This window comes from Heterocephalus glaber, unplaced genomic scaffold (assembly GCF_053883595.1).
Source record: "Heterocephalus glaber isolate CG9 unplaced genomic scaffold, H.glaber_assembly_v1.0 deba00001733, whole genome shotgun sequence".
NCBI classification, from domain to species: domain Eukaryota; kingdom Metazoa; phylum Chordata; class Mammalia; order Rodentia; family Bathyergidae; genus Heterocephalus; species Heterocephalus glaber.
In genome coordinates, this window is record NW_028258444.1 from 16,805,289 (window position 1) to 16,929,810 (window position 124,522).

At 41.6% G+C, this 124,522-nt stretch overlaps 2 protein-coding genes, 1 long non-coding RNA gene and 2 pseudogenes across 9 annotated transcripts; 1 reads left to right on the forward strand and 4 right to left on the reverse strand.

Annotated features, from left to right (window-relative positions):
• Positions 1–19,857: 19,857 nt before the first annotated feature.
• Positions 19,858–21,135, forward strand: LOC147821504 (serine/threonine-protein kinase VRK1 pseudogene; annotated as a pseudogene).
• Positions 21,136–24,339: 3,204 nt separating this feature from the next.
• Rpap3 (RNA polymerase II associated protein 3) lies at positions 24,340–65,730 on the reverse strand. Of its 7 annotated transcripts, XM_021243100.2 has the most exons (19): positions 65,633–65,719; positions 62,334–62,574; positions 61,199–61,339; positions 57,589–57,711; positions 56,765–56,892; positions 50,705–50,826; positions 49,943–50,013; positions 48,722–48,844; positions 47,221–47,348; positions 46,015–46,136; positions 44,340–44,410; positions 44,142–44,243; positions 40,173–40,411; positions 38,884–39,070; positions 38,365–38,462; positions 38,159–38,259; positions 35,832–35,909; positions 25,098–25,190; positions 24,340–24,450 (listed from the first exon to the last, which is right to left on the reverse strand). In XM_021243100.2, exons 2-19 carry the CDS (start codon positions 62,484–62,486, stop codon positions 24,440–24,442), a joined length of 2,091 nt encoding a protein of 696 aa, XP_021098759.1. In that variant the 5' UTR covers positions 62,487–62,574; positions 65,633–65,719; the 3' UTR covers positions 24,340–24,439. The 7 variants fall into 7 exon arrangements, with proteins under 7 accessions (XP_021098759.1, XP_021098763.1, XP_021098760.2 ...); XM_021243104.2 differs by lacking the exon at positions 25,098–25,190 and having other exon boundaries at positions 24,425–24,450; XM_021243101.2 differs by lacking the exon at positions 24,340–24,450 and having other exon boundaries at positions 24,984–25,190; positions 62,334–62,492; positions 65,633–65,722.
• An 8,422-nt stretch (positions 65,731–74,152) lies between these two features.
• On the reverse strand, positions 74,153–79,890 carry LOC110345540 (uncharacterized). Its single transcript, XR_015446906.1, has 2 exons — positions 76,780–79,890; positions 74,153–74,809 (listed from the first exon to the last, which is right to left on the reverse strand). It is a non-coding gene; the product is annotated as an uncharacterized LOC110345540 (long non-coding RNA).
• Positions 79,891–90,452: 10,562 nt separating this feature from the next.
• LOC101713427 (calcium-transporting ATPase type 2C member 1 pseudogene) lies at positions 90,453–93,732 on the reverse strand (annotated as a pseudogene).
• Positions 93,733–101,997: 8,265 nt separating this feature from the next.
• Positions 101,998–118,145, reverse strand: Endou (endonuclease, poly(U) specific). The gene is made up of 10 exons (XM_004863130.4): positions 117,931–118,145; positions 113,389–113,511; positions 111,378–111,440; positions 110,779–110,916; positions 110,188–110,359; positions 109,645–109,844; positions 105,363–105,476; positions 104,648–104,754; positions 103,828–103,970; positions 101,998–103,165 (listed from the first exon to the last, which is right to left on the reverse strand). The coding sequence occupies exons 1-10, from the start codon at positions 117,983–117,985 to the stop codon at positions 103,045–103,047; spliced, it is 1,236 nt and encodes a 411-aa protein (XP_004863187.1). The 5' UTR covers positions 117,986–118,145; the 3' UTR covers positions 101,998–103,044.
• Between the last annotated feature and the right edge of the window lie 6,377 nt (positions 118,146–124,522).

A 124,522-nucleotide genomic window follows, 5' to 3' on the forward strand; every position in this document is an offset into this window, starting at 1 on the left:
GCAAAAAATTGTGTTGTTTGCTTTATCAACGGAAAATCCACCTCAGATTCATTCTACTAAGTTCCAATGTAAGCAATAGCTGAGAGTGTTAACTGTAGTGCCTCAAAAGGCTATCTGTCCTCACAGTAGGACACATCCTATGAAAGCTTCGGCTATTACTGTGAAGAGTAAAATTACTTCAATGTTTCAGGTTTCTCACAACATATAAGATCCCATAGTCAAGTCCTCATTCAACACGTAAATATAGGTAGATAAAAAATAAATATCAAATAATCCCCCGGTAATTAACATCTCAGCAAATAAGTGTGGCCGATGAAAATGCTGTTATCTGCCGGATAATGTATTCCTAGAAATAACCCAGTCATAATCTGTAATATGCGGCAAATTCCTAGTAAGGAGCCAAAATTTCATCAGGATGAAATAGTGGACTGAGTTGGAAGGTCAGTGAATGAATGGTTAATGATTTTGAAAAATGGATGGGATTTATGGATATTTGTCATTAGTTCCTATAGTTGAATTACAATGGTTTTCCATGTTCTTAGTTAAGGTTAGAGTCCACATAGTAAAAGAACAATGTTTAACTGCAGTCAGAATTCCTGCTGGGCATGGTGGTGCAGGCCTGTAATCCCAGCACTCAAGAGGCTGAGGCAGAAGGATTGCTCCAAGTTTGAGGCCAGCTTGGGCTACACAGTGAGTGGACTATATAATAAGACCCTGTCTCCAAAACCTAAAAAAAAGTCAGAATTCCTAAGAATTATGTTACAGGTTTTGTTAGTTTTCTGCAAAACTTTCACCTATTTATGGAAGGTTGGCCTTAATTGTTAGTGGTGGGGTTGGGTGTGTGATTGCATAGTTTGTGGTTTGTTTGTAGGTTTAATAGTAGCTTTAGTTTATTTAGGTGATATGTTAGTAGTACTGGGTCACACTACTGCTATGGCTATGGAAGATTATCCTGAGACATGAGGTCTAATATTTAAAGTTCATTTTTATTAGGTTTATCAATAGATTTTATTGATAAAGTATGAACAAATTAAAAACTTTAATTCAGTTTAATACAAGAGAGTGGGTAATTCACCATGAAGGAAGTACCAGTTTTCTTCCCGAGGATGCAGTTGGGGTTGTTACTACTTCTAGTTATAATTGCTGGCTTAGGGTTGTATCTGGTTGATCTTTATTTATGGGAATTTATTGCAATTGAAATTATTCATAAAATTAAATAATTAAAATAAAAATTACAAGTTTAAAACCAAAGAACAAAAAGAGAAAGTTTAATTACTCCTGTTTGATCAGACCTTATGGTGGAAGCAGTTAGTGGAGCACTAGAAATATTTTCCAGGTTGATTTCTCTGGTCAAATTAAATCAATGAGTGGGGATGTTGTGTTTTGGCTTATTCATAGATTTTTATGTGGAGATAGAGTTGTTAGGAAATAACCCAGTATATTTGAGAAGGTTGATATTTTTGTGAAATTGTTTATTTTTGTTATGCTATTATATTTAATTTTATTGCAACTGTGAATCCAAAGATAGGGACCATAAGAGCTGAAAGTTTAAGATAAAATTAGCATGGTCATTTGAAGAACATCTATGGGGTAAATACTATTTGAGAAGATAAACCCTGAAGAAATGCTGCTGGTGTGCCAAGCACTTGATTTAATCGATTAGGAAATAATTATTTTCATGTTATATTCAAGGAAGAGAAGAATCAAGATTGGTTGAATGAAGCATAATAGATAAATACCCATGCTGTAAACAGCTGTGAGGCATGTAGTGATGAGTTAACAAAAGGGCTCAAATGTTGGTATAGACATATTTGCAGATACAAAATATCCTTAGATAGAAACCCATTAAGGTATTCTTGTAAGTGCTAGGCTTCCAATGATTAGAAAAGAGGAGGTAAATGGTAAAATTTTTATAAGCCTCCAATTTTTCAAATATCTTGTTCATCATTAAGATTATAGATCCTTGAGCATATAAATAGTATTGCTTTGAAAAGTGCATGTGTGCAAATGCATAGACATACTAAGCGTGATTAGTCAATACCAATAGTAACTTATTAATACTGATTTAAACTAGAAAATGTTACAATTTTTTAATATTTTGTGTTATAGTGAGAATAGCTATAAAAAGGGTTGTGATAGCACCTAAGCATAATGTTATTGCTTGAATGACTTCATTACTTTGTAATAAAGTATAAAATAGTTGGAGATTTAGCTCAGTGGTTTTGCCACATGCTGTGCAAGTGCAAGGACCCGAGTTCGATCCCTGGTACAAAAAAAAAGGGGGGGGTAAAATAAATTAAAAGAAAAGACATAAAAGGTCACTTTAAGAATGAAAAGGTAGAAACAAACCAATCCAATACATTTATGCATTTAACAGTTGAGGAAATGCCATCTACCTGATCGCACTTAGCCCAGAAGTGTCCTCTTATTGCAATGAAAGATGATACTCTTCACGTTCTATACAATGAGGGGGCCCCCTGCTACAGTCCCTCCAACATTCATATATTAAATCCTAATCCCTCATATGATGGTATTCAGAGACCTGAGCCCTTTTCCTCAAGCTCCTTTGCCCCTGTGGTCATGTATGGATTCAGGAAGCAGATGGCTGGCTATGAACCAGGAAGTGGGCCCTCACCAGACACTGAATCTGCCAATGTCTTGACCTTGGACTTTCAGCACCCAGAACTGTGAGAAATAAACTGTTATCTATAAACTACCCAGTTTATACTGTTTTGTTTTACTGCTATGAGCCCAAACAGAAAGGTGCCCTTGTGCTGAGAAGCTTGTAAAAGCTCACAGGGATAATTAGTGACAGTTTATAAACATAAGAAATACGAAACTATGATGAATCTCACAACATACACACACACACACACACACACACACACACATATAAACAAAAGATATACTCTGGCTCATGGACCAGACCAGCATGGGTGCTGGCAGGTCCTAGCAAGGGCCCTGCCCCACCTGGGGACCCAGCCAAAGGCCCTCCTGGAAAAGAGCTCCACATGTGCACAACCCAGAAGCCTGCTCAGAAACCAATGACTCAGGTGCACAGCCCACAGCCAAAGGCCCTCCCAGACAACAGCTACATAGGGGGCAGGCCCCAGTGAGAGGCACTCCCAGATACCACCCCAAGTATGGTGCACAGGCACCAGCTAAAACCCTGCCCAGACAACAGGGCAAGGCAGAGATCCAGAAGGTGAACATTCTGAACCCAGGAATTGATGCAGTGGTGAGCAGAAGAGAAAAAGCTGCTTGGTGGCTTCCTGAGAATTGAAGACAACTGAATTAGCAGAAAATCACCTCAACAAAGGCACAGCAGGCTGCATACATTGAAATGAGAAGACATGTAAACAAATCTCAAAGAAAGACTTCCAGATCACCTAAGGCAACCCCAAAGGGCGACAAGATGGAACAATCTGAAACTCAACCACCTGGACTCCCTGAACTGGCAATGAAAGAGGATCTGGAAAAAATAAAATCAGAAATACTTTCTCAGACAACAGCAGAGATTGTGTCCATAGTGCAAGACATGATTAATAAAACTAAATCACACACAGATTAAAAATTAGAGGAGCTGAGGAACATGATGGAATCCCAACATGGGAAACAAATGGAATCCATAAAACAGATGCAAACAAATATCCAGGAGATTAAAAACTCCATTGAAAGTTTACACAGAAGAATGAACCAATGTGAGGGCAGAATTTCAGACATAGAAGATAGGATTGCAGGGCCGGGGATTTAGCTCAGTGTTTCTGCTGCCTTCCTCACAAGCTCAAGGTCCGGAGTTCAATCCCCAGTACAAAAAAAAAAAGATAGGATTGCAATTAGTTAAAAGGAAAAGAAAAATTTCTTAAAAATAGTAAGGGACCACGAGAAATCAATCCAGCAGCTGCTCGATGACCCAAAGAAGAATAACACAAGACTGACAGCAGTCAATGAAGAAACAGGAGAGAGTGCAGATGACATAAAAAAAAAACTGTTCACAGAAGTGATGGCAGAAAACTTCCCAAGCAGGGGAAAAGAACTCGACATAGAGATAAATGAGGCATATGGGACTCCAAATAGCCATGATAAAAAAAAAGTACACATAGGCATATAATTGTTAAGATTCCAGAAACCCAAGAGAGGAACAAAATTCTACAAGCATTTAGAGAAAAGAAATAATCACATACGAAGGAAAGCCCATCAGAATCACAGCAGACTTCTCAATGCAATCCAACAAGGCAAGAAGAGCTTGGAGTGACGTATTGCAAGCCCTAAAGGAAAACAACCTCCAACACAGTTTGATGTACCCTACAAAACTATCTTTCAAAATTGATGGAGAAATAAGATACTCTCATGACAAAGAGTACCTCAGGAACTTCATGAATACCAAAACAGCACTCCAAAAAATGTAAACAATGTCCTTAGAAAAGACATGAAGATCACAACCCCAGGAAGCCCAGCAGAATGAATCCATCAGGCATGACAAGAAATTAAATGGGAAGTGGGAGAATCCAACAAAAAGAAAAAGACATGACAAGGATAAGTGATTACAAATCAGATTTAACCATCAATATTAATGTTCTCAATTCACCAATCAAAAGAAATAGACTTGCAAAATGGGTCAAGAAGCAAGATCCAACAATATGCTGCATATACAAAGCACACTTGGCTGGGGATTTAGCTCAGTGGTTCCACCACCTGCCTCGCAAGTGGAAGGACCTGAGTTCGATCCCCGGTACCAAAAAAAACCACTCACTTAATTCAAAAAGAAACTCACAGACTGAAAGTTAAAGGGTGGAAACAACACTCCAGGTGACAGGAACACCCCCAAAAAAGGAGTAGCTATTCTATTTGCAGATCAAATAGATTTAAAACCAACACTGATTAAGAGAGACAAAGAAGGACACTACATTCTTGTTAAGGGAAAAACTCAAGAGGAAGAGACAACAACCATAAATATATGTGCACCAAATAGTAGTGCATCCAACTATATAAAACAAATACTAACAGACATGATAAATCAAATAAGCACTGCAATAGTAGTGGGGGGCTGCAATACCCCACTGCCACAAATAGATAGATCAATGACACAGAAAATAAACAATGAAATACTAGAACTCAATCAAAGTAGTGAACAAATGCACATAACACATGTTTACAGCATGTTCCACCCCACAAAAATCAGAGTACACATTCTTTTTAGCTGCACATGGGTCAATCGCCAAAATACACCACATATTTGCTCATAGAACTTGTTTAAGTCAGCGCAAAGGAACAGAAGTTATGCCCCGTGTATTATCAGACCATAGTGCGATAAAATGGGTGATCAATAGCAAAAGAAACCACAAGAACTTTATAAACACATGGAACTTGAACAACACACTACTGAATAACCAATGGATCACAGAGGAAAATAAAGAAGAAATCAGACAGTTTCTATAATTAAATGACAAGGCCAGTAAAACATGTCAGAATCTATGGGACACAATGAAAGCAGGCATATGAGGGAAATTCATACTAGTGAATACTCATATGAGAAAAACAGAACAAGCTCAAATAAACAACCTAATGCTGTACCTCAAGATTCTAGAAAAAGAAGAGAAAAAAAAAGAAAGAAAGGAAAAGAAGAGCAGGATAAACCAAAGCTCATACAAGGGAGGAAATTATAAAGATCAGGACAGATATCGATGCAATGGAGACTAAGAGAACGATGCAAAAAATCAATGAAGCCAAGATTCTTTCTTCGAAAGAATCAACAAAATTGACAAACCCTTAGCCAACCTTGTCAGAAAAAGGAAAGAGAGCTCGCTGCAGACAGGCAGGTCTGCGCACACCCTACTGAGGTCACGAGTGGCACAGATCACACCGAATCAGCCCACGCCCTGGCAACAATCCAATGGACACTGCCCCCCCCCGCCCCGCTCCTCTGTACAGCCACCTGGTTCCACACTACACAGACCCAGAGGATACCAGACCACCAGACCACGGTACTGAGTCCGGCCGTTCCCGGCCCAGAGGTAGGGGCTTCTGAGCCACTGTCCCACTGCTCCTGGCCCAGAGGAAGGGGCTTCCAGGCCACCATCCCTCCCACTGCTCCCAGCCCAGAGGAAAGGGCTTTTGGGCCACAAACCCTACCACTGCTCCTGGCCCCTGTCCCACCTCTCCCAGCTCAGAGGAGGTAATCTGTGCAGGTGCCAACAGCACCCGCCCAGTCAAAATGAGAAAACACATAAATAAGTCTCAAAACCAGACTTCCAGATCACCTACAGCAACCCCAAAGGGAAATGAGATGGAACACTCTGATACTCAACCACCTGGATGCACTGAACTGGCAACAAAAGGGGATCTGGAAAAAATGAAATCAGAAATAATTTCTCAGATAAAAGGAGAAATTGTGCTCCTAGTGCAAGACATGATTAATATATCTAGAGTGGAGCTGAGGAACATGACGGAATCCCAACATAGGAAACAAATGGAATCCATAAAACAAATGCAAATAAATTTCCAGGAGATGAAAAATTCCACTGAAAGGCTACACAGCAGAATGAGCCAATGTGAGGACAGAATTTCCGATATAGAAGATAAGATTGCAATTAGTGACCAGGAAAAGAAAAATTGCTTCAAAATTATAAGGGAACACGAGAAATCAATCCAGCAGCTGCTAGATGATGCAAAGAAGAATAACATAAGACTGATTGGAGTCAATGAAGAAACAGGAGAGAGTGCAGATGACACAAAAGCAAGCCTGACACACATGAAAGGCTGAAACACTATGCTGCTTCTGGGACTCTGGCTTCTAGAATCCCTCTGGAAGGGGGAGGCCCTGGCACTCCTGGTGGAGGAGGGCTTGGCTTGAAGACACCGCTGTCATCTTTGCTGAGCAATTTCCCAGTGGCAAGAGAAGGAAGAAAGAATCCTCAGAGCCATGAAGGTCTGGCTGAGTATGCAAAGCAGGCAGAGCCTGGGGGAACCCAGACAGTAGCAGGAGACCTGGGGCCTTCTTTTCCCCAGATCCAAGCCTTGACTACTATTCCAAAAATAGTATCTAAAAGCCAGAGGGCTCTCAAGTGGAGTGGAGATTTAATTTAGATAGCATGTGTAGAAAGAAGCATAAAATCAGAACTGGCAGCAGATAAAGGGCTAGGATGTTTCCTCCCAGACATGACCCAGACTCTAAATGAGAGAGAGTGATTCTCCACAACAGAGTTTCAAAGTCACCCATCAGCATCCCCAGCCACAAGCTCACTGCTACAGGTCTGCTGCCTCCACTGTGAGGAAGGCCTGATGCCCAGGCTAGACAAGAGCTGCTGGGTGCAAAAAACTTGACTATATCCTGCTGGCACTCTGATGTCACCAAAGTTCTCCCTTTAAACTGGCTTGTTGATTTGGATTATGAGCACAGCTGAATGGATCTGGCTCCTCCTTAATGAAATCTGTCTGAAGTGGGTCTCTCTTCAGTTGCCACTTCATTTGGAGCAGCTTACCCTCCACTTCTCCTCTCCTCCCATTTATAGTTTTTACATTTTACAGTGTGCATTATAGCATGTTCATTTCCAGTAACAATAAAACATAATATTTATTGTCACTAACAATGTTGCAAACCTGATGCTGCTCACTTTAGGTTGATTATCTAATTCTTACTCTTTTAAGTGGTACTATAGTTATTCCCCTTTTAAAAATGGTGGATCTAAAGTTTGGGGTCAGGCCCTTGCCTGGGACTCAAACCCCTGGCATCTGATTCTTCAGTCTAATCTCAGACATGATACCATCAGTCAGAGCTGCAAGTGCAAAGGTAGGGATGGTATTCATTCATTCACTGAACAAATATTTAATGAGCAACAACTAGAGACTATTCTAAGTGTAAGGAGCACAGTAAACAGAGGAGGTTGCCATTTGTAAGAACAGCAACATTCTAGAGAGGGGGAAAAAAGACAAGAAACAAGTAACACAATAAATAAGAAAGATAAATCAGGTAGTGATAAAGACTAAGATTGTAATGAAACAAGCAGATGACGCCAGGGATTTAGCTCAGTGGTTCCAGCACCTGCCTTGCAGGCACAAGGTTCCGAGTTCGATCCCCGGTACCAAAAAAAAAAAAAAGAAAGAAACAAGCAGATGAGGTGTCTGGGTACAGGTATGTGGCTAAGAGGGCAAGGGTAACCAGTCTGTGTGCCAAAGGAAGCAACCATGTGAAGATATGGGGAAAGACAGTCCCAGGCAAGGGCCTGAGGCCTATTCAAGAAATAGAAAGGAGTCACACATGGCTGGAGCCAAGTGAGTAGGTAGGCAATTCTACCCAATGCTCCCCACAGTGAATATGATGTGCATTGCATGAAGGAGTACAAGGGTGAAACCCACTGCCAACACTAAGGAAGAAGGTACAGAAGGGGGCACCTTGTAGGTCCAGACCTTGATACTGGGCCAAGAGTTAGAGTCCTTCCCTCTGCCTCCTCTGCATGCTTGGACAGCCTGACTGGGCAGCTAGGATGCCTAAAAACCCTACAAGAGGGAAGTCTGCAAATCCAAGGCTTTTCTCATGTGCCTGCCTGCAGCACAAGCTGTGAGATGGGCACACAACTGCTCTGTGTGTGTGTGTGTGTGTGTGTGTGCATAAGTGTGTGTGTCTGTGTGTGTGTGTGGCACCTCTACTCAGCATCTGCCTAATAGCTTCCTTGCTTGGTTGAACACATGTTTCTCTTTAATCTGAAGAACAAAACATATATAACACACAGGAAGAAGCCATCTCTCTATGGATGACAGCCCTCTTTTCTGAGTGACAAACATAAGGAGTCATGCTTGCTGCTTCCAAGGGACCCAAGTATGAGCAGGGAGGGAACTTGGCAAAGGACACATCAGCCTTCCCGGGGGCAAGGGACAATGGGCTTAAGCCAGACTATACCCACCACAGTAGCCTGACTCGTGTTTTGCCCTCCTGCACATTGCCCGTGGCAAGCTATCCAATGAGAACACTTTTCTAAGCCCCAGGTTTACCACAGGAAGTAAGCAGGAAGGCCATGCTAAATAGATGCCTGGCACACTATTTTACGGAGAACTCCATCAGCCTATCTAGATAATGCTTCTTCCCTTAACTCTCTTGGAGAGATAGCACACAGCTAGGGTCAAAGAGACAACTCGTGGGTCAGAGGGACCCAGTATTATTCTCAGAGTCACCATGGGTGACCTGGGTGAACTTTAACCGCCACTCCCTACATCTTTTCCATTTTTTCCCTACATACTCCCCCAACCCCAAAAAAGCCATACTTCTCCAAAGGCAGGTACAGAGAGGCAGTATAGCTTTGGAAGCAGACTTGGTTCTGAATTCCAGTTTTACTACTGCTAGCAGTATAACTTCAGTTGGCTCCTCAACCTCTGTGTGTATCAGTGAGCTAATTTGTAAAATAAGAGAATAATGTTGGGAAGATAAAAACATAAAAAGCCCAAGAGTACCCGCTGCACTTCTGGCATACATTTGGCACTTGGACTCCTCCTTCCCATCCTTCTCCTCACAAACAAAAGGCCCACTCCCTTGGTTCCCCAAGGGCACTGGATCACACAGAGGGAAGATACCAAGTATGTCGTGTGAAGATGTCAACATTCATTGACAACAATATAATGTGTTTCTCTTCCCAGTGGTTATTTGTATTGCAACAAGCAAGGTTTAATCCAGGGTAAAGAATTCCTAGTTCTAGCATTTCCTGCTGCACAGTCACACTGACAGAAAGTAAGAACATCTTGTCCAGACACTGCACAAGCAAACCTGGGCTGCATGTGAGTTTAGCTCCCCATTTTCCCCATGTCTTCACGTTGCTGTCACAGTTCATTCAAACGCTAATTAATGGAAAAGCCCATGAAACTTGGGATGTACAAATGTTAGGTAAAGCAAACTTTTACTGACTCGGGTAGATAAAAAATTCATTTTCTCAGAAAATTAAACCTATTTATATGCTTTTTCAGTCAGATTCACTTTCAGACTGACTTCAGTAAACACTGTGAAAGCTCAACCTTGTCTCAAACAGCAAGCCACCCAGAATATGTGTTCTCTGAGCCTCTCTGCCTTCGCATTCCCTCTCCTCTCTGTCTGAAACATTCTTATCATCTCTTCTGCACCTGGAAAAAGCCTATTCATTGAAAGGCAAGTTAAATATTATCTTCTCTATAAAGCGTTTCAAAATCCTCATGGCACCATTCGGCACGATTAGCCAACTAGTTCCTTATCTCTTAGCATTTTTGTTCTACCTTTGAAAGAAGCTTTCCCAGGGCCGGGGATTTAACTCAGTGGTTTTACCACCTGCTGCGCAAGCGCAAGGACCCGAGTTCGATCCCCAGTACCAAAAAAAAAAAAAAAAAAAAATGCTTTCTCATGGTTTATTCACCAATTATGTTGTACCAGATCTGGTTCTGAATTCCAGCTAGTGGTTTGTGCTCCATCTCCCACAAGATAGTGTGATCAATTTAAACTCAAGTGTCTTGCTCTGTGCTTTTGGATTCCTGGTGTCACACGCCATGCCTGGCATATGTGTGCCTTCAGTCTTGTCAGTGGGATTAAATCCATTAACTTGGGAGAAGTACTAGATCTTTCCAAGTCTCAGTTTCCTCCTCTATAAAAAGAACAGTGACATACACAACAAAAGTCACTGCCTGGGCCAGGGATTTAGCTCAGTGGTGCCACCAGCTGCCTCGCAAGTGCAAGATCCTGAGTTCAATCCCTGGTACCACAAAAAAAAAGTTCCTGCCCACCTTCAATGACATGTCAAATGTAAAATATTGCCTTGCGCTCAACATACTCTTGTACATAACCAAGTAACTAGGTGTTGATTAAATGCATCTATTTAGTAAAATTATTTAGAAACTTTTCCAAGTACATTCCAATGAACAACACAGGCAAGGACCCTAATCTCATAGAGTTTATGTCTCAGAAGGAGAATAGAGCTAATAGCTAGTAAACAAATAACTATACCAGAATGTATTAGAGATAAAAACTAAAGAGAATTAAACAGGGAATTGATGAAAAGCAAATTACTTTGGTAAGGGAGGTGGTGGGGAAGCCTTCTCAAAGGCGGTGACATTAAGCAGAAGTTTAACCCATGTGACCAGAAGTAACTTGTGAGAAAAGAACATTCTAGGCTTTGCAATAGCAAATATAAAGGCCCTGAGGCAGATATGAGATTGAAATACTCAAGAGAAAAAGGAGGCAAGTGTAATGGGAATATTTTGACTTGCGAGAAGCCCAGAGGAAATGTGGTAGCAGAAATAGACATGGGTTGATGTGTGGAGACTTCATAGGCTATGACTAGGATTCACATTTTATTTAAAGTGCAATGAAAACCATTCAAAGATTCACAATCAGAGTAGTGACAAGAACTGGTTTATGCTTTTAAAAGTTTAACCATAGTATAGAGAATGCATTATGGGTACAAGAACAGAAGCATGAAGAATAATTAGGAGGATCCTGTTTAGACCAAGAAGATGTTGACTTGACCTGGGCTAGTGGAGGTGAAGATGGAGAGAAGAGCATTTGTGTATGCTTTAGAGATTGAACCAAGAGGACTTAGCAATGGAGAAGAGGGAAGAAAAGAGTCAGATAAGGCAGATGTCTTAGACCATTCAGGCTGCTGTAAAAAATCACTATAAACTTCATGGCCTACAAAGAACAGAAATTTATTTCTCAGTTCTGTAGGCTGAGAAGTCCAAGATTAGGTGCCAGTAAAGGCAGTGTTCTGGTGACAGCCCATTTTCTCATAGATGGTGCTGTCTCACTGTATCCTCATGTGGTACAAGGGGCAAGGCAGCTCTCTGGGGCCCCTTTTATAGAGGCATTGATCCCATTCATGATTGCTCTGGCATCAAACCTCAACATCTCCCAAATGTCATCACCTTGGTGCTGAACATAAGAATTTCAGGCTACAGAGGTGGGCACAAACATTCAGAAGATAGCATAGAGTTTTACTTAAGCTTCTAGGTGAGATTAAAAATAAAATACAAAAAATATTTTAAAACAATTAGTGGTAGATATATTTTCCCTATTTTGATGTTAAGTACAAGTTAAAATGCTGAATATTATACAAAAATTAATAAGATGATTCTGAAAAGTAGAGAGAAGACCAGGGCTTGACACATAGTTCAATAGTAGAGTACTTGCCTAGCATGGGGAAGGTTCTGAGTGCCAAACCCAGCACTGCAGAAAGGAAGGAAGGAAGGAAGGAAGGAAGGAAGGAAGGAAAGAAGGAAGAAAGAAAGAAAGAAAGAAAGAAAGAAAGAAAGAAAGAAAGAAAGAAAGAAAGGAGGGAGGGAGGGAGGGAAGAAAGTAGAGAAGAGGAAGAAGAGAAGAGAAAAGAAAGAGAAAGAGAAAGAAAAGAAAAACGGCAGACCAACTGGAACCTTGGAACACAAAGAACACAGTGTGAATTCTCTGGACTTTCCTTTTGCCTTACATCCCAGACATTGAGCTGCCAATGTCAGCAACCTGGAAATACCAGTGGGCATGTAATCCAAAAGAAACCCCCTTAAAGCTTTTTCTCTTTAGCCAAAGGACCACAGGAAAGGTGCACCCAGGCAAGACAGGTACTTTTTTTTTTGGTACCGGGGATCAAACTCAGGACCTTGTGCTTGCGCAGCAGGTGCCGGAACCACTGAGCTAAATCTCTGGCCCAAGACAAGAACTTTTAGATAGTAACTTCCCCACACCAGGCAGACATCACAGAAAAACCTGGCCTTACTGTCACCTGCACCAGAAAGTCAAGTAGAGAGCTAGGTTCCTCACCTCATGGATCTCTAATGAAGAGTCAACACCTGAAGGGAATGCATAAGAAAGGCCACAGAAGGACCAGCACTTTTATCCCTGTTGTCCAGTAACAAGTACCTCACCTCTCATGGTGTTAGGGGAAACCACACGGGCACCTGGACTTCCCCCTGCCAGCAGGAACAAGGTGCCCCTCCCACTTCCCAATGGGGTGTGTCAGAGGAGGCCTGATGGAGGTCAAGACTTTCACTATCCCTCAGCAGTAGTGAGACTCCCTACCACAATGCCAGGGAAGACCACATAAGGAAACAGAACTCCCATCTCCACCGATTAGTACTGAGGAGCCTCCAGCCCTCTTCACCCCTGGATGTCAACACGGTCTGAATGAGGACCCCGGAATTCTACCTCTGCCTGGCAATAACAGGGTAGTGACCCCTCATCCCCTGCCAAATAAGTGTCACAATACGCTGGGCATGATGGTGCATGACTGTAATCCCAGCACTTGGGAGGCTGAGGCAAGAGGATCGCCATGAGTTCAAGGCCAGCCTGGGCTACACAGTGAGCTCAAGGCCACCCTGAACTACAAAGCAAAACCCTATCTCAAAAAAGTCACAATAAATCAGTTTTTAAAATAAGGTTTAAAATAAGATCCAGAATCTCGTATGTAATATAAAAATGTCCAGGTTCTGATAAAAAACAAAATCACTCATTCTATAAAGAAATAGGAAGTTTTCAAACTGTATGATAAAAAGACAATAAATGCTAATCCTGAGATGAGAGTTATCATAAAATTAATAATATAATGTAATAACTTTATAATAATCTGGTAGACTTTAAAGCAGCTGTAATAAAAATGCTTCAACAGGCAATTACAAACTTGCTTTGACCAAGTAAAAAACAGGAAATAGAAGCTATAAAGAAGAATCAAATGGAAATTTTCAAACTGAAAAATGAAATAACTGAAATAAAAATCTCAGTGGTTGGGCTCAACAACAGAAAGAAGCAACATAGGGAAAAACAGAGAATTAGAAAAACAATAGAAGTCACTCAATCTGAAAAATACAAAGAAAACATTAAAGAAAATGAGTCAAAGGCTGTGAGACTAGAAAGAAAATCTAAATTAGTTTATTTAGAGAAAAATGAGTCAGAGACCTATGAATCCAAAAAGCCCAGCAATCCCCAAACATGATACATCAAAAGAAATTCATGCTAACACACATCACAATTGAACTTTTTAAAACTGAAGCCAAAGAAAAAAATTTTGAAAGCAACCATAAAAAACTGCAATTTACCTACAAGAAAAAAAGATACAACAACAAATTTCTCATCAGATACCATGGAGACCAGAAGGAAGTAGCACAGTATGTTTCTGTGCTGACAGAAAAGAACTGTCAATCAAGAGTTCTATAGCCAATAAAAATGGATGACATAGGAATGACATAACACAAACCTCAACAAACTTAAAAGAATTGAAATTATACAAAGTATAAGAGAAAAGACAAATTAACAATATCAGGAATAAACCAGACTATTTTTACAGACTCTACAGACATTACAGGATAATAAGGAAATGATGCAAACAACTGTCTACAAACACAAATTTGACAGCTAGATCAAACCTAGAAAAAAAGGCTCACTATTTCAAGAATTATAAACTACCATATATCACCTTATATGAAATAGATAATTTGAATAGCCCTACAGTATGAAAGAAACTTAATTTTTAATTTTAAAACTTCCTAAAACATAAATCAGCCCACATTGTTCCATTGAAGAATCTGACTTAGTGTTTGAAAAAGAATTAGCATCAATTTTACATGATCTCTTCCAGAAAATAGACTATTTTCCAATTCAGTTTTGAAGGTTGTATTATCCTGATACCAAAAGCAGACTCCCCAAAAAAAACCCTAAAGACCAATATCTTTCATAAATATAGATACATACAAAAGTGCTTAACAAAATATTAGCAAACAGAATTCAGGATTATATAAAAATGACCTATAAAATGAATTATATACCATGAGTCAATGAGGTATATTCCAGGGATGCAAGTCCAGTTCAGTATCTGAGAATCAGTCAATGTAATCCAACACAATTTTTAAAATCATATAACAACCAATGCTGAAAAAGCATTTTAAAGAATTCAGCCAGGCATGGTGGAGCACCCCTAAAATCTCTGCACTCAAGAGGCAGAGGATCACTATGAGTTCAAGACCAGCCTGAACTATACAGCAAGACCCTGTATACAAAAAACAAAATAAATACATAAATTCAACACCTATTCTTTAGTTTATATATATATATGTACATTTTAGGTATAAAATACATTTACATTTATCATTGGGTGTTTGTACCAGAACGTGATGTACCTTCTTATTTTTTCTCCCATTACCTGTGCACCCTTCACCCCCTCCACCCTTCCCTATTTACAGAGTTTGATTCCATTTTTTTTCTTTCTCATAATTTTTCCTTTCCCTTCCCTTTCCCCTTCCCCTCCCACCATTCCCAAATCCTCAGACCTTTTCTTATTTCAAATTATCAATTATTCATTTTAATCATTTTCATCCTTATTTACACTTTCAGTTTCTCACACTAGAGATATTATTTGTATTTACACATGTGTGTCCTATTTATTTCACTTAAGAGTATGGCCTCAATATGCATCCATTTAGCTATAAATGTCTCTAGTTTCTCATTCTTTATCGCTGAGTAGTACTCCATTTTATAAAAAAAACCACATCTTCTTTATCCAGTTTCCAGTCAATGGGCACTTGGGCTGTTTCCAAGCTTTAGCTATTATAAACTATGCTGCTATAAACATAGGTGCACATATATTGCTGTGGTATGATTCTTTTAATTCTTTGGGGAAGATACCCAGCAGGGGAATAGCTGGGTTAAATGGGACCTCTAGTCCTTGTTCTTTGAGCTATCTCCATACGGATTTCCATAGTAGTTGCACCAATCTACATTCCCACCAATAATGGAGAAGGGTTCCTTTCTCCCAACACCTCCGCCAGCATTTTTTATTGGTTGATTTCTTGATAGCAGCCATTCTTTGTGGGGTGAGGTGGAATCTCAGTGTCATTTTCATCTGCATCTCTCAAATGACCAGTGATGTTGAACATTTTTTCATATATTTATTTGCTGTTTTTACTTCTTTGTGTGAGAAATGTCTGTTCATTTTGGTTGCCCATTTTTGAATTGGGTCTTTGAATTTGAAGGGTCTGGTTTTTTTCAGTTCTTTATATATTCTCCATAGTAGACCTTTGTCTGAGGTACAGCTGCTAAATACTTCTTCTCACATTGCAGGTTGTCTCTTAGCTCTGTTGGTAGTTTCTCTTGCAGTGCAGAAGCTTTTTAATACGATGAGATCCCAGTTATTGATTCTTTGTGCTAGCTCCCGTGCTACTGAAGATTTGTTCATAAAGTCTTTTCCTATGCCAATGTCTTTGAGAGTTCTACCTAACTTATCTTCCAACAAGTTTAGTGTTTCTAGCTTAATATTTAGATCTTTAATCCACTTTGATCTAAGTTTAGTGCACAGTGATAGGTATGGGTCTAGTTTTAATCTTTGCCAGGTTGAAATCCAACACCATTTATTAAATAGGTTATCTTTCCTCCAATGAGGATGGTTGGCTCCTTTGTCAAAGATGAGGTGGCTGAGTATGTCTGGAGTTGTTTCTGCATCTTCTAATCTATTCCACTGATCCTCAGGTCTGTTTCTTTGCCAGTACCATGCTGTTTTTATCACAGAAGCATTGTAGTATAGTTTCAAGTTGGGGATTGTGATACCCCCAGCCATGTCTCTGTTTCCTAAAATTGCTTTTGCTATTCTAGGTTTCTTCTGCTTCCAAATGAATTTTTGGATTGTTTTCTCTAGTTCTGTGAAGTATATTGCTGGAATTTCAATTGGCATTGCATTAAATCTATATAGTAGTTTTGGAAGTATGGCCATTTTCAATATATTGGTTCTTCCTACCCAGGAACAAGGGATCTCTTTCCATTTTCTTATATCCTCTCCAATCTCCTTTTTCAGAGAGCTGTAGTTTTCAGTGTAGAGGTCTTTTGCTTCCTTTGTTAGGTTGATTCCTAGATATTTCATTTTTTTAGATGCTATCGTAAAAGGAATTATTTCCCAAATTTCTCTCTCAATGAGTCTGCTATTTGCATACAAGAAGGCTATTGTGGGGGGCCGGGGGTTTAGCTCAGTGGTTTTGCCACCTGCTGCGCAAGCACAAGGACCCGAGTTCGATCCCCAGTACCAAAAAAAAAAAGAAGGCTATTGTGTTTTGAGTGTTGACCTTGTGTCCAGCTACTCTATTGACTCTGTCAATTAGGTCTAGAAGACTTTTGACTGAGTTTTTTGGATCTTCTATGTGAAGTATCATATCATCAGCAAATAATGACAGTTTCACTTCTTCCTTTCCTATCTTTATTCCTTTTATTTCTTTCTCTTTTCTAATTGCTATGGCTAATGTTTCCAGAACAATATTGAACAGGAGTGGTGATAGTGGGCATCCTTGTCTTGTTCCTGATTTTAGTGTGAAAGTTTTCAATTTTTGACCATTTAGTATGATGTTGGCTGTTGGTTTTTCATAGATAGCCTTAATCAGGTTGAGATAAAGACCTTCTATTCCAATTTTCTGTAGCATTTTTATCATGAATGGGTGTAGGATTTTGTCAAATGCTTTTTCTGCATCTATTGAGATGATCATGTGGTTTTTGTCCTTCACTCTGTTAATACAGTGTATTACATTTATTGATTTACGGATGTTGAACCATCCTTGCATCCCTGGGATAAATCTGACTTGGTCAGGGTGTATGATCTTCTTGATGACCCTCTGTATTCTGTTTGCCAGTATCTTGTTGAGGATTTTTGCATCTATGTTCATTAGGGAGATTGGTCTGTAGTTCTCTTTTTGGGTTGGGTCTTTCCCTGGTTTTGGGATCAAAGTAACACTTGCTTCCAGGAATGAATTTGGAAGCCTTGCTTCCCTTTCGATTTCCTTGATGAGTTTAAAGAGTAATGGCAATAGTTCTTCTTTAAATGTCTTGTAGAATTCAGCAGTGAAGCCATCAGGACCTGGGCTTTTCTTTGTTGGTAAGTTTTTTATTACATTTTCAACTTCACTCATTATTATTGGGGTCAACACCTATTCTTGATAAACTCTCAGAACAGAAATAGAGAGGACTCTCTTCAACTTGATAAAGGGTATGTACAAAAAATACAGCAAGGGCCCAGGGATTTAGCTCAGTGGTTCCAGGGCCTGTCTCACAGCACAAGTCTCAAGTTTGATCCCCAGTACCAAAAAACAACAACAACAACAAACAAACAAAACTACAGCAACCATTGTACACAATTGTGAGAGAATAAATGCTTTCCCCCTAAGATCAGGTCACAAGCAAGAATATTCACCTTCACCACTCTTTTTTTTTTTTTTTTTTTGGTACTGGGGATCAAACTCGGAACTTTGTGCTTGTGAGGCAGGTGCCAGAACCACTGAACTAAATCCCTGGGCCCTTCACCACTCTTATTTAGTGTAATACTAGCCAATCTAGCCAGTGCAATTTTCACTGAAATTTCAAAACTTCCAAAACCAAGATGCAAAGAGAAAATACAATAAAAAGTCAGAATATTTAGAAACTGTGGGACAATTACAAATGGTATAGTATAGGGCTGGGGATTTAGCTCACTGGCACTGTGCCTGTCTCGCAACCGCAGGTCTTGAGTTCAACCCTCAGTTCCAAAGAAAAGGTGCAGTATAGAGAAACACAAGAAAAAGATAAAGGAATAGCAGAAATATTTGAAGCAATAATGACTGGGAACTTTTCAATATCAATAGTAGACTCCTACCTTTTCCTGCATCTGGCATTCACTAGTTCAGATCTTCTCCAGGGTTCTGGACCGCCGAAACAAAGTGCCACAGATTGACTGGGCTCACAATCCTGGAGGCTAAAAGTCCAAGACCAAGGTCTCCACAGGGTTAATTTTGTTATAATACCTCTCTCCTTGGCTTGCAGATGTCTGTCTTCTGCTTGTGTTCATCTGGCCTTCTCTCTGAATATGTGCATTCAAATTGCCTTTTTATAAAGACAATAGATTAGGACCCACTCTAATGTCCTCACTTTAATTTAGTTACTACTTTAAAAACCATATCTCCAAATACAGTCACATGCTGAGGTCCTGGGGGTTAAAACTTCAACACACGGATTTGGGGAACATACAGTTCAACCTTCATGCAGATCCTTTCTATAACTTTTACTTCATCTATCCAAATTTTTGCTAATGATATCTTTGTTTCTCTTGTTTCCTTTCTTTAGGCTGCCATGATTTATTCATTTATAATCCCTTATTACTATTTTGATAGGTTCTGGAGAGAGAGAGAGAAAGACGAATGTGCTTAGTTTGACATCTTTATCCAGGAATCCCTACAAATCCTCTTAAATAACACCTCCCACTGAGAAGTCTTCTTGCTAATGTCAGACCACAGTAATCACTCTTTTAACTCCCGAATCAGTTAACACACATTTGCCTTTTGTTTCATTCTTATTAGCCTTGTAATTCTATATATAGATTTTAGGCAACCACGGCTTTTTATATTTCTATTATATTCCCTAAATATCTAGTACCATATTGTGTTCACTATTTGATTTAAAAAGTAAGTGGGTTAACTTTATGAATTTGAATGATTCCATTACTATAATTCAAATTCAATTTTTATCCATCTTTTAATGAACACATTACATCATGAAATTCATAATGCACTGTCTTATTATATATATACATGCCAGCTTATGAAAGTAACAGTGTAAAATTTCGCCAAGTCCCAAAATGAAAAACACAGTACCATCTCCTGGATCAAAACCAGTAGGGCAGCCTTTTAAAAATAATACAGCTTGTCCGGGCGCCACTGGTCCTCCTCAGTCAGCCCGCTGCTGTCCTCGCCAGGCTGCGGCCTCAGAACCTGGCCGTGCTTGCAGCCCGTACCCCGCTGGACGAACAAGGCCATGGGGGCCCCATTCAGCTGAGAACCCTTAACTGACGCCCAGGCACCCACGGGCGCAGTTTAAAAGGCTTTCTTTCCAGGACAGGCAGTGGTGAGCCGGAGTAATGGGTGAAAATGCGTCATGTAAAAGCAGCTCAAGCTGGAAGACAGGGCCCTGCAAAGAGACATCTTGCGGAACACTTTGCGGCTGGGGAGATAAAAACTGACATGTCAAAAAAGGAGTGGAAGCTAGGATTACCCATTGGCCAGGGTGGCTTTGGCTGTATGTATCTTGCTGATACAAATTCTTCAAAACCGGCTGGCAGTGATGCACCCTGTGTTGAGAAAGTGGAACCCAGTGACAACGGCCCTCTTTTGACTGAATTAAAGTTCTACCAGCGAGCTGCTAAGCCAGAGCAAATTCAGAAATGGATTCGTACCCATAAACTGAAATACCTTGGTGTTCCTAAGTATTGGGGATCTGGACTACATGATAAAAATGGAAAAAGTTACAGGTTTATGATAATAGATCGCTTTGGGAGTGACCTTCAGAAAATATACGAAGCAAATGCCAAAAGGTTTTCTCAGAAAGCTGTCTTGCAGCTAAGCTTAAGAATTCTGGATGTCCTGGAGTACATCCATGAGCACGAGTACGTGCATGGAGATATCAAGGCCTCGAATCTTCTTCTGAGCTACAAGAACCCTGATCAGGTGTATTTGGTAGATTATGGCCTTGCTTATCGGTACTGCCCAGAAGGAGTTCATAGAGAATATAAAGATTCCAAAAGACGCCACGATGGCACTACTGAATTCACCAGCATTGACACACACAACGGCGTGGCCCCATCAAGACATGGTGATTTGGAAATACTTGGTTATTGCATGATCCAGTGGCTTAGTGGCCATCTTCCTTGGGAGGATAATTTGAAGGATCCAAACTATGTTCGAGATTCCAAAATTAGATACTGAGACGATATTGCAAGTTTGATGGAGAAATGTTTTCCTGAGAAAAGCAAGCCAGTTATTCTTTTAGGTGAAATTGCTAAATACATGGAAGCTGTGAAATTACTGGATTATACTGAGAAGCGTCTTTATCAGAAGTTCCGCGATATTCTTTTGCAAGGACCAAAAGCTGTAGGGAGTAAGGATGACAGCAAACTGGACCTCGGCATTGTGGAGAATGGAAGTTTGAAAGCAAAAGCAGTAGCAAAGAAGAGAAAGAAAGCACCGAATCTAGTGTTGAAGGTATGGAATGCTCACGTTCTCAGGTGGAGGAGGTCCCACAAAAACATTTAAGAACCAGAAAGAGAAACCAGAGATAAATCACCTGCTCAGAACCAACTTTTCTTCCTTTTCATTTGCCTTTTTCTCCTTTTGTGTTTTGTTTTATTTTCATGTGCGTCTTGTGGGGTGGGAATAATAATTAAAATCTTTGTCTTTGAAAAACAAAAATTTTTTAATTAAATGAATATTTTGTACAATTCATAGAGGTTAATTTATGAGTTTCAAAAACCTTCAGGTTGTACTTGTTAGCTACCATACATGAGTTGTTTTGTTTGCTACCATACATGAGTTTTGATGTACATATGGAAAAAACTACTGCAGCATCCACTTTCCTAATCATTGTGCATTTCCCAGAGTGGATAAAAATGTTTGACAAGTCTTCACTTTTAAGGAAATGCAAAACTTAAAGGTCATTTTTGCTTGATACAGATGACAAAAAAATAAAAATTAAAAAAATAAAAATAATACAGCTAAAATAATAATAATAATGCAGCTTCAAGGTAAATAAAAAGTAGTATCAAGTCTCTGAAGAATGATTATGTATGAAAATGAGATTCTGCTTTTCTTATAAGACTTTTTAATGGTAATATAATTGAAGTGAATATTGATAACTACTGTGGTGAAAATCTCAGTCTTTAATTCAGGTTATTAAAAACCCCTCATTTTTTTTTTTTGGTACCAGGGATCGAACTCGGGTCCTTGCGCTTGCGCATCAGGCGGTAAAACCACTGAGCTAAGTCCCCTGCCCAAAAACTCCTCATTTTTAAAGCTGTATTTTACCTTTTCAGATACAATCTACAGATAGATGACTTGTTAACAGGATCTTCCTGACTTCATCAAAATTATCTGGTGATTAGTGCTGCTATATGGCTAGTTAATTAAAACATAGTTCTGCTTTGCCTATTAACATGACAAATCAAGTGATAGAAAATGTGATGGCAAATGTCAGTGCCACCTGACTCTAACATCTCAGACTAAAAAGCCTGCAATTTACCCAGAAGATTACACCCCTAGTTAGAACCTTGTAACTGACTTATCTGATTATCCAAATCAGGCATTCTTTGATGAAAGAGAAGGTGATATGACCTGTTAAAGGGCAGTTGAATCTCAGGTCCCCATTGTAACAAGCACACATGAAAACAAAACAAAACAAAAACATTAAGGTTGACATTTGAGGTATCACAATTACTTTCTACATTCTTAAGTGTTTACTGGGTTTTCTTTTGCCTTTTGGGAAGATTCTCCCATTGCCCTGGAAAACACAGCTTTTTGGTGTAGCAGGTCTAAGCCAAATGTCTCTCCATCTCTCAGAGATATCCTAAAGACAGGGAGGATCTGAGCTGGGAGGATCTGAGCTGGGAAGCTTCAAGCTGAGATGTTGAGCCTTTGGACATAAGGCCTGTCTTCATAGAGAGCACAGTGAACCTCTGCAGAGACTTCTGGAGGAAGGAAAGGGCATAGGTTTCCACTTCATCAAGCTTAGGCTGGCTGGTCAAGAAGTCTGGCCTTGAGGAGCACCTGTGCAAATAAAAAGCCAAGGGGCCAGGGATTTAGCTGAGCGGTACCACCGCCTGCCTCGAAAGAGGAAGGACCTGAGTTCGATCCCCTGTACCAAAAAACAAACAAACAAAAAAGCCAGGAGCATCAGTGACCAGCTCTGCAGCTCTTTTCCATCCTGTAATACCTGGATGAGATCAGCAAGTGTTCCGAGAGCTTTGTTCAATTCTGCCTTCTGATATCAGCTGTGTTGAGCAGGTGAACAGCAGGGCCCATGCTCAAGGCCAGGGTTAAGCAGGTCTGGGAGGAGCAGCAGCCTGAAGAAGAGGACACAGGATTCCCACAGCAAGGAAACTGAGGACTGTCCCAGGAGAGCTGACAAAGAGCAGTCAGGACTGATTTGTGTGCATGTAAACACACACAGGAGGTGAGTGTTGCTGGAACCCAACCAAAGGCAGATGTCTTCTAGGGACCCAAGAAGGAATACAGATGGGACAGATGATCCATTGGTTTGAGCATGCTGGTGATCCTGTGTCAGTTAATTTGAATCTGGTTCTCTTTCTGGGTTTTGCTCCTGCCAGTGCAGCATACTGGGGGCTTCATGTGGCTTTGACAGTGGGTTTGCAGCAGAAGGGTACTGCCTTATAGCAGCCTACTGAACCTTACCATCCCCAAACTCAGCCTAGTTATTATTGTGGAACAATAACCAGGGCGACAAGTTATGAGTACCTAGTACTGAGTTAAGTCAGGAAAACTCTCAGCCTGGAGATCCACAAATACATCATGGTTGTGAGCTGGGAACCTCAGCCTCTCCAGCCTCCATTAAAGCAAAGCTCTGGCCAGGGATTTAGCTCAGTGGTTTTGCTGCCCACTTCGCAAGAACAAGGACCCGAGTTCAATCCCCAGTACCAAAAAAAATAAAATAAAATAAAGCAAAGATCTGAGTCTGTGGAGGTAGACAGGTTGTGTCTCTCTCTTCTCAATTAAATCACACTTTTCACTTCTGCATTGCCTTTTAGACTCTTCAGGATCCTCCAAATCATGAGGGTGATAAATGATCAGATAAGTCATCCCTACTAATGAGCCAATTTGCTCATATGTGACCACTTTCAAATGATAATAACACCCAAACCAACTTAAAAATGTTTTTGTCTCCAAGAAGTCTAGGATGGGACTTTCAGGCATCCCAGCAAGCAATAGACAAATGTATTTGGCCAGAGCAAGGTGGGTGTCTTATCCAGGGCCAGAGCTGAAGACATGATCCAGTCTGTAACCAGAGCCTTTTCCACTGCCAGACTCTAAGGGATAACACTGCCAAGTGTCTTGAATTGTGGGCCATTAAAGTTAAACAAGCCAATGGCACCTTTAGCTAGAGAGCTAACTGGTACCTCTGTCCTCCTGATTTACCGGTGGGCAGAATTGTGTGTGCATTCTTTCCTTTGGTCCTCTAGCAGGAGAGCTAACTGGTACCTCTGTCCTCCTGATTTACTGCTGGGCAGAGTTGTGTGTGCATTCTTTCCTTTGGTCCTTTCACCATCCTACCCTACTGTCCAGTGATCAGTAATCAATCACAAAGAAGTCAAAGACATTTAGCACTCACAAAAGGCTTGAGGCAAAAAGTAGAAAAGAGGGGACTGATCATAATCTTTGGGAAATCAAACCAATGACCACAACACTATGACATCTTAGTCTCAACTTGGCTTTTTGCCCTTGCAAATGCACTACTTTACCATAAATTCAGGCTGCGCTGTAATAATTATAGTTTCACTCTGATGTTATAGAAATGTATATTCATTTATCCCAGTGAAAATAAATACAAAACTCACCATATTTTATTTCTTTAATGGATCCCATAAACATCAAAACAAGTTACTGATGTTGGAAGTTGAGAGGCAAGGGAAGTAGAAAACAAACAGGTGTGTCTGGATGCTGGTATTTAGAACAGACCTGAGGATCAAACACAGACATTCAGCCATTGCCCACCCCCCGGGACACACCTTCCCCCACCAAGGACAGCCTTTTCTGTACACTCCTTTCTAAGTGCATTTCTGTGACATGTTTATCAAAGTTCAGTGTGATATATATTTTAAACCCAGGGCCCATGCACTAAAGTACTGGGAGAGATGAGATACTTCCCCCACACACCCTCCAAGTCCCTAGGAAGACCTGGTGACACATCAACAAAGGAGCTTTCCTTGAGGTAGGCAGATAGAGCTTTTCACCCAGCCATGACTAAGTACTGACTTTGAGGATGCTTTCTGTCTCGACATTCCACCAGGGTCCCCAACCATTCTGTGTGATCACAGCACAAGGTTGTTTTGCTGATGCAGCAGGACAGAGTGGATCCAGTGGCAAGTAACAGGGCCCAAACAAGCACTGACACCTCTTCCTGTGTGCTGGTGACTCCATCCAACCACTGTGACTGGCACAGAGGCAGCCTTCAACAACTATTTGTTGAACAAGTGAACAAACTATTCTGCCACATTCCCTATTTTCTCCTTATCCCCCACTCAGGCTGTGTTAGTTACTTTTCTCTCATTGGGACAGAATACCCAACACCCAAAGTCAAAGGGGAAAGGGTTTATTTAGCTCACAGTTTGTAGAGATTTCAGTCCATAATTGGCTGGCTCTAAGGCAGAGTGGCACTTGGCAGAGGGGTGTTCCAGAGGAGAAACAGTTCATGGCGCCTACATGGTAGCAAAAGCAACAAGGGACCTTAACAGCATCTTTTATCTTATCCAGACTACCAGGATTAAGGTGTGCCAAACCAATCAATGTAGTGATTGAGTAGTAATCACACACCTTTAATCCCAGCATCACACACTCTAGATTCAGCCACCTCTGAAAAAGCCACCTATGACCACATGAGGCTCTAGGGAGACATCTAAACTGAAACCATAACACAGGCTTCAATACTGGAAAACATAACCAAAGATTAGACCTTCATTTTTGCTCTATATGTGGAAGGAGACATATAGACACTGAGCACCCAGTGTCTTGCTATGAAAGTAAAACCCACTTTCATTTTTATTTCTATTAGAAATGCTTTCTGCCATGTTCATGCTATTTTCTGAAGAGCCAGTGGGTGGCAGTAATACCAATGAAATGCCAGCTGCCGGCCTACCTGCTCTGCAGCTATGCTTCTGTGTGATCCTAAAGCTCGTCCAGTGCCCAGCCTAACAGAAGGGCATGACTGTCTGGGGCAGATTAACCTCTGCTTGACTCAGCTTCTCAATAACTGTTCCTCTGTGTCTTTTTCTGGGATTGAGATAGTATATGCAGCGTCCTGGTACACTGCCCAGCACACAGCAGGGGGCACATAAACAGGAGCTAAAATTATTAAGCCTATCTGAACTGCTATGACCAATGAGTTCCACATGACAAACAGAAACTTATAACCCGACTCCTTTTTATACTCATTTAGTATTCAAAAAACCTTTAGTGTGGGGAAGCAGTCTGAACACAATCCTGTAAAAGAGAAAATACTTTTCACTGATGATTTTTTTAAAAAGGTCTTTATGGGGGCCAGGGATTTAGCTCAGTGGTTCCGGCGCCTGCCTCAAAAGCGCAAGGTCACGAGTTCGATCCCCAGTACCAAAAAAAAAAAAAAGTCTTTATGGGCCAGGGATTTAGCTCAGTGGTTTTGCTGCCCGCTGCGCAAGCGCAAGGACCCTAGTTCGATCCCCGGTACCAAAAATTAAAATTAAAATTAAAAAAAATAAAAAGGTCTTTAATGATCAGGCAAAAGCTTTGAGGCAGATTTAAAAGACTCTGCCAGGATACTTCATTCCCATTCTATAGTGTTTGAATTCATTCATCATCCATTTATTTTGCAACTATTAACTTCACATTATGGGGCCGGGGACTTAGCTTAGTGGTTCCGCCTGCTGCGCAAAGCGCAAGGACCCAAGTTTGATCCCCGGTACCAAAAAAAACACAAACAAAAAACATTATGTGCTAAGTGCTATGCATTGGGAGTCATCTCTTTAAAACTTATTGCATGTTTATAACTCCACTGATATGCAGATTAATTCTAGTTCCCACTTGTCTTCATTCAAGCTCCATTACAAAAACAAAAACAGACTACACGGCTTAAGCAACATTTACTTCTCCCAGTTCTGGACGCTGAGAAGTCCAAGATCATGACACTGGCAGATCAAGTGTCTGGTGAGGGCCCCCTCTGGGTCTGCAGATAACCATCTTCTTATTGTACTTGCCTAAAGCAGAGAGGGGAGAGCAAGAGCAAGGAGGGGAGAGGAAGCTCTTTGCTGTCTCTTCCAATCTCATCCCAAGGGCTCTGGCCTCATGACCTAATCAGCTCCCAAAGGCCCTGTCTCCATTGCACTGGGGCTTAGAGTTTCAACACATAGATGTTGGGAGGACACAAACATTCAGCCCACAGAACCACTGAATCCACACCCAGATGGTCTAACATGATAAAAGTTGACTCAGCACATGACTGGAATCTTTGAGACCTGACAGAAGTTTCAGGAACCAGCACAGAGCTCTGAGTTAAATTACTATTCACATGACTTTGGGCAAGTGATTTAACCTCACTGGGTTTATTCTGCCACTAAATATCTCACTGGATGGTTGCAATGGTCAAGTAAGATGCACTGAGTGAAAGAACCAAGAAAACCATACAGCACAGAGCACATTGTTAGGATAAACTCTTCCATGGCCCTGCTTCTTGGACAAAGCTCCAGATATATTCTCACCTGTATTTTAAAATTCTGTTCTAGTGCATGATTGGTGGAATGTTTGAGTTATTTAACCTCATGTATTTCTTACTCTGGTTATAGAACACTTAGTTTTTAAATTCTCCTTTCCTGGATCAAATCAACTTAGAATTACTTTTTTTCTTTTTTTCCCAGTACTGGAGATTGGACCCAGGATCTTCACACTGAGATACACCTCCAGTCCCCTTTTAATTCTTTATTTTCAGGTAAGGTCTTGATCAGTTGCTAAGTTACCCAGACTGGGCTCAAACTTGAGATCCTCCTACCTCCACCTCCCAGGGTGCTATGTAGACTTACTTTTGCCTGGTGTTTGTATTCAAATCACAACTGGGGTTTTTTACTTTTCACTCAGTGCACATGTTATTGAATGCCTATTCCAGACTCTGCCCAGTGCAAATTGGTCTCTGTCCTGAGGTAGAACCTTCAGCAAGACTCATTCCCAAGAGAACCAGGCCTGGGGCTGGAATGTGTTTAATGTACAGTATTTCAGGAACTTCTTAGCAGCTGAGAATCTGTTATTATTGATGACATTTCTATATGCTCTTTGGTATTTCTTATAGCTTTATATGACCTTTATTAATCTGCTCATTTTTTCTTGATTTCATCTCTTCACCCACCCAAGGGTTGCCTCTAGTTAGTCATCATTAGTAAGTTCACTGTCTTGTAACTTAATATGGCAATCAGTAAAATAAACCACAAGTAGTGAAACAGACCCCTAGAACTCAGGCATATCTTCCTCACACACTCTACTCTCCGAAGAGATATTAAACTCGAAGTATTCTAACGGAGTCTAAGTATTTAGTTTTACATGTCAACTGTGTGTCTGCTCCTTTTTTGCCTGACCTCTCAGGTTGGTGTTTCAAAAGCAGAAATGCTCACGTGTCCTCATACAAAATATAAGTCCCTCCAGGAGACAACCAAACAGCAATCCTTTCTGCAATGTCTCCCAAGGGAAGAGGCCTGGCCTTGCATGTGCCATTTGGTAACAGCTACCACAGCAATTTCCACCCCACCATTTTGGCATCCACTGTGCCTAACACCAGTTAGGGTGGATCGCTTGCTAGAGAAGCATCACCCTCCTCTACCCACCCAGATGCTACCCATCCTTCTAGGCCTGCTCATAGCCCTCCTCCTCCAGTGTCCTGTCTGATCCTTAGATCACCACCTCCAGAACCATCAGTCAAGTTGCCCCATTGAGCTTTTCATCTCTCATTCTGGCTTCTGTGCCAGTCATTGCAAAAGTCCAGGCAGTCCTGGCTTCCATATGCCACAGGGAATTGACAGTCTCCTCCCTCCCAATCGTCTGAGTAGCTGGTTGTGGTAAAAAAAAATCAAACAAACTGAACATTTTCTTCCTAAATATGCTTCTTAGATACATCTCTGGATCCCAATACATAGAGGGCCCAGGCAACCTGAGACACCAAGCCCTCCGGAAGCCCCTGCATTGTTACCCACGGCCTCATGCAGAGCTACTTCAGTGGGACGACAGGACAGGGCTGCCTGCATACAGACCTTGGCTTTGCTGTTGCTTGGTGCTCTGTCTCCTATAAAATACAGATATTCTAAAATTGTTTTGATCTGATTCATATGCTATAGCAAAACAGCATAAACCAGATAGCTTATAAACAAGAAAAATTTCTCACAGTTCTGGAGAATGGGAGGTCTAACATCAAGACAGATTGGGTGTCTGTTCTGGGACCTTACGTGGTGGAAGGGGCAAGGCAGTTCCCTGGGGCCTCTTTATATACTAATCCCAAATCCACATGGCCTAATCACCTCCTAATACCATCACATTGGTCATTAATTTTCAACACATGAATTTGGTAAGATACAAACAGACTGTGGCAAATTCAGACATAGTAAGTGAACTTTATTAAATAAAATTATCCAGCAGCTTTTCTCATTAATTCAAGCTCTACAGTCAGCGTCAGCTGCTGAAGGGTCCCAGAACTTTAGGTGTTCCTATGTTAGGAGCAACCTTTTAGAAAGAGGTGACTCCTTGCTGCTACAGGTTGAAATTGGAAGTGCACATGGACTCTCTTGAAACTAAAAAAAAAAAGCACCAATCTTGTTAAAAGGCTAATGGGTAGGTGGGCTACTGCTGGGGCTAAGCTAAACTGAGGCTATTCATCCTGTTTGGTACATTTTAGGTATAAAATATAGTTTCATTCATCATTGGGATCTTGTACCATTACATGAGTATCTTGGTTCTTATTTTTTTCCCCTTCCCCTGCCCTCCCTTCACCCCCTCCACCCTTCCCTATTTACAAAGACTTCATTTCCATTTTTTTCCTTTTCTCATATTTTTTCCCTTTCCTTTCCCCTACCCCTCCCCACTTCCCCTATTCCTTTAGACCTTTTCTTCCTATTACACAATATCAACTATACATTTTTAATTAAAATATCAAGATCTAGAAGACATTACCACGTATTTTACAGAATTTAAAAGGATATAGAGAGCATATTACAAAAATCTTTTTTGAAATAAATTTGACAACTTCTAAGAAGTACCTTGGAAGACAAATTAATGAAACTGATTATGGGGGAAATATAATATTTGAATAGCACCTATTAAAGAAAGTATATTCCTAGCTTGAAAACCTACCTATATGACAACAGGCTCATATACATTTTAACTGATAAATTATATCAAACAATTAAAGCAGAAAGAAAAACCCATATGATCCTGTCAGTAGTCGGAGAAAAAGTATTGGACTAAATTCTACAGCTGTTCATGGTAAAAGCTATCAGGAGACTAGAAGTAGAACAGAACCTTCTTAACAGATAAAAGACATGTACTCCATACTTCCAGGAAAAATGCCTTATATGAATGGAGAAGATACAATGCTTTCTCCCTAAGGTGGGGAACAAGGGCAGATATGCCTACTCTTCATCTGTCCATTAAACTTTGAAACATAGGCCCAAACCAAAATAGTCTGGCAATATAATAACACAATTAGGATAGGATTGGCAAAGTAGAAGTAAAATCTTTATATGTAGATGAAATGATCATCTACAGAGAAAATACTAAGAAATCTCTAGGAGCCCCTAGAAATTGTATTTGAATTTAGCAGGATTAGAAAACACAAGGTATATATAAAAATTCAGGTCTACATACACTTGCTATAAATGAAGAATTGGATATTGAAATTTAAAAGTTACGTAGGAGTACAAAGGAACTAGAAAAGTAAAAAGAAAAATAAAACAGTGTTGGAAGACATTTAGTACCTAATTCTAAGACTTCCTCTAAAGCTATAGTACTCAAGGCAGGGTTGGTGTAAGGAAAGACATATAGATCATTGGAATAAAACAGAGAATCTAGAAATAGAACCACACATATATGGTCCACTGAGTTTTGAAAGATTATTTAACAGTAACATTTTATAGAACATAAACTCAATTCAAGAGCAGAGGAAAAGACAGTGTTTTCAGCAAATGGAACTAGAACACCTGGTATCCATATATAAAAAATTAACCTCAACCCTTTATTTCCATATATAAAAATAACTTGAAAGGATCTATGAACCTAAATATGAAAGACCAAAACTATAAAACATTAAGAAGAAATTATAAGGGAAAATGTTTCTGAATTTAGGGTAGGCAAGAACTATCTAGGATACAAAAAACATGATGCATAAAAGAAAAAAATTGATAAATGAGATTCCATCAAAATTTAGAACTTTAAATGACATCATTAAGAAAATGAAAAGTCCTTAAACAGACCATATTTACAATGCATATAACCTATGACCAGAATATATAAAGAACTCTTACAGCTCATTAATAGACAACCCAATTAAAAAGTAGACACAGGAAGTTGATAAATAGCCAGTATAGCACAAGGAAAGGTGTGCAACACTAGATTCAGAAAAATATTAATCAGTACAATAACAAGATTGAATTATACACTCATTAGGGAGATGAAGTTCATGACTTTTCCTTTTTGCTGGATTCTCCCTTTACATTTATATAATTTGTCACACCAGATGGATTCATTTCTGGTGGGCTTCCTGGGGTTGTGATCCTCATTGTCTGTTCCTAGGATATTATCTAAAATATTTTGGAGTGCTGGTTTGGTATTCACGAAGTTCCTAAGGTTCTCTTTGTCATGAAAGTATCTTATTTCTCCATCAATTTTGAAAGATAGTTTTGCAGGGTACATCAATCTGGGTTGGAGGCTGTTTTCCTTTAGGGCTTGAAATACATCACTCCAAGCTCTTCTTGCCTTGAGGGTTTGCATTGAGAAGTCTGCTGTGATTCTGATGGGCTTTCCTTTGCATGTGACTTCTTTTCTGTAACTGCTTGTAGAACTTTGTTCTTCTGTTGGGTTTCTGGAATCTTAACAATTATATGCCTATGTGTAGATTTTTTTTTTGATCAAGGCTATCAGGAGTCCTATATGCCTCACTTATCTGTATGTCAAGTTCTTTTCCCCTGCTTGGGAAATTTTCTGCCATCACTTCTGTGAACAGTTTTTTTATGACATCTGCACTCTCTCCTGTTTCTTCGTTGACTCCAATCAGTCTTGCTATTCTTCTTTGCATTGTCTAGCCAGCTGCTGGATTGATTTCTCATGGTCCCTTACAATTTTGAACCAATTTTTCTTTTCCTGGTCACTAATTGCAATCTTATCTTCTATATCTGAAATTCTGACTTCACATTGGCTCATTCTGCTGTGTAGACTTTCAATGGAGTTTTTAATCTCCTGAAAATCTATTTGTGTCTGTTTTATGGATTCCATTTGTTTCCTATGTTGGAATTCCATCATGTTCCACGGCTCCTCTATTTTTTTATCTGTGTTCTCTCTAGCTTTATTAACCATGTCTTGTACTATGGGCACAATCTCTGCTGTTATCAGAGAAATTATTTCTAATTTCATTTTTTCCAGATCCTCTTTTGTGGCCAGTTCAGGGAGTTCAGGTGGTTGAGTGTCAGAGTGTTCCATCTCATTTCCCTTTTGGGGTTGCTGTAGGTGATGTGAAGTCTGGTTCTGAGACTTGTTTACGTGTCTTCTCATTTTGACCGGGGGAGGTGGGGGTTGTGCTGTTGGCGCCCATGTGGCTTACCTCCTCTGAGCTCAGAGCGTTGGAACATCGGCCCAGAAGCCCCTACCTCTGGGCTGGGAGTGATGGAAAGGTGGCTGGGAAGCCCCTACCTCTGGGCCTGGGAGCAGTGGAACAGCGGCCTGGAAGCCCTGGGCTGGGAGTGGTGGAACAGCAGCCCAGAAACCCCTTCCTCTGGGCTGGGAGCAGTGGAATGGCCTCCTCCTCATGTGTTTTTCTTTTTCTCTTGGTACCAGGGATCGAACTTGGGTCCTTGTGCTTGTGGAGCAGGCGGCAAAACCACTGAGCTAAATCCCAGGCCCTCATCCTCATGTTTGACGGGGAAAAAAACCAAAGCTTTCAATTTATATAAATTCAATAAAATCATAATGTTAAAAAATTTTTAGTTAAGTCTCTGTTGTCTCAGATTATTCAACAAAATGAGATAAGACTCAGATAAACTATAACATATATACTTCATTTTTCTTCTAAGTTATTACATTGAAAATTTGTGACTATAATTGTCCAGTGAATTCTATTTGAGGATCCTACTTTAAATATCCATAGAAGAACCCACTAATTATAGCTAATCTAGAAAAAATGGTGGCAATCTTGATAATTCAATCAATAAACATTAGCTGACCTTTGTTGTGGTCAAGGCCAATGTTTGCACTGATGACATTGTCTTACTTTTCTCTCATTGCTGAGACAAAATACTCGACACCCAAAATTAAATAGGAAAGTTTTATTTGGCTTACAGTTTCAGCTGGCTCCAAGGGAGTATGGCTTGGCACAGGGGCTTCAAAGCAGAGAACAGTTCATGGTAGCCACAAGATAGCAAAAGCAACAAAGGACCTTAACAGCATCTTTCTGCCCCTTTTATCTCACCCAGATTAACAGGATTAGCACAGTGCCAAACCATTCAGTGGACTGGCTTAGTAACCACACCCCCTTAATCCCAGCATCATACACTCTAGATTTAGCCGCCTCTGAAAACGCCATCTATGACCGCATGAAGCTTTGGAGAAGACATCTAGACACAAACCATAAGACATACACAAGAGTTCAAAATCTAGTTTGTAGTCAGAATGTGCATACATGAGGAATAAACAAATGCAAACCAAATGAAAGAGAACACTGAGTTACTGGAGGGTGAAAACTTTTCTCCAGCGCTTCATTCCCCAATGGGCACAATATAGACACTCAAAAAATGATTGAACAGATGAATGACTGCCACCGATCCTACTGATTCGCCCTCCTATGCAGATCTGAAATCCACTGTCTTCCTCATTCCTCCAAGAGAATATGCCATGCAATGGTCACCAGGCTTGTGGTGTCTGGAATCAGATTACCTGGTATAGTACTTCTGCTCCACTACTTTTTAATCGGGTAACAATGAGCAATGTATATAACCCATAATGGACCTCAATTATGCTTTAATATCCTTATTTTTAAAATGAAGCCCGTGGCTATTGGTCACTTTCAGAAAACAGGCATCTGTCACCTCACCAAAAGCCCTTTGTCATCTGGCTGCCATACTTTCACCCCATTCCTCCAGCCAAGTGCCTCAACATGCTACTGCTGCAAATCTGAATGTGTCTTCTCATACACCTCCATTCAAGAACATTCCAAGATGTTCTGTCTACCTAGACCATGCTTTCTCCTTGGTCACTTAGATTTGTCTTTCTACCCCTTTGTGTCTGAGCCTAGATGGCTCCTCCATCTTAATTATCACCATATCCTCTGAAGAAGAGAGGGTTTCAGTTTAAATCCTGGCATTATCATTCACAGGTTTATCATTTACAAGTTTCATGACCTTGAAGGATTGCTTAATTTCTCTTGGTCTTATATTTTTGCTATCTTTAAAATGGAAGTGGAGGGGCAGGGATGTAACTCAGTGGTGCCGCCACCTGCCTCGCAAGCACAAGGTCCTGAGTTCAATCCCCAATACCAAAAAAAATGGGAGTGGAAAGAAACTGTTTGGTAGGGTTGTGTTACAGTAGTAGAAACAACTTGGCAGATTGTGTCTAGACATCCCCCAGAAGCCTCCTGCACTCATAGGTGGGGCTTTTAAGAGGTGGGTGATCTAGGTTGTGAGATGCTGGGATTAAGGGTGTGTGATTATTAAATTAGTCCACTGACTGGTTCAGCATAGTTCTGGTATGGATAACAGGAAGGCTCACCCTGGGTGTGAGGCACCACCCAAAATGTGGGTAGCCTAGAAGGGATAAAAGAGAGGTAGGCTGCAGCTTCTGCTGCTTCACTGTCTACTCCCTAGTTGATGCCCCTCTGCTATGCCACCCTGGCTTAGAGCCAGCCAACTAGGGACTGTAACCTCTACAAACCATGAGCTGAAATAAACCTTTCCTCCTTTAACATTAGGTGTTGGGTATTCTGCCTCAGCAATGAGGAAAATAACTAAGACAGGTTGCTATGAGGATTACAGTGTAAGACAAAACATCTCCCCCAAGACCTAGCCATAGAAAGTCTTAATATTATTCACTCTCACTGGTCCCAGGAACTTTCCTAAGCTTCCCCCACTCCTGAAGCAGGAGATCAAACCCAGGGCCTCAAGCACACTAGCATGCTAGGCAAGCATTCTATTGCCAAACTACATCCTCAGCCCTCCTAAGTATTTTTCATGAATTACCTATTTTCACACTCATAATGCCTTATTTGAAAACACAGGCTTAGAGTTGCCAAGTTATTCCCGAGTCATTAAACTTCCAACAGCAAAGAAGACTTGAACCCAAAACTTGATAAGCAGAAAAGGTTTAGCAAACAAGCAAGGGTCCGAGCACATAAGGGTGGTCAAGGTCTCAGGATCAGTTACTTATCAATGCTCAAAGAGAGCTGATTCCAAAGTGATCACTGGATTGTAACTTGAAAGTCTCATAACGTATAAGCATCATGATACAGGATTTGGGACAATAAAGAGTAAAGAACTCCAGAGGAATTACTGAGAAACTAGGCTTGGCCCCTAACTGCATGAGGAGAGAAAAGGAAGGAAGAAAAAGAGGAAGGGAGGGAAGGTGGGAGGGAGGGAGTGAAGGAAGAAGAAAGGAAGGAAAGGAAGGAGGGAGGCAGGAAGAAGGGAGGAAGGGAGAGAGGAAGGGGAAAAGGGAAAAAAAGAAAGAAAGAGAAAAAATAAATCTCAGTATCTAATTCCCTCTAGAGGGAGATAACTTTATTTGTACGCTAACAAAGCAAATGTGTCATGCAATTATAAAAACTCATGAAAATATAAAAACAATATTACATTTATGTGGCACTGAAGGTATCTAAATATAAAATTTTAAATGATTAATAAATAGTGACTCTTACAAATATAACTCATCTATATTTATATTTTTATTTTCAGAAAAGGACTTATAAATAGTTCACTTCAATACATTTCTCACTAGTTAGATCACAATTCACTTTATAGTTAACTTATGTCCAAAAAGAATTTCTTTCCTGTATGATTTCATTTTCTTAAAAAAACAAAACTTTATTTTCAATAGAAATGTAAGTCAAAATAATTTCAGTAAAAATGGAAATCAACTACCATATCTTTTCTTGAGTTCTTCAACAGAATTATCTTTTAATCCTGATTTGTCTATGTGATTGAATAATACACGTGCAACTGAAAAAGAAAAAAGAAAAATCTGCTTTAATTTCATTTTTAAAAACTAACCGAAATGTAAAGAGTAATGAAATCTAGCAGATAAGCTTTTTACATTTTAAAAATAATAATTCAAATTAATTATAAATTCCAATTCACACATTTAAAAAGCCAATCTGAGTATAAAAATTCTACAGCAAGCCAAAAGTATTCCTTCACAGAATATTTTGCTCTGACAGTATAAAATTTCCCCTACATCCTCAATGGCATTAATCTTATAGATTAAACTTAACTCATCTCGTACTATCCTAAAAAGTTTTTGTACTGTCTGTGTAACAAGTGTACTTTTATTTAATATTTTCATTTCAATTAACTGTTTTTCAAACTTAAATCATTGTATTTTAAAACTTTTTATCACTACCGTAAATTGAAAATCAGCAATAATATCTATGAAATCACACTGGATGGTCCAATTATATATTATTTTTAGATTACATAATAAAATATATAACTACTGAAGGTTAAAAACGATTTGTCCATGAATCATGTAAAATCATCATTCCTACCACTGAGGGATCCACATTCAACAGTTTTGAAAACACTTTTACAGTTCATGGTTCTCAACATTAAACTGGAAAACTCGCTAACAGTTATTAATCATAATGACAATAATCAAAGATGTGAGCAGCTAACACTGAATGCTCAGTTATGCACCAGAACCACTCTAAGTGCTTCCTGTGTTTAACTTAGCAGACGGTGGTCACCCAACCAAGATAAGGCTGGCTGGCCAGTCTGAAGAGTTCACATGTTCTGATACACGTTGAACTTAATCACACCAGACAGACAAGAAATGCATTCAACACATTTATGCTGAGAGGTTATTAAGTACCAGCACTGAGGTCTAATGAATAAAGTAGACAAAATTTCTGGTCTCATGGGGCTTCAATTCTGGTGTAGAGAGAGAAATAATAAAAATACAAAAAATACTGTCAGCTAGTTAAAGAAAAATGAATACAGTAACAGAGGGTGAGAGGGGAATGGCAAGCACCAGGCAGTTACTCTAACCAGGCTGGTGAAGAAAGGTATCTTCAAGGTGGCAGCAGTTAGGTGAAAACTGAATGACGTGAGGAAGCCCCAGGTGAAGCTGTGTGAGGTGTTCTAGGTTGAGGAACAGTAAAAACAAAGTCCCTGGGGTCAAACCAAGTTCAGCAGTTTGGTGAATTAAAAAGATAAAAAGCCAGTGTGTTGGGGCAAAGTGATAAAGAAAAAAAGTAGTATTTATCAGGAATTTCAGGAAGTGTTTTTGGTTAACAAAGATGATACAGAAACTTTAGAGCTAAAGCCTATTAAAAAATAAATGTCCAAATTAAGTATATGTTTACTTTCCTAAGTACAATGTAAAGAGTATCTTTCTTACTACTCAAAATCATTCAGTGTTGCTGCTAGAAACAAAGAAGAAATCAGAAGGCTGGGCTTAGAGGCACAGCACTAGCCTAATATGCATGAGGGCCTAGGTTTGATCCTCAGCATAACACAAAAAAAAATTTTTTTCAAGCTTACTAAAACAAAAAAAAGGAATTCCAAATATGTTTAGAACAGGAGGTATTTAAAAATGGTACATTGAGATTTTTCTAATTTTTAGAACTAAAGAATGGCACTCTTGTATTTGAATGATTTTTCTTTTTTCCTGAAATCAGAACATAATCCAAAATTTTGAGTAATGAAGTTTTGGCAGTTTGATTTTACTTTAATTGGGTTTCTCAAAACTGACCCCTCATCTAACTGACTCAGTAATTCAGCTGCAATCAAACAAACTCAAGAAAATTACCTCCCGCAGAATGGATGAGATACTCCCAGTACCAGGCTTGGCTACATGCACCATGAAGGCAGGTCTCAACCATTATATGCCACTCTCTCTGCATGTCCAGAAGAGCCCAGGCTACAGAACTGGACTGCCTGCGCTCAGATGCTGGGAATGGCTTTCCTGACTATGACCCTGGCCAAATCCCTTAATTTCTCTATGCTTCAGCTTCTCTGTTTTTTGCCTTTAGAAAAATCAAAATCATACCTACACCGGATAATACTGTTAGAATTATCAAATATAACTTTAATTGTACTTAACTAAATTGCACTTTAATTGAAGTTAATTTATATTTAATTGTTTACACCCTGTACATAGTAAATAGTAAATGCTTGCTATCATTTGTTGAATAATAAAGGAACATATAAAAGTAAGTCGATATAGAAAAGCTTTTATCCTTAGAACTTACTCTTTTTCTCAGGTTCTGACATAAACATCACCGCCATATCAAACCTTTTTAGTTCAGAAAGTCTTTGTAAGATTTCAAAGATAAGTGACGGCTTTTCTTTCCTGAAATAATCCAAATATAAAAACAAATTATCAGTTAAAAGCTGCTCACTATGGTCACTGGTCAGAGCATTACCCTAGGAGAATGTAATTTAAAATTCAACTTACTCAATGTAAAAGTCATGCAGAATTTTAATAATCTGGTTGAACACATCTGGATCTAGATTTTTCTGAAATAACTTCGGATACAAGGATGGTTCAATTTGCTTGAAGAAAAATAGAAAATTAAATTGTGGCAATATTCACATCTTACAAATTACATAATTATTGCTTCAGTAAAAATAGTAAGAATTACTATGCATTGATACTTCAACATTCTAAGAGACAGGAGATTTGAGAGAGCTCTCAAAGAGCAGCAACTATAGATTTTAAAAAAGTAGAATTACATAAGATAATAAATTCAGAATTGTTTATTAAGGGCCGGGGATTTAGCTCAGTGGTTCCCCTGCCTGCCCAGCAAGCGCAAGGACCCGAGTTCGATCCCTGGTATCAAAAAAAAAAAAGCATTGTCTACAATCATATTATACAAAAAGCAGATGTTATATAGCACTAGTATTATAATACAGTGACAAAAGAAGCTGTTTCACCTTTTACTTCCAAAAGAACTACTAGCTTCCTCTCTCTTACCTTTAAATACTGATACAACATATCTGGAGAACTTTTCAGCTGTCTGAAATCAGATTCAAGTTGGAACGAGTTGGCAGGAATTGGAGGTAGAACAGTTGCGACAAACTGAGCAGGGGTTTGTTCCACCTTTGTAGAAATCTTCTCACTGGAAGACTGACATTCATCCTGTTTCAAATTGACTTGTGGTCTGAAATATTTCAGGGGCATCAGTCAATCAGTGGGAAAAAGAACCATAACAACTAAAGCTCAAAAAAGGAAATAGCAACAGAGATTTTAAATTTCTAACTTTATTAATATTCTGTCATTTATTTGTATTTGAAAGTGCACACACACACATATTTTGGGGTAAAACAGACTACACCCTTGAAAATTCTCAAATTCTGGCTACTGGATGACTATTCTCCATTGGGGGCTAGCATGGCCCTCTTTGAGCATACCATCTCATACCACTCTGTGTCACATACACTCACAACTCAGCCTTCTGGAAATGCAAATTAAGAGTTTCAATGTATTTCAAGAAGGAAGTACTGTTTCTTCCTTTAAAAAGAAAAAGTTTCTTGGGCCAGGGATTTAGCTCAGTGGTTCCGGCGCATGCCTCGCAAGCGCAAGGTCCCAAGCTCAACCCCCGGTACCAAAAAAAAAAGTTTCCCATTTAAGATTTTCCCACAATCCACACTATCACTTTAAATAAAACTACCACAGTACTTAAGTTCAAAGCTTAAAATTTTTTTTCTAAACTTTTCAGAGTTTGTCGAGTGGCAATGTAAAAACTGTGTATGACTATATGTAAAACTAACCAATAGCCCAAAGCAAACCTAGTCTACATTTTCTGTATTTTCATCAGTAAGGAAGCACATATGAACAAGTTTTTTTAAAAATTCCAAACAGTATTTAAAAAGTGCCCCAACAGTCTCCAAAACCAATGGATGGAACAATGGTAATGTCTAAATTCTACATTTTTATGAAGCTTCCTTTTAAAAACTAATTTTTTGCTAAAGTAAATAAGAAAACATTCTGAAGTTCTAAAGAAAATTAACAAAATCAATTTGATCAAGATGCTTATCATCTCTAAATCATCTCTGTATTGGCCACTATAGTAAGGAGATAAAGATTACTCCTTAAGCAAAATCTCACAGGAGGTACACATATAAAAGAAAACTGAAAACGTGAAGCTAGGCAGTTCAAAATACGCTCAGAACAAATCAGAAGTCTTCTCAGTAATACTAAATTTCTAGTGGAATTATCATCATTATATATAGGTGATTATCAAAAACAGTATTTCCACTCACTGCAGAGCTGAAGTATCACTAATTTCTTCTATTTTCAATACTTTTGCTCTTGGAGTATCACTTGAGGGCAAAAGGTCATCTTGGCCGGAACTCTTCTTACTTGCAGTGGCTGTGGCTGCTATTCTATTTGCTAGATTAACACAATTACTCTCTGGAGCAGCAGCAGTAGTGCTGTCTGGCACATCAATAGTCTGTATCAAATTACCAGTCTCTTCAATAATAACCTTCTTGAGTGGTTTCTAAAACAATTAAAATCAATTCTTTAAATTAACATGTTAAAGGTTTTCCATTTTAGGGTCACAAGTTAAAAGGATGCTGTGTTCTTAAAGCTAATATCCCAGTCATCAGTAAATTCAATTTAGTGGCTAGACCGAATTAAAAATTATCCTCTGTCTGAGAATACAAATAAAAAGCTATGCACCTATTCTAGGCAGGTCTAAATGGGGAAGACAGATAGTACACATTAGTGATTATGAGGCAATGGATGTACATGAAGCATGAAAGCCCAAAGTGCCAAAAGAACTCAGGAAGGAGGTACGCTCGGACACCAGGGAAGCACTCACAGAAAAGGCACACGAGACTGACAAGGTGGAAGGCTGCAGTGGGGTCCATGGGCAGAGAATGGGCACAGTGGCACAAGGGGAGGAGTGGTGTAGACAGGCCCAAAAGGCTATCTGAAGGCAACTTATACAAGGACCTGCATCCCCTGTCAAGGAGTTAGGACTTTATCCTAGAGGCAGAACAGCAAAAGAAAAATGACCACACCAGCAACACTACTGCGAGCTAATAGAAGGCAAGCAGAACAAGGGCAGACTAAGGACAGACAATAGCTGGTATTGTGTATGACAGAGTAACCTGAAAACCTAAGCACATTCTCTAAATGTGTAGCAGCTAGATAAACCAGCCCAGGATCACAGATTCACCAAATAATATTTACAAAGTTGGTTTTCCAATTTAATAGAATAAAGGGCATTCACTGTTTACTTCAAGCATTATAAGTACCAAATATTTTCCATTTCTTAAGTTTATAATATTCATTTATATTTAATAACTCATAACAGAAATGCACCGAGAAACTACTGTTCCATTACAGGTGTTGAAATGAAAAAAGAAAAGCTCCTTCTAGAATTTGCAAATATTGGTAACAGCTATAGCTTTGTGACAGAAGTGTGAGTTTACTTTGCTTACTTATGTACAGTATATGTGCAAAATCTGATTTTAAAAAGATATAATAAAACCTTTTCTTAATGTACTCTTAAGTGTTCATTCCAAATGCACAGCTAAACTATAAGTCAAAAGTTATAACTGTAAAAACTTCTGACATACATATTAAACTCAATATTAAAACCATTCTATTAATATGGTAAAGGTAAGATTGAAGGATAACAACACAGTGTTACTGGATAAACATACAAAAATGAAAAAGCTAAAAGCAAATTAGTAAAAGAGCCCTGTCAACCATTCCATTTTAAAGAATAATGTTAAGGGCTTTGCTTTGCTTAACAACTCCTAACAGCCAGTTTTATCAAGATATTGACCAAGAATGGACATATGCTCGTGTTAAAAATAACAGACAATAATTTCTGACAAGCAAAAATATGAATTAAATTAATGTGGTTGCACTGAAAACCAAATCTTCTCACTGACAAGAGATGTGTAATATGAGCCTAATTAAGGTATTTCCTCACAGATGGTCTCTATCAAGTCCAGCTCAGTGGGAACTAAGTCAGTGCAGGCCACTGATGACTGCAAGAACAGGAAAAAACCATAAAAGAAAAAAATTGAAAAAAATACAAAAGATATTCTTTTCCTTCTTTCTGTAGCCTTCTTTCTTTCCTGACAATTATTCCTAATGAACAAGTGGTCTCAAAAATATGTGACTAAAGAGGAAATTAACATTTGTTTTACCTGGAATTACCTGAAATTAGCATCTATGCACTGACTGCCTTTGATATACACTTATCAGTGAGGTAAAGTCAATTTTAGGAGAAACGGTAAGGCTAACACAGAGAATGGGTAATCTGCTCAACATTTCAAAGTTTACAAAGTAGGAATAAAACCAAGTCTCAAAGGCATTATACCAAAGTTCTTCCTTTTATTTTTTTTTTAAATAATGCCCACTTTTTTTCACAAAAGTAAATTATAAAAATAAGCTGCATTTCTTTTCCCCTCAGTAGAAGACTAATTTTGTTTTTGTTGGATACTCTACAGAATAGATTACTCCTGGGTCACTTCTTTCATAGAGGTTTCAAGGTACTGCCACAGAAAAATTCATGCAGCATTTTCATAACTACCAATATAAACTGATTTTTGTTCGTTTGTTGTTTGGTACCAGGGATCGAACTCGGGACCTTGCACTTGCAAGGCAGGTGCCAAAACCACTGAGCTAAATCCCCGGCCCATAAATTGATTTTTAAAGTGAAGAAGAGGGGAATTCAACCAATTTGCAAAAGCTACTTAGGGTATACTGGTCACAGGACATTACATTTACCGATATTTGATATGCCACATAGCAATGTCTTTATTATGTATCATAGTTTATGTCCAACAAAAGCTTTCTGTAAACTTGTGAATTAATCTTTTGTAAAATGTCTTACAAAGATGTTAATAGTTTAAATCACACTTAGCTGGACAAAGTGGTGCATCCCTGTAATCCCAGCACTCAGGAGGCTGAGGCAGGAGGATTGCTGTGAGTTCAAGGCCAGCCTGAACTACATAGTGAGACCCTGTCTCAAAAAGCCAAACATAAATCAGTATTATCCCAGAAAATCCAAGAATATAGTCACAGTAGGAACAGTGGGAAAGTACCAACCTAAAGGATCTTCTGTCTGCTATTAAAGTGAAATACGAACATAGCAAAACAGACTTCCTTTATCTCATTTTCAGCCTTTATAAAAAGATAAAAATACCTGTTCTGGTTTCCTTACACAACTGTTATTTCTACCAAAGACTCATCCAGGCATGACAGTTACGTATTTCAGGGGGGCATGGAGAAGATCTTGATCAGTGGACACACAGGAAGGTTTTGGGGAAAAAATAACTTCCAATTTTCTGATCTGGTTGATAGTTTTGTGGGTGTTCATTATTATTCACTTTATTCTTTAAACCTTAATCTGTCTTATGTATTGTTCTCCACTGTTTATTATATATAAATGTTAGAGAATGCCAATCACATAAAATATATATTTCCCTTAAATGAATTCAACTTCAGATGTTCAAAACTGCTAAATTCATACCAGCTAATCTTTCTGTTCCAATATTTCAAGAAAAAAAACTACTTGCTGAACTTAATGATAAATACTACAGTATGCCCCAAACTAGGATAATTTTGCCTATTCTAGATTTTGCCTTATGTGCTGAAGTTAGAGCCAATCCCTCATAAGACCTAACGCTGATGTAATAAGAAGCCAGCTCTAGAAAGAACAGCAATAAAAATTTAAAAACACTTGATTACTACAGTGTATAACTGCTTCAAATTCCTTTATGTAAGAAAAATATGTAGAAACTCCTTAATGAAATATTAAGTTACTCCAGAAACCTAAACAGCTGAATTTTTCCTAATTTTATCATGTCAGTAATCCTAGGAAGCATTTCTTTTTCTTTTTTTTTAATTAAGGCCCACTAGTTTTAACAGAATATTGGGGTTTTGTTTTGGCATATTTATACATACACGAAGGAAGCATTTCTTAAAAACTGTAAAATAGCCCCACGAAGAGCTTTAACATTTCTTGAAGACTTTAATAATTCAACAGTTTGTTTCCAATTCTATTACAATAATACTGATATTAGCTGGGTGTGGTATGCATGCCTGTAATCCAGCAGCCTGTAATCCAGCATTCTGGAAGCTGAAGCAGGAGGACTGCCATGAGTTCAAGGTCAGCTTAGGGTACATAGTGAGACTCTTGTCTCAGAAAACAAAACAAACTCTGATATTTAAATGTCAAAGAACAAATAAAGTTCTCTACTTACAGCTGATCCGAGATGAGGTGGGTTATCAATGGGTTTTACCAAATTTTGTCTTTGCGTGGAATCAAGAAAAACATCATCCCAGTGTCCTTTCTCAATTAATTCCTTAAAAATAAATTTGTAATCATAACTATCAAAATATTCTCAACTTAATTATCTTTTGGAACACATGACCATATTTTGGCAAAAAGAATACTTTACCTTTTTAATTCTGGAAAGTTCAGTTATTGCTTGCTTGTTTCCAGGTTCCAGAAGTAGAACAGTTTCAAAATCTAAAGTGAATTTAAAAAAAAAAGGAGTTAAAATAGACATGATTCATTGAGCTAATTATCCCATTTTTACCTCACAAACTTTTACTCAAGAGCTCAGTCTGGCCAGCCTGAACTACACACTAGGAAATAGGTGAGTGATAATAAAAACTAACATTTCATAGGTGCTATTGTAGTTGTTGGTTGTTTTTATTTCTGTCTTTGGTGATTCTAAGGACTGAACTCTGTGAATACTAAGGTCCATCTCCAGCCCTTTCTAGTTTTTCTTTTGAAACAAATTTTTATTAAGTTGTCCAGGGTTTCGTCAAACTTAAAATCTTCCTGCCTCAGCTTCCTGAGTAATTGAGATTCTAAGAGCGTACCACCATGCTAAGAGTGTACACCCTCTAGTTGTTTTATATGAATTTTCATGTAAATGTCACTACAACCTCATTTTACAAATGACAAAATTGAGGCCTAGAGCTCATCTAACATACCAAATCTCACACTGTTTATTTGTTTGTTTGTTTTTTGGTACCAGGGATCGAACTTGGGACCTTGCACTTTCGAGGCAGGTGGTGGAACCACTGAGCTAAATCCTGGCCCTTTCACACTGTTAATAGATAACACATCAACTCATCAAACATAAGACAGAATGTAAGAGAATTTATACACTGGAATGTTATGTAGCCTTAAAAAGGGATAAATTATGGTACATGCTACAACATGGATAAACCTTGAAAACATGCTAAGTTAAACAAAAGCCACAAAAGGATAAATACTGTTATGATTCTACTTATATGGGATATTTAAAATAAACAAATTCAAACAGACAGAAAGTAGAATGGTAGTAAGAGGTAGGGGAAAGGGAAAATGGAGATTTTATGGGTACAGAGTTTTAGAACGGGACACTGACAAAGTTCTAGAGATGGGCAGTGGTGATAGTTACACAATGCTGTAGTATACTTGATACCAAAGTATACACTCAATTAAAATAGTAAATGTAATGTTACATATATTTTACCACAATTTTTAAAAAGTCAAGGGCTACAGCTATAGCTAGTCTTGGAGAGAAACAACCAGGTTTAAATGCATATATCAGAAGAGAGGCTGAAAATCAATTATGTAAACACTGATCACAAGAAGTTAGAAAAATAGTAAATTAAACCCAAAGAAGAAGGAACAAAATACAGAGCAGAAACAAATGAAAGAAAATAGACACAGCAGAGCCTAGTCAGTTCTTGGAAAAGACATGAGTATCTAAAAGACAAGATCATAGGAAAAATAAGAGGAAAAAAAAACCATCTAGAATAAAAAGACATGACTACATATAGAGTCACATTATCCTCTGATTTCTTCCATTTTCATTCTTGCCTTTTCCTGGCTTTTCTTTCTTGTCTCTAATTTAAATTTCCCTCAGTTGACTGGCAGTTAGTCAGAGTGAACCATAAAGATAAGCATGTGCCCTATGAAAGATATGGTCCTTCACACCTTCTCACAATCAAAACCACACAGAGAAAGCGTACTTCTCCAGGTTCAGTATTCCTGAGTCATGGAAGAGCTATGTAAATTAAATCTCTGCTTCTAAACCATGGGAATCTCATCAGACAGTGTGACAGTTATTTTACCTTGTTTGGCTTCATTTATCTTTCCCAAAAATGTTCTTGCAGTCCCTCTTCTGGCAAAAGCTTTAGAATAAGAGCCATCTAATGAAATAGCTTGTGTGCAGTCTCTTTCAGCTTCTTCATATCTATTGAACATGAGAAAATTACCAACAGAAAAAAATGCAGCATACAGAAAAACTTCATGTAAGCCGAGTTTCTAATTTTAAAAGCATGTATATAATTTCAGTTACCAACTCCCAAATCTGTGTTTAAGGGATAAGACTATTTTTTAAAAATTTTTCATTCTCACTAAATCTTAGAACCATCTGGTAAGGAAGGAGAAAATTAAGGGAAAGTGAACAAAGAGTCTATAGAAAGGATGGAATTCATGTTGGTAAAATATAAGTAGAAGAGACAAAAGAATACTACTGTTGACAAGTCATTTCCTTTCCCACCTCAAATGCACAAGTACTATAGTAGAATTATAACTGACATTAGTTTTGCAATAAAGTTTTATTCACATTCATAGTATATATCACTTAAGGAAAAACAACCCACAAAAAATTAAGGATCCATTATGTATGTGATGCATATTATCTAATAATCTGCATAAATACTACTCCACCATGCAGCTGGCAATCATTCAGATTGGGTACTGTTCTATGATCACAAAGAGCTAAGAAGAGCTCTTACACACACACATGCACCAAAAAGCATTCTTCAGACCCTCCATTACATTAAAATAACATTACTGAATTACTGCTAATTTATTAGGAGTGATAATGATATTGTGATTATATATGAAATGTAATTTTCTTTAAAGATGAAATATCACAATGTCTAAGGGCTTAAAAAAATATGACAAAAAGACATGACTTGTTAAAACTAGGTGGATGCTTGGACTTATATACTAGTTTCACAAAAGTCTGAAATTCTTCAAGAATATTTTTGACAGCTGGACCTGGTGGCACATGCCTGTAATTTCAACACTTCAGAGACTGAGGCAGGAGGATCGCTGTGAGTTCAAGGCCAGTCTGGGCTACACAGTGAGTTCAAAGCCAGTTTTAGCAAGACTGTCTCAAAAAACCAAAAAAAAATTTTTTTGAAATGACCTTATGAACAAAATCAGAATTTCTAATGAATTTAAACATCTCTGACATCCTTTTGCTTTTCAAGAAACTTATGGTAAGTTTCCATTCTGAAAAGCATTAAAATGTAACCAATACTTACTTCTGAATCTTCAGATAGGCCATTGCTCTGTTAGCTGGAAGAAGGGCATTAGCGCCATCTGCTGCTATCCCTCTAGTATAGCATTCAATTGCTCTCTCATATTTCCCCTCTTTGAAAAATCCATTCCCCTATCATTTCAGGGAGAAATGCAGAAAACATTATCAAAACACATGCAGAAAAATCCTCTGAATTCAAATCTTAGGAAATTCTACAAAGATAGTGATAAATATCATGTCAGTAATTATATTTTAATTGTTAAAAATCTAATGTATGAGAGATTGTTTTAGAATCTGCTAGTGTGGGTTTTTATAGTGTTATTCTTTCCAGCACCAAAAAGAACAATAATGTGTATTACTTTGCAGAATTCATCATAATTCTAATTAAATATTATGCAAACCTAGTAAATATTATGCAAACCTTACATTTAAAACCCATTTTAGCCACTGTAATGGTGCATGCCTGTGATCCCAGAAGTCTGGACACTGAGGCAGGAGGATCACAAGTTCGTGCCCAGCCCAAGCGATTTAGCAAGATCCTGACTCAAAATTTTTTTTAAAAACTTTTTTTTTTAATCTAAAAAGGACGGGAGATATAGCTCAGCACAAAGGCTCTTGGTTTGATATCTAATGCCAAAAAAAACCTACATATATTTTAATAAAGGCCCAAATATTATACTAAGTATTTACTTACAATAGAGACTACATGAAACTATATAAAAGAATTTCATACCTCAAATAACTTTTGTAAAAGAACACAGTAGCAGAATTGTAGAGCCCATGCTTCAATAACATTACTATGCCTAAATATAGAATAAATTAAAGTATACTGGAATGTAATATTTATAATCATTTAGATAATAACACAATCATTCCATAAGTATTCATTAGGAATCCTCTACAGGCTATGAAATACTAGCCAGGAGTGGTGGTGCAAGCCTGTAATACTAGCATTCAGAAGGCAAAGACAAGAGGATCACCACGAGTTCAAGGACAGCCTGAACTACAAAGTGAGACCCCGTCTCATAAATAAATCAATTTTCCCAACACAAGATTTGTAAAGCAATTTCAGTCAGAAATAATCCTGTGCGAACTTATGAAATAAACCTAAGAATAACTATAGTTTGTATCTGTGTTAAACTTATAACTACAAATATGTTAAAACACTTAAAAGTAGTCTGTTTCCAAAACCTAAATATTTCTAAAAAAAATTTTTTTTTTGGTACCAGGGATCAAACTCAGGATCTTGTGCTTGTGAGGCAGGCAGCGGCACCACTGAGCTAAATCCCCGGCCCTCTAAAATTATTTTTTAATTTATGTATTGTCATCAATTAGTCAAATTTTAAATCAGTGGGATCCAGAGATTTTAGTATATTTAACTTCCAGTTCCACCTCAAGAAAAATTTTAATATTAGAGAAGACAGAAACTTAACTAACATACAAGAAACTATAAGTAAACACTTAGAAAAATATATAGATCATATTTTGGAATGCTTTTGGAGTACCAGATCTTTCTCTGAAATAGCTTGCTGCTTGATCTGCTGTTCTGCAATTTGTTTCTTCTCTCCTTCAGTTGATTTAATCACTATAGCAGCTTCCTTTGGATAGTTTTCTTTGGATGTTAAAGCCTAGGAAACATAGCAACCAACTAAAATAAAACAAGTAATGAGAAATGAATACATATTTGGTTTTAAAATTAAATTATTCAAATATGTTAAAATTCATGCCACATTCAAATAATTAAAATAACATTTTCTACCTTAATTCAGTCTTCCTACTTATTGAAGTAAAACCCCACACACAGTCAGGCATGGTGGTGCACATCTGTAATTCCACCTACCTGGGAGGCTAAAACAGGATGATCCTAAGTGCAAGATCAGCTTGGACCCTTGCCAGACCCTATCTCAAAATAAAATTTTAAAGATGGCTGCAGATGTAATTCAACAGTAGGGCACTTGCCTAGCATGCACAAGGACCTCAGTTCAATCCCCAGCACTGGGGAAAAGTGCTACATGTTATATATATATAAAAAATTTAATGTGCTTTTGATTCCAATTAAAGTAAGTACTGCCTACTAAAGGTCAATGTTCATTTATTTATTTATTCATTCTATATTTACTGAATTTTCAAGCAGACAAAGTACTGCTTTAGGAAATCTTTTCAAACATCACCAAATTCTCAAATTTAATATTTAGTCATTATTTGGCTTAAGACAATATACAAAAAATAGACAATATAACGCAGTTCACAATTCTAATGAAGTTGATATACTGACCAAGAGATTTTATGTATGGTTAAGTAATGGTAATTTTAAAAGCAGACTTTCCCCAATCAATGCCATTTTTTTTTTCAATGTTTCAAAAATGGTAAAACAATTACTACTTTGATTCAAAGGCAAAGTGAGAGAAATATGTTAACTGCTCAGTATCATTACATAAATCAAAGAAAATGCACAATCAAAGCACATGTCAAAAGTGAAAAATCAGGGAAATAAAGAAAAAATAATTCTGTCAGACAAAGAAAAGCACCAATAGTTCTAGACTTTTTTAGATGATAAGGATAAATACCATTATACTGCTTCTAACTTGCAATATCAATTGGTAAAATTCTATAGTACAAAGAAAACAAATTAGACAACCTCTTTATTATCGTACAAATCTCCATGAAAAGCTTTAAATTCATTAAATAAAGGTCATATATAATTCCCTTAAATAGCTATAGTTTACCTGGTTGATTTTCCTGAGTTCATTTGTTGCTTCAAAATTATTTGGTTCCAGTTCTAATACTTTTTCATAATCTAAGTAAAATATGGTAAGAAATTTTAAAAAGGTAGATACTTAAAATACTTGTGCAAAACACTAATCATCATCTGTTGCATGTAATATATAGGGCTCTGTAATACAGCAAAATGAAGAAAGAACTAAGAAATATTAACATTGTTTCTTCATCCTCCCCCAGGGCAGACAAAATCCTAACAGAATCCTATAACAAATCACTTCCACCAGCTTCTGTCAAGAGGTACATATCATTAAACCAAGAAGAAGCAAAATCTATTAAATATTAGCTTTATTCATATTTTTTAATTTATACTGCAGAAACCTATTTTTACAGAACAGAAAGAATAGAACTTACAAATAAAAACATCAGAGCTTTAAACACACTTTCTCTTGCCCTACAACAGCCAGTAAGATATTTTAATCTCTATTTTACAGATGAGAAACTGAAAACCAGAGAAGCTATCGGTCATACAGTTAGTATATGGGAGAATGATAATTTGAACCAAAGTCTTATCTGTGGCAAATCATGCATTGTTTCCCAAAACATCAAGATACCTTTTAAATACAAAAAATAAGCTTTGCCCAAATACTTTATGCAAAGGTCTCTGAAGGTAATTAACCATAATTATTCAGTATTGCATGCATACTGTCTGTTAGATTAAGCTATTAAAGAATTTTTAGATAATGATGACCTGAAAAATTATTAACTACCTTTTTTGGCATCCTCTAATTTTTGCAAAGCAAATCGAGCAGCTCCTCGTCTGGCATAAGCCTTTGCATAATTTCGATTTAAAGCAATTGCTAAATTACAATCAGACTCAGCAACAGCAAATCTGTAATGTAAAAAATTTAAACACATAAAGTTAATAAAAATCATTTATTAAACCAAAACTTCAAAATTTGTTTCTGAAATCCCTAATGCCTGGAAGGAGAATTTACTTCCCAATCATAGGCACATTTTACACTTCCTTTATTTAATTAAACTTACTAAAAGCAATAACCCTTAATGGTCAAACTTTAGTAGTTTTCATTTTAATGTGAGAAACAAGAAGACCCAATATCACTGTTTTTTTCCTAGTACTGTACTAGGGAACCTCCTTGATGCAGTTCCATGACAAAGAAATATAAGAGAAGAAAACTGGAAATGAACTGGGGTGTAGCTCCATAGCAGAGTGTTTCCTGGGATACATAAGACCCTGAGTTGAATCTTCAGCATCTTCCCCAAAATTTAAGAACAAAAAAATCCAGAAACTAGAAACATTCCTAAGATAACGACAGTTCACCGAGGTAGCTGCTTTACACATAGAACAATATCAAAAAAGAAATATAAGACACAGAGGCAAAAATTGTAAAACGATCTTCAAAGATATTAAAGAAGACTTACATGGAGCTACTTCACACTTCTGTATTATAAGACACAATAGATAACAATTTTAATTATAATCCTCTCCAAACTGATCTATAAATCTCATTCAATTCCAATCAAAATCCCAACAGAATGTGTCAAGGAATTTGCTAAGATGATTGTAAAATTTATACTGATGAGCAAAATTCCAACAATACTTAAGATATTCCTAAAGAATGAGGTAGAGAATATGCCTACACTAAATATCAAGACATAATTATGATGACTTAGTAGTCAAAGAGTGTGGAATGAATGCAAGGAGGGGCAAAAGATCAAGGTAAGACATACAGATGAGAAAATGATTTGTGCAAACTTGACAGATGATAACAGTGGTGCTAAAAATCCATGAGGAGGGCTGGGGATTTAGCTTAGTGGTTTCACTGCCTGCTGCGCAAGCGCAAGGACCAGAGTTCGATCCCCGGTACCAAAAAAAAAAAAAAAAAAATCCATGAGGAAAGCATGGCTATTCCATAAACAAGATGAGAATAACTGGATATTCATATGGAAAAACTATGAAACTGGAATCCTAACTCCAGCATTCAGAAGAAAATACAGAAGACTATGAGTTCAAGAAGGATAGTATACAAATTATATTTTAAAGGTGCTAGTTAATTTTAAAGATTTATCATTGAAAATGTCAATGAAATTGAAACATAATAAAATTAAGAATTCCTGTTTAGAAACAGTTATTTTATTAAATAAAGTGTTACTCAATTCTAGGAGTGAAAATAAGGCCAATAAAGAAAAGCTAAGCCACAAAAATCAGGAACAAGACAAGGATGCTCACTATCACCACTCCTGTTCAATACATTTCTGGAAACATTAGCCACAGCAATTAGAAAAGAGAAAAAAAAAGGAATAAAGATAGGAAAGGAAGAAGTTAAACTGCCATTATTTGCTGACGATATGATACTTTACATAGAAGACCCAAAAAACTCAGCCAAAAGACTTCTAAACTTAATTGACAGATTCAGTAGAGTAGCTGGATACAAGGTCAACACTCAAAAAACAACAGCCTTCTTATATACAAATAACAGAGTCACTGAGAGGGAAATTAGGGAAACAATTCCTTTTACAATAGCATCCAAAAAAATGAAGTATCTAGGAATCGATCTAACAAAGGAAGCAAAAGACCTCTACACTGAAAATTACAGCACTCTAAAAAAACAGATCAAAGAGGATACAAGGCAATGGAAAGACATCCCTTGTTCCTGGGTAGGAAGAATTAATATAGTGAAAATGGCCATACTTCCAAAACTGCTATATAGATTTAATGCAATGCCGACTGAAATTCCAATAATATATTTCACAGAACTAGAGAAAACAATCCAAAAATTCATTTGGAACCAGAAGAGACCTAGACTAGCAAAAGCAATTCTGGGCAACAGAGACATGGCAAGGGGTATCACAATCCCCAACCTGAAACTATACTACAAAGCTACTCTGATAAAACAGCATGGTACTGGCAAAGAAACAGACCCGAGGATCAGTGGAATAGATTAGAAGATGCAGAAACAATGCCAGACATACTCAGCCACCTCATCTTTGACAAAGGAGCCAACCACCCTCTTTGGAGGAAAGACAGCCTATTTAATAAATGGTGTTGGAAAAATTGGATTTCAACCTGCCAAAGATTAAAACTAGACCCATATCTATCACCATGCACTAAACTAAGATCAAAGTGGATTAAAGATATAAATATTAAAACAGAAACACTAAACTTGCTGGAAGATAAGTTAGGTAGAACTCTTAAAGACATTGGCATAGGAAAAGACTTTATGAACAAAACCTCAGTAGCACGGGAACTAGCACAAAGAATCAACAACTGGGATCTCATCTTATTAAAAAGCTTCGGCACTGCAAGAGAAATCACTAACAGGGCTAACAGACAACCTACAATTAAGAAAAACTTTTTAGCAGCTGTACCTCAGACAAAGGACTACTATCTAGAATATATAAAGAACTGAAAAAAATCAGACCCCCCAAATTCAAAGACCCAATTCAAAAATGGGCATCTGAAATGAACAGACATTTCTCAAAGAAGTAAAAACAGCAAACAAATATATGAAAAAATGTTCAACATCACTGGTCATTCAAGAGATGCAGATGAAAACAACACTGAGATTCCACCTCACCCCAGAAGGAATGGCTGTTATCAAGAAATCAACCAATAACAAATGCTGGCGGGGATGTGGGGAGAAAGGAACCCTTCTCCATTGTTGGCGGGAGTGCAGACTGGTGCAACCACTGTGGAAATCAGTATGGAGATACCTCAGAGAACTAGGGCTAGAGGTCCCATTTGTCACAGCTATTCCCCTGCTGGGTATCTTTCCAAAAGAATTAAAAGAATCATACCACAGCAATATATGTGCACCCATGTTTATAGCGGCACAGTTTGTAATAGCTAAAGCTTGGAAACAGCCCAAGTGCCCATTAACTGGAAAATGGATAAAGAAGATGTGCTTTTTTTATAAAATGGAGTACTATTCAGCCATAACGAACAACAAACTGGAGACACGTATAGCTAAATGAATGCACTGAGGCCATACTCTTAAGTGAAATAAATACGACACATGTGTAAATACCGAAGTTTCTCTAGTGTGAGAAACTGAAAGTGTAAATAAGGATGAAAATGATTAAAACAAATAATTGGTAATCTGAAATAGGAAGAAAAGGTCCAAAGGGGTAGGGGAAGTGGGAAGGGCTGGGGAAAGGAAAGGAGGGAAAGGAAAAATGATGAGAAATGGAAAAAATAGAAACAAAGTCTTTGTAAATAGGGACGGGTTGAGGGGGTGAAGGGAGCACAGGGAATGGGGAAAAAATAAGAACCAAGATACATCATGTACAGATACAAGCACCCAATGATAAATGTAAACGTACTGTATAGCTAAAATGTACCAATAAAAGAATTTAAGCTAAAAAAAAAAAAAAGAAATGAAAAACTACAAATTGATCAAAGTTATAAATAAGTGACAAAAATTAGTATTTAGAACAAAGATCTTTTAAAAATCAACAGAAAAACAGCCTAACAGAAAAATGGCCCAAAAGAAACAAGTGGTGAATAAACATATAAAGATATTCAACCTATTAAAGAAATGCAAATTAGAACTCAATGAAATACCATTTTATACCTACTAGATTTAAAACAATTACGAAGCCCAATTACTGTAAACTAGTGTTGTTAAGGATTTTTGAACAGGCATTCTTATATATTGCTAGCAGGAATATAAATTTGTATAATTACCTTTGTAACAATTAGTCATCACCCTGTGGGAATACTTACATACCTATGACCCAAAACCAAGAAACATGTATAGAAATGTTCATCACATCACAATTTGAAATAAGTTAAAAAAGGATGGAAGAGAAGAAACAGGGAAAGAAAGGAATGACCCAACAATGTAGTTAATAGGAAATTGAATACATAATGGTATTTTAGAACTGTAAATAAAGGGAAAATGAGAGAGCTACAGCTATATGTAAAACAAGAATGAATCATAGAAATATTAAAAGGAATAGGCGAGCCACAAAAGACTACAAATTTATGACATATTTTAAGGCTCAAAAATAAGTCCGGCATGGTGGTGCACACCTGTAATCCCAGCACTTGGGAGGCAGAGGCAGGAGGATGGCTGAGAGTTCAAGGTCATTCTAGGCTACATAGTGAGCTCAAGGTCAACCTGAACTACACAGTGAGACTCTGTCTCAAAAAACAAAACAAAACAAAACTCAAAAATAAGCAAAGTCCTGGGCTGGGGATTTAGCTCAGTGGTTCTGCCGCCTGCCTCACAAGCACAAGGTCCAGAGTTCAATCCCCAGTACCAAATTAATAAATAGCAAAGTCCAACAAATATTATTCAGGAATATATATTTATAATAAATCTTTTCTTTTAATCAAAAGAATAACAACTTGGGCCAGGGATTTAGTTCAGTGGTTCTGGCACCTGCCTCACAAGTGCAAGGTCCCGAGTTCGATCCCCAGTACCAAAAAAAAAAGAGTAACAACTATATAAATCAAGACAGTGGTTAGCCCGTGTGCTTTTCCCCTCCCAACTTAATCTAAACTTCAGGGTGGAGAGGGCTGGCTGAGAGGCCATACTGGCTCCAGGATAATTGTAACATGGGGTAGAGGATGAGGCAGAGGGAGAAGCCCCCAACACCTGCTAGGGGTAATATTTGGGGAAGAACACAAGTTGATTTGCAGTCAAGTTGTCTGGCTGTATTTGGATCTATAACTGTACTTCAGTTGGCTCTGTGCACAAAGTCAGAAAAGTTACTGCCAGTACTTACAAACTTACAAGACTACCCAGCCAATTTGAACGTGAAGTAGCTAAAGCTGCGCAAGTACAACACGAACTAAAAGAAAAAGTACTGAATTAGCACAAAATTTAAAAACTAATGGTTAGCTGAGATAAAGATAAGGGAGAGACTATGGAAAGGTATAATCAAGGTAGCTTTAAAAATAACGCTAATATTCTGGGCCTTAAGCTGGTAAGTGGGTTTTTTTTTTTTTGGTACCGGGGATCAAACTTGGGTCCCTGCGCTTGCACAGCAGTTGGCAAAACCACTGAGCTAAATCCCTAGCAATTTTTAGGAACTCACACATATGATACATATTACAATCAATAAAAAATATTACAAAATGTAAATACCCCAATTTATGAAGATATTAATATATTTCAAAGGCCTAAATATATGTTATTTAAATAGTAAAAATTCAGAATATAACAAGAGTGTCTTGCTTCATATTTGTGTTTTAAAAGCTCTTATGATAGGTTAGTTGCTTGAACCTAACACATTTATATTGCTTAATATTTAATATGCACTTAAAGAGTCAGTATGACTTAAAGGTAAATAAATGTTGAAACATATTTTTTTTTTGGTACCAGGGATCAAACTCAGGACCTTGTGCTTGCGAAGCAGGAATGGTGGCACTGAGCTAAATCCCCGGCCCTTGAAACATATTTTAAGTGTACCATAATAAAAGTTTTCTACACTAAACAGTAGATAAGTGGCTTTTTCAAATAATGGAAAGAAATTAACTTCTAAAACTTTTTACCCCAAAAAAATAAAAAATAAAAAAATAAAACTTTTTACCCAACTAATCTTTTCCCTTTATGAATTAGAAAAAGAACAGTTATTCAACTTTCATATCTTACTACAGTAAGCTACGGGAACATGGTTTAAGTATGTTTACAATGGCTTAAATTAAAATAATAAAAGGGTGTAAGCTATAAAAATTTACAGTGGGAAAAAATGCAATATATTTTCAATCTCTTCCACATACAGTACTTTATTATGAAAGACTTTAAAAAGTCAGTCTTTATATACATATAAGCCATTCACACAAGATGGAAAACCCTTACTTTTTCAATCTAAAGTAGGTCGATGCTCTGTTTGTTGGCAGCACAGGATTATATGGATCAGCATCCATGCCTTTGGTATAGCATTCCACTGCTTCATCATATTTTCCTTGTTTAAAGAATTTATTGCCCTGAAAGAAATGAGATTGAAATAAAATGGTCTTTTTACAAGGCTGAAATTCACTATATAGTCATTGTAAGCACACAACCCAAAAGCCCTGGCACAAAAACAAGTATAATACCTAGCATTAGCCTTTTACTGTCAATACCAACCCACAGAGACATAACAGACATAAAGAAGAAGTTTAGAAAAAAATTCCACCTTTTTGTAAAACAATATAGCTGATTTTATGGCAATAAGGTTTCTCTTAAAGAGATGCTTGAACACTCTAAAAGAAATCAAAAATGGCCTATGATATAGAGTAGAATATAATACTTATGTCAAGAATCACATACTGACTTCAAGTTACTTGTGTCTACTACCAAAAACTCTGGAACAACTCCAGGCACAATACAAGTACTGTGTATGTAATAATTCATTTAATACTCACAACCCATTGAAATATAGTATTATTAATCTAATTTGACAAATAAACAGGTACAGGCCATATAAAGAACTTGTCACGAACTGGAACCAGGCAATTAATCTGTCTCCAGAGTATGTACCCCTAACCAAGATGCAATGCTTCCTCCCACAGGACATCACCAATGATCACTTAAAAGTCTCAGCACCTCCTAAACTACGTATGTTGAAGAAATTTCAGAACTCACAGATTTTCTACATATCCTTCCTACCGGAAGGAACCTAAAACTAACTGAAAAAGTACCTTTTCTTTTAGAGTAAGAGCCTTCTGTGAATCTACATGAATCCCATCTTCTTCTGACTCCGACTCCTGAGACACAGAATCGTGGTTACTGTCTTCTTTATCAAGCTCATCAAGAATACTGTCCTGATAAGCAAGAGAACAGTGTTACATGACCATTCGGAGAAATATACTGAACACACTTACATCGGTTATAATCTAAGGGCCTAAAGGTCTATTTAAGAAGCAATCTGAAAAAAGCCTCTTATTGTTATTACATCAAGAGAAAAAAATGCCCTTGTTTAGAAAACCAAGATTTAAGCCACTTATAGAATCTGACTTTGAACTCTTAAAGTAAACTAAACCAATAGTCTACAAATCATCTCTAAATCACAAATTCTTAAGAGTGAGATATTATGGCTGAATATAAGAGAAGCTGCAAGTAACCTTAAATTAATATAACACCTGATAACAGACAACAGTTTTTTAAAGTTTTTTTTTTCTTATTTTACTCACAATAGAAATTGCTTGAACACAATTCCTGATCCTCACAACCTATAAGGTAGATACAATTACCCACGTTTTTCACATGAGGAAACTTAAAACACTCAAGTTAGGTACCTCACTCAAGGCCACTCAGCTAGTAGTGATTGAGTCCGTCTTCTCTGGAGAGCTCTCCCTCACTTATATGTTACACTGTTTTTCAGTACATTCGAAATACAACTGACTCTACCAAGAAAACATATTACAAACATGCTAGTATAGCAATTCCCAAGCTCGTTTGACTCATACTTCTTTCATGATAATAAATAATTTTTTTTTCGGTACCAGGGATTTAACTCAGGATCTTGTGCTTAGGAGGCAAGCATGGCACCACTGAGCTAAATCACCAACCTGATAATAATTTTATACACTGTCACGATTTTTCTAAATCTTATTTTTATCATACATGATAAAGAATGGTCTTCATCCTTTTGCACCTCATGTTCCAATTTTGGAACTCCCTTAACAGCCAAACATAATAAAATTTTTTCTCTTCAATTTTTTTTTTTTTTGAGACAGGGTCTCACTTTGTAGTTCAGGCTGGCCTTGAACTCGTGGCAATCCTCCTGCCTCAGCCTCCCAAGTACCGGGACCTCTTCAAATTCTTGTTCCTTGAATTTTTCTAGGTAACATGAATTTCGTGTAAAAACTCGAAAAATTGCAATCTTCAGCATAAATGGGTGAATAAGCTAAATTTTTAATATTTTTATTTTTAATTGATACATAATTGATCATACTTAAGGGGTACAATGTGACTTTTACTGAATGGACACTAAAACAGATTGAGGGCCGGGGATTTAGCTCAGTGGTTCCGCCGCCTGCCTCACCAGCGCAAGGTCCCTAGCTCGATCCCCGGTACCAAAAAAAAAGACCACAGATTGAAATTCAGCTGTGTTTTAGCACAAAGATTCTAGCAATACCATAACCCTATCAATATGGTAGCCAATATTATCCAGCCCTGCTATGCCTGCATGCGTAGAAAATGTGACAGCAGGTTATTAAAGCAACAGCTCAGATCTGAACTATAACAATGGTAAGCAAAAACCTATGTCTTCTACAGACACACTCAAATGACAACTACAAACAATACAGTACAATCAGGATGGCATCATCTACACACAGTGGGAGCTAGAATGAATAAATGACTATGTAGGAAGCATTTCTACATGAATTCATCTGAGATGGTGTCTTTCAGGAATTGGGCACTGTAAGAAAACAATAACTTATGAAAAGTAATGGGTTATATAGTAAAAGGTAACATCACACACAAAAAAGACTATATAATACTCAATTAAGAATAAATTTCATGGGCCGGGGATTTAGCTCAGTGGTTTCGCCGCCTGCTGCACAAGCGCAAGGACCCAAGTTCAATCCCCAGAACCACAAAAAAAAAAAAAAAAAAGAGAATAAATTTTATGGCCAGGGATTTAGCTCAGTGGTTCCAACACCAGCCTCGCAAGTGCAAGGTCTCGAGTTCAACAACAAAAAAAAAAAGAATAAATTTTATGTTCAGAACATATCACTTCCAACAGCAATAAATTCAAGACCCAAAATTATACTTTTTCTTATACTGGGATAATACTGAAGCAGACGGCAAACTATTCAAATAGAGACAGCTCTCTTGAATCAACTACCTTGGTTTCATTAGGAAAAATCCAACACAACTAATGTGGAAAACAGTTATCTCCTAAAGCTAAATATACATATCCAGTGATGGCAAACCTTTTAGAGCTTTCAATGGTAACACACAGCCTGCTGTGGCATGTGTTCCATAGGATCACCACCACTGGTGTAAGCTATGACCCAGCCCAGGCCCTCTCACTTGGGCACTAATCTCCACCCAAAGACTAGTTCAAGAATGTTCACTGCAGGTATATTCACAGCAACTCCAAACTGTAAATAGCCCACATGTATATCTTAATGTTTTCCAAAATATAGCTGACTCTACCAAAGAAGAAATACAGATAGCATGCTAATCTAGCGATTTCAAATCTCTTTTTGACTCACACACTCTCTTCATGGTAATAAATAATTTCACAGATCCTGTCAGTATATTTTTAATTTTATTTTCATCATATAATAAAATAATTTTCAGTAAAATATATTTAAAGCATATATTTTTGATGCACAAGTGTACATATTTAAGGGGCATAACATGACATTTCACTAAATGAACACAGTGTATAAATTGTTCAATAATTACTGATAATGAAGAGATTATGATATATTCATACAACATTGTCAGCAACGAAATAGAACAAAATATTGCCATTCAATGTGCACCAATATTAGATACTACTAGCAAATAAAGGCCCACAAGTACATACTATATAAATGCATTTATATAAAATTCCCAAACTGGCAAAACTAATCTACAGTATGAGAGGCTAGAGTAATGTTGGTGATTTTTTAATTGCAGTGGAAGTTATCCAGATCTACATGTGATAAAATGGCACAGAACTATACAAACATTGTACCAATGATGATCTCTTGGTTTTGATTCTACACTGTAGTTAAGTAAGATGTAACCAACTGCAATTCGATGTACTATTTTTGCCAGAAAGATAAAACAGGAAAAAAGGAAAGAATCCTGGCTGTCTTAAGTCACCATTCACTGAAAGAGGATTATAGAACACTAATCCAGTAATTAAATTTATTCCTCATAAGATAGTGTATGAAGATGACCATAGAACTCTACCTCACTTTTCATTTAATTTATGACTAGTAATGGCAAGAAAAAAAATATTATTTTTGGTTCTGTTTTATGCCCTACTACTGTGGATTAAACCCAGGCCTCACATCTTCTAGGCAAGTGCTCTTCCACTGAGCTACAGTCCCAGTGCCCTTGCTGCAAGGTGCTCATGCTTTCAAATTTGCAATCCTCTTCCCTCAGCTCCCAAGCAGCTGGGATTACAGGTGTCTGCCTTCATGCCCAGCTGAGAAACTGGATTCAAATATTTTGTTTTGTTCTGGCTTTTTTTTTGGTACTGGGAATCGAACTCAGGTCCTTGCGCTTGCGCAGCAGGCGGCGAAACCACTCAGCTAAATCCCTGGCCCTACTGGATTCAAATATTAAGCCAGAACAACTTACCACATCAAGTTTTGACCATGCCTCATAATCATATGATTTTATCCTGTTTTTAGTGTTTTCCTCCTTGGCTTTTTTAGAGGAATCTTTTGCTTTCCTTTTCTTCTTTTTCCTAAAATTTCCATTTCGAATAGGAGGTAAACTCTAGAAAGAAAAATAAAAAGAACACAACTTTGGGCATTCTGCTGCTAGTTTTTGTATAACTAGCAATGTTTAAACTTTTCACTGAATTACATTTTCAAGTAAGAAGTAATCTCTTAACTTAATTTTCTTTCTTTTTTGGTACCAGGGATCGAACTCAGGACCTTGCGCTTGCAAGGCAGGCACCGGAACTAATGAGCTAAATCCCCAGCCCCTCTTAACTTAATCTTCAAGTGTTTCAAAATATCAGTTTATCATGTTCACTGATAAGAATTATGCTTGAAAAGTTTAATTCATCCTTTGATGAATGTTGAATATTGTCCAGTGACAAGTATTACTTGGAAATCCTAATTATACCTTTAATTTTCAATCCTAAATTCGAACTTTAAAAACTACCTGATCGTAGTACAATGAATGAGCAGCACTTCAAACACAAATAGAAGGGACTTCACATGATTATATACAATATTAAAAATCTAGACATATTTAAACACACTGTTTTAAAAAAATGTTTGGCCAGCTGTGGTGACACAAGCACGTAATCCCAAAACTCTGGAGACAAAAACAGGAAGATCCCCATGAGTTCGAGGCTAGCCTGGGTTACACAGTAATTTCAAGGCCAGCCTGAATTACAGAATGAGACCCTGTCTCAAAAAACAAACAAAAAAGAACCACCCACATTTTTATGCCAATATTACACAGTAATATATCATTAAATATATTACTATCCACATTATTTTCATATATGGCAAACACCCCCATGTATTTCACGATGCTATTCATTTACCTTTAAGTGTCCTTTCATAACTATTCACTAAGATTTAAAACATCTCAATAGTACAATTATTACAAAGACTTTTTAAAACCGAAAATTCCTAAAAATGTTGACAGTGAAGCAAATTACTTCAATTTCAGCATTTTCACAAGAAGTTTTAAAAGCTATGCCTTCTTTTAAAATAAGTTCTACTAGCTACTAATTTAGGAATTCTTAATTTACCTCTTCAAGAACACCACTCTGTCTTCTCAGTTCCATATCCTTTTGTTTAATGTCTTTTTCCCAGTTCTCTAAATCCCTCATAAAGTCTTGTAATTCTTCTGCATTTTGCTTCACTTGTAGTTGTAATTCAACTGCTTTATTTGTTGAAGTCATTATGGTCTGCAGTTTTGAATAACAAAACTCTGAGAATTAAATAGGTTGACAAATAATCCTCAACTTACAGAGTCACTTCTCCATAAACCTGTCAAAAATTGAAAATATTTAAGTAAAAAATGTATGTAATCTACCTAACCTACTAAGTATAATTCAGCAAAAGAGTACACTAAATATCAGTTGTACCTTTATAATCACAGGGATGATTGGGAGCTACAGGCCACTGTCACCACCCACCAAAAACTCTCGAAAGAGAGTATTGTACCATATGTTGCCAGCCAAGGAAAAGATCAAATCCAAAATTCCAAGCATGGTTTCTATTAAATCATACTGCTTCCTCACCACCATAGAGTTGAAAAATCCTAAATTGAACCTTCTTAAATCAGGGTTGGCCTGGCTTATTTCTCTGAAACCTAACTAATGATTTTTCACTACTTCATAAATGGCCAAGATACACATACAGAAGACAGCCTAGACTGATCTGAATAAAGAAAGTATCAATATAATATTTTTTAAATGAGTCAACTGTTTGCTGAATAAACATACAAGTTGTTTGGTCATCCTGGAAACACACTATGAATGAAAGCCAATGGGATAAAAAAAAAAATCACTAGAATTACCAAGTAACCCATGGTAACAGACTGGCTGCTCATCTCCAGAATTTATAAGCATATCCCAATTACTTCCTTTACTCCTTTTCCTTCTAACATTTATTGAACTTCTATATGATAGGCTCCAAATCAAGATTTAGGGATGCAAAAACAAGAAAGGCAAGGTTTCTGATCTAATGAAGGAAAAAAAAAAAAATAACAGAAGTACTGAACAGCAAAATATTGTTACTCCGGGTTTCTCAATCTTGGGACTTTAAAATTTTGGACCAATTCTTTACTCAGAGGGTGCTGTCCAGTGCTCAGTAGGATGGTTGGCAATAACCCTGTCCTCTATAGAGTAGGGGCCAGGCCAGCATTATGCTTTTCCCTAGATTGTTTCCAGACATTGCCAAACAGCCCACAAAAGGCAAAAAAAAACCCTGAGCTAAACCTGTGCCTGCATTGAAGCACTCAGATGCTGTGGAATTCACCATATAGGAGAGGCATTAATCAGATGGTAGGGTTGTGGTGTCAGAGAGGAGTCCCTAAAGATATTGAAACTGCATTTAGGTTTCCAAAAGGGCCAGTCAAGTGATTAGCAGAGAGGAGTGGACAGGTAGAGTAAGAAACAATGAAGGAGAATGAGAAAATCAAAGAGGTAGATAGGGAACAGATCTTGAAATGCCAGGCCATGAGGTCTAACCTATGCTGTATTCTGAAAGCCATATGAAGGTATTCAGGTGGTAAAATAATGATTTGATGATTAGTCAGACTGAGAAGTTGGAGAGTACAGGGACTCGAATAATGTTCTTTCTAGCTTTATGGCTTGGGAGCCTAGTAAGCTTAGTGATGCCATTCTGTGTCAGGGAACACAATTTGTTTTTTTAGTTTTTGTTTTGTTTGGGGGTTTGTTTTGTTGTTTTCTGTTTTTGAGACAGGGTCTCACTATGTAGCCCAGGCTGGTCTTGAACTCAATATGTAGTCCAGGCTGGCCTTGAATTCATGGCAATCCTCCTGCCTAAGCCTTCTGGGTGCTGGGATAGCAGGTGTGTACCACCACTGGCCCAGCAGGAAATACGTACAATTTTAAAAAGAAAAAAGGGCCAGAAATTTATTTCAGTGGTTCCAGTGCCTGCCTCGCAAGCACAAGGACCCAAGTTCGATTCCTGGTACCAAAAAAACCCAAAAAATATAAGTTTTCAGAGCTGGAGGGCAAATGAACAATGAGATTGTTTCAGTTTGGGACAGGCTGAATTTGAGTGCTCATGTGACATCAGCAAGTAGCTACAAAGGACTAGAGATAAATTTGAGTGTCACCAATTGGGAGCTAGAATCATGGATTTGGACCAGGTTAGCCATTGTGACTACTGGAGGTAGAGGGAAGCTGAAAAACACTTAAGATTTAGGGAAAAGAAAAAGCAGTCCCAGCAAAGGAAAGCTAGGCAGCCCCACCTAGATAGCTGGGAGGAAATTAAGTGTGGTGTCAACAGACCACCAAAGGTAAAGGGTTCAAGAAAGTGGGAAAGGTTGGCAGTGCCAAATACCACAGAGGGCATACAGAGAAAAAACAAGTGCACTGTATTTAGCCATACAAAGGTTACTGAGAATTCCAAAGCAATTGGAAATGAGTTAAGTAAATGAGATTATATGGGATCAAACATGCATTTACCAATGTAAAATCTGCTCTTGAATCTTGTCGGAACGATCAAGGAACAAGGGGAAAGTTACAGGTAAGATGACGAGTGAAAAGGCAAGGTCCCCCAAAGCGCAGAGGGAAACTCAACCCTTAAAGGAGAGGGGAGGAAGGTAAGATAAGAAGGGATTAAAAACTTGCTTCGAATGGCTAAAAAATATTTCACTGAAGAAAGGAGGAGGAAGAGCTATCTGATAGCTCTTCTGACCCCTAGCCTCAATAATTAAACGAAGCCTAAAACTGCTTTCAGGCAGTTCCATGTTTGATTACAATATATGTGCGTCTCATTCAAAACAAAATTAGTGCAATGCTTTGCAGGGGGCGGAAAAATAGTAAAAGCACAGGAAGCTCCTGAGATGGTGTAGGGGAGGCAATTTTTTTTTTCTTTTCACCCATCCACCCAGGCCGCTCCCACGGGCACAACTGCTCCCCCACCAGCGGCAGGGCCGCGATGTGGGCTGAGATCCCGACACGCAACCAGAAACTTCCAGCATTTGGGGGAAATCACTTTCACGCCTAAGATCCGGGCGAGCCCTGGGCACCCAAGCCGAGAGGGGGCGGGCCCCTCTCCGTCCTCTCTGGAGGTGGAAGGAGGATGGCTTGGGCGTCCCCACCACGAGAAGCCCATGCCGGGGCGCATGGCGTGGGGTCCCCTCTACAAAGCAGAAAGTCCAGGCCAGGGTCTCGAGCAGCGAGCCCCTCCCGGAAACGTGCTTCCCCGGACGCCGCTACCCTGGATACCGCCGCGCCGCCGCAATGCCGCGCCTCCACTGCCCGCCTCACCCAGGCCCCTAGCGCTACCCCTCCTCTCGCTCCAGACCCACAAAGCCCTACAGCCGGCGCTGACAGCCAGGCCCGCTCACCTGTCCGGGCCGTCAACGTGGGCACCACAGCCCCTCAGACCCGCTGCGACTCCCCCGACCCCCGCCTGCACCGCCTTCCCACAAGGCACCGCGAGCCCTCGCCCCGCCCCGGGATCTCGACTCGCGCGTGCGCAGAACGCCAGACTGGGGAGCTCGGTTTGTCTGGGTACGCCGAGCTAGGTATAGACGGTGTTTTTGATAACCAAAATCTGACCTGCCTACCTTCTTCTTATAGGACTAAACTAAACATGAGAGGACTCCAAAGCTACAGTCATCCCGACTTCTTCTGATCCCCAAAACAAAAAAGGCTTAAACATTACCTTGGATTTCCTCAATTTTGTTTCTAATATTTTTCTAGCGAGATGTTGTGACCTTTATGTGATAACAGTAAGACAAAGTTATAGTTTCTCTGCCAGGCAAGAAAGGATTAATGTACACTGGTAGCCCCGGCGATTCTGTGGGATTTGTTTCCTTCTGAGTGCTTGTATTTGGCAGTCCTGCCATCTCCCTCTCTTGAACATTTTGCAAGTAAATTCTTTTTCTACGTGTATGTATCCTGAGTCTTTCTTTGACGTGTTAGTATTGGGATTTTTTGTTTGTTTTGGTACCGGGATCGAACTTGGGTCCTTGTGCTTGCAAGGCAGGCGCTGGAACCGGTGAGCTAAATCCTCGGCTGACGTGTTAGTATTAAGGTCTACCTTTAGATACACCCTGACAGAGAAGATGGAAGAGAAAGGTGTTGACACTTTTTCTTCTACCTCCTTTATGAGTGAGCCTTCTTTCATTGCCATGACAAACTTAGAAACAAAAATAATTTTAGAAATCCGTGAAAACATGTACAAAAAAAATTTTTTAATTGGATGAGCTCTATGATCGCAAAACTAGACCCAAAATTCAGATCAGTAGCTCTCAAGTTCAGCTGAACTTTCAAGTCACCCAGGGAGGTACATATACCATATATAAAGAGTCTGCCCAAAAAAGTATACACACTTCAGGAAAAGAAAACCTTGTATAAATATTTTAATACTAAGTTTATTGAGGCATCATGAGATCAATGCAAGTTACCTTTGGCCTTTACAATTACAAGAGGTACTCAAAGTGGTGGCCATCAGCTTCCAGACATTTACTGGTATGGCAAACTGCTGCTTGGGTAACCTTGATCATTGAGATTTCTGCATGTGGATTTTCGATTTTTTTCTCTTAAGGGACAGCAGTGTAGTGGGTTTTCTGTGATATATGACATTCTCTGGGTTCCCTATACAAGGGTAACACCATCTATTGAAAAACATGCTATTTTTCTTTTCCTGAAATGTGTATACATATTTTTGGTGGATATATACATATATTCACACACACTCATACAGAGAGAGGGAGAGAGAAAGAGAATTTATAGATCCCATTCCAGAGGTTCTGAGTTAATCAGTCTGGAATGTAGCCTCAGCATTTGACTTTTTAAAGAATATAGATGAACAATTCAGGCTGGGAACCACTAACCCAGGCACTACCAGTGAAAACTACCTTAGGGTCCTCCCTCCCAAGGTCATATCCTATGATTTCCCTTGTTTATAGTTGGATATCTTTGAATTTTAAAGTGGTAGTAGTCAAATCATTAAATGCATCAATCAAAATATTTACTAATGTAATGATTTAGTTGTTGCTATTGTTACTGAAACAAATAACTGTCTTTTTAAAAAATTTCTTTTGCAGTTCTGTAGGTCAAACACAGGGCCTTATATATGTAACTGGTCTTTAAGAGGTCACAATGTATTTTAATATAAATCAGTTTAAGACAGATAATGATTTATTGATATCTTAACAAAAGCAACTACATTTATTTTATTAATATTGGCAGAACTGATATAGATGATCAATAACAAGGTCAAGTGGATGCTCCAATAATACTTCATAGACCTTTGAGTGGTGAATATTCCTCTCTCTCTCTCTCTGTCTCTCTCTCTCTCTTTTCCTCTCTCCCTCCCTCCACATATTTATTAGGTTTCTTAGTAAATATAGAATCAAAGGAAGAAGAGTTAACCAAACGCTTACCTAATTCTGAGGCTCCTATTGCCTCCTTAAAAAAAATGTATGCGTATACTCTTCTCTCTTGTGAATTCAGACAACAGCCACCTTCTTTTCTAGGTGGCATTCAGCCTTTGCACTTCTATTGACAATTGTCTCCAAGTGTGTTTCAATAAGATTAATAAACCTTGCCTTCCTTTTATGTCTTTTTTATTCATTTATTTATACCAGAAGAAATCCCAGATGTCTCAATTGAACTTATTCTTAATATCTGAATAGTCATTTTCAAAGAGTTTATGTCGTTAATATGTTGAAATTATAATGGTCAGTAGAAAGAAACATATCTATCGCTGTGATAGTGAAATACTGCAATTAATCATTGTGAATGCTGTTAATTTTACATCCAAAACAATTATTCAGCTCTTTCAAAGAAGTATGGAAAGATTCTGACCATTAATATAATTCTTAAGAAAGAGGATATTAACTAAGTAACTTTAGGAAGAACATTTATGAACTTTGAGACTTCCTGTTTCAGGAATAATGTAAACTATTTGGTGCTATGTGAAAGAAAGCCCAAAATAGAAGTAGCTTAAACATGACAGAAGATTATTTTTCTCTTCTATGAGACGGAATATAAGCAATCCAAGACTGGTATGACAATCCCAATGTCCAGCCCAGGCTTCTAATACCTGACTCCTCTACCATCTTTAGCACGTGGCTTTTACTGGAGGTACCACATGCTGCTCAAGCTTCAGCAGTTTTGTCTGAAATCAAGTCAGCAGAGTCAGAAAAGAGTGGGCATGATGATACTCCCACAAAGAGAACTCCCCACCCAGAATGCTTCTACTTACGTGCCATCAGCCAGGACTTAGGCATGATGTCACCAGGAAGCCAGGTCCTGACTCTCTGAGGTAACTGCCCTCCCAAACCTCCTGGGTCTTTTTTGCCCTTAATGAAAGAATTCAGTCAAGATACATAGGCAGCAGCGCAGAAGTATAGGTAGAGTTTATTATAAAGTAAATATGGAGAGATGTCTGCCTGCAAGTAACAAGGGGAAGAGCACTGAACAGGATTTTGGAAATCTTTTTATGTAACAAGAGTTACTTCTTGGACCGGGTATTTAGTTCAGTGGCGCCGCACCTGCCTCACAAGTGTAGGGTCCTGAGTTCGATTCCTAGTACCAAAAAAAAGAGTTACTCCTGAGGTTCAGGGAATTATGGTGATTATGATGCATATTAGCTTTTTTCCTTAGAACTGCAAAATGTCTTACTAGTTCTTTTCAGATGGTCAGTGTTCCCTCAAGGACCTTAATCAATAAGAAACTTATGAAGGAAAGAAAAAAATTCTAATCTAAGTCAGATTAAGCCCGAGGTAGGAGAGTCTTTAAAGAACATTTCCTTTCCTGATGTCACTGGGCCTAGGCTATGGCAGTCAGAAATGCCGCATACCTTGTTCTAGAAATACAGGACCTGTGTCTTTGGTTCTGATACCTAATAAATGATTATAAATGTATTATACATTGAGGTCTTTGTTTCTTTACTTAATTATAACTGGAAAGCATGCTATTTTGGACTCCCCCTTTGTCCCTTAGGCTGGCTAATGTCTAACTAACCCCCTAACAATATGGCCATTCCTGGCTACAAGGGAAATAGGTATTGACACATTGTGTCGCATCTGAGAGATGGATTCCAGGTTCTTGTGTACATTGAGCAAAGAATTGCAAGTGTATGTACCCAATGGTAAAAGAAAAAAGCAGCTACGTTTATTGAAGATAAGAGGAAGGTATGCTCAGAGCACGTTGATAGCAACAGAAATAAAAAAGTGGCACAAACAGAAAAAATGGTGCTAGGGTGACAGGGAAATAGGAAAAACAAAGAAAGGTCAGGTTTTCAGATTTTAAAATCTGAGGCACCCCATCCCAGGTGCCTGTCACTGGGCCTCTGGATAAGATTGCAGAAATGATTGACAGGGGTCCTGAGTCATCTCAGGGGCTCCTAACATGCATGACTCTCCCAGAATGCTCTCTGTTTTAATTACATACATGAGATGTGATCCCTGTGTATAAACTTTTGACGACGTTCCAGAGGGGAAAAGGTTACTGACTGTCAGGCTGCATGTGCTCTGGCCTGGAGTGTTAGAAATTTCCTGTCTTTATTTTTATTTCTGCTTCTTTTGGGACAATGGAAGGAGGATTGGCCCCTAGGGTGTTGCCCAAATTCAAATTAGAGGTAGAGTGGTCTCCCAGCCCCAATTGTGCTACTTGTATTATTATTACTCTGGGTAGTCATGTGATTATCTAAAAATTGGCAATTCAGTGAATAAGGGGAGCAAAGGAGGAGCAAGATGCCGAGGGACAATCAACAGCTTCAGTCATGAGTCTTAATAAGTATTCTTAAAAGCATAAGGAATCAATAAGGGAGTGGCTTCTGCTAGAAATCCAGGCTCACTCTGGCATGAGGAAAGGGGTTGAATTTTGTCATCCTGATTCTGCTGCTTACTAAGAAAATAGGAAAATTTGTGCTTCAGATGTCTAGGTAAAATTAAAATAGTAAAGATAAAAATAGCTGCTGAATGAGAAAGTCACAGAGCTGGGTCTGATGGTCCCCAAGACTGAAATAAGCAGTTTCAGCCACTGTTTTTGTAGCAAATTCACTGACTCCCATTGATATAGGACCTTCAAGTGATATAGAGAAAATAATAGTATTATAGACAGCTAAGTTAAGTAAAAGTATTATAAGCAGTCAAATAGAGCTAAGTCCTTGAGAGAGTCAGTGCAAAAGATAAAAACACATTACAACTGTAGCCAGAAACACAAGGCCAGGCCTCAAGATAAAGACAAAATGGCCAGCCCTGCATACTTCCCGAAATGACAAGCTAAGTGATGACACCTGGCCTAAGGAAGTCTCGATAGATATCAGTCACCCTGGTGAGTGACCAAGACCTCTGGACCCAGCACTTCCTAGAAAAAGTCTTTGTTCTTTCCATGTACACTTGTTATGTGACTTTTTCCCCCATTGGATCACTATTACCTAAACGACTGTATTTGTCATCTTATCGACTGATCATGGCTTTAACCCACGTTGTACCCACATGGCTGTGCCTGATAAAACTTCCCCTGAAAAGTAGGGTCCATGGGTGGCTACCCTTTGGGGACCCCTCCTGCCTCTCAGGAGCTGTCCTCTCAATAACCATTTCCTACTCTTGGCATCTGTTGTTCCTAGAACAGAGAATTCATTCTTCAATTTTAGAGAACATGAACTTGGCCTATCAGACAGGCGTATTCACAGGTTTAGAGTTATAATATTTCCCTTATGTCGTTTGGAGGTCCTATCGCATTTTCTATGTCATCCCTGTATCAATATAACTCCCAACCTGTTAGATGTCAGATAGGCTGAGTTTGTGTTCCCCAAAACTGAAAAATGAATTGTAAGGAACGACAGAAGTCAAGAGGAGGAAATGCTTATTCAGAGTGGGGTTTAAGCTCCTGAGAGGCAGAAGAGGCCCGAAGTGGTTTCCTGGGAGCCCCTTTACAGGGTAAGTTTTTTGGTTTTGTTTTCAGTACCTGGATTGAAATCAGGACCTTGTGCTTGCCAGGGAGGCACAGCGCCACTGAGCTACATCCCCAGCACACAGGGTAAGTTCTATAGAGCAAAATCACAAGGTGAGTACAACATGGGACAAAATTAGGATCAATCAATAAGATCACAGGTATGGCTGGTTAGGTAATATTGATCCAATGGGGAAGCAAGTCACATAGCAAGTGCACATGGAAAAAACAAAGTACGTTTTAAGGAAAGGATGGGTCCAGAGGTCTTGGTCACCCACCAGAGTGACTGATGTCTATTTAGACTTTATTGGGCCAGGTGTTATCACTTACCCCTTGGGGAAACAGGTAGGCCTGGTCATTTTGTCTTTATCTTGAGGCCTGGCTTCCAACAGATGTGCCTCCAGCCACAGTAGTAATGTGTTTCCATCTTTTGCACTGACTCTTTCAAGGGCCCAGCCATATCTGACTGCCTATAATATTTCTACCCAACTTAGTTGTCTATAATACCATCATGGGGGCACAGGGATGTAGTTCAGTGGCACTGTGCCTGCCTGGCAAGTGCAAGGTCCTGAGTTCAATCCCTGGTACTGGGTGGGGAGAGGGAGAAGAAAAATATAATACCATCAAAGAAAGAGAACTTTCAGGACACATTAGTAAGAGGCAAAAGAAGGGTCTATTAAGATGCTCTCAAGACCTGGGGATTTAGCTCAGTGGTTCCGCCGCCTGCCTTGAAAGTGCAAGGACCCAAGTTCAATCCCTGGTACCAAAAAAAAGATGCTCTCAAGAATGGAGTACAGGTGCTCAGAGAAATGAGAAATGAGATGCACTATAGTTTGGAACTGAGGACATTTATACCTGCTTAAAGGATGGAAAAGCCTGGGAAAAGGTGCCTCCCCCTCCCCAGAAGAGTTTTAGCCTTCTGTTATGAGCATTTTTAAAGTATAGGCCTTTATTTTTTAATAGATAATTTGAACATTCTTTGGGTTCCAATTCTTTGGGTTTGCTCACCCTGCCCCTTTATGTTGGGATCAGGCTCTTGTTCTTTACTTTCTCAATTAAGCCAATTTATGGATTTAAAATTCCTAAGGAATTTTGGGTGTGATGGGTCTGGTAAGGAAAAAGTTTAAATTTAACCAAAGAAATGGAGATGCGTATTGCCTTGCTAACTTTGCCTAGTTCTATCTTCTTAAAAGTACAATTTTAGTTATCATTTCATTGTCTTCTTTCTACCTATCTTTTATTTCTTCTATCCTACCTACCCCCTACCCCCACAGACTTCAGTTCTGTCAGGTAAAAGGGCCGAAGACCAAGACCAGACCAGGCCACAACCAGCCTTTATTAGAGGAATAGATCTGCCGGGCTGTCTCTGAACAAAGGAGAGACAAAAGCAATATGGCTGGGGCAGGGAGAGTCTTTTATAGGGACTGGAGTGGGGTTTGTAGGGGCTGAGGTGGGGTTGAGTGAGGTAGTGACTAGGGAATGGAGGAGCCGGTGATATCACTAGGAGGTAGGAGGTGAGCAAGTATTAGGTGACTTTCTAGGCGGGACCAGGGGCATGCTGGGAAGAAGGGTTTGTTCTTTGGTGGGAGCAACCATCTTGGCATGATGTCACACAGGGGAGGGGGCAAGGCACCATAGGAAGAGGGCAGCTACTATACATAATAGCTGCTGAGGTAGTGGGAGACCTATCAAGTTCCTTATGCAGAAGGCCTGATGTCCTGTCTTTGTGTAACTGTTTTAGGCTGAGGAGAGGCACTGACCTTGCCTAGCAAGGGACTAAAAGTCTCATGTTGACTGATCTAAAGGACTCATAGGAATATTGGGTTCTGTCTTTTGAAGAACCATCACTTTTTGATAGTCTGAAAGAGAGGGCAAGAGCATATGAGACATTAGTCCACAACAACAATGAATCATTGGCCGGGGATTTAGCTCAGTGGTTCCAGCACCTGCCTCGCAAGCACAAGGTCCCAAGTTCAATCCCTGGTACCAAAAAAAAAAAAAACCACACAAACAATGAATCATGTAACATAAAAGAATTTTAGTGTACAGTATCATAGCCAGAAAAAAATGAGAACTTTTTTTCTAACAGGTTATTCCAGAGAAGCAGGATGTTACCCACTCATTGAAGTTTACGACATGACACTGCACTGATTTGTCCACATGGATTCTGTAATGCAGAAGACATATTTATAGAGTTGTTAGGAATGTACGCACAACATTCTGTTTTCATAATGGTACAGGTTCCACTTTGTGGGGCTGTTAGAATATCTAGGGCCATTCGGTTTTTCTCATTTTTACTTTTGCATTTAATGACAAAATATCCTCTGTATTGTCATTTAGAGCTTTTTTGCATTTAGTTAGTAAGAGACTCAGTGTGCCCCATTATATCTTTTCTTTTGCCTCATTATATTTTAAAATCCTATTTGGGGAATAAAGATAGCAGCCAGATGATTGGACCAGTGAAAAACTGATCTGCTTTATCGGTGTCACAAGCCTGGGAGGCTGGCTGGTTGATCTTGGTTTTAACCCAGTGCCCTAGGACCCATGGGTACCATAATGTATATCTTCTTATCCACCATGGAGGCAAACAAGGCCATGGGTGTGTACCACAGAGCCACTGGGTACCGTTTGATGCTGACTGTCTTATTTCAGCTCTTGCCCTCCAGTCAGTAGCAAACAAGTCAGTGTCTCTTAACACAATAGTGTGATTACAGCTTTGGGTAGAAATCCACCCCATAATTTAGGTGGCATAGCTCCATTTATCATAAGCATGAGGGTTTTTCTTGTCCAACAAAGGGATGCTAGTTGGCTGTAGATGTGAGCCAAATATGTTTATCTCAGACCTGAAAATGTTTATCTATGAATCGATAGTCATCTTTCATCATGGTGTTACAGTTGAATGGGCCAATAATAGTCCTTGTGTATGAGGAAAAAATTGCCAAGGATACACCCAGTAGAAAGTAGTAAGCAGCTACATTTTATTGAAAATCATAGAAGTTGTGCTCAGGGCCAGTGTGTGCCAGCAAAAGTATAACACAGATCAAGAAAGGTGCCAGAGTAACAGCAAAGCACTGCACACAGGGCAAAAGTAGCAACAGCAACATGAAAGAAAGGGGGCCGATAACATGGGCTTTCAGACTTTAAAGGCCAGACACTTCTGCTTTAGGTGCCTCCCACTGAATCTCCCCTGGTGCTCTGGCATCTGTGCTATCTTGCCTAGGGCATCACTGATCTCCTAGGTTTTTGTTATTATATTTTCTACCTCTCATAAGATAATGGAAGCAGGAATAACCATTGGGTGCTGTTTAGAGTTAAATGGAAGGAAGGGAGTGACTCACTCAGCTCCATTACTTCTAACTGTACTATTCCCTCCTGTGAGAATAGTCCCCAAAAATCTTGGAGAGCAGTTGAGGGAGGAAGTTCCATCTTGTATAGTTACTTCTGGCTGAATAAAAGCTTTGGCCCTACAAACGTGGAGACCAAAAAGCCCCTCTCCCTGACTGAACTATGAGCTTAAGGGAGCTGAGCCCCTCCCCCAAAGATTTCTTGACCAACTGGCTGTGGAAGCAGGTTCTGATCTTGAGTTAGGGTCATCAGCAGTAGTTTGAAAGCTGTCAAAAAAGAAGAAATAAAATTGACTAAGAGATTAAATATGTAAGATATAAATGGTAATTTATACGAACTGTCACTGCTTGAATAATTGCCTTTGTTCAGCTTATTCGCTCCTCCTACAGCCTTTGCTTGGGACTCAAACTTCAGAGTCACTAACTCCTCTGAGTCTGCCGCCCAAATAAACCTTGGTTTACCCTCCACCTCTCCAAGTGCCACTTGGTTCTTTTGTGTGCTGTTCCTGCCATTACACTTTAGACCTATTGGCAAATGAAGTACAGTGGACCCTCAAGTTATGACCAGCCTGACATACGAACAACTTGGGTTATGACCAGAATTTTAGCTTTAACTTACAACCAAAGTCTTGAGTTCCAACCTGAATCCTGGCCACTTGTGCTTCCAGCTGGTCTCAGATGCAGATTTACTTACTTAAAGAGCTCTAGAAGGAACATTACAACATTCCTTTCCAGTGTGGGATTAACTGAGAAGTCTGATGTCTCTCTAAGGACACTGAGATTTGCCTGGAAGAAAGTGTGGCCTAAAATTATACAGGAGAATGACTTTGAAGGCAATTGAACAACTTGAGCTACAACCAGCCCTCAGGAATGAATTGAGTTTGTAAGTTAAGGGTCTATTGTACATTATCCTTTCAGGGACAAACATAGCCCCTTTGTTTTTTAGGGGCAGGTGGCCATAGGCAAGAAAAAGGTTAAAATAGCATCTCATTAAGCTTTATTAATAGAGAATCTTACTAAAAGCAGCTTCTGCCTTTACAGGTAGACTCTGCAGTTAGAGCAATTAGAAAGACAAAGGAGAGAGAAACTAGTCCCAGAAAAGTGCCAGGTAGCACAATTACCCTAAGAATTTATCAGAAAGAGTTAACAAAGCAAAGAGGGAGCCAGAAATTAAAAAAAGACCAGGGAAATCAGCCCACTCATCCACCTGATAAAATGCAAAAGGAATAAGAGGCAGTCACCTAAGGACTCTAATCTATAATACACACACACATATATATATACACTTATAATTATATTCTCTCTTTAACATTACCATACCTGCACCAGATGTCCCCTATACTTAATTTCTAACTCTAAACTGCTCATCTATGAGGCCCCCAACACACATACTTATCCATCACAAAGAGACAGGAAGGAATCCAGTGGCCAAGAAGAATGTAGACAGAGGTACCCAGAATAGCATCAAAGACAGCTAGAGAGCCAATCAGATGGCAACAACTTCCAGGTACCCGCATAGAGGATGGGAGAAATCACTAGTTCTAAACAGAAAGGTGCTGGGCCTGGGGTTTAGCTCAGTGGTTCTGGCGCCTGCCTCACAAGCACAAGGTCCTCAGTTCAATCCCTGGTACCAAAAGACAAGTAAAAGATAAAAATAAATAAATAGAAAGGTGCTAAGGGTAAAAATTGATGGGCGTTCACTTTCTGATGCTCTCTACTCTTCCAGAGTAGCTGTCTACCTTCTCTTTTTTCATCCTTTTCCAAATAAACCATCTTTCTTTATTTTTAAACTCTGCCTCATTAATTCATTACTGAAGCTGAGAGTTTATGATCCTGGAAGTTGCATGTTCCTGGTGAGGAGTGGGGTGTACATCTCACCCTACCCCAACAGTTTCATCTCTTAGGAGATCTAGTCCCCCACAATGCTGTGCAGCCACTGCTGCTAGTGAGTCTAACTGGTCTTGAAGGAAGGGAGTACTCAGCAAGTTTGTCTAGGCTCTTTCAAGTTCTTAAGTGGCTGTTGATGATAAGAGAAAGATGTGATTAGTTTTAAGGTCTCATGTAAGTAGTCATTGTTTGTTATCTCTACTAGAGGGAATTTTTGAATAATCCAGGATGATTCCAAAAGATGTCATATTATAACTTGGAATGGAGACCAAGTTAGTAGTTGTGTAGTAAATGAGACGGTAGCAAGACTACTCACACAATTTACTTAGATGAGGCAAACTTTTACTTACCTGGCTGGACAAAGTGTTTGGGTTTTCTTTTTTGAAAAGAAACTTGACAAAAAATAAAATTAAATTAAAAAAGAAAAGAAACTTGACATCTTCTACTAGTTCACGGATGTATGAAGTTCATGGTTCCTCTTTCTTGTTTTCTGCTATCTCAGATAGCTTAGGCTTTACTCTGAAGAGGTAAATCTAATTATCTATTTAATGTACCTAAACGGCAGAATAAGTGGTTAATAGAGCTGTGTAAGGGCCTTTTCATTTGGGTGTTAGTTGGTCCTGGAGTTGAAACATATCTCAGATAAGTCACCTTTTGTTGAGAAATCAGAGCCTTGTGTTGGGACACCTTACAGCCCCATTTTGCTAGAAAATTGAGAGTCTTAATAGTATTCTTATCAGATAACACCTTAGTGGGGGCTACAAATGAGGAAGTTATCTACATACTGCAATAGGCCTCCCCTTTTGAATTTTAGGTCTCCCAGACAGCTCTCCCTGGGGTGCCATCATACCATTCTTGAGGATCTACTCTCAGCAGAGACATCAGGCTCCATGGGATCAGGCTGGCTGGGTCCTAGCAAGTAGGACAAGAGTCACTAGGGTTTTGAGTATCAGAGTGACCCTAAGTAGGAATAGTATATCTCTTCCAACTATTGGTATGGGATACTCACATATCACCATAAAGGCAGCTTGGAAAAGGAAATCTTCCAAACAGCAGTTCAGAGTAGGGTAAAGAAAGCTGTCCAGTTAACTACCTCAAGGTCCACAACAACTTTAGAATGGGATGAAAGCTCACTACAATAAGAGACTAGAACTGAGTAAGTTGTCCCAGTATTACAAAGAAATACACTGTTTGCCTGCTACATCTAGAGTTAACTGAGGCTCCTGTGAATTAACTGTGGTACCCTTGTGTGGGAGCCTTGCAGGCTAGCCTCAAACACCATCACCATTTGCTGTCCAGGTATTTTCCCTGGCCATCTCAGTGAAGGATGGCCTCATCCCTGTCAGGAATGGGCACTACCTCTTCCAATGCCACAGGTCTTTTGCTATGTTCTGACAGGTCCAACAAGAGCTACGCAGTTTCTAAGGGCATTCCTTTGCCCAGTGCCCCATTTTTTTACACTGGAAGCACTGTGACTTTCTTTTATCACTCTTTGGATTACCTTGGATTTCACTAGTACTTCGGGCTTTGTCATGAACTTTATCAAATATGGTGAGCATTCCTTTAGCTTATCTCTTTCTTATCCAATTCTAGTTTGTCCTGTGTATTATCACAGTTGTTAAACACCAGACAAGCTTCATCAACCAATTGGCTTATTTCAGTTTGTGGCCCCAGCTGAGATTCTGGAGCTTTTTCCTAATATCTGGAACTGACTAATAAAATACTGTCTTAGGATAATCTGATCTTCTCTAGGCTCTCTAGACTCTGAGTCTAAATTAATATTTGAATCTGGGATCCTATGGCAGGTAGACCCAGACCTAGTAGGGTCTGGACTCAGGAGATGGCTTTTTATCACCTGAAGGTACTTACTGAGCAGGTTGATGAGGAGGTAGCCTATGGGGGTGGGGGGGCTGACATGAGGGAGGCCTCTGTAACGTCATCAGAGGACTGATTACTACTAGAGGGCCATAAAGGCTTGAATGTAAGACACCTCTGACCATTTTTCTGTCCCTTATAGTAAACATATAATTGAAATATGGCATTATATTTCTGCCTGAAGGTTGGCCACAGCTCCCCAAGTGGATATATAGGCCATTTTTGATTACACAGGAATATATGAGCCATTTGAAGGATCTTAAGGTCAAACTTTTCCCAATGGTTGAGGGTGGAATTAGAAGGAATAGATGAGGCCTTTCCCATGATGGGTCTATAGGCAGGAGAGGGAGAAACTAGATTTTGTGATGTCTAACATGTCTGTCCCTGGGTCAGTTCTCATTAGTGGGAACCTGACAGGGCATCTCCTGATAGTTCCTGAGACTTTCAGATCCAGGGATGTGACATTTTAGGTTGAATTTCTTGGGTTTAGGTCACAGAAGCCTTATAGAGCCTTTTCCTGGGTTAGTTTCTCGTGGAAACATGACAGGGCATCATCCTCTACATTATCTATAACCCTTCCAAGCTTATATCAAAGCATCCCTTCATAAAGTTGAACTCCCTGGGGCTGGATATCTCCATCCCTGCCTGGGCCCATACCACTTTCCCTTTGGCATCTTAGAATCTGCACTATGTTTACAAAGAGTCCATACACAGAGCCCAAAACTGTGGGGCTAGTTTTGAAACCACCTAATATCCTGCTTTGGAAGGGGTAGCAACTGCCTCACTCAACAAAACCCCAAACTAGAGATTTTCCTCATATGGCTCTCTGCCTCTCTCCCTGAGAAACAGGCATTTCCACTAACTGACAGTCTAAAATGAGAATAAGACCCGTCCCTAGAAAAGCTTCAAGCCATAAAGCATACACATCTGATGATGGAATCTCAAAATAAAAGTCAGGCAGGCACTATGTAAGTTCAGTTAGCAAACACAGATTACACATCTAAGGGAACAGGAACGGGAATATTACCAAAGACTCCTATAGTGGCTCTCAGTTTTCTAGGAGGCAATATAATGCAAGCTAATAAGAATAAAGACAGGGCCAGGGATTTAGCTCAGTGGTTTTGCTGCCTACTGCGCAAGCTCAAGGATCCGAGTTCGATCCCTGGTACCAAAAAAAAAAAAAAGAATAAAGACAGAAAACAAAACTTAGAGAGAAAAACTGGGTCTTGTGCTGATCTATGCTGCCCTGGGCAACAAAGACAAAGGGCTCCAAGGACATCCAGTATTTATTCACTACAAGCATGGGAAGGTGAGCAGGGTATGCTTCAAAGCCATCTAATGATATAGTATGAAACATCCGTGATGGTGCCAAGCAGAGCTGTAAAAGGGAGGAGACACTGCTTATCTTGCTTAGAGAGAACAAACAGGTACTGGGACTGAGTCACAATTAACCAGCAACACATTGGGTCAGTTAGAGGCCATAATTCAGGAAAAGGATTTTAATTGGGGTTACACTGACTTCAGCTGCACTATAACTCACCAGAGCCCTGCCACTTCATAGACCAGGTCTTGGGCGTTAGGCAGCCATCGTGGGAGGAGCTATACTCACCAGTCTGCCATGTGACATCCCCATTTGAGTCACTTAAAGCCACAGTTATCACAATGAAAGCAAAACTGAATAGAAAAGAGAGCAAATAAGCATCTGAAAACTACTCCATGAAGTCACAGCTCTAGGCAGGCTTTAGGACCCAGATAAAATCGAGCAGCTTGGCTGCTGTTTGCCACTGGCCACCACAGGCAGAAACGGTGGGAGACAATTTTTTCTCTTCTCGTGTGGGAAGACACTGTACCTATTAACTCTGTTTTCTTAAGTTATTCAGAACCAACAACCAAACAGATTGAACACTCTGATAGCCAAAAACCTGAGGGGGTGAGAGGATCAGAAAGGGAGAAGGAAAATACTAAAACCTACAGAAGGGAAGCACTCGTCATGATACCGTAGTCAGCTAAATTAGTTGGAAAATATTATAAGGCATTTAGGCAGGGCTGGACCCTCGGCACAGAAGATGATTGTGGCTGAAGGTCCATTCACTAAAGGGCAGGCTTCAAGACAAAGAGGAATGACTGCACCCACCTACTTCCCCTAGGGATGAACAGCAGTGATTGATATTCTAAATAGGCATCAATCACCTTGGGTGGGAACCAAATTTCCCTACCCATTCCTTCCCGGAAAATCCTTGCTCATATATGCTTGCTATGTGACTTGCTTCCCCATTTGATCCTCATTTGTTCAATATTACCTAAGTGACTGCACTTGTTGCAATTTTATCGGTTGACCCATAGTTTTGTCCCACCTCATACCCACCTTGTGATTTCCCACTGGATCAGTATTATCTAAGTGACTATACTTTTAATCTTATTAGTTGACTACAGTTTTATCCCACCTTGAACCCACCTTACCTTGTGGCTTTCCTCAACAAAACACTCTTGAGAAGTGGGATTGAGGGGCAACCCACTTTCTGGGCCCCCCTTCTGTCTCTCTTAGACAGAAGCTATCATTCTCTCAATAAATTCTTCCTATTTTTAACCTCCATTTTTTCTAGAATTCATTGTTTGATTTTAAAGAACATGAACTCAGCATGCTGGACATCTAACAGGTTAGGAGCTATAATATTTCCCTTATATTATTTGGAGGTCCTTAGATCATATATGCCATGTATCAATGAGCTTATGACCCATGGGGAAGAACAAACACGCTTGGTGTTAAACAAATAGCTGTCCAAGTCCAGGGCAAGTTAGCAAGCCCTCCATGGAGAAAGAAAAAAAAAGCAATTCAGGTGGGCCAGATCCATGTCTCCTGGTCCCCTGCTGTGGGAGGCTACACCAAAGCACTCACCTGCCTTCTCTGCTTGGCTCAGTTTAGGTCCATCCTCACAGAGGTGTGTGGCACAGTCTTTAAAATAGACTTTCCACATTGTGTGGATCAACAACAGGATACAAATTCAACTGATCAGCAGGGGTTCTCCTGTCTCCCATAAAGACAGAAGCCTTTTGCTCCACAATCTAGTCATTTCCACACAGTCAGCTCACTGCTTATGCCAAAACCCCAACAAATGTCTTGGTCACTTGTGAAAAGGAGACAACAAGATAAAAGGAGTTACCTTCCTTTTTGGCTGGGTGGTCCAGTTGCCCACATCTGCTGAGTTCTCTGAAGGCCTCCAAATTACTGTGCAGTGAACCCCCTTAGCTGTTCAGTCCAGTGAGGTCTCCTGAGGTCTAGTAATGTCCTCCTGGCTGGCTCACCAGATGTTACAGCTGAATGGGCCAATCATAGTCCAGGTTCTTGTGTAAAACAAGGAAAGAACTGCCCAGTGTTATGGCTTGTGTTTAGACAACCCCCGCCCCAAAGCCTCATGCTTTTTCAGAGGTGGCTGAATCTACAGTGTGTGATTGATTCACGGTGGGGGTAGGCCCAAGGGCACTAGGATTAAGTAAGAATAAGATAAAAGGGGGCAGGAAGATGCTATTAAGGTCCTTTGTTGCTTTTGCTGTCTTTTCCTCCCCATGAACCCTTGCCCGCTGCCATGTGCCACTCTGCCTTGGAGCCAGCCGATCACAGACTAAAATGTCTACATATTGTAAGTTAAATAAAACTTTCCTCCTTTAACTGTGGGCATTGGGTATTTTGTCTCAGCAATGAAAGAAAAGTAATGACTACACCAGTATATACCTAATAGTAAGTACTAAGAAGCTACATTTATCCAAGATCATGAGAAGTTGTGCTCAGGGCCAGTCTGTGCCAACAAAGATATAACACAGACCAAGACAGGTTCCAGGGCAACAGAAAAGCACTACACACAGGTCAAAAGTAGCAACAGCAACAGAAAAAAAAAAAAAGAAAAAAAAAAGGTAGCCAATAACTCAGGATTTCAGAATTTAAAGGCCAGAAACGTTTTTTTAGGCACTATTTTTTACTTTAATATGCACATTTAAGCAACTACCTCACCAATAGGACCTCTGCTAAAGCTTTTATCAATAAGATCTTTAACAAAGTTAACGTAACACAAGTAAATTCCAGAGAACTATATTTTATGACTATTGATCTTTGGCACACTTGTCAACTTGGAGAATCTCAAAAGGCAATATAATTTCTGACAGTTTTGCACATTCTTTTAATTTTACATGGAAATATAAGGCCCTAAAAAGGCAAGCTGAAATTTAGGATATGTGGAATCGTTTTAATAAAGAGTTTTACATACAGTGCCTTACATGTAGAATAGTGTGTTTGCAAATTTAAATAATATCTGAATGTACAGTGGCGTGTATTCTTATCAAAGATAAATTCACATTCACTGTCTATCAGATCTAAAATGCATTTATACAGACTGCTAGAATTGATATACAGAATGAGGCATAAAAAGTGTTATGTCAGCCGGGGATTTAGCTCAGTGGTTTCGTCACCTGCTGCGCAAGCGCAAGGACCCGAGTTCAATCCCCGGTACCAAAAAAAAAAAAAGTGTCATTCATCAAAAAGCCTCCTTTTAACAGTCTTTTCTCTCCTTTTTTAAAAAAATTCCAAAACCTGTACGTACATTTTTAATTTTTAAAAACAATCTGTTAAAAGGTAGCATTTCATGTTAACCACCAATTCATATAGTCTATAAGAAATAAAACTACATGTGTGATATAAATATGTGTCAACTATGTCCATATGTACGTTGAGTGTTTACACAAGCACACACTTATGCACACCTGTGAGGAGCACTGGAGGCACACAGAACTCACATGAGGACTGAAGGCCAGACACTTTTGCCTTAGGTGCCTCCCATCAAATCTCTCCATGGTTCCTGTAATCTGGCACCTGTGCCAGGTGCCAAATCACCTAGGGCATCAGTGATCGCCTAGGCTTTAGTTATTCTATTTTCTACCTCTCTTAGGATAATGGAAGCAGGAAAAACCTTTGGGTGCTGTTTAGAGTGAAATGGAAGAAAGGGAAAAAAGAGAGTGACTGACTAAGCTCAATTGTTTGTAACTGTACTAATGGGAGTTTTAGGGGTCTGAGGTAGATCAAGATCTCTATATTTTTACATCTGAGTATTAATTGTACTAGATAAAAACTTTTCCCAGTGGCCTTTTGATGCAGTCTCCTTCATTGGCTATTGAGAAACACTAGACCTGATAGCAAGTTTTTTGTTTGGTTTTGGTTTTGGTTTTTTGACACAGGGTCTCTATATGTAGCTCAGGTTGGCCCTGAGCTCACTAAGTAGCCCAGACTGGCCTTGAACTCATAGCAGTCCTCCTGCCTCAGCTTCCAAAGTGCTAGGATTACAGCACTCTGTGTACCACCATGCCCAGCTTGGTAGCAAGCTTTCAAATTGTTGCTATGCTTTGTAGCTGGTCTATAAAATTTTTTAGCTGTATCCAATCATCTCCCTGGAGAAGAGATACCCACCATGGCAGCCCAGAAGCACTAGAAGTGGGCAACTGTCTACAAACCCAATACCCATCCTTGTCAATATTTTTGGCATATTGCTGGGCCCAATCAAGGAAAACATTAGTTCTCCCATTGGAGAATGGTATAAGGGTTAAGAAAAAAATGAATTGTCTGACTTTGATTTTAACAGACATAGTGTGGCTGTGAGAGGATATACATAAGCAGAATAAACTTATCTAATTTATCATGATTCAGCCTTTTTATTCTTTTTTAATAGTATCCACACGTCTTCTAAAGGCTCACAAGGGTATTAGTCACAATCTCCGTCTCCTTGACTTCTCAATTTTGTGAAGCCTCAAAAGGAACAGGTTTAATTCTTGATAAGTGAATCTAAGATGGATATTCTAGTAGCTTCACAGCTGTGGGTATGCTTAGAAAAACCTGGTAGGGACCTTTCCATTTAGGGAGGAACTAATTTAAGGTGACTCCTTCTTCCAAACTTTAAATAACACATAATTACCAGGTTGAATGTTAGGGATATGAGTGGCAGAGTGTGGAGTCGGAAGGACTTTATTCCCACATTCTAGTAAGGCCTTCTGTTCCTGACCTAGATTGATGATGTATTTAATCTTTTTCTGTGTTTGAGGAAGTTAGAAACTAGATCTGAAGTTAGAAACTGCCTCCCATAGAGCATCTCATAAGGACTTAGTTAGAAGTTTTAGGGGAAATTCTAATCCTTAGTAAAGCAACAGATAATAGTTTTAGCCAAGACTCTGAGGTTTCTTGGCATAATTCTGCCAAGGTGGTTTTAATATATAAATTGGCCCTTTCAACCTTTCCTAATCCCTCAGGATGTCAAGAAATAAGAAGATATATAAGTTATCCTCAAAGCTCAAAAAGAAATTTTTGTGTCACTCTAGAGACAAAAGTTCCATTATCAGTCTGAAGTAACTTGGAAATCCAAACCTAGAAACAATGTCTTTAACCAAGCCTCTCTGACTTCTTGGGCCTTTTTAGTCAGGGAAGGATATGCTTTTATCCATCCAGAGAAGATGTCAGCAAAAACTAAGAGTTATTTGTATCCCTGGCATGGGGGCATCTGGGTGCAACATAGTTTCCAGTCCTCTCCAGGCAAGATATCTCACTGTTTTTTTTTTTTTTGGTACCAGGGATCGAACTCAGGTCCTTGCATTTGCAAGGTAGGGGGCAGAACCACTGAGCTAAATCCCCCGGCCAGATACCTCACTTTTGTCCTGGGTTAAGCGAAGATGGAGGCTTAGCTTTTCCTCCTGGATTGTTGTAAAGGCAAAGGGGCCAGACCCTTGTGACTTCTTGAATAGTGGATTCAAATTTTTCCCCCCAAAGTATGATTGACCAAGGTGGCCAATGCTTCCCTTCCTAGGTGGTATGAATCATGGATTCTTCTCTTAATTTTCCATTGATTAGCTTGAGATTTAAAAAAAAAAAATCGTTTGTGATCTTCCTCTTTAACCCACCAGAAATCTTTTTTGTTTGTTTGTTTGTTTTAGATCCTTGCTGCCTTGTCCATTCCTTTTCAATCTCTGAATCATACAGGTTTGTACTTAGGCTTGAAGTCAGAGGAATTAAGATAATCTGTGAGGCATCTTTTAGTGCTACTTGTTTGGCACTGTGACCTGCCAAGGCATTTCCCTGGAATATGGGAGAACTGCCCTTTTGATGTCCTCTGCAGTGTATTGCTGCTACTTGAGTTGTCAGTCACATTGCCCTTAGGAGGGAAAGACTCTCAGGTGCGTGTATAATTGGAGAGTTTTTGTCGTTAAGAGTCGCTTTTTCTCTACGTGGGTGTGTGGCCAAGAAGGACAAAGAAAGAATATCTGGAGTCAGTACAGACAGTGATTCACTTGTTTTCTCCCAACTGTAAGGCTGGGATAAGGGCAATGATTTTAGTCTTTTGTGTTGAGGTGATTTTTGTTTTTTGTTTTTTAACTAAGAAAAGCAAATGTTTACTTCAAATTGTAGTATATGCTTTTCAATCACAAAGAGAAAGAAAAGAACAGTGCTCTGACAGTGGTCACATCCTGTGCAAAAAAACATGACATACAAAAATGGTAGCACAAGGGATTCAAGCTGCTTACATTGCAAGGGAAAGGAAATACAGTGGCTGAAATACAGCACTTCTGGGAATCAATTTCTAAACCAAACAGAATGCCTTTGAAATGATTAGATTTATTTGTGTATTAGTAAGAAAGCCCCACCACCATAAATAGTACAATATTTAAAAATTTAAAAAATATATCTATCTAAGATAGACAGTGTATTTGTATGTTAGACCTCTTTATGTGCAGAAGGTGGTTTAGGTTCTGCCTTTTTTTAAATTAAATAACTGCCCATATGCTTTATAAAGTTCCACTCAATCACAAAAGCCAATTTAAATCAGGGAATATGTTATCAAAGTTGCATAATTTCATTTGGGACTGCCAGCAAGTTAAAGTCTCAAATCAAGTCTTTAACATAAATGTCTGTTGTGGGTTTTTTTGGTACCAAGGATCGAACTCAGGTCCTTGTGCTTGCACAGCAGGCAGCAAAACCACTGAGCTAAATCCCCAGCCTGAATGTCCATTTTTAATCAATGAAAAGTTAAAAAGTTCTCAAATCTTCATTATCCTCTTGAACTTGCCCTTTTAAACAATCCTCAGACTGCAATTCCTAGTTTGCAAATAAAAGAATGCAATATGCATCGTACTTTAAGAAAAGACAGTGATGTCGAACTAACAGACTTCTGGATCTTTTCCCTGCTCCTTTCAACCTTCTTTATAATTTCTGCCACTGTGCATACTGAAGAGGTGAGACCCAAAAGAAACAACACATCCAATATACTCAAGCTCTCAGTCTGAAAAACCTTCTGAAGTGGAAGAAAATAACTAGTAATTGTCCCGTGATGGATCCAAGAAATGCATAGCAAAACATTTTATTACTGCAGAGTCCAATCTCAAACACAGACTCGGTCCAAGATCTGGAACTCAGTGCATTAAACATATCAAAAAATACAAAGCATGTGAAGGTCATCGTAGTGTCTCTAGGTGTTATTGAAGGACCCTAGTTATCAAGACAGACTCCATATTGCTGCTTGACCCACCTGCCTGCCCTTTAGATGAACTCAGAAGGAGGAAGCTTAAAAACCTCCTCCCCTTAGAAAGTCTCTTTAGAAATAACAATTAATCAACTATTGTTTTACAAATGTTCTAACAGCAGGATGTTCCACTTCTATACCTTTTGCTTGCTTTGCTAGTTCTATCCCATAGAGGGGCCTAGAAACTGTTGGCCTCAAAGGTGTATAAAACATGTTTATCTCCCCCCAGTCAGGGCTCGAGTCCGATGCTCGGCTCGGGTCCCAGCCAGTAATAAACTCCTGTGTGGATTTAATATCGGTCTCTGGTTGGTTCTTTCTCACTGGGTCTAACATTCTTGGAGGCCCCAGTGAGATAGCCAGCTGCTCTGGAGCTTATTATCTTGGAGCCATTGTTTCTTTTTAGGAGAGACCAGGATCGGACATCAGTGGTGTCTGGCCCCTCTGGACACCGGTCTGCGGAAGGAGAGGCCACCCTGACAGTATTCCGGGGCTCCGGGTAGGCCAGTCCCAGTCAGGCCCTATCGCCGATCAACCGACCCACAGGAGTTTACTGGGAAAGCCTCTAGAGGTAAGAATCTAATGATTCTTAGTGCACTGTGGGTAGGTAGGAGGAAGCTGGACGTGGCACAGGTTCCCTTACCTAGAGTCTCTTCGCAATGGCAAGCAGACTCACTGGGTCGGAGTCCTCAGAAGAGGGACTCCCTGGGTGGGGTCCGAATCCATTCGGCCCCAGAGGTTTACTTGGCCAGAGTTTGTTTTTGTCTGTTTATTGCTGTCTGTCTGCTTGCTCTGTGTGCCTTTTGCGTTTTCACAGGCTAAAATTATGGCTTCCTCACAGTCCACAGAAGGAACGCCACTTGATTGTGTCTTGAATAACTTCAAAAAATTTTATTCCACAGACAGGGAAGATGAATATGGCATAAAATGTTTTAAAGGCAAATTACGAACTCTGTGTCAATCAGAATGGCCTGGTTTCAGAGTCAGTTGGCCCCCGGTGGGAACTTATTCTGTGCACATTGCTCACAAGGTTTGGAATGTGGTCACGGGAGTCGGGGCCCACAGGTCCTGATCGACCTTTGGCACTTGATCGGGACAGGACTAAGGTCCATCAGCCCTGTCTCCCTTCTCCCTTTAAAACAGACAGAGCCCAGGGGAGGATTGATTTATGTCCCTTTTACAACTAGTGATCTTTACAATTGGAAACATCAAAATCCCCCCTTCTCTGAAAAAACCTCAGGCATTAATCTCTCTTCTTGAGTCTGTTTTTCATACCCATCAGCCAACCTGGGATGATTGCCAATAGCTTTTACAAATCCTATTCACCGCTAAGGAGCTGGACCGCATTTATCAACAGACAGTCAAAGAGGCCCTGGGGCCAAACCCCAGTGTCACTTCCGGAACCCTGGGGTATTCAGCCAGGGCTGAAGCGGTGGTTCCATCACGGCACCCCAATGGTACCCCAATGATGATGATGGTAAGAGGAGGCTGGGAACCTACCACCAGCACTTATTAGGGGGACTCCGGGCAGCTGCCAGAAAGCCCACTAAGTTGAGTGAAGTAAGTGAGGTTCACCAGGGAAAAAAGGAGTCTCCGGCTGCACTTTAAGAGACTCTTGGAAGCCTATAGAGTTTTCACTCCTATTGACCCAGAGGCTCCCAAAAATGCAGCAGCTTTAAATTTGGCCTTTGTTTCCCAGTCGGCCCCAGACATTAGAAAGAAATTACAGAAATTGGAGGGATTTGAGGGAAAGAATAGGACTAAACTCCTGAACATAGTGCAGAAAATTTATGATAACCGTGATGCCCCCCGAGGAAGTCCTAGCCAAAAAAAACCTAGGGAAAGTCACTATTGCTGCACTCCAGGCACAAGAGACAGTCCCTCCAGACAAAAAAGGAAAAAGCCACCTTTTTGGCTTTAAAGAAAGCCTTAGTGTCAGCACCAGCCCTGGCCCTACCTGATGTCACCAAGCCCTTTTGATTGTTTGTGGCTAAATGAGGGGGCATAGCCAAAGCAGTGCTAGCTCAGGCATTAGGGCCTTGGAACAGACCTGTGGCCTACCTGTCCTGTGGCAAGTGGATGGCCTACCTGTTTGAGGGCAGTTGCAGCCACCACCCTCCTGGTCAAAGAGGCAGATAAGCTCAGCTGGGATAGGACCTGGTCATCACTGCACCTCATGTGGTGGAGACGTTGCTGAGAGGAGCCCCAAAATGATGGCTCTCCGACACCCACCTGACTCAGTACCAGGCCCTGTTGCTGGATGCTCCATGCATCAAATTTGCCTGAGAAATGGCCCTAAATCCAGCCACCTTACTCCCGGACTCTGACTCATACGCATGCCCCTCCACAACTGTCTGGACACTCTGACAACTTCTACCACCAACCGCCCAGGCCTGACTGATGTTCCCCTGCAAAGCCCAGATGAGACCTTCTTCACCAATGGAAACAGCTTTGTGGAAGATGGAGTCAGGTATGTGGGGGCGGCCGTAGTCAGTCCAGGAGGACAGGTGCACTGGACACAGGCATTAAGCTGGGGGGCTTCAATGCAGAGGGCTGAACTAATAGCCTTAACTCAAGCCCTGTTAGGTCAAGACAAGGCTGTAAACATCTACACTGACAGCCGGTATGCATTTTCCACTGCCCATGTGCATGGCGACATCTACAGACAGAGAGGGCTATTGACATCAGAAGGGAAAACTATCAAAAATAAAAAATTTTTGGCCTTATTGGAGACAATTTGGGAACCCAGGGCGTTGGCCATTATTCATTACAAAAGCCACCAAAAAGGAGACAGCTTCGAGGCCTGCGGTAACCGAGAGGCTGATGATGTAGCCTGGCAAGTGGCCAGAGAACCAGGGGGGCCAATAGACATTCTGCCCGTCCGGCCCTTTGGCTACCTGCCAGAAAGACCCACATATACCCCAAAAGAGAAAGAGGAAAACCAAAAGCGAGGGGGTACAAAACTGGACTCAGGCTGGTGGAAAGGGACAAACAAACGAATTTGTCTCCCCCGAGCCCTGGGGTGACAACTTGTTCATCAGTTACATCACTTACCTCACCTGGGAGAATCAAAGATAAAAAGACTAATGAGCTCTAAGTTTTCAGTCCCAGGACTGACCTCTATGGTCCAGGACATCAGTTTCAGGTGTCAGGTGTGTGCACAGGTAAACTCCAAGATGAGACAAAGGAGCAAAGGTAATCAACTACGGGGAAGAGAGCCAGGGGAACATTGGGAACTTGATTTCACCGAAATAAAATCCAACAATAGGTTCAAATATTTACTGGTATTGGTTGACACCTACTCGGGTTGGGTAGAAGCTTTCCGCACTCATGGAGAATCAGCCAACATAGTAACTAAGGTTTTGCTCCAGGAGATAGTTCCCCAATTTGGCATCCCTCATTACCTGGGGTCCAACAATGGGCCTGCCTTCACGGCACAGATATCCAAATTGTTGGCAAGGGCACTACATATTGATTGAAAGTTACACTGTGCCTAGAGCCCACAAAGTTCAGGGCAAGTGGAAAGGATGAATAGGACCCTGAAAGAAATCCTGACTAAATATGTTCTAGAAACTGTCGGTAGGTGGCCCGATCTGCTTCCTGTAGCCTTGTTAAGAGTTAGATGTACCCCATATGTTGACAAGTTTACCCCTTTTGAAATCTTGTATGGGAGGCCACCGCCACTCCTCCCTAAGTTAAACCTTGAATGGATAACAGAAAATTTTTGTGTTTCTTTACTTCAGTCTCTTCAGTTATCACATTGTCTGTCAGCTCACGCCAGAAGACAAAGTCCCACAAACAATGATTATTGATAAAACAAGCATTTTAAGTATCAGATTTTTAGTCAAAATGCTGTCCTTCCAGTTGGGAGGAGGTTTACGAATGACAATTTTATCCACTGGTTCTACTCCAAGGCTCTGAGCTGGGGGGTCCATCCATAATAATATTGATCCACAAAATCTGCATTCCATTGAGAGGATTAGGAAAGCTCATTAATGTAGCCAATGATATTAAAGTTACTGCTTCTATACTCGTGCTCAGCTGAAATCCAACAAAATTTTTAATGTTGTTTACCCTCTTCAATTGCTGATATTATGGTTTAGAAGTCATCATCTACCTGGATCATGTCTGCTGCCTCCTTGCAAACATCTGTGCCAGTCTGGCCCATTGCGACTCCAATGTCTGCAGCCTTCAGAGCAACTGCATCATTTACTCCATCTCCTGTCATGGCTACAACTGCCCCATTCTTCTGTAGAGACCTAATAATTTTCATCTTGTATCTTGGGCTAGCTCTGTAAAATACCGCAACCTTTGGTACTATCTGTGAAAGCTGCTGGACATCCATGGCATCAATTTCTTCTCCTGAGACTGACTGGGAGGTTTTAGAATATAATCCCAGGTGACTGGTGATAGCAACTGCAGTCTCCTGTGAATCTCCAGTGATCATTATTATAGATATTCCTGAGGCAATGAACGTTGTAACTGCTCCTTTCACACCAGCTCTGGGAGGATCAATGATTCCCACAAAGCCAAGAAATGTCAGCTGTCCCAGTTCAGGACCAGAAGCCACAGCAAGAACTCTTGAGTCCTGCTGAGCTCATGCATGCCTTCTCTTGTTGGTACAGATCTCTCTGCTGCTGCATAACAGTCAAGGTCTGTCCTTTGCTATGGTATATAGTACAGTAATCACCTGTTCATAGGCACCCTTCATAAAACAAGTCTCTGGTCTGTCCTGCTGTGTTCAGTATACACAGTTAACAGCCATCCACTTTTGCTCCAAGCTAAAAGGGTTTGAAGCTTTTCTGATATAGTCTTGCTGAAGTCCATCAAGAGCCATCTTCATGGCAAGAGCAATTAAAGCTCCTTCTGCAGGCTTCCCCATTAGAGTGTTGTTCCTAATCACAGCATCATTGCATACACAGCCCACTTCCACAATTCTGCTGACAGCTGGGTTATAGAATCCATGAACAACATTACCATCAACAATCACTTCCCCAAACTGATTATAGCCAACTCCAGTAACCCCAGCATGTAGACCATCTGAAGTAAATATGTGAGTAACAGTCATTTCGTTCTTTGTCAGTGTTCCAGTTTTATCTGAACAAATCACATTACAGCATCCCAGAATTTCAGCAATAGGTAGTTTTTTCACAATAGCCTTTTTCTTTGCCATTCCCATAACACAAAGGGCTAATGTCACTGTGACCACAATAGAAAGACCTTCAGGAATTGCTGCTACAGCCAAACTTACACTAATAGTAAACATTTCCAGGATATCTTCTCCTAGTAACCAGCCAACCAACATGATGATACCTATTACACCAAAGGAGTAAAAGGAAAGTTGTTTTCCTAAGAGGACCACGCTCTTCTGCAGAGGGGTTTTTGGTGCTTCTTCTCCTTGCATCATTTTAAAAACCTCCCCAAATTCAGAATTTTCTCCTGTTCCAATGACAATACCCTTTGCCTTGCCACATCTGACCAGTGTTTCCATGAAGGTAATGTTACTCCTTGATGCAAGATCACCATTAGTTGCAGCTGGCTGAGGAGCTGCAAGGTTTTGTCTCTCCTGTCAAGCTACACTCATCAACGGAAAGATCCACAGCTTCAAATAAGCGCAAGTCAGCAGGAACTCTGTCCCCAACAAACAGGCAAACAGTATCTCCCAGAACCAAGTCTCAGGCCAGTGTGTGCTCCAGCTTTCCCTCACGCATGCAATGGCATTCTGGTGGCACAAGTTTACTCAGTTCCTCAAGAGATTTTTCTGAACGATATTCCTGAGCAAAGGCAACTGTAACCACTATAAGTATTGCCACAGTGATACTGACAGCATCATCAAACTGATGCATTAAAACACTGATAACTGGTTCCAGTTCCTGCCCACAGCACGGTGAGGTCCCAGGAGCAGGTTGGAGCCCCACCTTCATCCAGTGCTTCTCTCTGAGGGTCGGCCAAGCAGCCTGAGGCTCCTTGGCTGTGTTCTGATTCCTACCCATGGCACGATGGGGTTCCCGGAGTGGCTTGGAGCCCTGCCTTCATCCAGTGCTCTGCTTAGCCACGTGGGCACCTGCAAGGCCAAATTCCACCCATCCATTTCCACCCCCCCTGCCTTCTGGCTCTTCTGCTACCTGCTCCCACACTACAGAGGCACAGGGGATTATACTTCACATAGTTAAATGTGATCAATTAATAACAACCACAAATTGTCATTTTCTAAGCTGTGCTTGATGCTATGGTATTGCTGATTTTAACATTTGTCCCAACATGTTGTGATTGATCTAATCAGTTTTCCTTCCTGGTATAAGGAAAATAAAATAGCCTCAGAGTCATTAGAGGCTCAAAACCTAAACACAAGCCATATCTGGAAGACACCTCTGAAAAGCAATCATTCCACAAGGGTTTTAAACACAAGCAACAAAGATACCTGCATTAAGCAATTTTGAAATATCAACCCAGGAATTAAACCAAGGACAGTACCAAAAACAAAAATGAGAAGACATTTAAGCAAGGCACAAACACAGGCTTCCACACCACAAAAAGGAAATTCTGGGGGAAACGAGGTGGAAAAGTCTGATAATCAACCACCTGGACACCCTGAACTGATAGCACAGGAAGTAAAAAACAGATACATGAGGCTCTAGAAAAATTCAAAGCAGAAATGATCTCCCAGATAAATACAGAGATGGTGAGTAGAGTGAAAGACATGATTAGAGGCTCTAGAGCAGAAACAGACAAGAAAATAGTTGAGCTCAGAAACATGCTGGAAGCCATGAATGCCCAGCATAAGAAAGAAATGGAAACCATGATAGCCCAACATAAGAAAGAAATGGAATCCATGAAACAGATTCAAACAGATATTCAGGAGATTAAAAACTCCATCGAAAGCATGCAGAGCAGACTAAGAGAATGTAAAGACAGAATATCAGATATAGAAGACAGGATCCCAGTTAAGGACCATGAAAACAGAGATTTCTTAAAGATAGTAAGGGACCATGAGAAATAAATCCAACAGCTGCTAGATGATGCAAAGAAGAATAACATAAGACTGATAGGAGTCCACAAAAAAACAGGAGAAAATACAATTGACATAAAAAAACTGTTCACAGAAGTAATAGTAGAAAACTTCCCAGACAGAGGTGGAGAATTGGACACACAGATAAGTGAGGCATGTAGAACTCCACCCAGCCACAATCAAAAAAAATCTACACCTAGACATATAATAGTCAAGGTCCCAGAAACCCAACAGAAGAACAAAATTCTACAGGCAATTAGAGAAAAGAAACAAATCACCTACAAAGGAAAGCACATCAGAATCACGGCAGATTTCTCAACACAAACTGGCAAATCAAGGAGAACTTGGAGTGAAGTATTTCAAGCCCTAAAAGAAAATAACTTCCAACCTAGACTGTTGTATCCTGCAAAATTATCTTTCAAAATCAATGGGGAAATTAGATATTTTCACAACAAAGAACACCTGAGAAATTTCATGAACACCAAACCAGCACTCCAAACAATTTTATGCAATATCCTAGAAAAAGACAATGAAGGTCACAACTCCATGAGGGCCAACAGAGAGAAGACACCATGCAAGGTAAGGCATTAAAGGGAAAGGGGGAAAAATAAGAAAAGAGCCAACAACAATAAAACCTCATGGCAAGAATGAGTCAATATCTCTCAAGTATAACTATCAATGTTAATGGCCTCAATTCACCAATCAAAAGAAACAGACTGACAGAATGGATTAAGAAGCAAAACCCAGCAATATGCTGTACATAAGAAACACACCTAACTCAAAAGGAAATTCATGGACTGAAAGTAAAAGGATGGAAAACTGTTCTCCATGCCACAGGATCCCAGAAAAAAGCAGGGGTAGCAATCTTATTTGCAGACAAAGTAGATTTCAACCCAAAACTAATTAAGAGAGACAAAGATGGTCACTACATCCTTGTGAAGGGAACAATCCAAGAGGAACAGATGACAATCCTAAATATTTATGCACCAAATACGAATGCCCCCAACTATACAAAACAAATATTAATGGACATGAAAAACCAAATAAACAATAACACAATTGTAGTGGGGGAACTCAACACCCCTCTATCACAAATAGACAGATCATCTAGGAAAAAAAATAACAATGAAACTCTAGAACTGAACCAAGCTATTGAACAAATGGACTTAATAGATGTTTATAGAGTGTTCCACCCCACAAAATCAGAATACACATTCTTTTCAGCTGCACACAGGTCATTCTCCAAAATAGATCACATGCTAGCTCATAGGGCAAATCTAAGTAAATGTAAAAGAATTCAAGTTATTCCCTGTATATTATCAGACCATAGTGCAATAAAATTGGAGCTCAATAACATAAGAAACCGCAAAACACCCACAAACACATGGAAATTGAGTAACACTCTCCTGAACAACCAATGGGTCACAAAGGAAATTAAAGAAGAAATTAGACAGTTTCTACAAGTAAATGATAATGTCAGTACAACATTCAGGAATCTGGGACACAATGAAAGCAGTTCTACGAGGGAAATTCATAGCAGTGAATGCCCATATTAGGACAACAGAGAGAACTCAGTTAAATAACCTAATGCAGAACCTCAAGCTCCTAGAAAAAGAAGAGCATAACAAACCCAAAGCTTGTACAAGAAAGGAAATTATAAAGATCCAAGCAGAAATCAATGCAATGGAGACTAAGAGAACAATACAAAAAGTCAACGAATTGAAGAGTTGTTTTTTTGAAAGAATAAATAAAATTGATAAACCTTTAGCCAACCTTATCAAAAAAAGGAAAGAAAAGGCTCAAATCTATGCAACTAAGAATGAAAAAGGTGAAGCCACAACAGATCCAGCAAAAATTCAGAGGATCATCAATACCTACTTTGAGAACCTGTACTCTAATAAAATGGAAAACACAGAAGAAATGGACAGATTCCTAGATACATACAAATTGCCAAAGTTAAATGAAGAAGATATAGAAATTCTAAACACCCCAATGACAGTGAGTGAAATTGAAAATGTAATAAAAAATTTACCAACAAAGAAAAGCCCAGGTCCTGATGGCTTCACTGCTGAATTGTATAATAAGACATTTAAACAAGAACTATCACCATTACTCTTTAAACTCATCAAGGAAATTGAAAGGGAAGCAAGGGTTCCAAATTCATTTCTGGAAGCAAGTGTTACTTTGATCCCAAAACCAGGGAAAGACCCAACCCAAAAAGAGAACTACAGACCAATCTCCCTAATGAACATAGATGCAAAAATCCTCAACAAGATACTGGCAAACAGAATACAGAGGGTCATCAAGAAGATCATACACCCTGACTAAGTTGGATTTATCCCAGGGATGCAAGGATGGTTCAACATCCGTAAATCAATAAATGTAATACACTATATTAACAGAGTGAAGGACAAACACCACATGATCATCTCAATAGATGCAGAAAAAGCATTTGACAAAATCCAACACCCATTCATGATAAAAATGCTACAGAAAATTGGAATAGAAGGTCTTTATCTCAACCTGATTAAGGCTATGAAAAACCAACAGCCAACATCATACTAAATGGTCAAAACCGGAAACCTTTCAAGCTAAAACCAGGAACAAGACAAGAATGTCCACTATCACCACTCCTGTTCAATATTGTTCTGGAAACATTAGCCATAGCAATTAGAAAAGAGAAAAATAAAAGGAATAAAGATAGGAAAGGAAGAAGTGAAACTGTCATTATTTGCTGATGATAGGATACTTTACATAGAAGACCCAAAAAACTCGGTCAAAAGCCTTCTAGACCTAATTGACAGATTCAGTAGAGTAGCTGGATACAAGGTCAACACTCAAAAAACAATAGCCTTCTTACATGCAAATAGCAGACCCATTGAGAGAGAAATTCGGGAAATAATTCCTTTTACAACTGTATTATCCATGTATGTTGGGCAGTTTCCATAGTATCAGGATCAGTCTATTTAAAAGCAAGAAGATATTGCGAGTCAGGATGCAATGAGGTACAGAAGAAGGCACTCTTAAGAGCTAAGACAGTAAACCACATAGTTTCACTCAGTATTTGGGTTTAAATAATTAGGAACTATAGGATGGAGTGAAATTACGGCTTCATTAATAGCCCAAAAATCTTGGACTAGCTGATACTTCCTATTCGGTTTTCATACTGGAAGGAGGGAGTGTTGCATGGGGACTGGCAATGGACCGAAAAGATTATGTTTGAGGAATTTAGAACTTAGAGGCTGAAGCCCCTAGCAGGCTTCTGGCTTAATAGGATATTGTCACTTATGGGATAGCTGTTTTAGGTCTTTTAAGAAGATGAGAATAGCCTGGGGATGAACTGCCTTTCTGGGGTTTCAGTGTCTCAGACCCATGGATCTACTTCTGATAACATTTCCCTTGGCATATCTCTAAATATATTGTTTAGTGGTTTTAATGGTAATGCTCTCCCCCAAAAATGGATAAATATTTTGATGCCAGATAAAGATTTGCCACTAAAAAGTGAAAAATCGGGCTGGGGATTTAGCTCAGTGGTTCAGGCGCCTGCCTCGCAAGCGCAAGGTCCCGAGTTCAATCCCCGGTACCAAAAAAAAAAAAGTAAAAAACTCTTTTCCTGATAATGGGCTAGGACATTCTGGGAAAACTAGGAAGATTGAGTGCAAATTAGTTTCTCAAATCTGCAGATTGAAGGCATTGTAAAGTGTTTGGCCCTACGGATATGGTCAACACCAGTGTTCACAACACAGGTCTTATTAGAATGGGGTCCAGGGGATTTGAGCAAGGCCCATAAACAAGGCCCAGTAGCCAATAAAAAAACCTGATATTTTTACCTGCCACATCCAGAGTTATTCAAAGCTTCTGCAGAGTGATGTCTACTTTGTTGAGAGGGACTTTGAGAGACCTCGGGCACTTTCAGTCTTCCAGGGCAGCCAAACTGGACTGCCTTCAGAGGACAGGACAGTCTTGTTTCCAGTGTTTTTCCTCTGTACAGTGGGGTCACGTCCCATGTGAAGAAGGGGGCTCACTCATTGTAGTCTTCTTGCCAATGTCTAGGCTTTGCACAGCTGTAGCAGCCATGTGGTCTCTCACTCTCTCTCTTTTTATGTGGAGGGTTGGGGTTATTCTAAGGAGATAGGGCTTGTGGGGTTTTTGTCATGGCAAAGCAATAAATTGGGCCTGTTCCTGCCGCTGTAGTCATTTTCCCTGGCCTTGGCATTTGCCAGTACTTTGTCCCTGTTGTTGAACATCCCAAAGCCAAGTTTATAAGTTCATTAATAGGGCCAGGGATTTAGCTCAGTGGTTCTGCTGCCTGCCTCACAAGTGCAAGGACCTGAGTTCAATCCCCGGTACTAAAAAAAAAAGGTTCATTAATAGGGGTCTTAGGGCCCACAGCCTGCTGTTGAAAGTTTCTATAACTATCTGGGGCAGACTGGCTAATAAAATATGTTCTTAGGAAAACTTGTCCTGCCCGTAAGTTGGGCCCAATATTTCAGAGTTTCAGTTAGCACCCCAGAAATAAAGCAGGGTTTTCTTCCTTGTCTTGGGTGATTTATCTAATCTTTTCATAATCAATTCTCTTATTCACGCATTTTTTCATCCTGTCTATTAAATGAGTAATCATTCAATCATGCTTTTTGTGGCCCTCATTTTCAATCTGTTATTGCCAATCAGGATCCCTCTGCAACTATATCCCTCTGCAACTGTATCCACATCTTTGGTCCTATTTCAGGCATGTATTTTGTTGCCCTTAGCCTGTATTACTGCCGATATACGGGCTTTCACTTCATGGTTGAAGCAAACAGAAAACAATAAATACAGACCTGCCCAAGTTAGATTATAAACAAAGTCTGGAACTCATCTATGAATCTATCTGGGTCCTCTGAGAACCATCCCAATTTTTGTTTACTCTGGGCTAGGTCACTCATAGAGAAAGGCCCACGTAGTCTTATAACAACCTGTTCCCCCCAAGACTTCTCAAAGTGGACACATACTGTTTTGAATCATTGGATGGTAAGAAGTGCTGCTTCTTGTTACATCAGCAGGGGTGGACTCCATTGGTAATAGGGGATAGATAGGTTGATAAGAGACGAAGGAGTAGAGGAAGTAGCTGAGCCAGGGACCTTGGAAGGAAAGTTGGAATTTCTGCTGGCTCTGCTGCTGGTGCCATGGTCATCTAGAGTGCTCTGTTTGGGGCACTCAGCAGTTCAAATTCATCCACTGTCTTCTTCCTTTCATGGTGGCCCACCCTCATGCTGTAGGGTGTACTTCTTTTCCTACTTTTACTTGGCCCAAACTCACTCTGCAGAGCCTGTTTCTCTTCCTACATTTAATAAACCTTTGCCACCATTTGTGCTTGTTTCATTCAGTTCTTTCTCTGGGACAAAAAGAACCTCCAGAGACTACAGAAGGAGACTCTAACACCCCAAAATCCAGCAACATATTTGGCTTAGCCAGCCAGGAGAGCAGGTAAGGCCCTTTGGGCACCTTTTTTGTTTCTCTCTAAAATGCCAGGTTTTTTCTTCTCCTCCTCCTCCTCCTCATTCTTCCCCAGTCTCTCTACCCTAGGCTGGGGAGCTCAGGATACTCTTCTCATGGCACCAGGAACTATTTCTTGCCTTTCCTACCATGTGGGGAATGGGGAGGGGAATGCATGGCCTCTGTGTTTTTCCTCCGGCCATAGGAGGCCTACAGGCCTGCTTAAAGTTTATCTCCTCTTTTCTTTCTTTTTCCCATTTTTGGTCACTCATTGCAGATATAAGTTAGTAAAGAATAGCCAGAGAGCCTGTTACTAACCCAGTTGCAGAACAGATTATTCAGGTACCATGAGTGTAACCTAGAGTTTAGTATGCCTTTTTCACTTCACGTTTCTGCTCTCTTTCTTTGCTCAGCTTTCTCACTCTCTTTTTCCCAGAGAGGCCCTAAGCCAACCAAACCCCTTATTTCCTACTTTGAAGAGGCCCAAGTGAACCTACAATGCCCCTATCCGTGGATATTACCCCCTATGAGAAGCCCTGGGTAACACTAAACATATGGGTGAGCAAATTCATTCTGCTTTTTTACTTACTTCTCTGGAAAATCCTCCTCTAGATCTAGAGCCATAGTTGGGGTTGAGGTAACCCCCTAGTCAGAGATTCTTTACTCCTGCTTTGCCATGTCACTTTGAAGGTCAAATGTTTAACCGTGAGTTTCTAATTGTCCCATAATGACCTTCTCCCTTGCTAGGAAGAGATTTACTGGCAAAATTGGGGGCAATTCTCACATTCTATCAAAGGCCAAAATAGATTTTACCTGTTAGGACTACACCAGGTTTCTCTAACCAAATTAGCCAAAAGATGGATCCTGATCCATTGTATAACGGAATACCTGGTAGGACAAATTCAGCTGTTGTAAAATTAAAATGTGTCATCCCATTTCCTAACCAAAAGCAATGCCCAATCAAAGAAGGGGCACATGACGTTTCCAGCATCTCAGGACAGGTTTCTCAATACGGCCTTCCACAGCTTTGTTAAGCTCTTTGCAATCATTCCCATTCTCCCTATAGTAAAGCTCGCAGCAGAATATAGGATGGTACAAGACCTCCACCTCATTAACAAGGGTATCATCCCATCCACCCTCTGGTGGCAGATCCATATACAATCCGCTCTTAAATTCCAGGGGACATTAATTTGTTCTCAGTCTTAGATCTAAAAGATGCATTCTTTTCCATTCCTCTCCACTCAGACTCTCAGTGTCTGTTTGCCTTTGAATGGAAAAATCCCGTATCAAGAGAAAAGCAGCAGTTTATTTCGACTCTTCTCCCACAGGGGTTTAGAGAAAGCCCTCACCTTTTTGCTAGGGCATTAGGGAAAGACTTAAGGAACCTAGTGCTTAAACAAGGAACCATCCCACAGTATGTAGATGATATTCTAGTTTGCAGCCCAATTTGGGAGTTACCCAACCATAATAATATACAAAGGCTCAACTAAAATACTATACAAATTCTCAACTTTCTAGCTAAGAATGGATATAAAGGCTAAGATAGCTCTCCAAAAGGTTCAGTATTTGGGATATGTTCTTACACCCAGGGAATGACAGCTGTCTAGGGACCAGATCCAGGCTCTCTGTGATCTTGGGCATCTTGCCACCAAACAGCTTCGTTCCTTCCTGGGAATAGCCAGCTTCTGCCAGATCTGGATACCTAATTTTGGACTAATGGCAAAGCCCTTATATGAGGCTGTCAAAGACCCTGAGTCTATGGGCCGGGGATTTAGCTCAGTGGTTTTGCTGCCTGCTGCGCAAGCGCAAGGACCCGAGTTCAATCCCTGGTACCAAAAAAAAAGACCCTGAGTCTGTGCCCCTAGAATAGACAAAAGTGTCTGACAATGCCTTTAGAGAAGATGAATTGCCTCTCCTAATGAAAAAAACAAAATCTACATAAGTGAAACAAGTAATAATGATGAAAAGAATGCTAGTATATTATTTTGCATTCCTTGTCTCACAACAGTGGTAACATCCCCGTCTTACTAATGAGGACACTACTCTGAACAATAAATTTCCCCTGCAGCCAGCAAGTGACAAAGCCCGGATAGGTACCTGAGCAACCTGACTTCAGAGCCTGCACCTCGACCATTGCGTTCTACTGAACCCCAGTTTTTCTCTCTAGATGGTGAACACCCCTAGGGAAGGGCAGGACAGGCCTGATTCCTTCACCTGCACTCTAACTTACCAGAGATACCCTTTCTTGCCTGGCATCTTCCTAACACTGTGGCCAAAATAATCTTTGTGCAGGGGAGAAACCTCTTTAGCATCTCCTGTTCCCTTGGTACAGTCAAACTCTGAAGCCACAGAAGCTGCACCCAGAGGGCCCTTCTGCTTCTCATGTATGTGATCAAGGAGATTGGTTTCTAGAGGTGGAGTCTCCCCATAATCTGTGTGCAATGCTCTGTCCACACTGCACATTACAGGTGCACTGGTAAGAACTCGCTCCCCATCTTGGCTGAAAAGATGGGGTGAGTCATCAGGGACTTCGCCCAGACTCCACATTGCCCAAGCCATCCTGCAAAGACTCAAAGGGAGCAGTGTCACTCCCAGCCCTGCTCCAGGGAAAAGCCAGGAAGACCGACAGCCAAGGGGCCACATACAAAGAAGAGACACATTTCAGGTTTTCTTTTACATGACTTTAATTGGAGATCCGACTCCTCTAAGCCATGGTGCAAGCCTGGCTTGGTGGGGCAGCATCTGCTGTCCGGTGGGGCTCAGAGGAAAAATGCATCATTGAAGCTGGGATAGGGAGCCCCAGAGTGAATCCTAATGTGATCAGATGATGGCAGCCAGATAAGCCTTAATACACTTTTCACTGACACCAAGCTATATGTTATTTTCTGCTTCTGATGCTAAGCCTTCTTCCCATGAGGGGAATTCTTTCACAAATTATTTGGGATCAAAACACAAGTCTTTATCTATATTACAAGTTGGAAGCTTCTGGACACAGATCCTAAACTGGCCACAAAAATTCTCAGGGCCTAGAGGAGGCTACCCTACCCCAGCTCACTCACTGCCCCAACCATTCCTCCTCTGTTTCCCCAGTGGGAGTCCTCCCACTCTCTTCCGAGAGGACCTAACTCTAGAAAAGACCAAAGGCCCACTGCTTGGCTTCTGTGGTCTGACTTCTTTGAGGCCCCTGACACAGGGCTGAATTGCAGTTTGCAGAGCTGTGTACAATAACAGCCATTATAGTAATCTTGAATCTGTATCAGTCGTTCTTCCTAAGAACAATTGGAAACACTTTCACAGCAAGAATATCAGATTTGCCATCTTATAAATCTTAAAAAGAGGAAAGAGGGAAGACCCCTTCCTTTTACACTAAAGGGAAGCACAAGGCCCAGTGAGGTCAAAGGACTTGCTTGTGGTCCCCCCACACATGAGTGCAACAGCTACTGAAGGCTCCCAACCTCTGTCTGGACTCTATTTCTCAGTCTATGTTGCTAAAATACCAGAGGACAAAAGTTTGACTGTTTCTCTTCATTTTCCTAATTTTGATCTTTTCTTTTTCTCGTGTGACCGTTTTTTGGCCTTGGGAATCCCTTTCATTAATTTAGGACTGGGGATTCCCTCTCAGTCTCCACACTTCCCTCTCAAGACCAGAGCACAGAGCACCTCAGTCCTGCAAGAGCCCTCACTGCCCTTGTGCCCCTCTCTGGCTCAAAGCTCTATTGGGTGGAAGTCGAAACATAGGCCGTGGCGATGTACTTCTTGCCATTTCCATAGGTAGTCTTGTCCCAGGTGTAGGTCTGGATGGACAAGGGATAGCCACCCAGGCTTAACTGGCACCTGCAGGGAAAAATCATAAAATCAGAGAAGCATCACTCCCTTGGCCTCTGTCCCCAGGCTGGAAGGGTCCAGCCCAACCCCAGAAGAATGGTTTCATCCTCTACAACAGCTGCCACTGATTCCTACAGCCACTGCTCCATCTCCCCAGGTGCAGGAAACCCTTCCAAAATCTAGAACTTATTTTCTGTCTTCTTAATGAACACCACTCCTCATCTTTCTCAGAGTAATATTCTAACTTCTAAGATTTCAGAGCTGAAGTCCTCAGAAATAAAATGTTTGCTGAGTGTTTCTCAAGCAGTAGGATTCAGTCTCCAAGGAAAAGAGAACATGAGGACCAGCTGTTACCAACTCTCTAGGGCTCCAGGGTTCCCCCCAAACCTCAGGGACTAAACAGAGAAGCTAAGAGCCCGAGAACAACCCCATTTCTGGCTTTTTCCTATATAAGATTTGACTTGAGGGGAAGCAACGGAGATGGTCCTGCTGCTAAAACAAAGTTTGGCAGCTACGATACTCTCACTTCATTGTTGACGGATGAAACTGAGGCCCAGCACAGTGATTCATGCAGCTGCTGAGTGGCAGGCTGCAGAGCTCCTGATGCCCTCCTGGCTGAGGACAGCCTGTGCCCTAGCCTGTGCCAGGACTGGGGCCGGCCTAGTACTCACGCTTTGCCTGGCCTGGCGATGAAGCACAGGGAGTAGAGTGCAAACTCGAACTCGGGGCTGCTGCCGATGAAGGCCGAGCCCACTTCCTTATAATAGCCATCCCAATTGAACTGCATCCCCAACACGTCCGGGTAGGAGTCCCACTGCAGAGAAGGGGACAGCACAGGTCTGGCGAAGGCCACTGAGTGGAGTCTTACGGGTGTCAAATGTCAACAGTCACCCAGTGTTTGTGGAGGGTCTGTGAGGCTAGCAGGGAGACTGGCTTCTTCAGACAGAGGTGCCTGAGTTCCACGCAGACCCTCTGTCAGTACCAGGGAGGCCAGAAGTGGCATCCACACAACCCACCCCGTGGTAGCAGCAACACAACTGTTCCCTGTGACCATCCCCATGTGGAAGGGGACAATGTATTTTTCCCAAATTATTTCCTGGTGCAGGGCAGCAAAGTTTTCTGTCTTAGTCAATGTATGGGGTATAGATCAGACTAGCCAAGCTGAAACTCTCAGCCACAATCAAAGGACGCTCAGGCTTGGGGTGACTGCATGTCTTTGTTTCTTCTCTCTAAGAATGCCACCGTGGCCTGGCATCCCACCCAATATTGTGCCCTCTACCTCCTGTCCCCTGCAAGTCTAGAGTCTTTGCTGTCTGGAACAAAGCTCCCCTTCCTGGCTGGCTAACCCTGCTCTCCAACAGACGAGGACATCATTTTCATCACCCGCTCTGGGTTGCCAAGGAGAACTGGGTGAGAAGCAAGTCTGTGTCTGGATGCGAGTGAGGGCAGGAAGTCTGGCACCAAGAAGGCTTTTCCAGCACCACTACTCACAGGCCCATCGTAGACGTGACTGTAGTAGTCAACCAGACCCTCCTTCTCCTGCAGGTAGAAGCGGATCCAGTTATGGAAGCCAGTGACCTTGCCCTTTTTGACTTCACCTGTAGTAAAGAGTGCAAGGTAGGTAATCTGGGCTTCCTTCCTACCCTGCCCCACCAGTTCCCTTTCTTCCACCTTATGCCAAGGCTGGTACCCTTTTCCCACCTCTGACTTCTAGAACGTGCCCTGCTTAGCCCCTTGCCTGCCTCCCTGGCGTCTCTCACATCCCTATCATTCCCTTTTCATCTAAAGCCCTTCCTTGGGAGAATCCTCCCTCCTGGTTGATCCCAGGACCCTCCAGGATGCTCCTCTTGGCTATTTCTACTGGACCAAGCCAGGCTTGGTGGGAGCTTTACAAGGGAGGCCAGTGAGGGGAAGACTATGATCTTCTTGTGAAGCCCTGCAAGCAAGCAGAGGGCTGCTCAGAGGCAGCCTTGCCCCGAACATTTGCAGGGCCGTGGTATCTGGTCTTCTTTCAGTCTTCGATACTCTAGCAGGACTGTCCTTCAGAACGGCCTCTCAGACCCCTCCCCCTGGGCCAGGGAGTGATGTGTCCCTCCTTGCCAGCTGGCTTGGCTGCTGATTCACCAATGCCCAGGCAGTCCCACTCCCAGCAAAGCCATTCCTCTTTGACCCTCCCAAGCTTCCTTTCCAAGCCAAAGGCTCCTACCTGAGAAGACATGTTCAAAGCCACTCGAGTCTCCTTCTTCGTTGCTTCTTGAATAGAGTCCAAACCACATGTTCTTCAAGTCATCAACAAACTCCTGTTCAGAGCTGTATCGGTCTGCAGAGAGGAACACAGAGGACTTTGGAGAGGGGAAGTGGGGCCAGGTGCTGGGAAGCAGGAGGAGCTACCTGCTCCGGCATGTCTAGAGAAGCATGAGTTCAATCAACACATGTGTTCAACTGCTTATTCCAAAGCTAGAGACCAAGGCTTCAGCAGAGAAAAATAAGGATGGGGTCTCCATCTTTAGAGTTTACATTCCAGGGAAGAGACAACAAAAAGGGAAACATGCCAGGTGTGGTGGTGCGTATGTGTACTCCCAGACTCAGGAGGCTGAGGCAGGAGGATCACTGCGAGTTTGAGATCAGTCTAGACTACATAGTGAGTTCAAGGCCAGCCTGAACTACAGAGCAAGACCTTGTCTCAAAAAACCAAAGTAAATTAATAAACAAATAAGGAAACATTAAATGAATAATCTGATTTCAGATAAGTGCTAAAAAGACAATAAGGCAGAGCAGCCCATGATGACTGGAGATGGAGATGGGGTTAAAGGGAGCTTGGCTTTGACTGTGTCCCCCAGAAAGCGTATGTTAGGAACTTAATGCCCAGATGTTACAGGATTAAGAGGGGGGAACTTTCAGAGGGTATTAAGCCAGGAGGGCTACACCCTTATGAATGGAATAGTGCCGTTTTCATGAGCATGGGACCCTCACCGAGAGGGTGGTTTCCTTCAGAAGGATGAGTCTGGGCCCCCTTTCCCTCTCACCCTCTTTGCTGCCTCTTTGCTTTCACTGTGGGATGACACAGCAAGAAAGCCCTCACCAGACGCCAGCCCTCGTCTTGGGCTTCCCAGGCTCCAGAACTATGAACCAATGAATTTATGTTCACTAGAAGTTGCCCGGTGTGGTCTTCTGTTACATCAGCACACATATAATCCTCACATAAAGTTGGTACTAATTGCTCCCAATGTGGAGCTGACCAAATTGAGGCAGACAAAGATTATAAAACTCACGTAAGACAGAGGTAGACACAGTGCTTAAGCCCTCACAGTCTCACACCACTGACCAATCTTTTAACACCTTGACAGCTTTTTGGGTTAGAAAGACCCCAAAGGGTTGGAAGCAAGGGAATTGTAGGAGCTTTGCTTTTTAAAGGGTCTTACGAAGAAGGTCAATGGGGCACATGAAGAGGGGGCAGGGAGGCCGGTTCTGAGAACAAAGCTGGGTCCAGGTAAGAAGCTGGTGGTGTCCTGCCCTAGTGGTGCTGAGAAGTGGGCAGGACTGGCGGAGTTATGGTCATTACTGATGGAGGAGGTGGGGGTAGGAAGCAGTGAGGTAGAGAGAAGAAGCAAATCTCACTCCTGGGTTTTGGCCTGATGAGTTTATGAGATGGAGGAGACCCAGGGAGGCGCAGGTCTAGACTAAGAGGTAAGTTCTCTTCACGCTAGCTTTTCTGTAGATACTGGTTTGATGGCCACGTGGAGCTGTTCAATAGGCCACTGAGATCGAAAGGAAAGGCCAGGGCTGGAGAATTTAATCAGAGAGCCAACAAATATTGTTCACTGGTCAGAACTATGCACAGAGGATCCAAACGAGATAACAGAAATACAAAGGCTAATTTAAAAAATACAGTGTGCGTAAATTTTTTTTAAAGTATTACAGTAAAAGACACATTGTCATTAATCTCCCTCAAAATACTCCCTCTCACTGGACACATGTATCCCATCACTCTTGCTGTTTTCTGAAGCAGTTTTGGAAGTCCTCTTTCATGAGTGTCTTTATGAAGTGTGATAATAAAAATATGATGACTATTGCTGCCAAGTGTCATCCAACAGAAATGCAGGCTTGTAAAAACATTAAGCTGTGTCTTCATTCCATTCACCGGGTCTGCCATGCAACTTGTGGCTCTTCCCCAGTGTCAAAATGACCATGAAAGGTAAACATTTTGAATCAATTCGGGACATGGAGACAGCCATAACAATGCAACTAAAGACACCCACAAAACAGGACATTCAGAATTTCTTCAGAAAGTGACAAGAATGGTAAGTACATGTGTTCCAAGTGAGGAGGAATATTTTAAGGAAGATTACTGGTAATGTGTCTTTTATTGCTATGTATATATATATATATATATATACATATACATATTATAGCATATATATATACATATATGCATACAGTGGACCCTTGATTTACAAACTCAATTCGCTTGTGAGGGCTGGTTGTAACTCAAGTTGGTCAATTGAGGGCTCAGGCTCCTCTACACAGCCTTCAACGTCTCTCTCATGTACACAGGCAGATTTCAGTGTCCTTAGAGTAACACTGGCCCAGGATTTCTCAATGAACCCCACACAGGAAAGGATGTTGTAATGTTCCTTCCAGAATTGTTTAAAGGCTAAATCTGTATCTGAGACCATCTGGAAACACAAGCAGCCAGCATTCGGGTCCTAACTCAAGACTTTGGTCATAACCCAAGTTGTTTGTATATCAGGCTGGTCATAACTCAGGGGTCCACTGTATATGTATTTCACAAACTGAATAGCTACCCTTACTAGCACTTACTGGGTGCCAGGTATCTACTGGGTGCTTTGCAAACATTAATCCTCCAAGGCCTTATTTCACAGGTCATAGTCAGAGAGGTAAAATAACTTGTTTAGGTGTCTTAGTCTGCTTTCTGTTGCTATAACAAAATACTGGAGACCTGGTAATTTATAGAGTAGAGGTTTAGTTAGCTCACTGTTCCTGAGTCTGGGAAATCCAATATCCAAGTGCTGGCATCTGGTGAGCATTTTCTTGCTGTATCATAACATGGTGGAGGGTGTCAGATAGTGAGACAGGACAAGTGTGCCCGAGAGAGCTCCTTTTTATAACAAAGCTACTCCTTTGAAAACCTATTAACCCAGGAAAAATTCAATCTATTCACAAGAGCAAATGCTCGTGCATGACTCCACCTCCCAAAGGTCTCACCTCCAAATACCATTAGCATGTAATGTTAGAGTTTAGGTTTCCAGCACCCAAAATGTGGAAGACACATTGAAACCAAAGCACTAAGGTTGCACCACTAGTAATTAGCAGGACCAGGAGCCAAACTCAGTTTCTTCGGTCCAAGGTTATGGGACAGCCTCTCAGGCCCCAGAGGGATGCTGACAGCCAAAGCAAGCTGAGGCAGCTGCAGCCTTCGTAAGTGTGGTGGGGCCTGAGCTGAAATTTAAAGGGTGAGTGGGGCATGGACAGGAGAGAGGGGAGGAGACGGTGAGTAAGGGGGCAGCTTGGCTTTGGCACTGGAACCACAGCTCTGCCTCAGTCTTCCAGTCATTCTAGCCTGGCTGGGCTTCCACGTATCCCTTGAAAGTCCACTGTTGACCACAGAGCAAACACCAGGGGGCAGCACACAATCGCATCTGCCTCACTGTATCCCCTGTACCCCTGGCTCTACCTAAGAACAAAAACAGTCTCACCAACTCTCTGCAGAGGCCACCAAATGGGACACAGCAACACCATGCGGAGCCAGAGGCAACCCTGAGACCTGCCAGGGGCACCTGGGCAGAGCTGCCCCTGAGACCAAGCCCGGCTGCCTACTGTTAGGGGAAGGAATCTGGAGGACACGAACAAACACAATCCTGAGCCAAGACATCCTGCAGCCAAGCCCTTTTTTGGTTTGACTTGCCCAGATCTGTATCTGGAGGTGTTCCAGCCAGAACCCTTCCCAGTAGGACTGTCTTCTTGGAGCCTCTGTTGATTTCAGTTGCCGTTCCCCACCAAAAGTGTAGCGTTGCCAAGCCTTCCCAGACTTGGTGCAGGAGGCGGGAGAAGAGTCAGGACCTCCACCTTCCTGACCTGTGGTATGACTCTGGGATTGGCTGAGGGGGCAGAGATGTGCCCTGGGGTGGGAGTGAGGATGGGAGTGGGGGAGGCTAGCGCCCTGTAGCAGACCCGGAGACTGAGGCAGAGGGTGGGAGCATCCACAGGATGGCTAATAGTCAAAAGACGGGATGACTTTGAAGCCAGCCAGCCAGAAGATTCTCCAGCACCTCGTGTGGTCCCTAATCTCTGAGAGGCTTCAGGCTTGTCTCTGATCCCTCCCAGACGTGCCTTGCCTTCATGAGGTCCTCACAGCTTCCTGCCTTGCTCTCCCACCCTCGATGGGGAGCCCTCAGAGGGCCTGGCTCTCCTGAAGACAGACCTGTATCTTTAGCATTGCCCCGTAGGGTCTGGGAGCAGTCACTTACTCTGGTGATGCAGGAAGCCATAGAGTTCCTTCATGACTGCCGTCTTCATGATCTCTCGAAGGAAGATGTCCTGCTCAGCCAGCTGCTGGGCGTTGAAGAGCTCCCTGTGCCCCGTGGCCCGCTGGTAGTTGTTCAGCAGGTTGATGAAGGCCGCATAAGTGGGCTTGGAGAACAGCTTCTCATTGACATAGGTGAAGAGCCTGGGGCAAGTGGTACAAGACCCACTGAGAGGCCTGAACGTGCAGCAGAAACCCTTCCAGAAACTCCCAGACAGGCTGAGTGGCACTCGGTTTGGGATCAGGAGTTCAGGGGCTCTGGGTGGCTTGGCATGAGGGCTCGTTCCTCCTACCTCATCTCCTGGAAGATCAGCCCTATCCTCAGCCTGGCCAAGAAACCCTCCTACAGGATGCCCACAGCCCCTCAAAGTGGCTTCCTCGTCTCTGGAGACCTATGTTTCCCTCTCCCTTTGATCCTGCCTGACGTCATGCTGGGGCATCCCAAAAACCAAGGCTGGGCAAGCAGGAAGAGGAGGAGGAGACGCACAGATTTGGGCAGTGGTCCACTTGGTCCCCGGTCTCTGATGGAGTGATACAGTTTTGCCGGTTGAGGATGATGTCTTCCTTCTGGGCTTTGTTGGTGTCCGCCCTGTAGATCTTCTCAGAGACGCTCTGAAGCTCTTCTTCGGTTATGGTGTCACTGCTGTGGGAGAAGCCCCCTGGGAGGAATTGGGGTAGGGGTGGTCTCAGGGCCAGAGGGAAGTCGAGCCATCCCCCAGGGCACCTTGGAGAACCCAACAGAATGGAGGGGCTGACACCTCATGGTGGGATGGCGGGGGCCTCTAGGGCCCTTGACATCAGGGTGTCCCAAAATTCAGGGGATCTGCACAGCGCCCCTCCTCTCTGGGAAGGTTCGCAAGCTGAGGCAGGCACCAGAATCGCCTCAAGGGCTTGTTCAAACCCAGCGGTGAGCCCAGCCCAGAGTTCCTGGCCAGCAGGTCTTGGGTGAAGCGCTAGCGTCTGCCCTTCTTACAGATTCTCATCCCTGCCAGGGTGGCCGGTCCGGGGACCCCATTTGGACGCCCACAGCTCTGCAGAGCCCCGTGGCTCTGGGGCGGGGCAGAGGAAGCAGACTGACCGTAGTTGCCACACAGACTCTCGAAATCCTCGCAGCAGTTCCCAGACTCTTGACAGCGGTCGTGACAGTGGCAGGCGTGGTGCCCGTCAAAGGCTTCACGGCAGCGGCCCTGGCAGGAGCTGGGCGCTGAGTACAAGCCTGAGGGGGCAGAGAGAGTGAGTCCCACGCGGCCCGCTAGGGGGCGCGCCTGACACCCGCCCTCCCGCGGCGCTCGGGAGCCTAGCTCCTGGAGGTCCGGGAAGGAGCACAAACAAACTGAGCTCCTGCAGGAGCTCACCCGGCACACACACCCGGCACCGGCACCGGCACCGGCACCGGCAGGAAGTCCTTGCAGATGCCTAACTTTTTTCGGGCCTGTTGTTTTAATAATCTCCCCACTCTAAAAATAAAATCCCTTCCACTTCCCTCCCCAGGCCTCAGCCCTTCTTCCCGGCCAGCCCCCCTGCTCTGCGGAGCTCCTCTTTCTTGTTTCTGGCCTCTGCCAGGTCGGGCGGGCCAGCCATCTCTTCTAGCTTAGGCCCGGCCCGGAACCCTCTCCCCTCGTCATCCCTGGGCTCTCTCCTGTATCCCAAGGGCTCCCATCTGGAGGGCAGGCTCACTGTTGTCCGGGGCCCCTTCCTCCACTTCCGAGAATGGCTCTGGCTCCGTGGAGTCCTCTTCAGCTGCAGTAGAAAAATAAAACCACCGATCATCGCCAAGTATTTCCCTTCCTCTTTGTCCTGGTCCTCAGGAAAACACAAGCATGGTAAGCAGGTAGTAAATAAGGCCCGGGGTACAAGGGAAAGCCCCCTGAACCCCCCAAATGGGGTGGAAACTGAAAATGGAAGGCATTTCCAGGGAAAGACCTATCGCTGAACACTGACAAATGTCCTACCACGGTACCATTCTCGTAGTGGGGTGCTCTTCTGTTGGAGGAGGAGGAGGAGGCAGGAGTGGTCCCTTCCAAACTGAAAACTCTAGTTTCAGTTGTGACTTTCCTTCACCTAAAGTTGGCACAGGTATAGAGGGCCCTGATGGTCTCCAAATGGCAAATCCTCACCTCAGAACACCTCGATCCTATAGTTTCCCTAGTCAGGATTGGGAGGATTCTCAGACCTCAGAAATAAAAACCATTCCCTGAGCTGCCAACTTCACACTGTTTTGTTTTATTTCGTTCCCACTTGGAAATGGCCGCAGACTCTTCGGAGGGCTTGTCAAGGTAACCAAAGAAACAGCACTCTTACAGAGTAACTCAGATGCTGTTAGTGATTTTGCTAGGTGGTATTGTGTTTTCGCCATCAGAACCACTAGTCAGGTTACACATTCAGTCCACAAATATATTCTGATCACTCATTTGTGCCTGGCAGTGTTCTACATGTTAGAAATCCGTAAGTTGCTTAATTCAGACACATTTTATGCTTCATAGACTTTTGTGAGCTGCGCTGGAGTTTCAGCTGTCATTCACAAGACTTTTCCCCACGGAAAATCAGAAACTCAGACATGAAATAGCTCCTAAGCTGGGCACTGCCTCTATCTTAGGGTGCCAATGTTGTGGCCTGAGGTGAGCAGGCCTTCCTGCATCTGCTGAGCCATAAGAAAGAGAGGGCGCGGAGCAGGCAGGAAATGGTGGGCTCAGATTCTGGGCTTCCCTGCCTAGCCCTGACCCTCAAGACGTCTCCTAACACGTGTGATGCTCTTGTGTAGATTGAGAGGCTGTCTGTGAGCACGGGGCTGGGTCAGTACATGCCACCTTTGGATAAATTAAGTAAAACCATTCCTTTCTCTTAGTAGACACAGATCTGTACCGGGCTCACAATTTGGTAAGAAGACTACACACTGGATGGTGGTGGTCCAGCTCGTTCATTCAGCCGGCTGCCCTTGTGCAGTGTATAACCCATGCAACCATACACGGTGGGTCACCCTGCTGGTTGTTACTTACCAAGGCTTCAGGGACTATATTTTCCAAACTCAGAGTTGGGGCACATGACCTAACACAGGGGGAGTCTGCAACATCGGAAACACCCAAACAAGGAGACTATTCAAAAATGATTATTCAAAAACTATTCATGTAAGGCCTGGGATTTAGCCCAGTGGTTCCACCGCCTGCCTTGCAGGCACAAGGTCCTGAGTTTGATCCCAAGTACCAAACAAAATTATTCATGTAAAGCTTTGCCATTGGAGTGGTGGAAGAACAATTGGCCTTCCAGAGTGGCAGATGTCTCATTTTAATCGGTGGTCTGGAAATGACAGTTTGGAGACGGGCTGCTCCATGCACTTGCTGGAGGAAATGTGGTATGTGTGGTGACAGTAACAGTGGCACCATGTGGTCTTCCTGGTGGCTTGTGAGGTGGGTTGTGAGAGCTCACTACCATTTTCATATTTGGGGGATTTAAAGTGTTGGATAACAATTGGTAATGTCATATATGCTGAAATGTTATTTTTTTCTTATTTTGTTCCTTTTTTTGGAATTAGTTACTTAAACTTTGATGCTGTTGTTAATCCCAGTCATGGAGACAGATTTACCAGGTAAGCGGCATCTACCATAGTTTAAATTGGGGACTTCCCGGGAAATCTGAGACAAGGGGTGGGCAGATCCCTGAACCCACCACGCCTCAGCCCCGAGAGCCTCACCAGCACACAGGAGCTCGTAGTCGTCACAGCAGTCCCCATGCTCGGGACAGCGGTGATCACACTGGCAGGCACTGTCCCGGTCAAACTGCTCACTGCAGCGAGATGCACACGATTCCAGGTTCCCTGCAGGAGTTGAGGTTACAGACTCAGCTTCTGGGGAGCCTAGGCCCCTCCTAAAGGAGCCCTTAGGGCTGGGTTCACAGGCAGCAGCAGGGCCCCTAGTAGGGAAGGCCGCTGCTCCCTACAAGGGAGGAGTGCACCTTCGGCACCCGTGCACAGGACGGGCCTGCTCCGCCACCCACCAGGCACCCCAGGGCTTGAGTACCCATCAGGATCTTGGGCTGAAATGCTTGTTGGGTGAGGACCATGACAGAAATGGACAAAGAAGCAGAGTGGGAGGCTACAGGAAGAGGTAGGGACCATGACAAACTTGAGAGCCACACTGTCTGAAATCTGTGGCCCTTCTCAGCTCCAGCCCATTGCCAGAGCCTCCAGTTTTCCAAGAGAAACCTTCATTTTTAGGTGAAATTTCCCCAGTTTTTAAAACTTCACATGGACCAAAGAAAGACGTCTGTGGACTTGATGTGACCTGCAGGCCGCCGTTCACCTGTCGCTCAGGGAAGTTGCTGCTGGCCCGTGATGGGTTTCCCTGCTCGGTGCCCTGCTCACACCCTGTCCCCTTCATGCCTTTGGCTCCTTTGTTCTCCCTCCTGCATGCTGTCTGCGCCCTGGGTCCCCCATGTCAGTCTTCAGCACACATTCACAGAGGTTCATCCTCAGAGCGGGGAATGAGGTGGGTGTGGGTGAGAACCGTGCTGTGGGATGGCATTCGGTTCCATAACCACAGACCTCATCCCTCACTGTAGCCAAATGGTTTGCAGAAGCTTTTGGTCACAAGGGGCAAAAGGCAAAACATTTTGAAAGGAACACTACAAACCCACGACCATTCTGGGAAAAAAGACAGCCTCGCCATGCCCACCACAGCAAAGAGCCCAGCACACAAGCCAGAGGCCCATTTCCTTCCACTGTGGGCTGCTCAGGCGATAGCAATGTCTTTGTTTCCATTTGAGGTTCCTGAGGTTTGGATGCTGAGGATGCTGGATTTAGGGGTCAGGCTGAGGGTGGCACAGATGCCAAGATCTCAGGCAGAGTTATTCTGAGCATCAGAATCTGATCAGCAAGGAAACAGAAACCCAACTTGGACCCAGTTATAGCTAGGCGTCGACTATGAGCTACAGTTAGGGTTGGGGCTTCCTCCAAATTTATTGACAAAGTAATAATTTTGTCCTGATCTTTGGTTAAGGGATAGGATTTGGTTGAGGATGACATTTAGGGTTCAACGATGGACCAGGGTGAGAAGAGAAGTAACTCCAGCTTTGGCTTAGTTGGATTTGGAGCTTAGGTCTGATCCTGTTTCAACACAGGTCTGCAGTGTCATAGCATAGGAGGAGTAGCTTAGAGTTGAGTATGGGGGATAGGGGTTTAGTGGCTGGTTTGGATTCCAGGATTAGGTCCTTACATTTCTGGGTGTCTAAGGAGAGAAGGCATAGCACAGAGACGAAGAACCTGGACTCAGACACCAAAACTGCCTGGGGTTGAAATTCTGGTTCTATTGCTTTCTAACTGTGATTTGGGGCAAGGTACTGTGCCTTTATTTCCTTATATGTAAAAGTGAGAAAGTACTGGAACTTATCTCATACCATACTTATAAGAATGACATGAGTTAATATTTGCACAGCATTTAGCATAGTGCGTGACACATAGGAAGCCATGTAGGTATTTTTTAGGTAAATAAACAGCAGCAACCTTTCATGCCCACGTTCATAGCAGCAAGTGTTTAGACCTTGGGGGTGATGTGCCTGCACAGGGACCCTACCCATGTGCGTAGTCTCGATGACTCTCTGTAAGCCAGGTGGTCATAAGTTGCTGATGGTATTCTGTCTGGCATCATCACTACAAGTCTGCATTCTTTACATCAAAGAGATGTCAGGTGAAGGTTAACCCAGGCCCTGAGGCAACTCCATGCGGTGGGTAGAGCCCTCAAGGCATCCAGAAAGACAGGATGCTGGTCCCAGTTCCGTGCCTTGCTTCTAAAAGAGACCAAGCCCGAGACTACTGGTCCTTTCAAGCCCACAGGAACTCGCCTGGAATCTTAAGTGATGCTCTCTTGGCACCTGAATGCAGAGGTCTTCAGGAGAAATTTGCAGGCCAGCCTGGCAGTACACCCAGAATCCAAGGGAGAGCATGTGGATAATCAGGGCAGTATTTTTAATGGGCCAGACCAGCAGAGTCCCAGGGGAGGGTTCACCCCATTCCGGCCCCGGCCTCAGTTAGAAGGGCCACAGGGAACAGTCAGCTGTGCAGCTTGGGAGGAGCCGTCCCCATTGGCCCCAGCTGCATGGACATTGTTATCTCTGTCCAAGACCTTTGTCTCCACTAAGAACCTGTGCCAAGGGGGCGTCCATTTCTCTGAACTTGGTCTGCTTCAAGGTGACTGGAACAGAGGGTGGAGGAAAGGACTCTTCCTCCTTAGTGCCTGCTGTGCTGTTCTGGGGACACTTGGATGACAAGTCCCCTGGCTGCCAGCCCAGCACCCCACCCAAACCTCCCGTGGACACAGAGGCTCTGTGTGAGCCTCACTCGCAGGCCAGGGGCCTGGATCACTGCCCCGGTGGCCTTCGCCTCTTGTCCTGCCTCCTTTCTCTCTAACTCTCTTTCTGCTTCTCTTCACTTTCACTTTTCCTCTCTGGGTCTCAAGTTCTCCCACCATTCCCCGTGAAAAGCTCTGGCTCTCCCTCCACCCATGAAATGCTAAATGCACCTCTAAGACATTAATATGCCAGAACCCTACTGCCTGTCTGTACTGAACTTGGTTCCAAGCCTGGGTGGACATGGGTTCCTACCGCCAGCCCTCAGCCCCGCTGGTGGTTTCATTGTCCTACATGTGCACCCTCAGGGGGCCCCAGATGCTGTTTGTATGACCTAGTGAACCAAAGCTTCACTCCCAGGAGTGGCTTCCTGCCTCTGTTCACTCACCCAGGATCTCCATAGTACCTGGCTCATAAAAAATCAAGGCTGGTTCTGACTGCCCCTGTTCGACTCAGTCTGGCTTCTAGGCCCTGAGGTGTTGGGATGGAGCATCTGTGAGCAGAGCCCCATCTTCCTGCCTCACTTCCCTGCCTTCCTTTCCTATCCCTACCAGCTCTGGAAACCGTCCTCACCTCGAAGCCAGGCACCACCTTCTCTCTGCAGCCACTGCTGCTTTCCCTCAGGGAGGCCCCCCAGGGACTGGAGCTCTCCAGTGTCCCCTCTGCCCCAGTCCTGAGGTAGGGCTATCCCAGGCCCACCGGCCGCCCCTGCACACTAGGCCCCACACGCTCCTGTCCTCCATGCCAGCCGACTGAGGTGTCCACACCCTCCCTCCCTCCCTCCCTTCCTCCCTCCCTCCCACTTCCTCTCCGCCAGCAGGACCCAGGCAGAGCTACATGGTTCCAGCCACTGTTTGGGGCCTGTGAACAACTGTTTCCTTCAAATTTGCCATTTAGGAGTCCCACTAAGGGGCTCCTTATCCGCAGCCTGATTGGTAATGACCCCAAGAATGAGTTTCCTGGGAATATTTATAACCATGATCCTAACTGAAGTTTAAGAGCTCTAAGGTCTCACATCTACCCCAGTGGTTCTCCTGCATTGTCTTATTGGTCTTCACAACAGTCCCATGCAGGGACAACCCAGGTGGGTGGAATGACACCAAGTTCAACTCTTTCTCCCTGGGCAGAGGAGGATGCTGCCCACACCCCTCAGCTCAGCCCCCTCCCTTGGCACCTCTCCCTGCCCTCTAACCACCAATTAACACATCAGCATCCGCCTCCTGCACAGTTACTAAACAGGAAAGTGCTCCTTTCCCCTACTGGTGCCATCCCTTGCACTGCTGCTGACTGTAAGCCAGGTTCACTCTCTGCTCTTTAGTTCTCCTAACACAGGAGACAGAGACCCATACCCATTCCTCTAACTACTTGTATAGCCCCACGTGGCATGTGACCTACTTCCTGTTCAGGGGCCCCCCTGGTTTCCTCCTGAGCTTGCCCATTTCCTAGGGCTTTACCCAGAGAAAAGTCACACCCTAGACAACCTCACCAGACACCAGGCCGCAGAGGAGGGGATGACCAGAGGCAGCCACAGGCCACAGCCCACACAGGCCGCAGGCCCAGCTTTATATCATGCAGTGCTCCCCCACACCCAATAAACTCTTGATAGGATCAAAAGTCTGGTTAGACTAGTGATGTTGGGACTAGTGATACTGGGAGGTGGCAAAAAAGAGCTTCCGTGAAATAAGCCCTTCAGCCTTGTACCTCCTTCCTCACAGTGCAGCCTCCACAAGGTCAGCCCCTGTACCCCGAGAGGACAGGAGAAAAGCCCTCCATGGATTTAAGACCAAGCTCACCCTTCCTTGCCCCACTGCACCCACCTTCTGCCAGGTTTCCCAGCCCTGTTCTTTGGGCAAGACCCCTACCCACCCCATTCCTGTGCCCACCGGATACTTACCAGCCCAGGCCAGGCCACAGAGCATGGACACTGTCAGGGGGACCCAGGTCCTCATGGTGCCCAGTTGGTGGCCAAAAGGGAACTTGCTGTTGGACTTTCGCTAGAGTCAAGATGAATGTCACAGCTCTCAAATGAGCCTTATTCCCTACACTGATCCTTTTAAAGACACCAGGACCTGTGGATCTGGTGAGTCCAGATCCTTCCAGGAGGGAAAAGGGAGGGAGGGACTATGGAGGCATAGGAGGTGGAGAGGAGGTGGGGCACGACAACTGTCTGAAGCCAAAAGGAAGGTGACTAAGCAGGCAGGTAATTCCAGATGTTTGAAACAGGTAATGCTGGCTGTTTATAGCTAGAAAACAGGCCGTACATGCAAGCACAGCAAGATGGACCTAGTCTGGCAGGTTCTTTATCCAAATTAGGGACATCCATAGAATTATTTTGTATGATTCCCTTCAAACACCCACTTATCTATAGTCACAGACATGATCTGCCAAGAAGCTACATGTGTAGACTCAGATTCACTGGGATTAAAGGGCCTCAGTGGTTATCTTGTTCTGCTTCTCCTGTGATGTCATTACCCCTTCACAATCCCAAGTGGTCATCCTTCCTCCCTTTGGGTTGGTTAGTGCCTCTGGTGCTGGAGGATAGTTAGGGTACACCCATTCACGGCTGCTCACCCCTCCTCCCCCTGTCACAGATCTGATCTCTGACTGACTCCTGGGACTTTACACTCAAGAGATGCTGACTTAGGTAAAAATAGACAGTAAGAGAAAAAGTCCATTAAGTCAGTAAGTGAACATACGTCAATACCTTCATGCAAAGATGACTCAGGGGTAAACTTAGATGGCCATATATATTTATCTGTGTGTGCATGCATGCACTGACAAATAAATCAGAATACATTTGAAATAGCTTTCTCTGCCCCGTGCACAGAGAACTCTGCTGCTATTCTTTCTAAATTCTCCTCCAGCCAGTGGGTCACATGTGTTTTCCACCCATTCAAGCTCTTTCCAAGGAGCCACAGTAAGGACCAGCCAGCGAGGGGGAGCCACAGTAGGCTGGGTCCTGGCAACCTGGGGCTGGGAGAGGTGGAAGCGGGTGCATGGCAGACGGTGGAGGATGAGAATACCAACAGAGATGACAAAGTTGTGGCCTCCGTGGGCGGGGAGGTTGGAGGGTGGGGAAAAGGGTATAGCTGTTCAGCCAGGGTCTGGGAGGCAGTCAGCTGTCAGAGATGTAAGAAATAGGAATTCCATCAGCAATTATTTTTTGTGCACGTATTATATACTGGGTGCTACACTATAATTGGACTGGCAGGTTTGGGCCAGACTGGAAAACTCTTCTTGGAACTTATTAGTTTTGTGGGGCAGGGGTACAGAGAACAGATAAGTTTGGCATTAAACAGATGTTTGAAGTAGGCAACACTCATCACTGGCTACCACTGTTGGTCAGGGGTATGTTAGGATCAAAAGGCGGAGGGAGAGACTGGCCCAGGAGACACTCAGAGAGATGTATGCCAAGGCTACCCTATTCCACCAGGCCAGTCCTCCTGGGAAACCAAGGCCGAGACCAGCACCTTGAAAGAGCCTGCAGCTGGCCCGGCAAGGGTGAGGTCTGGCTTCGCCTCCCCAGCGGACCCTGGCACCTGAAGATTGTGGATTTCCATCCTCCAGCCTGCTGCAGCCTAAGAGGGCTGGCCTGGCCTGGCCCCCAGAGAGAGGCCTGGGATGGTGGCTCCCATCTGTTCTCTGAATGTGTCTGGGAAACGGCCACATGGGTGATTTCTTTTGCCACATTGGGTTGTATGCTGCATACCACAGTCGTGTTTCCAGGCTTCTCTTTTGAAATTTGTGGGCAGCCCTGACATCCAGCATCACACTCACTGCCCCGCCTGCCCCCAGCACATTGGTCAGACCTGCCAGTTGGGGCCATTCACCACAGAGACCCCCAGGCTGTGCATCTGGTTCTCCTGGCCCTGCCTCAGGCTGGTTGTCTGCCTGGAATGCCCTCTGCCTGCCCTCTCTGCTTGCTGGATGTCCATCTGCTACTCATCTGCAGCCCACAGGAGCCCTGCTGCCTATGATATTTGTCCCATGTGACTCTGACGCCTCACAGCCACCTCTGATGGCTCTGTTGCTGCCAATGTGACATCAGTTAACACCTGGCTTGCCACTTTACTTTTCATGTTCACTAGCTGTTTCTTTAGCTCACTTCTGAAATTCCTTGAGACAGTAATCCTGCCTCCTGGTCCCTCTACTGCTTGGCATTGCCCCCCAGTGTTTGTTAGACAGCTATCCACACGTGCTTGGGAACAGCAAGGCATCAACACAGGAAAGAATGAGGCGACGAGGATGGCCTTCTAGCCTGATTGTTACTAGAGAATTGAGTGGATGATTAGCAAAACAGAGGTGAGGAGGTGGCTCCCTGTCAGCTGTGAAAGCTGCAGTGTTCGCCCCAGGGAGCCGACAGCCCCAGGGTGGAAGTAAGGTCTAGGGATTCATCTTTTTTTTTTCCTTTTTCTTTTTTAGACCTGGTCCCGTCTGAGCTTGAACTATGTAGCTGAGGCTGGCCTCGAATTTGTGGGGAGCCTCCTGCCTTGGCCTCTAGAGTACTGGGATTAGAGGTGTGCACCACCACCCCAGCTGCGATTCATCTTGGACTTGCATTTTCATAGTAAACACACTAATTTCAGCTACACTGTGTGTGCATTTGGGGCCAGTGGAAATTTGAGGGGGACCTAACCTCTCAAGCCACTTGCATGTTTTGATATGGTTTGCTCCCAAGGATCCACAAGTCGGAAGCTTGGTCCTCAGTGTGGCAGCGCAGAGGAAGAGGAGCCTGTGGGGAGGTCACTGGGGTTCTGCCCTCAGATGGGATGAAGAGAGTTCTCATGAGATCCCTTGATTTGTTCTCATGAGAGGGCTGTTATAAGAAAAAGTTGGCCCCCCTTCCCTGCTCTGGCTTCCTCTCTGTGATGTGATCTTTCATTTCCATCTTGCTCCAGCTTAGTCTCTCACTAGAGCCAGAACCAAAGAGACTACTTGATCTTGGACTTTTAGACACCACAGTTACAAGAAAAATAAACCTCTTTTCCTTAAAAAGCTACCCAGCTTCCAGTATTTTGTTATAGTAGCATACAATAGGCTAATATGCTTCGGCACCACCACGGCAAGAAGCAGCCACCCTGGGGATCATACAGAACCCAGGATTCAAACAGTTTCAGAATCCACAGAGTAACAGATGACTTAACTTTATCCCATGTTTTTAAGGATCATAGAGTAGCCTCCTGTCTCTACTTTGTTCCAGCTGTGTTAATGTTTATTTTATACTGCCCCAAAGTAAAGATAAAGTAAAATTACTATTGTAGATCCTCAAGCTCCACCTACTTTGGAGAGCATCTGGAAGCATATGGTGAACGAAGAGAAGTGGATGGGACAGACAGTGATAAGGAGGCAGTGAGCAAAGGTAAGATCAAGAGGGAGAGCCACACTCCAGGCCACCCAGGAGCCAGGCACTGGCAGGAGCCCCACACCAGTGTGTGCCTCCGGTTCGTTGGCACAGCAGGGCTGTTCTGCTTCACAAAGACAGTGATTATTCATTCATTCATTCATTCTGCATCCAGAGAGAAAGACATGACCTAAGTGCATTTAAAGCTATGATGGGGGCCACAGGACTCAGCACTGACACCACTGCTTCTGAAGCCATACTGCTGGGGCCAGTCCTCACTCTGCCAGTCACCACCTGGACAATCCTGGGCAACTATCCTCTGTGCCTCAGTTTCCCCTAGAGATGTAACAGAGCAAGTAGGAGCACCTGACAGGACTGTTGTGGGGGCTGAGCTAATACTTCAAAGCTTTAGAATAGTGCCTAGCACACAACAAGAACCAGATAAGTGTTTAAAAAAATATGGCCATACTAGGAATGGGGAAAAAATAAGAACCAAGATGCATTATGTGAAGGTACAATTCCCAATGAGAAATGTAATTGTGTTGTATACCTACAATGTACCAATAAAAGAATTTAATACAAAAAAAAATGGCCATAAAGGGCCTACTTTAGAAGGGATGGTTAGGGAAGTCCTCCCTAAAATAAGACATTTAAAACAGACACACGAAGCATGAGAAAGTGGCAGCATCTCGAAACTCTCCATAATGTGATGCATCTTTCATAGTTTCAAAAGTAAATGTAAATTTTAAAAATGAGCACTCTCAGAGTTTTCAAGTCTTAGGGATGACAGCCTTTCAGTGAGTCAGTCCTGTTGCCCAGCTCACTTGGTTTGGTGCCAAAGGTAACCTGATTCTGGGGTGTGGCCTGTGGCCTTGCTGGGAGGGTGTGGGTAGGGTCATTAAGAACTTCAATGGTAACAAATCCCTGGCTCCAGCCCCCAACTCAACCCAAGTTTGGGCTCTGACCTCGCTGCAACTGCCTGAAGGGAAGCCAAGAACCGAGAGGAAACAGACATGGAGATGTAGACCTCCCTCCTCCGGGTGCCTGCACATGCTGGCTCTCCCTCCAGGACACAGCATTCCTACAGGGCTCAGCCCCAGCAAAGCTGAGCAAGTACAGCTGTGTCCCACCCACTATCCTTGTGTCCCACCCTGAGGTGCTCTCTGATCCCCTCTACAGACAACTAGAACTCCAGGAGGAGAAGGCAAGCAGTCATGCACTCGCAGGCCATGGAGGGCAATACTTAGGGCAACTCCGACAGCCCTTGCGATACAACTGCTTCTGCCAACTAGCCCTCCAGGGGCAGTCCTGGCTAGAGGTCACCCCAAGAAGATACTTGGAGGATCTGCACTGCCTCACCTTGTGACACCTTGAGCTGCCTAACTCATGGACTCTGAGGGCAGGAAACCACCCCCCAAACACTTCCAGTTCAAATCCTTTTCATCAAGGAGGAAACTGAGGCCCAGGCTCCTCCCACCCACACATTGCCTACCTGTGCTGCCTCAAGCTCTGGCTGAGGAGGCACTTTTCTGGGAGACCACCTAAACTTAGAGTGTTCTGCTATCATAATCCAGCAAAAAGTCACTGTCTCTACCTGTCTATGGCTAAAGATCCCCAAACGCCAGGAAAGCCTCAACTGTCTCACAGTCAGCAACCCAGAAACAGCTCCAGCTGCCCACAATCACACCCCTGAGAAAGCTGGGACCCTGAGTGCTCTCCAGGGGCCCAGAGGAAGGCAGGATGGTCGGGGCAAGACCTTTGGCACCCCACTCCACATTGGCCAGATCTCCACACACACAAGCAACTAGAATCCTATACCTTCCAGCATTCTGAGTTCATCCTTCTTCCTGCTTCCAGGGGCCAGTAGGCTCCTTCCTTAGTGATCCACCTACTACTCCTAGCAGCTCTCATGATCCCATCGGGTACCTGCTCCAGGAAGGCCCCCAGACATGGGAGACAAGATAAGCATCTGAGTCAGACCCACCTTCTCTCAGTAAGTGCAGTTCTGTCATCATTAGGGAAGGAACAGCAGCCACCTGTCCCAGGGCAGCAGGCCATTTCACCCTGCACTGCAGAAGGGTGGCAGCTCAGGTCTCAAAGAGTCAGGGATCTGGAGGAGGAAGCTTGGATTGGCTGGGGGCAACTGGAAGGCCTGGGGGACATTTAGTTCAGACAATGGCCTAAATCATTGTGTGGGAGGCAGGTATAAGGACACATCTTTTAAAAACCTCTATAGATCTGTGGAGGAGAGGAAAGAAGCACTAACAACTTCCAGGTCTGCACTTGCTCCAGCCACCAGCACCGTGCCCATCTGACACTCAGGGCACATATGCCCGTGGGAAGCTGGGGGCACCCCAGCAAGGAAGGCAGAGCTGGGCAGGCAGGGTGCAGGGCTGAGAAGGGAGCGAATGGCTGGGGTTATGAACCCACACTCCAACTTGGCGGTGGCTCTGGGCCTCAGTGCTTGTGGATGAGTGGTGAGACATAGGAACCCCAGGCACCTACCACCCTCTGGACTTGACCTTGAAAGATCTGCTTCTGAAGGACTTGTCTGCCCAGCTGGGTTGATGGCTCCATCAGGGCCAAAACTGCCAGTCGTGTTCAGATAGCCTACCAAGCCATTGTAAATGCTTGAAAATGGAGAGGGAGCAAGGAGTTTCTGTACTTGGATCTATTCCTACGAGAGGAGAAAATGGGGTTCAGGGAGATGACGCTGGGAGCCCTGGGGACACAAGGTAGGACATGGCTGATACACATCAGTTATTTCATCCAGCCATCCTGTTATTAAGCAGTTATTACAGACAGCTAAGTTAGTTAGGCAGAAATATTATAAGCAATCAGACAGTGCTGGGCCCTCAAGGAAGTGATGAAAACATATTACAACTGTGTCTGGAGGCACATCCATTGAAGGCCAGGCCTCAAGACAAAGACAGAATGACCAGACCTACAAGGGATAAAGATGGAAGGACCAGGCCTGCATGCCTCCCCAAGGGATAAGCAAATAAAGTCTAGACAGACATCAGTCACCCAAGGTGGGTGACAAGGACCTCTTGATCGATCCCTTCCTAAAAAGGTCTTTGTTCTTTCTATGTACACTTGCTACATGACCTGCTTCCCCACTGGGTCAATATTACCTATGCAGCTA

Coding starts and splice junctions, on each gene's coding strand:
- Rpap3 (XM_021243101.2), bottom strand. CDS start 62,486: ATGACTTCAACAAATAAAGCAGTTGAATTACAACTACAAGTGAAGCAA. Junction 61,340..62,333: donor AGAGTGGTGTTCTTGAAGAG/GTAAATTAAGAA, acceptor TTTTCTTTCTAG/AGTTTACCTCCTATTCGAAA. Junction 44,411..46,014: donor GATAAATGAAGCCAAACAAG/GTAAAATAACTG, acceptor AATTCACTTTAG/ATTTTGAAACTGTTCTACTT.
- Endou (XM_004863130.4), bottom strand. CDS start 117,985: ATGAGGACCTGGGTCCCCCTGACAGTGTCCATGCTCTGTGGCCTGGCC. Junction 110,917..111,377: donor GGAAGGGGCCCCGGACAACA/GTGAGCCTGCCC, acceptor CTGCCCCCTCAG/GCTTGTACTCAGCGCCCAGC. Junction 104,755..105,362: donor CTTTGAACATGTCTTCTCAG/GTAGGAGCCTTT, acceptor TCTTTACTACAG/GTGAAGTCAAAAAGGGCAAG.